The sequence below is a fragment of the Danio rerio genome, chromosome 6, assembly GCF_049306965.1.
Source record: "Danio rerio strain Tuebingen ecotype United States chromosome 6, GRCz12tu, whole genome shotgun sequence".
NCBI lineage: Eukaryota > Metazoa > Chordata > Actinopteri > Cypriniformes > Danionidae > Danio > Danio rerio.
The window spans coordinates 28769889-28914067 of NC_133181.1; the positions used below are offsets into that span (position 1 = coordinate 28769889).

Below are 144179 nucleotides of genomic sequence, written 5' to 3' on the forward strand. Positions count from 1 at the left end.
TGCAGTCTGGGCTCTTGAGGATCCCTTTGCTCTCCTACTCCATTGTCTCTTGCTGCAGTGTGTTGCTCCGGGGGCACAGCCACTCTCCCTGAGCTTGTTTGAGCTCTTGAGGGCCCCCTTAACCTCAACCTTCTGGCTCTAGCCCCAGTGAGATGCCATGGGGGCAAGCGACTCTTCCTGGGCTTTCGGTTTGGGCTACTTAAGGTCTCTTTGCCCTCAACCTCCAGTGTTTCATTCCCCAGTGTGCTGATCTGGGGGACAGCCACTCTCCTTGAGCTTGCAGTTTGGTCTCCCGAGGGCCCCCTTTTTTCCACCTCTACGCTCTGGAACAAGTGAGCTGCCCTAGGGGCCAGCTACTCTCCCCGGGCCAGCGTTCCAGGCTACTGAGTGCCCCCTTGCCTTCCACCTTCAGGGTCTCTGGCCCAACCGAGCTGCCCCAGGGGTCAACCAGCCTCCTTGGTCTTGCAGTCTGGTCTCCAGAGGGCCCCCTCGCCTTCTTAGTTCATTTTCTCTTGCCACAGAATGTTGCTCTGGGGCATAGTCACTGTCCCTGGGCTTCCATTCTGGGCCCCTGAGGGCCCCTTTGCCCCCTTTGACCTGCCACTCTCCCAGGTCTTGCAGTCTGTTCTTCTCAGGGCCCCCATTGCCCTCCACCTCCTCGCTCTGGCTCAAGCAAGCTGCCCTAAAAGCTAGCCACTCTCTCTTGGCTTGCATTCTGGGCCCCTAAAGGCCCCTTTGCCCTCCTTGACCTGCCACTCTCCCGGGACTTGCAATCTGGGCTCCTGTGGGCCCCCTTGCCCTCCTCCCCCAGGCTCTCTTGAGCAAGCGAGCTGCACAGAAAGCCAGTCACTCTCACTGGGCTAGCAGTCTGGGACTCTGAGAGTCCCTTTCCCCTCCTTGGCCAGCCACTATCCCTGGCTCTGCAGACTGGGCTCCTGAAGGCCCCTTTGCCTCCATCTCCAGGGTTCTATTCCCCAGCGTAATTCCTTGGGCACAGCCACTCTCCCCAAGCTTGCAGTCTGGGCTCCTAAGAGCTCATTTGCCCTCCATCTCCAGGCTCTATATCAAGCGAGCTGCCAAAGGGGCCATCCACTCTCCATTGGCTAACAGTCTGGGCTCCTAAGGGCCCACTTGCCCTCCACCTCTAGGCTTTGTATCAAGCGAGCTGCCCTAGAGGCCAGCCACTCTCCCCAGGCTAGCAGTCTGAGCTACTGAGTGCCCCCTTACCCTCTTCCTCCACGGTCTCTGGCCCCAGTGAGCTGCCCTGGGGGCCAGCCTTTCTCCCGGGGCTAGCAGTCTGGGCTCTTGAGGTCTCTAGCCCTCCTCCACCAGGGTCTCTGGTCCCAGCCAGCTGCCTCAGGGGCCAGCCAATCTCCCTGGTCTTGCAGTTTGGGCTCCTGAAGGCCCCCTTGCCTGCCCCCTTTAGGATCTCTAGCCTAAGGGAGCTGCCCGGGGGGCCAACCACTCTACCTGGTCCTGCAGTCTGGGCTCCTGATGTCCCCCTAGCCCTCCACATTTAGGCTCTGGCCCAAGCTATCTGGCCTATATGGCTTGTGAGTGTACCCTTGCCCGCTTCCTCCAGAGTCTCTGGCCACTGTGACCTGTTATGGGGGCCAGCCTTTCACCGAGCACTAGCAGTCTGGACTCCTGAGGGCCGCCTTGCCCTCCACCTCCAGGGTCTAGCCCAAGAAAGATGCCCTGGAGGCCAGCCACTCTCCCTGGGCTAGCACTCTAGGTCCCGAAGGGCCCCTTTAGCCTCCTTGGCCAGCCACTCTCTCTGGTCTTGCAGTCTGGGCTCTATAGAGACCTTTTGCCCTCCACCTCTAAGCTCTACCCCCAGCGTCCTGCCCTGGTGGCCAGCCACTTTGCTTGGGATAGCAGTCTGTGTGTCTGAAGGCCCTCTTGCTCTCCTCCTTCAGGGTCTTTGGTCCCAGCGAACTGCCCCGAGGGTTAGCCCTTCTCCCTGTTCTTGCAGTCTGGGCTCCTGAGGGACCCTTGGCCTCCACCTCCAGGCTCTGGCCGAAGCGAGCTGCCCTAAAAGCCAGCCACTCTCCCTGAGCTAGCAGTCTGGGCTACTGAGCGCTCCCTTGCCTTCCTCCTTCAGGGTGTCTGGCCTAAGCGAGCTGCCCCGGGGCCAGGCTTTCACCCGAGCAAGCAGTCTGGGCTCCTGAGGGCCCCCTTGTTCTCCACCTACAGGCTCTGTACCAAGAGAGCTGTCTTGGATGCCAGCCCCCTCTCCCCGGACAAGCAGCTGGAGCCATGTAGTGGCCCATTCCTCTCTTCATCCAAGGTCTCTGGTGCCAATGAGCTCCCCTGGGGGCCAGCCTTTTACCTGGGGCTAGCAGTCTTGGCTACTGAGTGCCCCCTTGCACTCTTCCTCCAGGGTTCTATGGTGCCAATGAGCTCCCCTGGGGGCCAGCCAATCTCCCTGGTCTTGCTGTCTGGGCTCCCGAGAGTCCTCTTGCCCTCTATCTCCATGCTTTCTGGCCCAAGCGAGCTGCCTGGGAGCCAGTCACTCTCCCTGGGCTAGCAGTCTGGGCCTCTGAGTGACCCCTTGCCCTCCACCTTAAATAATCTGGCCCCAGCAAGCTGCCCCGGGGGCCAACCACTTTACCCTGGTCTTGCAGTCTGGGATTCTATAGGCCCTCTTGCCCTCCTTCTCCATTGTCTCTGGCCCCAGCATGTTGCCCCGGAGGACAGCCAGTTTCACGGGGCTTGCAGTCTGGGCTCCTCTCCTTGCCCTTTTCCATCAGGCGCTCTGACACAAGAAAGCTGCCCTGGGAGTCTCCCTGGTCTAGCAGTCTTGGCCCCTGAGGGCCCTTTTGCCCACCTTGTACAGCCACTTTCCATGGTCGTGTACTCTGGGCTCCTGATGGCCCTCTTGCCTCCACCTTCAGGGTTTCAGGCCCCAGGGTGCTGCCCTTGGAGACAGGCACTCACCATAATCTTGCACCCTGAGCTTGCAGCCTCCTTGCCCTTGACCTCCTGGCTCCAGTCCAAGCAAGATGGCCTGGGCGACAGCCACTCTCCCTGGGCTTGCAGTCTGGGCTCCTGATGGCCTCCTTTCCCTCCACCTTCAGGCTCTGTACCAAGCATGCTGCCCTAGGGGCCAGCCACTCTTCCCAGGCTAGCAGTCTGTGCTATTGAATGGCCCCTTGCTCTATTCCTCTAGGGCCTCTGGCCCTTGTGAGCAGCCCTGGGGGCCAGCCTTTCTCCCGGGCCCAGCGGTCTGGGCTCCTGAGGGCCCCCTTGTCCTCCACCTACCAGGGTTTTAGGCCCCAGCACGCTACCCTGGGAAACAGGCAATCTTCCTAGGCTTGTAGTCTGGGCTCATTAGGGCTCTCTTACCCTCCACCTCCAGGCTGGGTACTAAGCGAGCTGCCTAGGGGCCAGCCACTCTCCCCAGGCTAGCAGTCTGGGCTACTGAGTGCTCCTTTGCACTCCACCTTCGGGGTTTCTGGCCCCAGCGATCTGCCCCAGGGGCCAACCACTGAACTTGGTCCTGCAGTCTTGGCTCCTGAAGGCCTTCTTGCCCTCCTCTTCCATTACCTCTGGCCCCATCCTGTTGTCACATGGAATAGCCACTCTCCCGGGCCTTTCAGTTTGAGCTCCAGTGGGCCCCCTTGCCCTGCTCCACCAGGCTCTCTGGCCCAAGGGAGCTGCCCTGGGAGCCAGCCACTCTCCTTGGGCTAGCAGTCTGAGGGCCTCCTTTGCCCTCCTTGGCCAGCCACTCTCACTGGTCTTGTAGTCTGGGCGCCAGAGAGCCCCTTTGCACTTCACCTCCTGAGTTTCAGGCACCAGTGTGCTGACCTTGGGGACAGCCACTCTCCCTGGGCTTGAAGTCAGGGCTCTTGAGGGCCCCCTTGCCTTCCACCTCCAGGCTCTGACCCAAGTAAGCTGTCCTAAAGGCCAGCCACTCTCCATGGGCTTGAACTCAGGGCTCTTAAGGGTCCCCTTAAGGAGGCGTGTTGCCTCTGGGGACAGCTACTTTCCCTTGGCTTGCAGTCTGGGCTCCTGAGGACCCCCTTGCCCTCCACCTCATGGCACTTTTGAAAGAGAGATGCCCTGGTTGCCAGCCAATCTCCCAAGGCTAACATTCTGGGTTCCTGAGGACCTCTTTGCCTTCCTCCATTGTCTCTAGCCTCAGTGTGTTGCCCCAGGGGACAGCCACTCTCCTTGGGCTTGCAGTCTGGGCTCCTGAGGGCTTACTTGCCCTCCACCTCCAAGCTTTGGACCAATTGAGCTGCCCTATGGACCAGCCACTCTCCCCGGGCCAGCAGTCTGGGCTACTGAGTGCCCTCTTGCCCTCTTCCTACAGAGTCTATAGCCCCAGTGAGCTGACCTGGGGACAAGCCTTACACCTGGGACTAGCAGTCTGGGCTGCTGAGGGCCCCCTTGCCCTCCTCCTCCAAGGTTTCTGGCACCATCAAGCTGCCCCAGGGACCAGTTACAACCCCTGAGCTTGCAGTATGGGCTCCTGAAGGGCCCCTTGCCCTTCACTTCCAGGCTCCAGACAGAGCGAGCTGCACTTGGGAACAATGGCTCTCCCTGGCCTTGCAGTCTGGGCTGCTAAGGGCCCTTTTGCACTCTACCTCCTGGCTCTAGCCCAAGCGAGATGCCCTGGAGGACAGCCACTCTCCCTGGGCTAGCAGTCTGGGCTCCTGGGCACCCCCTTGCCCTCCTCTTCCAAGGTCTCTGGCCGTAGCAAGCTGCCCTTGGGTACAACCACTTTCCCTGGGCTTGCAGTCTCAGTTCTTGAGGGCCCTTTTGCCCTCCACCTCCAGGCTCTGGACCAAACGAGATGCCCTGGAGGCCAGCGACTCTCCCAAGGCTAACAGTCTGGGCTGCTGAGGACCTGCATTTTGCCCCAGGGGCCAGCCTTTCTCCCGGGATTAGCAGTCTGATCTTCTGAAGGCTCGCTTGCCCTCCTCCTCCAAGGTCTCTGGCCCCAGAGAGCTGCTCCAGGTGCCAGCCACTCTATCTGGCCTATAAGTATGAGCTCCTGAGTGTCCCTGACCCTCCACCTCCAGGCTCTGGACCAAGCAACCGACTCTTTGGCACAGCTACTCTACCTGGGCTTGCAATCTAGGCACTTAAGGGCCCTCTTGCACTCCTCCATTGTTTCTTGCACCAATTTGTTGCCCTGGGGGACAGCCACTATCCCTGGGCTTGCAATCTGGGCTCTTGAGGGCCTCCTTGTCTTCCATCTCCAGTGTCTGGCCCAAGCGAGCTGCCCTAGGGGCCAACCACTCTCCCGGGTAAGTCGTCTGGGCTACTGAGTGCCCCCTTGCCATTCTCCGTAAGGGTCTCTGGCCTCAGGGAGCCAGCCATTCTCCCAGGGCTTGCAGTCTGGGCCCCTGAGGGCTCCTTTACTGTCCTTGGCCAGCCACTCTGCCTGGGCTTGTAGTCTGGGCTGCTGAGGGCCTCCTTGCCCTCCACCCTCAGGGTTTCAGGCCCCAGCATGCTGCCCTTTGGCACATCCACTCTCCTTTGGCTTTCAGTCTGAGCTCCTGAAGGCCCCCTTGCACTCTATCTCTTGGTTCTAGACCCAGCCCGTTGCTCCTGCGGCCAGCCACTTTTCCTGGGCTAGCAGTCTTGGCTCCTATAGGGACCCTTTGCCCTCCTCCTCCATTGTTTCTTTGCCCTCCTCCTCCATTGTTTCTTGCATGAGCATGTTGCCCTGGGGGACAGCCACGCTCATTGGGTTTGCAGTCTGGGCTCTTGAGGGCCCCTTTGTCCTCCTCCTCCATGGTCTGGCCCAAGCGAGCTGCCCTAGGGGCCAGCCACTCTCTCGGGCAAGCAGTCTGGGCTACTGAGTTCCACCTTGCTCTATTCCTTCAGGGTCTCAAGCCCCAGCGAGCTGCCTCGGGGGCCAACCACTCTCCCTGGTCTTGCAGTCTGTGCTCCTGTAGGGCCCCTCGCCCTCCTCCTCCATTGTCTTTGACCCTAGCGTGTTGCCCTGGGGGACAGCCACACTACCTGGGCTTGCAGTCTGGGCACTTGAGGGCTTCCTTGTCCTCCCCCCCCCAGGCTTCGGCCGAAGCAAGCTGCCCTAGGGGCCAGCCATTCTCTTGGGCAAGCAGTCTGGGCTACTGAGTGCCCCCTCCTTGAGGGTCTCGGGCCCCAGTGAGCTGCCCTTGGAGCCAATTACTTTCCCTGAGCTTGTAATCTGGGCTCCTGAGTGCCCCCTTGCTCTCCACATTCAGGCTCTAGCTCAAGCAAGATGCTCTTGGGCCAGCCAAACTCCCTAAGCTAGCAGTCTGGGCCCCAGAGGGCCCCTTTGCCCTCCTTAGCCAGCCTTTCTCTCTGGTCTTGCAGTCTGGGCTCCAGATCGCCCCTTTGCCCACCACCTCTTGGCACTAGCCCTAGCGAGATGCCCTGGGGGCAGTCACTCTCCCAGGGCTAACAGTCTGAGCTCCTGAATGCCCCTTTGCACTTCTCCTCCATTGTCACTGGCCTCAGCGTGTTGCCCTGGGAGACAGCCACTCTCCCTGGGCTTGCAGTTTGGGCTCCTGAGGGACCTATTTGCCCTCCACCTCTAGGGACTCTGGCTACTTACCCTTGATGACCACTGGGTTGGTATTGGAGCTCAAGGGACCGGAAGGCAGCATTCGATGCATGGCATGTACCATACCAGTGAATGGACTCTGAGAGCTTCCAGCTATCACAATGCTAGCTTTCATAGCCATGTATTGACCTTCTGGGCCAGTATCCTGTCACACTGGCAGCCAAGGAACAGAGTTTTATTCTAAACAATGTCACTGAATCAAATGGGGAAGCAGGGGAGAGGTGCTATTTATGTTAGCGATCTCACAAACAGTTCACAAGGTAAACATCTGAAGGTGAGTCATCTCACACACGGTTGTAATAATAAAATTTAAATAAATCTTTCTTAGTATATTTCAAACACAGGATTTGTGTATTTATTCATATATATATATATATATATATATATATATATATATATATATATATATATATATATATATATATGTGTGTATGTAACTTTTATTTTGGATTTAATGACATTGTAATAACATTAGAATTATATATGAGACGTTATATGTATCTTTGACTTCTATCTTGAGTGCAATTACTCTATCCTTACATTGTAATTACATCCAAGAAAAATATTTATAAACCTAAATGTTTCTTTGTATATTTGAAAAGTTTGGTTGCAAAACGCGATAAACAGCATTTTTTGAAATTTAGATTTTCATTCATTCATTTTCTTGTCTGCTTAGTCCCTTTATTAATCCGGGGTAGACATCGGAATGAACCGCCAACTTATCCAACACATTTTTTACACAGTGGATGCCCTTCCAGCCACAACCCATCTCTGGGAAACATCAACACACACTCATTCACACACTCATACACTACGGACAATATAGTCTACACAATTCACCTGTACCGCATGTCTTTGGACTGTGGTGGAAACCGGAGCACCCGGAGGAAACCCATGCGAACGCAGGGAGAGTTTTTTCATCATTGCATTGGCTCCCTAATCAATATTGTATAATTTTTTAAAATTTTATTTACTACCTACAAAGTCCAGAACTGCTTAGCTCCCCAGTATTTAAGGAAGCTCCTGGTGTATTATAGCCCCTCACATCCACTACACTCAATTAATTCTAGACAATTGATTATCCCCATAATATCAAAATTAATTGTAGGCGGTAGATCTTTCTCATATCTAGCACCTAAACTCTGGAACAGCCTTCCTAGCACAGTTCAGGAAGCAGGCACATTCTGTCAGTTTAAAACTAGATTAAAGACACATCTCTTTGCATTAGCAAAAACATAAAACACAAATGCTGTTGAAATCCAAATCCTCTAAAAGATTGCTAGTCTGCATTAATTAGGGCAACCGAAGCCGGGAACACTTCCCCAAAGACATTATAATTTGAATGCCAACTGCGCTTATATTAATCTTTTTTTATTATTCCCGAGGTTTTCATAATCCTGGACCAGGCCGGTAATACCAGGCTATGTAATAAATTGTTTATACATCTATGATCATATTGTAAATGTGTTTTTATATATGTCATTTACAGTATTTGTGTTTTATAGTTATATACATATACACAGTACACATGTAATTTGTAATTAAAACCTTTATTTTGGATGTAACTATGTTGTTACAATGTAAGTACTTTGTTATTACTTTGTATTTACATTCAAGATTTACAAATCTATATTGCATGTACAGTTTGTATTTACAGATATATACCTAAATATGCACAGTACAAATGTATGTAATAAAATTTGTTTCTTGTATGTAATTATGTTGTAGTTACATCCAAGAAAACATTAGTAAATTTAAATGTTTTTTTTTGTATATTTTAAGTACAGTATTTGTTTTTTATATTTGTATACATGCAAATATGCACAGAACACATGTAATTATAAACTTTAATCTTAGATGTAGATACTTTGTCATTACATTGTTACTACTATGTCATTACAATGCAATAACCTTGTAATTACATCAAAGATAATATTTATAAATATAAAATGTTTCTTTGCATATTTCATGTACAGTATTTGTTTTTTATACATACATTTACGCTGTACATATGTAATTACAAACTTTTATCTTGTGTGCAATTACTGTGTCATTGCATTGTAATTACTATGTTAGTACATTGTCTTTACATGAAAATAATATTCATAAATGTAATTTTTTTGTATATTACATGTACAGTATTTTGTTTTTATAGTTGTATATGTAACACCTGCTTACACCTATAATAATTAAGAGCTATTTGTTGTGCTAATTTGATGTGTTATTTCCTAAGTGCAAAGATGTTATTTGGACCAGTTAGGTTCGACTATGGAGCCTGTAAATAGTATGAATAAATGTTTGAGAAAAGAAAATATTCCACGTGGTTTTCTTTAAATCAGCTGGTAGTTTACTATATGAATTGGCCAATGAAAAAGAGAAAAAAATAAACTAAAGTTTAACAATAAAAATAAAGCAGTATACTTGTATCAGAAAAATACAATTGACAATAATGTACAGCACATACAATCCTATAGGTGCACCTTCTAAACACACTTATGTCTCTTTAAGCATGTAATTTTCCCATTCATGAAATTTTGTCTCACAGAAAAGAGTTACACTGTGAATTAGTTGGCTTTCTTAAAACCAATAAAGCCCAAAGAATCAATAAACATTACAGTTCAACAGACTTTGTTTATTTCTGTTTTTTGTACAAAAAATCCAAGTTGTCAAAAAAATCCAAACAAAATGTCTTTCTTAAGTCTCTTTAACTTCAGTCAGTCTATTTCCTTATGTTTATAAAAAGAAAAGAACAGTCCGACTCAAATCCGTGTAACGTGGATGGCAGAAGGAAAAAAAATGAAAAATATAGGTCTGTGAGACAGTCCAGGAATTTTTCAGTATTTCCAACCGAGAATGATGAAGAAATTATCAAAATAAGTAAGCTGAGATTCCACCTCATAAAGCAGAAAAACCGTAGTATAGTATGGGAGATCAATTCAGTCAATCAAGTGTCCAGATCCGTAGGAGGCTCGCCATTAACTGATTTCCAGAACATTCAGTTCCACCAATCAAAAACCTGACCTGTATTTTAGGCCAAAGATAACAGGAAATGTCCATATTTAGTTTGTATATTGTAAATAAAAATACAATTAGGACACTGCGTCTTGCTGAAAGTACCTTTTAATTAAAGCAATTAACTTAATCAGGCTTAAACATAACCTTCTCATAAAACAATTAACAGACTAACAAGCTAAACTCCAATATAATGTTTACACAGAATAAAGACCAGGACAAAAAATCACTATAAAGTATAAACACATTAATTTAAACTCAGGGTGTTACTTAACGCATATATGTTAAAGGGATTTTATCACACAAATGAGTAGGCACTATTTTACTGATCGTTATCAAATTAGCGTTCGACAAACTTCGGCATAAACAAGGCAAAAACATGCTAAAAGTTTTTAACACTCACCAAATCCCTTTTATAAGATGATTATTGGTGTATTTCTGCAGAAAAAGCGATGTTTAGATGCACTAATCTGTGTCAGATCTGCTCCGTCACCCTTCACAAAATGGAGGATTCAACTCTGCCTCGTCAGAGAAGCACTTTCTCCGAGAAACTGATTTAAAGGTCCAGAACCCCTTTTTAATACATAATACAAATGAACCAAAAATGACTCAGATAAATGAAAAATCATAAAAAAACATTCTATCCACTAAAAAGAAAATATCCTTATTTATATAAGATTTGAAGAAAAATAACATTTAATTAAATTACTATACTATGTAATGTGTGTTTTGCTCATCTTTATTTATTTTAAATACTCGTTCTGTGTGATTTAATTCATCTGTGCTACATATACATAAATGTACACAGAACACATGTAATTATAAACGTAATTACTGGCATTACATTGTTATTACATTGTTGTTACATTGCTATTACATTGTTATTAAATTATAATTACAATGCTATTATATTATAATTACATTACACATGTAAATATAAATCTAATTACTGACAATACATTGCTATTACATTGCCATTACATTGTTTTTACATTAAAATTATATTGTACTTAGATTAGATTCAACTTTATTGTCATTACACATGCACAAGCACAATGCAGTTTAGGTATAGCCAGAATTGCAATAGCAGCAAGTGCAGGATACAGGTATAAGTTCTAAAGTGCAGTTATATAAAAAGGTTGGTGATATTTACAGATGGATGTACTATGAACATTATATGCAGTTTGTATTAGCTATAAACAGAGATTACAATAAATTTATATATATATATATATATATATATATATATATATATATATATATATATATATATATATATATACATACATACAGGTTGCTATTAATAACCAGAATTGTGCAGATAGATAAACATAATTTCAAATGTATATGTTCAGTGGGTGTGTACATAATTACAATTATCCACGTGCAGTGGGTATGTACAGTTCAAATAAGTAAATCAGTGCAATGAATATGTGCCATAAATGTGCAAATGTTAAACAGTGCAGTGATTGTGAGGAGTGCTGTTGGCCTGTGCATCTCCTGATCTGAAGGCAGTGTTGCGCGTCTTCAGCAAGGGGGAGCACCTCCTTGTTCATCCATGGCTTTTGATTCGGGTATGTAGTGATCTGTTTCTGGGTTGTAACACTGTCTATGGTGGTGTTGATGTATTCCAGAACCGAGGAACTGTAACTGGCAATGACTTACAGAAGGCCTGGGAAGCAAACATACTCCTCTCTGTGTGTTGAAATCTGTCCTGGAGTGTGGAGTCTACCCCCGCTGGCCACACATTTCACATTTTAGGTGCTTTATTGGTATGACAAATAACTGAACATTCATATTGCCAAAGCAGTGCAGCGTCGCTGCGTACAAACAAGACAGTGCAAAAAGGGCAGTAGTGCAAACAAATATGAATATAAAATATAATACAGAAATAAAGAACATAAAATGAAAAAAAATAGATTAATAAAAATAAAAATAGGTTTATAAAAATAAAGATTAAGAAAAAATAAAAATAGATTACCACACTTTGATGGTCCTCACTGATGGCTTCACACGGTTGATGAGGTGTGAGTACTTGGGGTAAGGAACAAAGAAAGGTGATCTGACTGAGCAATTACATTGCTATTACAATGTAGTTAAAATGCTGTTACATTATAATTACATCCAAGATAATATTTATGAACCTAAATGTTACTTTGTACATTTTATGTACAGTATTTGTGTATTACAGTTATGTACATATACACAGTACACATGTAATATGTAATTACACACTTTTATCTTGGGTGTGTTTTGCTATATTATTACTATGTAAATACATTGTAATTACATACACGATTTATAACGTTTGTATAAATCATGTACAGTTTGTATTCATAGTTATATACTTAAATATGCACAATACACATGTACGCAATATGTTATTAGAAGCTTTAATCTTGATTTATAAACAAGTTTGTACGTGTATGCAATTATTTTGATGGTACATCGTAATCACATATGTCAAGACAGTGTAATTACATTGTAAATATATTACGTGTATGATAATATTAAAATATCATATGTTAAATCTATTAATATTTACAATTGTAAATATTTCTTTGTGTATTTAATGTAATGTATTTGTGTATTTAGTTATTTATGTAATTACACACAATACACATCTAATGTAATCACAAACTATTATCTTGAATGTAATTGCATTACTATTGCATCGTAATTACATCCCAAGTAATATTTATTATTGTGTTTCTTTGTATATTTTGTGTACAGTGTATATGTATAGTTTATACTTAAATGTACACAGTACACGTGTATGTATTATGTAAGTACAAGCTTGTATCTTAGATGTGATTACAGTGTCACTACAGTGTAATTACTATGTCATTACATTGCAATTACATTGTATCTATGGGAATGCATAAACTTTGAAGCTCAATATCTCAAAATCATTTAGAATGTAGATAGAATCTTATAATTCTTAGGCAACGCTGCATTTACAAACTTTTATTTTTTTAATGTAATGACATTGTAATTAAATTGTTATAACATTGTATTTACATCTGAGATGTTATATGTAATTACAAACATTTATATTGTGTGCAATTACTATGTCATTAAATTGCTATCAAATTGTAATTACATCCAAGATAATATGTATAAGCATGTTTCTTTGTATATTTCAAACACAGTATTTGTGTATTTTTATGTAAATATACACAGTACATTTGTGATTACAAAATTTATTTTTGATTGTAATGACAATGTAATACATAGTTATAATATTGTAATTACATCTGAGTTGTAATATGTAACTACAAACTTTTATATTTTACAATTATTGTGTTGTTACATTGTAAATACATTGTAGTTACATCCAAAGTAATATTTATGAATGCATTTTTTGTATATTGGATGCACAGCATTTATATTATTTAGTTGTATACATACACAAAGTACACATTCAATTACAAACTTAATTACTAAATTATTACATTTTAATTACATTGCTGTTACATTGTACTTACATAAAATATAATATTTATAAACCTACTTCTTTCTTTATATATTTTATGAACTTTATTTGTGTAATTATAAATAAATATATGTGGTACATTTGTATTTACAAACTTAATTAACTAGAAAATATTTATCGATGTGTTTCTTTGTATATTTAATGTAAAGTGTGTATGTAGTTTATCCTTAAATGTACACAGTACACATGTATGTAACATGTAGTTACAAACTTTTACTTTGTAGTTACATTGTAACTATGTTGTAGTTACATCCAAGATAATATATAAATGTAAATGTGTCTGTATATTTCTTGTACAGTATTTGTTTATTTATAGTATTATATGTAAATATACACAGTACACATGTAATTACAAGCTTTTAATTTGGATGTAATTACTGTGTCGTTACATTGTAATTACATCCAAGATATTTTTTATAAATGTAGACTGTATATTTCATGTACAGTATTTATGTATTTATAGGTAAATTTAGTCATAAGTTATTACAAATGTTTTATTTAGGATGTAATTGCATTGTTATAACATTGTAATTAAATCTATGATAGTAGTGTAAATTTGTTTTTAAATTTCTTTTATATATATATATTTAATGTGCAGAACAGTATCGTCACCTTAGAATTATAAGGCTCCATTTTTCTCAAAATTGAGTTATTCACATATTCACAAGTTTTATCTACGAAGTTAGACTCTAAGCTTGTCTCTACGTTTTTTTCTGTGAGCCAATGGCATTTCAAATGCACGAAAGGGCCAATCAATCAAGATTAGCTTTCTTTGTCATTTCAGCAGATTGCTCCGTTGACATTGGGAAAGACAAGTAAGAAACATAGCATTATTTATAAACTAAAAACACAACACACCTAAAACTAAAAAAGTGTGTAAATTTGATGATTTAGAAGTCTTTTTTTTCACATTGAGATGAAATGTTTAATTTTACAATGTTGAAAAAGAAACAATTCTTAAAAAATTTAACATATTAAATGTAAAATGTTTTTATTTAGGTAGATATAGTCAGTGAAACATTTTTCATTGTTAATTAAACTTGAGTTGCGAAATTAGCTCAGTTTATGAATATTAATAATCCATAATAATGAGTTATTATTAATATTCCTGCTTAATCTTCTGTAAATTTGGTTAAGCAAATATATAAATATATATGATTCTGCTCGCTCGACCGAGCAGACTCTCAGATTATGAATATTAATAATCAACAATAGCTAACTATTATTAATCATTAATATTCTGGCTTAACTCATTGTTAATTTGACCAAATAACTATAACCAGAACTTGCCCGCTCGTCCGAGCGGACTCTGTAATGATCTATTTATTTAGAAAGGGAATTATTACTACTTCTTGTGAAGTAGATTAATCATTCATAAGTTTTGATCAACTTAATAGCAGCTAGGCAATGGAATTTATCGTTTCAGTGACTTTTTCTGTAAGGCAAACAATACAATCCATTTGATTATAATGGGATTTATTGTCTAGTCATACTAGTCAACATAACATACTAGTCGACATAACATAAAACATAGAACAAAGGTATACTGCATCTAGGTATATATGAGTCTATAGAACATATAACAAACAGAAAGGACGAAAAAAGCGAGGAAATACAGAGTTCAGATAAAGAGTGGCAAATCTACCTCAGTTCCACACACTATCAAGGATCACCAAGATTATAAAAACACCTTTTTGATAAAAGGGGCACATCTTATTCGCATAAATACCTGTAGTTTAGGATCTCTCTGTCTCTCTCTCTCTTTGTGAGTTTCTTCCGATGTGCTCTTTCTTGATGCGTGGAATTTGCAATACAGTTCGAAGGATATGCGATCGCATAGTTTTACTTTGCCGTAAAAATAAGAAACGTGGGCTCGGATGAGCCACACGGTCACAGACCTCTTGGAGAGTTTTTTTCCGGACGTTCTTAGGGACGTAGCTGGGTTTTAAACTTTGGTCTGGCCACACCTCTTTTCTTACAAAGTGACCAATCGTTTCGTGGAGTTTCAAGTTTGAGTGGGGGATCTTCTTTGTCTCTGGCCTGCTAGTATGCAAATTAAGGGTCTGCCCAAAAGCATGCGGAGGGACATTAACTCAGAGCATTAAATAATGTAAGCCGAATTGATCATGATCATGCCTCCTAGGTCATGGGCTGTAGAACTGTGTAAGCTGCAGAACGGTACCACACATGATGCCCTCAGAATTATGTAAGATGTCATGTTTTGATCCTCGATTGTTCTCACGCAGTCAAGTGATGCGATTTTGCAGGTCAGGTCACCAGGCTTGAACTTTGCACCAAAGTAACCTGTCTATGGTCCCCTAGACTTCCATTCATACGTACGCGAATGCATCAGACCGGAAACGGAGGGTCATTTGTTAAGTTGTGCAGGTTGCTGCGGTGCAAAGTTCAAGCTTAGTGAACTGATAGAAAATAATCATAACAATCCTAGATTTTTATTTAACACCATTGCTAAATTAGCAAATAATCGGTCATCCTTGAAACATAATGTTCCACATCAAATTAGTAGTGATGACTTCATGAATTTTTTCAGTGATAAAATAGAAGGCTTTAGACAGAAAATAGTAGATGCTAAACTTTCTGCACCGCCTTATACTCCAAATCCTATAAATATTTTACTGAGTCATAATAATAATAATAACTTACAGTGCTTCAAAATCATAGAACAGGAAGAGCTAGATAAAATTATAAATAGCTCTAAACCAGCTACGTGTATGCTGAACTCGATTCCAACAAAATTACTGAAAGAATTGCTGCCTGCTATAGGAGAACCTCTTCTTAACATTATCAACTCTTCTTTATCTATAGGCCATGTTCTAAACTCTTACAAGCTAGCTGTTATTAAGCCTATTATTAAGAAACCACAACTGGACCCCAACAAATTATTTAATTAGTTAATTATAGGCCTATTTCAAATCTTCCATTTATGTCTAATGTAGTGGAGCGGCGTAACTAAGCTACTAAGGTGCTGAGACTAAGTGATGGTTAAGGTTGCTAAAGGGTTGCTAAAGGGTTAGCTCCCTTTGAATCCCCAAACCAAACGCCTTCTCAATTTAAAATTTATACCGATTACGCCACCTGGGATTCAAACCCAGGAAAAATATTAAAAGGTCACACAGATTCGTCTCTTTTTAGTTTAAGGAGCAGACAGGAGACATGAGTAAATACAAAAATACAAAAAAGTTTATTCACAATTCTTTAAAAAGGCTAACACTAAAATAGGTCCTGATGACCAGTCCACTCTGGAGGGCTTACTCACAAAAGGCACTGAAAGTGATTATTTTTCAACCCGCACACAGAAAACACTCCATATTATACTCTCCAAATCAATGTTCCCAAATAGAGCCATTCAATCACAGGACTGGGGCTACCCACAGGAGTGATCACCCGTGAAATACACCATACACTTTTCACCACAGCACACTCCAGCCACACACCCTAGTGCATCAGAAGTGTCCCACAGCACACACTGGCACAGCAGCACCACCACCAAAAGGTTCCTTCACCCGTGGCCCCCAGCTCCTGCAAGAAACAGAAAGAAAATACCAAGAGCCACTAATGGAAAAATGGCTTCTCTCAAACAGGTTAATTTTACACAAAGCACAGACACAAATCAGTCACTCGGATCTCAATACAGAGTAATAATGAAGGCTTCTTGAAATGAATTAATGAACTAGATAGTCACAGGAAAGGAAGATCCACAGAATACACTTTGGTGCAATTGAACATTTACACAATTTCATCACATTGATGACAGTTTGTTCAATGTTGACGGCCCCAGGTCAGCCAACACAACTGATCCTTCTATTTTCTTTAAAATACAATAAAAGAGGTCTTGACAGAGCTCGGTCAGTACTCAGACAGTAACATCAAGAAGATAGCATTAAATGCTTCTGGATTGTAGCATGAAGGTTCTTTAACAGCAGCGACAAATGTGGGCACATTTACGATCCGAACGAGAAGGAGAATCCAACCATGAATAAGGTGCTCTTATACCAAATTGATTAATTGCTGAAGTTGCACACTAGATCAATTGATTGATTGATATAAAAAGTCTTAACCACACAAACTGACAGTGGGGCAGTCAGTCGTCCAATCAGTCCAAACACTGATGGAAACACACATAAACCAGGCAGGCTGGAAGCCATTGCCAGCACACACGCACACCCACACAGGAAGTGGAATTCAGAACATGCCTCATAACAGGCTACAGCCCTCAGCAATAAATAGGGGCGTACTTTGCACTGATTGGTCATTGAAGACGTCAATCACCATCACTTACCTCCTGCACCCTATCACACTAAAATACTAGAAAAAGTAGTTTCTACTCAATTATGCTCCTTTCTGCAGACCAACAATATTTTTGAAGTGTTTCAGTCAGGTTTCAGAGCTCATCAGAGTACAGAAACCACATTAGTGAAAATAACCAATGATTTACTCTTAGCTGCTGATCAAAGGTGCATCTCGCTATTAGTTCTACTCGATCTTAGTGCGGCATTTGACACCATTGACCACAATATCCTCAAAAAAATCGCTTTAAGTCTTCAGGTGTCCAGGGACAAGCTCTACAATGGTTTAAGTCATACTTAACTGACCGTTACCAGTTTGTGAATATTAATGGACAGCCTTCAGAAGTTAGCCCAGTAAATTATGGGGTGCCTCAAGGATCAGTTTTAGGCCCTTTGCTGTTTACAATTTACATGCTACCACTGGGAGACATTATCAGAAGACATGCGATCAGCCTTCATTGCTATGCAGATGATACTCAATTATATATTTCAACTAAACCTGATGAGATGTCTGAACTGTCTAAGCTAACTGAGTGTATTAGAGATGTTAAAGACTGGATGACCAACAATTTTCTTCTCTTAAACTCAGACTAAACAGAATTATTACTTATTGGGCCTACTGTAAATCCAGTACACAGCAGATCTCGCAACTCAATTTACAATAAGAGGGATACAAAGTTAGCGTTACATCTACTATAAAAGATTTGGGTGTCATATTAGACAGCAATCTAACTTTTAAAAACCATATATCCCATGTCACAAAAACTGCCTTCTTTCACCTGAGAAATATTTCTAAATTACAAAGTATGCTATCCATTTCAGATGCAGAAAAGCTAGTACATGCTTTTATGACTTCTAGGCTGGATTACTGTAATGCTCTATTTGCTGGCTGCCCAGCATCCTCTATTAACAAACTTAAATTAGTACAAAATGCAGCAGCCAGAGTTCTTACCAGATCTAGAAAATATGATTATATCACCCCAATTTTATCCTTCTTACACTGGCAGCCTGTTAAGTTTTGTATTGAATTTAAAATATTACTTCTCACCTATAAAGCTCTAAATAATCTAGATCCTGTTTATCTAACCAACCTTCTGTCTCGTTACAATCCAGTTTGCTCTTTAAGATCTCAAAACTCAGGGCTTCTGGTAGTACCTAGAATAGCAAAGTTGAATAAGGGAGGTAGAGCCTTCTTCTTTATGGCTCCTAAACTCTGGAATAGCCTTCCTGATTATGTCCGAGGCTCAGACACACTCTCTCAGTTCAAAACTAGATTAAAGACCTATCTGTTTAGTAAAGCATACACTCAATGCATCACTTAGCGGATTTCCACACAAGTTTCTGCATCTTGTTTATATACACTATGAACAGCAGCTACGCTAATTATTCTCTTTATTCTCCATGTCCACTTGGGGATACTCATACCGAGGTCCTCAGATTATGCGGAGACACTGATTGGACCCAAGACCAGCGATGAGATGATCCCAAGGTGTCCATATCCGGGACCAGGCCGTATCCTGAGCTACTGCTGCGCTGTTGGTCATGGGGGTGTGGAGAGTATGAGACTGATTCCAGTGACGCTCCAGGGACAGACGAGTCTTCACTGAGGCCAGCTTCCAGCCTCCACTGCTGAGACTGCAGCTCTGCACAAGACTTTTGGCCAGCAGAGAAATTAAAATGGTCATGCCGAACCGAGTCTGGTTATAATCAATGTTTTTTTTCTTTACTCTCCTATTGGTGAAGTTTTTTTTCCCTCTTTGCTGGCTTGCATGGTTTTGGATCTGAAAAGTTACTCCTCGATGAATTTGCTCTTCAGTATTTGGACTCTCAATAATGACTTCAAACCACACAGAACAGAGCTAAACTGAACTGAACCTAAACACTAAAACTGAACTACCCTGATCCAGTTACTATGACCATTTATGTGAAGCTGCTTTGACATCTACATTGACAATCTACATTGTAAAAGCGCTATACAAATAAAGCAGAATTGAATTGAATTAAATTGAACTCTGACCTGCGAAATCGCATCACTTGACTGCATGAGACCAATTAAGGATCAAAACATGACATCTCTGGACAGAACTTTAAAACCTGGAGCGATTGCTAGCTTTTAAAAACATTTAATAAGATTGTTTTAATCCCACCCCTTTTTGCAGTGCCGCACAACAGAATGTTGCATGCTCAAAATCTAATGTGACCGCAGCTTAAGTCATACTAACGGTAAAGTAAAACATGCCAAGTAAAACAAGCAATCGCTCGCTTTTAAAAATGTCTAATAAGCCTGTTTAATCCGGCCCCTTTTTGCAGCACCGCACGACAGAAAATCGCATGCTCAAACTCTAGTGTGACCGTAGCTTTACTCAAAACTAGTACTTGATAATAATTAGCGGTGTCAAAATTTACACGTTAACGCATGCGATTAATTTGAAATAATTATCGTGTAAAAAAAAATGAATGCAGTTTTTTTTTTTTTCTTCCTGTTGTGGCCACGGGGAGACCGGACAGTTTCTCGCTGGGTCGACGTACTTTATGGGCCGGGCTGATCATCTTCTTATGATCTGATTGGCCCATAAAACACTCGGCAGACTGTCATGTTTTTCTGCCTCAGTGATTGACGGTGCTGTGAGCTGTCCCGCTCTGAAAGTAAGATGTTTCTTTTCCGGACAGAGCGGCCGTGTGACATAATCTGCAGCCCATTGGTTCTTTTCTTTATTGACATTGCGCTGACCCAATCACAAACTTCCATGTTGGGCTCTGTGTAATGTAGGTGTGTATTTGTCAAAAAAGCAGAGAGTCGTGCCTTTTTCTTACGCGCGGGTCCGCGCCGCGGGAGAGCAGGCTTTTGCGTCTGCACTCTGCAGTGGGGCACAGATCAATATATTCCTGTCTGTTCTATCTAGTTACCTATCTGTCCATATAAATGTACTTTTTTAACTTTTAATCTGCACCACGGCCCGCAGCAACTTCCTCCTGCTGTTTCCTTAACCTGCAAGTCTTTATTTTACAAATGATAAAGAATGTCTGCTTCTCAAGCTCTTTGAGGGGTATCAGTCATGCATTTTAAGATGCACTCGGTCAGAAGACAATGGCAGGAGATATCATGACACTGTGTTTTTGATCGTCAACATGATGTAGGCTTAAAGTGACAATAATATTTATACAAAATGGTTATTATAATGATATTTATTCATGACCAAACTAGTGTGCAACTTCAGCAACTTTTTTTTACATTTAGTTTTGTAGTTCGGGTCCAAACAAATATTTGTTACATTTTTCAATTGTTTAAGTTCATTTGATTGACAATGTAAAATCTTTTAGCTACGTTTGATGTTTCATTGTTGAGTTATACATTTATTTAAGGGTCTCTGACACATTGCTTTTATTATTTATCTTTATTTTATTAATCAACCTTAACTGTGTGTCAGCAGGCAGTTTTTGTTATGTTCATTATTTATTAGGCTCCCTCATAACACACAGGCACCCACATTTCCAGTGTGAATTATAATTTTATTATAATAACAAATAATAATAAAAAAGTTTTTAATTTGTCAACTCATGTTATTTCCTATAAATGGCTTTTGTGCTATTATTGAATGGGAGTTGGTAAACATATTCAAGGGTGTGGGGTGATGGGGAGCATTTTGATTGATGTAGTGAGCTGCTCTGGCCCAAAATGCCAGGGCCGATTTTTTTTTTGTCACAGTCCAGCCCTGCAATGAGTGCATTTGTTTGTATTCAATACTTTATTATTATTTTTTTTTTCCATATCTGTAATGCCTGTATTTTGGCATTTTTTTGCAATCCACTTAGAATTCAACATAGAAATCAATGTTTTCTGTATTGGCATTGTTTGTTTTGAAATTTAAATGGCATTAACATGGCTGTGTTTTTATTTCTGTAATAAATATGGCTGTCAAGCCAGGATCTTGATGGTTTATTGTGGCTATGTTGTTTACATGAAGAAATCTGTGTTACAAGTTAAACAAAAATTCTAACAATGAGTTAAATTTTGAATTTAAATAGTATTTGTCTTGTGTTTACATTAATTTTACATTCGATAGCCAAAATGACAAGTTTCAGTCTTATAAATGTGATTAATTGCGATTAATTGCGATAAATTTTTTTTAACAAGTGCGATTAATTAGTTTTTTTTTTTTTTTTATCGATTGACAGCACTAATAATAATGCTTTGGCATGATGTATTGATAGCAAAAAAAAAAAAAAAAAAAAAAAAAAAAAAAAAAAACATTCTTCTGGCAGAATAGTGGCCAGGTTAATGCATGGACTAACTTTAACTACAACATGAGTCATAAGAGTTCATGTGTGAATAATGGAATCTTAATTACTTGTTAGTACATGTTAATAATTAATGTATTAATTAACATTTGAGTTTAAGATAAATGTAACCAACATTAACTCATGAGCTGTTAATGTATAATTATGTCATGACTTTACTTGGAGGGACACATCACCTTTAACTTATCATTATACTTACACTCCTGCTCATGCTGGTGTTGACAGAAACCTTTCTATTATTATGCAGAGTAAATGCACTAGTCGGATGTGTTTGGAGGCGTTCATGAGTAGATAAGTATGGGTTAATGATGAAGTGCCCCACCAAGTAATGTCATGGTAAAATTATACATTAACATATGATGAGTTCATGATGGTTAAATTAAGCATGAACTAATGTGGCAATTAATACATCAATTAACAAACAATCATGTTCTAACAATTAATTAAGATAGTTGTTATTCACACATAAACACATGTGACTCATGTTGTAGTTAAAGTTCGTTTATGATTATCACATGCATTAACTTATCATTAGTTCCTAATAAAGTAATGTTTAGTTTTTCATATTAACACATCGTTGTTTATGTAGTGTTATTGTAAAGTGTCACCCAATATTTTAAGACAAAACTGTGCTATTACTCTGCTAAGTAAACCATCAAACTCTGCTCATATGAGTGTGTGTTTTCATTTACATTTTTAATTAATTTTTTTTAAGATTTGCAAAGAGACAAAACAATTTTCAAAAAGATCCCAATTAAAACTATACTGTCTTTTTCATGCCAGTTGGCGATGTTTGTAAAGAAGCACTACATAGCTGCACACACTAGTTCCCCTTCGGTTGGGGAACTTCAGTGATATTAAGTGGATTTGATCTTTGCCAAAATCCACGAAATGGGAGGATTTGGTTCAGAAGCCGCTTGTCTGAAAGAGTATTGAACGGGCCAATGAATGCAATGAATTGGCAGCGTAAGCTTGCACAGGTGTGCTTCATTGCCAATTATCCCAGCATATAAGCACACCTGGAGCGAGCAAACGCCATCCTTTTCACTTCAGAGACTTTCTGATCGAGTCGATGAGGGTTCCTCCTGCTGTGATCCAGCGATTCTGAGCGAACGAGAGCATTCTCCCGGTCCAGAGTGTTTACACGCAGCGGCAGACGGTCGAGCTGGGTTTCTCCCTTGCCTGGCGTTCTTTGGGTCCAGTCCTCCAGAGCGGTGCGTATAAAGTTGCAAACCTTCACAGAAAGAGCAACACAGTCGTGCAGCACGTCCTTTTCAGGACGGCGCTCCGACTGTGGGTTTCTGGATGTGGTGGTTTCCTGTCCTCGGATGATGGGCACAGGCACTGCGTTGCATGCCTGGGGGGTCCAGCATGTTCCCCATGCGCTGCTCGTGGGCAGTTCATGTCGTCATTGCGATGCCATGACTGTTGCGCAGTAAAGATCGCGGCTAGCCTTTGCAAAAGGGCGAACCAACCCAGTTGTCCCCTGCTCTGCAGCGGGCACTCGGGCAGATCTGAGGGTTTCAGCGAGAGATAATCCGTCGCCCACGGGCACGCGGACCTCCCGCTCCTCTAGGCGCTCCATCCAAGCTTCGGGCGGGGGAAGCGATCCGTCTAACAGATGGTAGCCCTTACGCCCGATGACACCGGAGACCAGACGTCCACCGCGGCATCGGAGGGTGGGCTTTCATTGTCCAATGATGATCCAGACCCGCTCGCCCCCTCCGGGCAGGTGAGCGCTGTCACTACGGATCCTGAAACGGACATGTTAGCCGTGCTTTCCCGGGCTGCTTCGGCCGTGGGTTGGAGATAGTTTATCCCCCAGCTCCGCGGCCGGACCGACTAGAGGGGCGTTGCCTTCTTCCCAGAGGTGCACAGTAGGCTCACGCGGTCTTGAAGAGCACTTTTCTCTGCTCGTGCTGCGTGTCCCTCCACCCTCACCACTCTTGACGGTGGAACAGCCAGGGGGTATGTGGCGATTCCTCAGGTTGAGTGCGCGATGGCGGTCAATCCGCGCGGCACCTCTTTTTGGCGGGGTCCGCTCCATCCCCCATCCAAAGCCTGTAAATTATCTGCCTCCCTCGGAGCTAGAGCTTACATAGCTGTGGGCCAGGCTGCTTCCGCCTTGCATGCGATAGCCACCTACCAGCGCTACCAAGCGCAGGCGCTGGCCGAGCTGCACGAGGGTGGGTCCAACCCAGGCTTACAAGCTCCGCACCGCCGCCGACTTAGCTCTTCGGACTACTGAGTCCGCTGCGTGTGCGTTGGGGAGGACAATGTCCACAATAGTGATCCAGGAGTGCCACCCCTGGCTGATATGCGCAAAGTCGACAAAGTCCGCTTTCTTGACTTCCCAATATCCCAAGCCATGTTCGGCGACACCGTCTGTGAATTCACCCAAGAATTCAAGGCGGTGAGAGAGCAGTTGATGGGTGAGGTCTTATCGGCGGTCCGTAGCCGCTCCGCCCGCCGTGCCATTCATACCTGCTCCTCGCCGAAGGCGCCCGCCTACGAGAGCTGCTCCGCCCCCGCACACGCCTCTGGCGAAGCGAGCGCGTCGGGCATTTTGGAAGCAGGCAGCACCCCCTGCCCAGAACGCCGCTAAGTCCGGCAACGGACCGCGAAGCGTCCCTGGGACAGGCCATCTGGAGAAGAGGGAACTTGCACTTTCCCCGCTGGAGGGCGAGGCCCCATTTCCAACGGCACTTTTTACGGTCTCCTTTCCGTCAGCCCTCCAGCCCCCTTTCCGGAGTCAGGGTGCGGAGCCAGAGCGAATCGCTCTCCTCCAGCTCTTCCGCGGGACCCTCGCGTTTCCCGGATCAGCACACCTACTCCGCGTTGCCCCACCGCTGGTACGTCAGCGATTGTAGCGGTGACTCCATTAGCGAGGGCTCTGCCTGCCTGGTTAGCGCGGGCCAGCCCCTCGCGGTGGCTCATACGCACAATCAGACTCAGTTACGCGATTCAGTTTGAGTAGCGGCCCCTTAAATTCACACGCGTGTATCTCACCGGGGTCAACCCCCAGTCCGCCCCTGTCTTGCTTTAGGAAATTGCTGCCCTCCTGGCGAAGGGTGCAATCAAGCCAGTTCCTCCAGCCGAGATGGAGAGTGGGTTTTTCAGCCTATACTTCATCGTACCAAGAAAGAGCGGTGGGTCACGACCAATCCTTCTGCGCGTTTTGAACCGCTGTCTGCACAGGCTGTCGTTCAGAATGCTCACGCAGAGGCGCATTCTCCAATGCGTTCGTCCTCGGGATTGGTTTGCAGCCATAGACCTGAAGGACGCACATTTCCATATCTCCATTCTTCCACGCCACCGCCAGTTTTTGCGGTTTGCGTTCGAAGGTCGAGCTTGGCAATGCAAGGTCCTCCCCTTCGGGCTCTCCCTGTCTCCGCGGGTCTTCACCAAACTCACGGAGGGTGCCTTAGCGCCCCTTCGGCTCGCGGGCATCCGCATACTCAATTATCTTAACGACTGGCTGATTTTAGCCCACTCGCGGGAGCAATTGATTATGCACAGGGACAAGGTGCTTCAGCATCTCCGCCTACTGGGGCTTCAGGTCAACCGAGAAAAGAGCAAACTCGCCCCCGTGCGGAGGATCTCTTTCCTCGGGATGGAGCTGGACTCGGTCACCATGGCAGCGCGCCTCTCCGGAGAGCTCGCTGAGCTGATGCTGTACTGTCTGAGAGAGCTCGACAATAAAATAGTGGTCCCACTGAAACTATTTCAGAGGCTCCTGGGGCATATGGCATCCGCAGCTGCTTCACGCCACTCGGATTACTCTATATGAGACCACTGCAGCACTGGCTTCACGATCAAGTCCCCAGACGCGCATGGCACGCGCACGCACACCGAGTCTCCGTTACTGTGCTGTGTCGCCGCGCCCTCAGCCCTTGGAGCGACCCCTCAATCCTACAGGCCTGAGTGCCTCTAAGACAGGCATCCAGTCTTGTTGTCGATCAACAGACGCTTCCAACATGGGCTGGGGGGCTGTGCGTTGCGGGCATGCGGCTGCGGACCTGTGGAAAGGTACCCAGTTGCATTGGCATCTCGCCTGGAGCTGTTGGCAGTGTTCCTCGCTCTCCACCGTTTTTTTTTTTTTCCGGTGCTGGAGCGGCAACACGTGCTCCACGTGCAACACGTCTGCTCCTCTGGAGTCATCCGCGGCTGAAATCGCTGCACGCCATTCATATTCAGGCAAGCTCAACCGTGCAGCCGATGCGCTCTCACGTCAGCATTACGTCCCGGAGAATGGAGACTCCACCCCGAGTCTATTCAGCTGATATGGGCGCGATTCGGGGAAGCCCAGATCAATCTGTTGCTTCCCCGCGAGATTGCTCATTGCCAGTTGTTCTTTCCCTGACCGAGTGCTCTCGACACGGATGCACTGGCTTACAGCTGGCCTCAGGGCATGCGCAAATACGAGTTTCCCCCAGAGAGCCTGCTCGCGCAGTTACTGTGCAAGGTCAGGGAGGACGAGGAACAGGTTGCTGGTTGCGCCCCTCTGGCTCAACCAGACCTGGATATCAGAGCTCTCCCTCGCGATAGCCCTCCCCTGGCAGTTCCCTTCGAGAGATCACCTACTCTCTCAGGGACAGGGCCATCTGGCACCCTCACCGATCTTTGGAGGTCCTTAGACGCGAGGAAGACTTAGGTAACCTCCGATTGCGGTGGCTATTACCATCACTCAGGCTAGAGCCCCCTCCCCGAGCGCACCTATGCCCTGAAGTGGAGTCTATTCAGTGAATGGTGCGTCTCTCGCAGAGAAGACCACCGTAGTTTGCCAGATCAGCATTGTGCTTTCTTTACGCCGAGAGAAGCTGGAAAGCAGGCTGTCGCCCTCCACACTCAAGGTTACGTGGCTGCCATCTTCGCTCTCATGACACGGTGGCTGGCAGCACCGTGGGAACGCATAACCTCATCATCCGGTTCCTCAGGGGCGCTAAGCGAATAAATCCACCCCGCCCCCTCTCATGCCCTCTTAGGATCTCGCCCTCGCTACACAAGCCGCGTCAGATCCCTTCGATCCTCGACTCAGTATCTTTCTGTCCCTGAAGACAGCTCTGCTGGTCGCGTTGATATCGATTAGAGGGTCGGGGACCCGGAGGCATTTTTTGGTCAGTGACTAGTGCCTGTAATTGGGCTGGCTTTTTCTCACGTTCCGAGACCCCGCCCGCGATATGTGCCCAAGGTTGCTACCACTCCGTTTAATACTAGGTAGTGAGCCTGCAAGCTTATTGTCCTGTTCGCGTCTTGCGTATTATCCGGACCGCACTCTGAGTTTAGATCATCTGAGCAGCTCTTCGTCTGTTATGGTGGTCGGCAGCAGGGAAGTGCCGTACCGAAATAAGTTTTCCCACTGGATTGTGGATGCCATTCTCTCGCTTATCAGAGCCGAGGTGAGCCGCGTCCCCCGAGAGTGCGTGCGCACTCCACTCGGAGCTTCGCATCCTCTCGGGCGCGGGCACGCGGCGCCTCTCTAACAGACATTGTAGAGCTGCGGGCTGGGCGACACCCAACACATTTGCAAGGTTTTACAATCTGCGTGTGGAGCCGGATTCCTCAAGGTGATTAGGTAACCCCTTGGTGATTGAGGAAACAACTCGGTAGGGTGTTGAAACACTGCCCCATTCTCCCTAACATGGAGGTACGTGCGCCTTTTTATCTGTCAGTAAAGTTCCCCGTCAGGTGAGCCCTGCAGATTCCTCCGTGGCCCCCAGCACTGACTCAGCAGAGGAGTCACCTGCTGGCCCACTAAGTTGTTGGTCTCCCCGCTGGTCAGCCTGCGTTTTGGGTATAGGTGCCTGCTATGCGTGATCCCCACTAGGCGAACCCATATGCTTATTCCGCCACGGTTAAGTCCCCCCCCCTGGGCGGACCCGTGTCTTCCCTCTTCGCTAACCACTCTTTTGCTATGCGTACTCCCCCTTTTTAGGGCTAGTCCATATGTAAATTCTGCCATCCATCCCCCCTTGGGTAACGGATGGCCTCCTCCCTATCGGGATTGCACACTTCCCAACGTACTGTCGTATTTTCCTAGAATTATCTAGATGCTCACGACTTCCCAAAAAATATATCTAAATCCGTAAGACTTCTGTTGAAGTAGGATAAATTAGGGCCAGGGACACGTTGGAGGACAGCGCCTCCCATGATGTGGGTGTGTCACGCTTGCTTGACTATCCCCTCATCGGGGGCGTTGGTAAGGTGCAGTCATTATGGCGCTTTCCATAGTTCTCCCATTTCGTGGATTTTCACAAAGATCAAATCCACTTAATAGCACTGAAGTTCCCCAACCAAAGGGGAACGTTCGAGGTTACAGAAGTAACCCTTCGTTCCCTGAGGAGCCTTAGCTGTTTGAAAGTCTCTTCAGCTTAAAAGGATGGCGTTTGCTCGCTCCAGGTGTGCTTATATGCTGGGATAATTGGCAATGAAGCACACCTATGCAAGCTTACGCTGCCAATTCATTGCATTCATTGGCCCGTTCAATACTCTTTCAGACAAGCGGCTTCTGAACCGAATCCTCCCATTTCGTGGATTTTCACAAAGATCAAATCCACTTAACAGCACTACCGTTCCCCTCCTCGGGGAACGAAGGGTTACTTCTGTAACCTAGAATGTTCCCTGGTATTATTGTTTTGGTATTCAGGCCTATACTTAAACATATAATATGCATACACATAACATTACAGTTTTCCCAAATTTGCATTTTTGCAAAAACATGAACTTTGAACCCACTTAAACATTTTTCAGGCCTCTAAAGCAGGCCAAAAGCAGGACAAGTTTTTTAATTGTTAGTTGAATATGGTGCCATGTAAACACTCACAAAGTTGTGTTTATTGCTTGTTTTAGCCAATTAACTGTGCTTATCATGGTTACTGATTGACTGGTTACTGATTATTCCCACTTGTTCCTAGTTTCATCCTTCTGTATTTATATCACATTATTTATTTGGGTTTTTATAACTGCCAACTGATTAATAGGTATAGTCCATCATAAACAGTCCTGACTTACAGTACTCTGAATTCTCCCTATAGTGCATGCACTGTATATGTTTCCCATAAGTGAATATTTAGTAGTATTAGAACATATTAAAAAATCCAATCTGATGGACTGTTGTGAAAAGGAGGTTCTCGCTCTGACGTGCAGCTGTTAAAAGAGTGTGTGAAGAGAGCTAGGAAAGAAAGTCACTTGAGGCAAGTCAAGCACCTCATTAAACAGACAGTGAAGGATGTATTTGCTCCTCACACATAGCCAAAGCAATCAAGAGGAGAGCTAAAATGAAAAATCTGTAAAAACACACAGAAATCCATTATTGACTGTCAGAGTTAGAAGACAAAATTACTTAATAAAGAGCTACATTTTGATTTGCCCATTCAACAACATTATCCCACTGTTTTGCATTTTTATTATTTGCAACTGTTTTACTTTCTGTATAACCTATGGTTTTAAAAAAACAGATTGAATGTACCTCTAAAACACAAAATTATTATATTTTTGTCTATCTACAGGAATTAACTCATTTAGATAAATGGTTGTGATTCTTTGACACTACATGTTTTATTATTGATGGATCTTTGTTTGGGTTAGTTGGCACAATTTAGACTTTTCAATAAATATTATAACATTTACCAAATTTAGAGAACACAAGTTGAAAAATTTGCTATGAACTTGCATCTAAAACTTTAACATACATTTATATATTAATGTGAAATTTATACATAATTGTTTTCAATCTATCCTTTTATTCTTATGATCCCTTTAACACATTTTGTTGAATTTAAGTTATGTTGCACCTACATGCCAACTAATTCTTATTAGATTATAGGTAGACTGTTAGGTTGTAGTTAGGGCTTTTGTAAATTGACTTACAAAGTTTCTTATAGTCAGTTAAATGTATTGAAGGAGCAGTATCAGCATATTAATCAGACAGTATACTAATACTCAAATGAGAAGTAATTTGCATGTAAATGCAATCCAACTTTTAGTAAACAAAATGTGCAATAGGGACCAACAGAATAAAGTCCTACCAAAATCCAGGCCTGCAGAGAGAGGGGTTCGGATGGTTCGAAAGACCCACCCTTCACTGACAAAGATCCACAATTTATCCCTTATACAAACTCATTTGTCCTATTTTGACTGTTTTGTCATAATAAATTGTTAAAATATCCTTCGAAGTAGGCTTTAAGAATCCTCTTTTGGCTGTTGCTTTAGCATCAATGAAGGAATTTAAATGTGCTGGCCAGTTTGTGTTTGACTAATAAATGACAATAGGCTAGTTTTTTATTTAAAACTTGAACAGCATAATTTTATCTAATGATATAGGCCTAGGCCAATGATGTAATAAATTTAAAATTTAAAAATAACAATATTCTCGTATTTTTTTTCTTCTAAATCTTTAGGAAATGTTTTAGGTACATCAAAACGTGTGGTTGATGACCATCCAACAAGCTAATCCAGCAAAAAAAAAGGAAGTGCTTAAAGATCTTAAGGAAATGTTTTAGGTACATCAAAAAGTGTGGTTGATGACCATCCAACAAGCTAATCCAGCAAAAAAAAAAAAAAAAAGTGCTTGAAAAGTACTTAAACCTCATAATTTAAAAAAATGAGATAAATAACTGCAAAAGGTCCATATTTTAAGAAAAAACAACCACACCCTTTCACCAGGCTGGCTACGGGCCTGAAATCTATACTGAAACTATACTTATCTATACTAAAAAAATGTCATTGTGTTGTGTTGTCAACTCTCAGAACGTTTGCAAAAAGATAGCGCCATCTTGTGTTCATATGTATCATTGCACGGAAGCTTCTGCGCTGTCGCTTTCCAGAGGATAAAATAAAAACTTTCAAGATGCCATTTAAAATATTAAATTAGCGCAGCAATATACGCTATTGTTATTTTTTTTAAATGTTATTAATAAACATGTAGGCTAACCTTTTATTTCAAGTAGAACATTTTTTATTTATTTAAAGTTAATTTAAAAGCTAACATACATAGGGCCTACATGCATACATACATACATACATACATACATACATACCCAGCCGGCACACGACCGACCTTCAACGTTGAAATATGGTTGAAATAAGGTCAGATGTGTTTTAAACGTTGAAATAATGTTGATAGAACGTTTAATGTTGAACGGTTGAAAAACAGCCTGCATATGACAAGGCTTCAACGTTGGAATGTGGTTGAAAATACGTAAGTAGTTGCTTTAATGTTGAAACAATGTTGAATGATAAATGGTTGAAAAAAGTTACAGAAATCCTTGTACAAATCAACGTTGACATTTTTTTTATCATGATCTGTATGTTGAATTAACGTCATGGCTTCACCCAATATTCAACATGTTTGGTTACCATGGTATCGGAAGACTCGGCGCACGCGGCCGCGCGCAGCGCTTCACTTCACTTAATTACGAACACCTGACCTGCAGTGCAGCAGAATTCAGAGGTAAGCGTGTTTTTAGATGCTTTAATGTTTTATTTACCCCCCGATTTTGTTTTACACATAGTGTATCTTAAATGTGACTTGGTGTAGTGTTTCGAATTTTGAAACATTTAAAACTTTCCAGTTTGGTTTTTAGTCTTGTTTGCGCTCCGGTGACGCGCAGCTAACCTCGAGGTAATGTCACATGTTTAACGTTAGTCTAAATGAGCGTTTTTATGGCAAATTCAAAGCGATAAACTCCAAACGCAGTTTAAAGTTACTGAGCAACGTTATAAAAAAAAAATCCTTTTTATACGCTGTATCATTAGTGTTATTATTACAAAGTGAACTGCTGTCGTTTCACTGTTGTTGTTGTTTTTGCTTTTAGACATGTAACTTACTCCAGAGACGCACTAACTTGCACAGCATTGAATGGAAAAGGCTTTGTCCATGTAAGTTTACTTTAGCTTTAACTAAGCTATCTGTTAAATCTTCTTGGTGCTTTGGTTGGTGATATTCTCTTTCTAATCTGTTTGTTTATTGATTGTTAGGCTATGTTGTGATATTATATTGATATTATTATTGTGAAATCATGTTGTGATGTTATACTATGTGACCGTATTGGGGAACAAATATGTATTTAGTTAGCAATTAATGCTTAAATTACACTTTGTATAGTAGCAGATAAGAGGTGTAATGGGTTTTAATTTTCTGAGTTTTCTGGAAGATCCAGTTGAGGGGCATCAAGAACACGCAGATGGCCTAAACCTGTGTCAGCCTGGACAGACTGCAGTTCTGCTACTCCACGCCAAGGCTTTTGTATGGATGTCTGACTACTACTGTGTTCTCTAAAGGTATTACTGGAGCAAAACAACAGCACCTGTTACAGTGAAATTTGATTCATTAAAAAATAGTGATACATGTGTAGCAGGTCCAGTACATGTGATGTCATTGAGAAGTTGTTTTTATTAAATGTCATTAAAACAAATAAATAAACATGCTATTTAAATAAATCTAAATATTAAATACTTGAGGATTAAGATGAGAAATGAAATGCATCATCTGTCTTGCGAAAGGGGTCTACTTAAGAATTCTGGTGTTTTCCAACTGAAAGGGATAGTTCACCCAAGAATGAAAATTTACTCACATTTTACTCCCCAAATGGTTTAAAACCATTATGAGTTTATTTTGTTGAACAAAAAAAGAGGCTATTCTGAAAAAAAAACTAAAAACCTGTAAACATTGACCTCCATAGTAGAAAAAAATACTATAGAAGTCAATGGTTATAGATTTGCAGCTTTCTTCAAAATATCTTCTTTTGTGTTCAACGTGGTCAGTAAATGACGACAGAATAAACATTTTGAACTATCCCTTTAATTCTCTGTCCTACATGAAGACTTTTGTAGAAGTGCTACTCCTTCTCAACCATATGTCTAAAAAGCTTCAAACAGCTTTTACAGTACATGTAATGGTTTACAACAACTTGTAATTATTAGATGTGTTGAATGTTTCATGATTCTTTACTGCAGCCTTTGTTAAAAAAAAAAAAAAAAGTAATTTTTTTGAGAATCTGAAATTTGAATTCTGGAAATGCTGGCACCGGTGGTGGCGAAGGGCTTCCTGACGACATCACACCTAATTCTTCACTCCTCTTAGTTAGGAATATTCAGATGGATGAGTCAAAATTATTGAGTGTGACGATATTATAGGACAAATTTGGATTCAATAAAAAATAAATATTTGAATTTCACTTTGTATAATAGCAGACACCAACTTAGTTGTAACCTCGTATTTCATTTATTGCAGGTTTTCTGGAAGCTCCATTTGAGGTCATCAAGGACATACTGATGGCCTAAACCAGTGTCAGCCTAGACAGACAGACAGACATCTATTGCAGTTCTGCTACACAAGACCAAACTCTCTGCTTTTGTATGGATGTCTGACTAGTACGGTGTTCTCTAAAGGTATAACTGGAGCAAAACAACAGCATCTGTTACAGTGAAATTTGTGTTCATAAAAGATATGTGTAACAGGTCCAGTACATTTGTCATAAAGTTTAAATCACAGTAAGTACTGTAAAAATAACTTGTTTGCCTTTGCCACAACAGGTCATATATACGCTAACACATTTGTATTTACTGTTTTGTTTTGCCTCACTAAAGTGTTGTTGCAGCTTGGTATGTTCACAGTTGAAATCACTGAAGTCACATGGAACGTTTTGACAATGTGTTTTGTGCCTTATCTTGACAATGACCATCTTGGGACTATTGCTGTCTGTAGAGGATGAGGAGCATTTAATCTAAAATATTTTAGTTTGTGTTCTGAAGATTAACAGGTCTCTGGGATGACACAAGTACTTAATAACAGAACCTATATGAACAGTTAATGTGACATGTAATAGTGAAATAGTGGTCCTACATTCACAAATGTGAGCCATTATTATAAGACCCATGTGAACATGCAATTTTTATGATACTAATAATAATAGAATAACAAATTGCTTTTACTGTTGTGTTTGTGAGAGAGAATCAAACTATATATTCTACACATTTTCTTGATGATTTACTGAAATATTTGTCTACATGTTCCACTGTCACAGGTGCTCAGTTTTGCTGCAGTAATGCTAAACACAATAGATGTACTTTATGCAAAAAAAAAAAAAAAAACTACTAAATATTTAGCATGCAGACCTGCAAAGTGAAGGAGTAATGTCAGGTTTAGATTATAGCATGAGTTTTCACTATTGTGAAAGTGAAGCCATTCATTCACAATGAATTGGAATAGCAAACCTCGTTATTGATTTTGTAGGAAACTCACCTGGTGTTTGAGAAATAAATATTTATTTAACTGCTAGACTGATATAGATGTTTAAGTGTTTTACACTTGATTCTTTGTCCCAGTGCCATCTTTTACCTCAAGTTTTTCTCCCAACCTATAAAACCTCAAACAGATGTAATGTATTTCACTTGTGATTCTTAGTTGTGAGTGATGTTTTTTATTTTATTTTTTTTACTGCAGCCACTTTAAAAATGGGTATTTTGTAAACTTTGTAAACGGAATTGTATTTTGGAGACTGTGATGGTTGAAGCGTAGTTTAGTTACTTAGTATCTTTCTTTCTGAAGACAGTAACACTTTACAATAAGGTTGTATTAATAAGTGTTAATGTATTTGCTAACATGAACAAAGAACAATAAAGCATCTTTCATATAAAGAAAGTACAGTTCATGTCAGCTCAGTGCATTAATGTTAACAAGCATGCATTTTGATTTTAATAGCATCGGGACATATTTCAATTAATTAAATGATTAATAAATGCTGTACAAGTATTTGTTCTTTGTTCATGTTAGTAAACATTAACTAACTTTAATTCATGAAACTTAATTAAAAAGTGACTATTTAATTGTATGCCTTTTTCTGTATTTGAGCATGTATAGTAACCTGCATGGTTTTAATGAACTATGTATGCTGTAAATGTTGCTGTATATTTAGAATAATTGAAATAATGAGGTGTGTATTAAATAAATTGATACACAAACTAAGTTGTGTATTTGTGTCGTGTATTTTTAATTAGTAAAAATTTGTTTGCTATATTTATGGACTTTGCGTTGTATGTAATTCCTATTTAACTTACGTTGAAATGTATGACGGTGAAACAACGTCACGGTATCAACGTTGATCCAATTTGCAAAATCGAAAGGTAATTCAACCTTCATTCAACGTCTACAAAACGACCATAATTCACCCATGAAAAAGGTAAGAGTGAAACAACGTTGTGATTTCAACGGTGAATCACCGGTGGTGGTCCGACGGTGAAACAACGTCACTATATAAACGTTGATCCAATTTGCAAAATCGAAAGGTAATTCAACGTTGATCCAACCATAGACCTGACGTTGATTCAACGTTGAATCACCGTTGAAATGCCGGCTGGGTACATACATACATACATACAAAAAGAAATATGTCATTTAAATATTATTTAGATTAATATTTGTAACGTTACCCTTACTGGACTGGACACAGTTCGTATGATCATTCTGTTGTTGAAATGTCTTTGTCCTCTACTTTTCTCCTTAGTCTGTTTAAGTAGAAAAAAGCCAAACATTCTTCATAGCTGTTTTATAAACTCTGTACTCTCCTCAAATGACTTTTACATGAAAACAGAGCATAAAAACTGCCTTATGTATCCTCCTGAGTTCCGGAGTAAGTGGTCTCCATGGTGACAGGAAGCTTTTTCTCTCGTAGTCCCGCCCATCAGCGTTAGTTACCATCTGTTAACTTCTCTTTTCAGCTGTCATCATGAGCTGCTTGTTTTCAACTTTCAAAGCATGATTTTTTGTTTTGACGTTTTGTATCAGAGAAGAAGGTAAGTGTCTGAAATCTCTACTTTAATCATAAAGATTATCAGACGTTACCTTTGTGTACAGTGTTGTCTGCGTTGCCAACCGGTGATCGCACAAAAACACTAGCCTAACGTTACCATGGTTTCTACATCGTTCTACCTTTTAGTAGTTTACTTGCTGTATTTTGGTATAATTTGCAAAGCGTTTTACTGTGAATATGCAATGATGAATAAGGACAGGTTAATGCATGACAATAATCTATTATATATGGTTTAAATCACGTGTCAGATGTTATTGGAATACTCATGTCCATGTTAAATAGAAACGTTCGCAGGTCTCACTTTATATTACACTAAATTGCCTTAATTATACCCAGGTAGCGAAGAATTCTGGCCAGATTTGACATAAAGCTGGCTCAGAAGGCATTCATCCTGCACTGGCATATGTGGGCCAAACATGGCCCGGGATTCACAGAGGTGGCACCATCTTTATGACAGCACATAGGACTTGGGCCAGATGTAAAACATTTAAATGTGGATGACATAAATTTGGCCCATCTTGAACCACTTAAAAAAAAAAATTATATTATTTTTGAGTTTTATTTAAAAATGTGGATTTATTTAAAAGTGTGGCCATAAAGTGAAATAAAATTTATTGCAGTCGTGACACACCAACAATTCTGGCTCAGTTCAGACAAAGTTATGGGTTATAAACTTGGCTGAGACTTGGCCCAGATATGGTTCATGTTTGGCCCTTGTATGAAAGCCAGACTTGGTCCAATCATGTACTGTAATTCACTGCGGCATGTGGGTCAAGCAAAAGCTGATTGTGTGGCCCAGATCTGGAAATATATGTAATTAAAATAGGAGAAAATTAAATAGAAACAAATAGTACCTTTTGTTATAGCCCTTTGCAGGGTCTAATGTGTTTTTTCTCTGGTCCTTACAACCATTAAATATACAACATGTCCATCCATCCATCTATCTATCTCTCTCTTTCTCTTGGTCTCTCTCTCTCTCTCTCTCAATTCAATTCAATTCAATTCAATTCAATTCAACAAATGCTTTATTGGCATGACAAATGTTACAAATGTATTGCCAAAGCAGTTATAAAGTAACATACATATATAATAAAACAGTACACACAGTAAATAGTAGTAGTAAAAAAATGAATAATAAAAAATAAAGATGATATTTATATAGAAAAATTAAATAATATATCAACAATGCACCATATTGTTCAATATATCATATTAATATTTAATTTATTATATTTTTATTCAACCTATCATATTATTCATACAAATCAATATAAAAATAGATCTTAATACACTGTTCTTTTAACAATCAACATTTTTAAGATAAAACAGTAATAAAAAACAATAACAATCAGTATATTTACAATGATTAATTTATAATCATCTCTCTCTCTCTCTCTCGGTGTGTGTGTATGTGTGTGTGTGTGTGTGTGTGTGTGTGTGTGTGTGTGTGTGTGTGTGTGTGTGTTTACAGGCGCATCACTGATGGTTTTATTGGTCTGCTCTCTCTTTTTGTGACAGGCATTAATGTATTGGGTCGCTAGAAGGACACGCTAATTTTTTTCCCCTAGTAAATATTAAAGCTGTGTTTTATTGTCTAACTCAGTAAATTGTGGGTAATAATCTGTAGTTTGGTGTAGAATGTTTTTCGGATGTGCTGATAGTTTGTGCAGCAGATCAGGAAGTGTTCCTCCATCTCCACCTCACACACACAGTGTGGACAGATGCGTCTCTCTCGAGGTTGCCAGTTCTGTCTGTATCGACCCGTTTCTACAGTCATATTGTGAGCACTCAGCCTGTATTTGGTCATTGTTGTTCTTAGTTTACTGTCCTTTACTGCACTCAGATATGTTGCTGTGGTATAATCTCTTAGGTCTAAATAACATTAAAGTTTACTTTGTTTTCGGGGTGCTTCATTCCAGTAAATCAGATACTCTTCTTTTCGTGCATTCATTATTTGATTGGGCTAAATTTTGTGGATGAGCATGTCCGTGTCCTGATGCTGCCTGCTGTTAGTCATATTCATTGTGTTGGTTTGTGTTTGCAGCTTCAGGACCATCTGAATCAGGGGGCTTTTTTCAATGTCAATTTCTTGGGTTTTGAGGGCTTTAAAATGATAAGAGTTGGGGTCACTCATTTTAATGTGTTTCCAAAATTTAACGGATTGTTTCTTAATGTGCATAAGTCGAGGATACTGGCCTAATTCTGCCCTGCATGGTGTGTTCCTCTGTACCCTGAGGATGCTCCTACGGAACTCTGCATGTAGGCTTTCAACTGGATTTTTGTCCCACTTATCAAACTCATGACTGAAAAGAGGACCCCACACTTCACTCCCATATAGAACTATAGGTTCAATCACCGACTGAAAATTTTGAGCCAGATTCGGATTGGAATTTCATTTTATTTGTGTTGATTTTTTAATGGCGTAAAAGGCCCTTCTTGCTTTCTCTTTTAGTACATTCACAGCCACATTTAGTTTTCCATTAGCACTTATTTTCAACCCAAGGTATGTGTAGCTTATAGCAGGTTTAATTTTTGTCATACACAGGGTGAAGCTGTGTTTCTTTCTCTCTCTCTCTCTCTCTAAGCTATATAACACACACACACACACACACACACACACACATACACACACACATAAATATATATATATATATATATATATATATATATATATATATATATATATATATATATATATATATATATATATATATATATATATATATATATATAAAGAGAGAAAGAGAGAGAGAGAGAGAGAGACAGAGAGGCAAATACTATAGAATAAAGGGACTTTGATATGTTTTGTTAAATAGGTGTAGTTTTAATGACATCACGATAATTCGTGGAAATAATCAAGAAAGCCTATTATTATAAAGCCAGGCCTAGCTTGGAAACAATGATGCAAATGAGGTGCTGCTCAAAAATGGCTATATTTTGCTCAGCATCAGGAGCATAGCAAGGAGTTTGGCAGTGATGTTAATTTAATGACAAATAATTATACTGCTAATTAATGTTTTTATATAATTTATGCACACACAATGAATGTATCAGGCATAGGCCTATGTTTTAGTATGTGGTTCAAATGATAGAATAAGTAAATAGTTTATTATGTATATTAAACAGTTATTTTTAAACAAAAAAAAAACAAAGATCATCTTTCTCTTTGGCTGTTGGATCCGACACTTGCATCATTCTCGGCACTCCTGCAGCTGCTGCTTGGAAGAGAAGTGCGGCGCCTGCACCTCCCTCTGTAGTAAATTTAAAACTTAATGTAAATGTCCAACTGAACTAAATTTATTTTATTTATACAAAAGGCCATGTAACACCGACTATAGGGCCAAGCCTGAGTATTGTACACTTATAACTTCCTGGCAAGGCTACACTGTAAAAATATCTGTTCACAGTTTCCGTATTTTATGTTTGCTATTTATTTGTGGTTGTGGATTGCATTATGGGACCCCCCGGACCCATCTCCTACATGTGTATAATGAATTTTAAAGTTGTTTATCCGTTTTCCTACCCTAAATAAAAAAAAAAACGAAAATTGAGCCAAATTTTTTTCTTGAGCAAAAGAAAAATGAAAAAACGTCAGTTTTCTCCATTTCCTTTATTCCGTTTAAACTCGGAAAATAAATTAACAAAATGTATACGGACCCTTAATAATGTTATAAAGGTATTTTCTTGTGATAATGGGATTTTGTGAAGACATATTTTCATCATTAAGATGACATATTTCTCATATTAGGGCCAGTTATAGGCTATATCTTTATTTTTTGTTAGCATGTTTTAAATGAACATTAAAAAAGGTTAATCTTTATTTTGATGTTACATGAAAACATTACGTTGCTTTACTGAACACTTTTCTGAAAAGAAAGTTTTAATTTTAACTGTAACACTTCCACTCCTCGAAGTTTTACCACAAATCTTTCCAAGTAAGGGAGGCATTAAAACAATTATAGAATTTAAAAATAATAATAATTATTTTATCTGAAAGGAAGCATGCTGCACAAACACCCTGATGATCATCCCATGTCTTTTACAATCGGACTATCTATGTGTGTTTGTGTGTGTGTGTGATTATAAGTTATAATATGCAATAGAATAGGCTGTATTTGGATTTAACAAAGACACAATCATATGTTTTTTTCCTGCTATGTATGTCAATGGCTAATAGTTACCACCCACTCACTCACTCACTTTCCTTTGGCTTAGTCTGTTAAACGCATTGTAAGAAAGCACAGCTTTGGATGTAAAATATTGATAAATGTTGGATTAATACCGTAAAAACTGGTATAATACTGAAAAAACTGAGAAATATAGTACCTTATTGTAAAGTGTGACCATGACCAATAGGGATATATAATATTGGCTAGCTGTTGTTTAGATGCAGTCAGTTAGGCTAAATGTGTGATTTTCAGGTGTGTCTGGTTGTCTAGAAACAGGAGAGGTTAAACTCTATTAGTGGGGGGGTTTAGTTTGAGTTGCAGAGAGACAGTGTTTTGTTTATATGTAAACTCAGACTAAAGTACATCAGACACTATAACGCTTATTCATATCAGAGCGAGATGAACCCTTACCCAGCACATTTACAGGTAAACATAAAATTGCTCTTATGCAAATATGAGATCTTTTTCATGTACTCATTCGGTAGATCTAGTTTGGTTGTGTTGATGTTTTATTTCAGTACTAATGTTCAGTTTATTTATCTACTGCAGAAAACATAGGTTTGGTGTTTTTTTCACACACATTTCATTGTTTACAATTTGCTAAACTTTGTCTGAAAGTAAACTCATAAAAAAGTAGTGCATTCTGTTGCCTGACAATGGCTTTAGCAGCTGTTGTCATAGAAATCATGGAGTCTTTGACTTTCATAGTACATGTGTGTTGTTGTCTGCAACTAATGTACTAACTAACCAACTGTTTAACTAACTAACTTCACTGATTAACTAACTGTTTTCGTCTATAAAAAAAACAAGAATCATCTTAAAGGCATTGTTAATTTGTGCTCAAAGGTTTTAGGGGTTCTCCTGCAAAGTTTTGCATCCTATTACAAACAGCAGGTGTTGAGGATGGCATATAAAATACTAGGACACAGCACACACCCTTTAAACATATTTTAAGTAGATGGGCGACGTCTAAGGACAATAAGATGTTCCACAAATTGTTATAAATTCACTTTTGTACCTGAAGCAACTCGGTTACGTAATAAATGTAGTTAATCGATGGATTTTTATTTGTTATTATTAGTTATTATTATGTATTATTGTTATTGTTTTTTTGGGGGGGATTTTTGTTTGTGTACTTGATGTTAAGTGTTGGTGTTTACCAACCATGTCAGAATGAATTGCCCCAAAGGGGATTAATAAAGTTTTAAACTAAACTAACTGACAAAATAAATAAATAAATTAGCATGAGTAAAAAGTTTATATATATATATATATATATATATATATATATATATATATATATATATATATATATATATATATATATATATTTTTTTTTTTTTTTTTTTTTTTTAATGTTATCAAATTAAACTTTATCTTAAACTGTGAATAACAAAATATTACTGAATATGTCTCAAATAAATATGAACCAAAATAAATATTCTGTTTTACAGAAACAGTACAAAAATTATGTGTGTTGAACAGCCTAAAATGTAAGTAGTTTCTAACTGAAAATCCCATTCTCTAAACCAGCGGTGCGCAAACTCGGTTCTGGAGTGCCGGTGTCCAACAGATTTTTGCTCCAACATGCCTCAATACATAGATGTTTATTGACCTTATTCTAAAATGTGGAAGTGCGCCTGTTTTCGCGATTGTCATAGAACTCCCGTTTCAGTCGCCTATGGGAGAAATGACTAGGAATAATAAACGGCAAAAAACTGTCAAACTACTTGCTCTACAAACAAATGTTTGCATGACTATACAGACCAAGTAGAATAATATAACAAGGAAATATCAGTTTGCAACATCAAACAGCGAAACGAGCAGTTTTTAATGTCTAAAAATTAATGGAAGTGAATGAGACCGGAAGTCTCGTGGCAAAAAGATTCAAATGGCTGCGCCCGCTCGTCCGCGGAGAATAAGGTGAATAGAAAGCCTACTAAGAGCTTGATTAACTAGCACAGGTGTGTCTGATTGGGGTTTGAACTAAACTTTGCAGGACACTAGCTCTCCAGGACCGAGTTTGGGCACCCCTGCTCTGAACTGTTCCAATGTTTGGGCCTTGCATTTATTTTAATTATTTAGAAAGAAGTCTTATAATCTCCCTAAGAGGACATTTTAGTTTTTAGAAAAACCACAAAATAGTAACAATACTTACTTAGTAAAAATAGCTCTAGTACAGTTAAAAATCAAATATATATTCAAAAGTATATTCCAGCGGTGTCATATCATACAGTAATTCTTTGAGAAATAAGCATAGTCTTATTTGTTAAACCAGAAACACTCTTTGTTTACTCTCTAACTTCTTTTCCTCATCCAGCCTCTGTTCAGGAATCACCATCTCTGTTCATCTCTCTGTCACAAACCATTGGTCATGTTGGGCCAGTTTTCACCCGGAGAGCCCTACACCACATCTCTGTCAAGCACGCAGCCCTGGAGCCCAGCAAACCAGTTACAGCTCTTCCGCTTCCGCTCACGCACCGAGCCTATAGACTGGAGGCGTCTCTCCACCCTTGATGTGGACCGTGTTGCTCGAGACATGGACGTCAGCGTGCTTCAGGACTTCATTATGACCGTAACATTCTGTGCATTGGAGGGTGAGCGGTGTCCAAACTGCCGTGGGCCTGTTGACCCTTCTTTGGTCAAACTGCTCCGTATGTCACAGTTGAGCACAGAGTACCTGCTGCAATGCCAGGATTTCCTGAGCACTCAGCTGGCAGAACTAGAGGAGCGTCTGCAGGCTGCAACTTCTCTGGTCCAGCAAGGAGAAGGACAAAGGGCTGAACTTGAAAAAAGTCTGCAAGAAACCAAGCAGGAGAATCGACGGAGAAAGCAACTGATTGCCACACAACAGCTTCTCCTACAGGCTAGTGCTAATAATTATCACAAGGTCAGCTTCCTCCTTTTTAAAGATCATTCAGTTATACACTAATTTGGGATGTTTTATACCAATAAGCATTTTAAAATCTTATCATTTTAACGTACTATATTTTTATAAACAATGTTAAAAAGGGACGGGGCGGTAGTGCAGCAAAAAGGTCGCTGGTTCGAGCCTCGGTTGGGTCAGTTGACATTTCTATGTGGAGTTTGCATGTTCTCCCTGTTTTTGCATGGGTTTTCTCCGGGTGCTCTAGTTTCCCCCACAGTCCAAAGACATGCACTACAGGTGAATTGAATAAGCTAAATTGGCTATAGTGTATGTGTGTAAATGCAAGAGTGTATGGATGATTCCCAGTACTGGGTTGCAGCTGGAACGGCATCCACTGTGTAAAACGTATGCTGGATAAGTTGGTGGGTCATTCCGCTGTGGTGACCCCTGATTAATAAAGGGACTAAGCTGAAAAGAAATTGGATGAATGAATGAATGTTCACAAAAACAGTTTATTTTAAATAGATTTGTTTTAAAATGTTATACTGTCATTAATTTAATATACAAATAAAATAAATAAATAAATAAATATTGTATTGTTATTATGAATAATATATAAAAATTGAATTTTAATTTGATTATAGCTTCTTTTTGTATCCAGTCTTTGGTATAAAATTAGTCTAATATGATGATTTAATGAATAAAACATAAAATAAAAAAAATAATAATAACAGACTATTTAAATAGGAATAATTGTAAAACTAATAATACATAAATAAATAAATACAATCAAATAAATAAAAAGTAAGGAATGAATACAAATCTTATCAGTGTTGAAAAAGTATTTCTTTATTTAAATGCTTGTTTTTATTGTTTAATGAGACATGAAGGTATTTGCATAGCAATTACAACCGTATAATGCAATAATATGATATAATGTTGATTTAGAGCAGCATTATGTATAGAGTAGTTGTTTTTATTGGATCTTACTTTATAAATGTAGTCTCTAATCAGAGTTTTAATGTTCTAATTTTTAGGTAGTTCACTGACCACCAAGTTTATTAATCTTTTGTATTTTTTAATAATTTTTTATTTCAAAAAAATTTTTTTTTTAATTTTCTGTACAATCTACTGAATTTTCTTATTTTCCGTAAAAAAAATTGTATTTAGTTTTACTTAGTTTCATTAATGTTTTTGTTAGTTTTAGTTTAGTTTTTAATTTCTGAACATTTTTTGTTTAGTTTTAAAAGGGTGGTCCACAGTGTATTTTTAAGGCTTGGTTTTGTTTATAAAATGCAAAGCAATGTGTGCTCATGCTTCATTTGTAGAGAATCACGTTATTTTATCATACATCTTACTTTGATCATATACAGCAAACATTAAAACAACTGTTATATTTCCTAATTCCTCTGAAAGGCGCGCTGTCAAGAGGCTCTGAATGGTCAGCTTACTTAATATGCTGTGATTCGCAGATTGGCTCTACGTTACCACGTCACGCCCCTACAAGCACGAGCCTTTGCGCTGTTTAAACAAAGAAGCTGTTGGCATCGTTAGCCGCCTGAATCAGACAGAAAAATTAAAAGCACACCAGGCACACCACCTGCTCTCTAAAATAAAATCTGACAAGTGTCTTTCACATATATTCGGAATAAGCTTGTGTAAGTTATATAAAAGATTCTCATATCTTTTTGTGAGTTTGTTATTTGAAATGTAGAATGCTTGGAAAGCAGCCACATAGAGAGACAGTGTGTAGCATGACTGCCTCACAGCAGAAGGTCACTGGTTCAAGCCATGGCTGGGTCGGTTGGCATTTCTGTGTGGAGTTTGCATGTTCTCCCCATGTTCGAGTGGGTTGCCTCTGGACAGTCCAAAGACATGCAGTACAGGTGAACTGAATAAGCTCAATTGGCCGTAGTGTATGCTTGAATGAGTGTGTATGGGTGTTTTCCAGTTTTCAGTTGCAGCTGGAAGAGCATCCGCTGTGGAAAAAAAAGAAAAAAAATTATATGCTGCACAAGTTGCAGGTTCATACTGCTGTGACCTCGCATTGACCCCTGATTAATAAAGGGTCAAGCTAAAAAAGAAAATGAATGAATGAATGAATAAATAAATGAATGAATTAATGAATATTTGGTTTACGTTTTAGTGTTTCTAGTTTATCAGAGTTAATAGACTATACACCGATTAAAAAACGATTAAAAAACGGCTACTATAATAAAGCAAATCTTTTCTAAATGTAGAACTAAATACATTGATTTGCATTGAAATACTTAATGAATTCTCTTGTCTTGACAAATGAAAGTGTAAAGCCTGCAGCTCACAACAAATGTGGAAAGTTCTTGAGTGTCATATTTAACAAACCATTTACTGCTAATTTGATGTAATTTTGCTCACATGGATAATTGAATATTAATCAGATGATGTCATTACGCTGCTATGCAGTCAGCCAATCGTTGCATTGCTGATCATGATTTCGAGGATCGATAGATCTGTCCTTCATAACACACGCAGCGATCTCAGATCAGTTCATCCAGACATTCTAATCTGATTCGCGAACTTGTTTGAAGAACCAAATTAGGGAGAGATCAGTTATCAAGATTAAAAGATCCAGGATCTGCCAAATAATCTTAGATCATTTAAGCGTGGTACGAAGAACGGACCCCTGATATTAAAGACAATGTAAACAATCAAACATGCCTAGTTTATTTTTTGTCAACTGAAGAAATTAGAGCACATGTTTTATGTTTAGAAAGAAAATATGTTTTTCGTGATTAATTATGCACTTGACTGTTGTTTGACTGTAAAAGTGCATCAAAAGGTGTTTACCTAGAGAAAAAATTCTGAAAACAAATATTATTTTTACTAATTGTTATTTTATTTCAGTTAGTTTTGTTTTGTTTCAGTTCTTCATTTATTTAGAATTCATTCATTTTATTTCAGTTAATACGAAAATATTTGTTGACCAAGAGCTTTAGCTTTCGTTTACTAAAATAGCCTTACTGACCTTTTACAACCAGTTCTAAAGTTACGTTTACTTGTTCTTGTACATACTTTATTTAAGTTAACAAACACATTTTTGACCACTAGTTTTAGTCTTAGTTTTCGTTTACTAAAATAGTCTTGCTGGCCACAACCATTTCTAAAGTTTGTTTTCCTTGTTCCCGTGACAGTGCCAGTTCTGTGAAAAGTCATTTGTCAATTACTCATACTTACAAGCACATGTTCAGCGCCGGCATCCTGAGGTCACAGATGCAGGTTGGTTTTCAAATTAAAGTGGTAGAATTGGACTTTATTTCACCTAATAAAATTGTTTACATGACATCAATGTTACTGTTTTTGCATGTTTATACTGGACGTCTCAGAGAAACAGAAGAAGAGGAAGGTGGAAGAGATGGAGGATGGGATAGAAGAGCTGAAGGAGAAACTGAGGCTGACACAGATGCAGCTACAGGAAGAGCAACACGCAGACAATTTAAGGCGACAGCAGGTGAGTTTGTTTTTGAAACTAAATTTAAAATCCAATATATAGATCTTTCAACCTTATAAAGAATTTTTTTCCTTCTACAGTACCGTGAACAGTTCATGATTTTTTTTTTTATTATAGCTTAATAATATAGTATATTTCAGTCTTTAGTTTATATACCTGTAGGTCTGGCTGCAGGAGACTTTAGTTTGAAATAATTAATTCCTTTCCATGACATATTGACATTACAGTACAGTATAAAATACTGCCAGGAGAAGACGTAACATATTGTTCATTTCCCTGGCAATTCCCAAAGTCCTTACATTAATCTAAAATTCAGAATGACAAAAAAAAAAAAAAACATTATTCAGAAAGGAAAAAGGAATAGCATTTTTTTAAAATAAATAATACAAATTACAGGGTTTTACGAAATACAGGGTTTTCACGAATGATGGGTTTTCTGTAATATCATGGAATTTAAAAAATCCATTCCATGTATTAAAACTCAGGAAATTTTGATATTTTTTGTCGTGTCCAAGTCATGGAATTTTAGTTTGTTGCTTAAAATTTTAAAATTGTTATTTTCTATACAGTATTTTTTTTTTAGCTCAGTTTTATTTCTTCCACCCTCGTCACTTATATTAAATGCAGTCATCAGGCTATTAACTAAGGCTAACATTTAATGATAACATACATTTTAAAAGCTTTCGCTTCAAAATAACCCTTCAATACATTGGTGTTAAAAAGTTTATCACTTTAAAGCTATATATAAAGTAAAACTACTATTGAGCTGTCAAATATATGAGAGGCAGCATGCAAACGGTAAGTACATTGTTGTTGTTGTTGTAAATTACACATTGTTTGTTTTCATAGTGGCTATTAAAGCATCCAAAATTATATTCAAGCTAAAACAATTTAATAATGTTATTAATTTAACTAATTGTTTTTATGTTATAATATTAACATATAAGCACAACTGTCGTGAAAAGTCATGAAATTTGATATTTGGCTTCAAGTAGGAACCCTATAAATATTTTTTATACAAAAGCATTCATTTATAAAGACATGAGCAATTTCATGCAATTGTAAACCTTACTATGAAAAAAAAATATATATTTTTTTCCCCAGAATAATGAAACCCTTTGTAAGTTGTGTGTATGCTTGTCTTTTACAGTACATTTGATTTACCAAAGTCACATAAGTGTTAATTTGACATCTGTTACATCCATAATAAAGCTTTTTCTTCAGAAATACTAAAATGCACAATTTAATTAAATAAGTATATATTTAAAAAGATTTATTTATATATTTTATATTTAATAATATAATTAAAAAGTAAAGCTTTTATTCTAATATTATCAGACATACTGTGAAAATGTCCTTGCTCTGTTCAACATCATTTGGGAAATATTTAAAAAGAAAATTCAAAGGGAGGGCTAAGCTAATAATTCTGACTTTAACTGTGTATATATATATATACATATTACACATTATAAAAAATATATATATAATAAAAAAAAAAAAAAAAAGATATATACATATATATATATTTTTTTTATTTTTTTTCCCCAGATATATATATATATATATATATATATATATATATATTGTTTTAAAACAACTTGTCGGCTAAGTCCCTTCATTAATCCGGGGCCGCCACAGCGGAATGCACCAGCAACTTATCCAGCACATTTTTACGCAGCGGATGCCCTTCCAGCCACAACCCATCTCTGGGAAAAAAAAAAAATAAAAAAAAAAAAAAATATATATATATATATATATATATATATATATTTTATATATATATATATATATATATATATATATATATATATATATATATATATATATATATATATATATATATATAGTTTTAAAACAACTCCTATCCTCTTTGTTAATATCATTTCTTTTCTTGCAGTTTAATTGACATAATTTTTACAAAATAATGCATATAACATATACTTGCAAACTTTTTTGATTATCTCCCCCAAATAAAATGTACGTTTTTCTTAAACAAACACGTTTACGAATTTACATTTTTCAGATCCCTTAACTCTGATTAGTTATTTTGAAAGATATAATCAGATGTTTTAAAATACTGTTAACATATGTATTCGCTGTGAGTTCATCACGTTTTTATTGCAAATGTCACATAACACTAGAATTACTACATTTAAGGGATAGAATACATTCAAAAATCACATTTGCCATTTAATAACCAAAATTTTCAAGCTGCTCTTTTATGTACAGTGAAAGTGGAAAATATTGCACTTCAATGATTTTGTGTTCTCCCGTAAACTTAGCATTTAACCCAACTTGCAAAAATCATCAAAACAATTCAGGAACAAGAGCAGCAGCGAAGGAGAGAACAGTCAGAGAAGGAAGCACTGGAAAGATGGAAAGAAGATGAGAGAAGGAAGTTTAATCAGGAAATTGCTGATCTGAGACAACTGTTTCTCCAGGAGTCTAAAGAAATGGCAAGCAAGAGCTCATCTATTGAGGCTGTGAGTCCACATTGGTTTAAAATGAACATGTTTAAAGTGTGACCAGCAGATGGAGACAGATCATGCGTTTTGTATTTTGCCAGATATTCAATTGAGGAGCTACTGGATGAATATAATAGTGTTTCATATGGGATGGAAAGGTAGTTTGATGTTATTGTAACAATATTCTATGTGACTTTGTCCTTATTCTCTCTATAGAAACTGCTGGTGTTACAGAACAAAGAAATGGCTGGATTCAACAATGCAAGTTTACAACAAGACAGTGACCCTGAGAAAGAAATGAGAGAAAACAGAGAGAGAGAGTTGAGAGAGAGAATAGCCAGAAAGGTGAGTTTTTTTATTTTATTTGTTCAGCCAGGTGTGAATGATTAACACAGTGCACTTATAAAATGATTGATTCGTATTGTGATCTTTAATGGTTAAATTATTTTACAATGTCCTCTGTTTGCAATAAAGATTTTTTTTAATCTACAAAAATGAATAAATAAATAAAGTAAAATAGAGTTTCTGTAAAGGCTCGATAAATGATTCCATGCAGGTATAAAGTCCAAATAAATACTTTTAGAGGGTGTACTGAGTAATTCATAGACTAATTAAGGTTTGAAAAAGACCATAATATTTAACTAAGCTACAAAATAGATGATCAAAATCAGATCAAAAAGTTCATTCCGCTGTGGCGACCCCGGATTAATAAAGGGACTAAGATGACAAGAAAATGAATGAATGAATGAACAAATAAATTTATAGATTTATCAAGTAACACACTGATTAAAATAATTGTCCACAATAATATATTTTTGTTGTATCTACAATAGTTTTAGTGACTGTCATAAAAAAAATAGTTTAAATGGTGGTAAATCAACAAATTAAAAGGAAACCTGAAGAAAGAAAACTATTATTTTTAAAAAGTCAACATGAAGGTAGTTCTTTTGCTTCGCATCAAGCTGCTAATAATCCTGGGCTTTATTCTGTGCCTGTATGTACTTTATCCTGCTTTTTTAATGTAAAAATTAAACAAAACACTGTTCTAAGCTTTAATAGTTCATTAAATTGTTTTATTAAACACCAAGCTGACAGAAAAAATAGCTGAATGGAGAATACAATTACTTTTTAGTATTTTTTTAGTCAAAAGATGAATGAATAATCAGTCAAAAACAATCAAAAACAGTACTGCTACAGACAAGCGTATAAATTTGATGTGAACATATTGCCTTGTTGATTGAAAATACTTGGGTGAACTTGTGCTATTAGTTTTTGTGGTTGTAACGGGAATAATATAGCTTGGAATGTTGTGAGTGATCAATTAGAATCAAGTTTTAATAGAGCACAGAATCTAGTTTTTTCAGTTTTTATAAAGCAATGAAATGAAGTTTCAGTAAATGTGTAAAATGTGAAATACAGGCTTTCCACGGGGCATTAAAAAGCAATAAAAGTCATTAAATACATTTTAGCAAAATAAAGACCTTTTATTTTTATAAACTATTTTCATTTTATATACTATTAATTTTGGTTAATTATTTAGTTAATTAAAAAGTATTGCTTTTTAAAGAAAAGCAGTTTTACCAAAGTATTTTGAATATAGCTTCAGTAATAACTTACTTTAAATTACTATTGCAAATTGTGATTAAAAACACAGAACCAGTTTGGTCATTTGGTCCAACCAGTGCAAAACTGGTGTGACACAGGATATTTAGATAAGCCATCATGAAACAGACAAGCATTCATTGTACTTGGTTCATTTAGAGATGTGATTGAACCACATGATAAAAGATTTCTGGTGACTGTGGAGATCATTTAAGTACAGTGAACTCATTGTCATGTTCAAGAATCCAGTCTTAAATAATTCACGATTTATGACATGATGCATTATCCTGCTGGAAGTAGCCATCAGAAGATATGTACACTGTGGTCATAAAGGGATAGACATGGTCAACAAAAATACTCAGGTAGTCTGTGGCGTTGACATGATGCTCAATTGATACTAATGGGCCCAAAGTGTGCCAAGAAAATACAAGACCACATTACACCACCACCAGCCTGAATTGTTGATACAAGGCAGAAGATGGATCCATGTTTTCATGTTGTTGACGCCAAATTCTGAAATCGAGACTCATCAGACCAGGCAACATTTTTTCAATCTTCTATTGTCCAATTTGGTGAGGCTGTGCAAATTGTTACTTCAGTTTCCTGACAGGAGTGGGTCACAGTCTGCTGCTGTAGCCCATCTGCCTCAAGGTTGGACGTGTTCTGCATTCAAAGATGCTCTTCTGCATACTTTGGTTGTAGAGAGTGGTTATTTGAGTTACTGTTGCCTTTCCATTAGCTGGAACCAGTCTGGCCATCTCACGTGATATTTTCTCTTTTTCTGACTATTCTCTGTAAACCCTAGAAATGGTTGTGCTTGGAAATCCCAGTAGATCAGCAGATTCTGAAATACGCAGACCAGCCCATCTGGCACCAACAAACATGCCATGTTCAAAGTCACTTAAATCATCTTTCCTCCCCATTCTGATGCTTGGTTTAAACTGCAGCAGATCGTCTTGACCATGTTTACATGACTAAATGCAATGAGTTGCTGCCATGTGATTGGCTGATTAGAAATTTGCGTTAACGAGCAGTTGGACAGATGTACCTAATAAAGTGGCTAGTGATTGTAGATATCTTCAATTAAATGTTGACTGTTTAAGCTGTCCCCTAGGCCATTTCTAATTCTAAATTCTGTTCAGAGTAATATTTCTTTTGTTGTGTTATCGTGAAACCACGATTTAATAGAATCAAAATATTTACTTATAAGTAAAAAAACATGCACATATACTGTACATGTGTATATGGAGTCCATGGTTTGTTGTGGGTTGTGTATGACATTACAATTTAAAATAAGGCATAAACAAGCATTAAATGAGATTTTAAGATACCTGCAGAAACCCTGAAATATATGTTTTATTGATTTAGAAAAGTGAATGGAGAAGAAAATTTCAGGAAGCACAGAAAAGACATCAGCAGGAAAACAAAGAGGCAAGTCTTTCTGGTAATGCAATCAAATGCATCATGTTAAACTCATCTCATAACATCTATAATTTCTATGTGTGTCACAGCTAAAAAGTGAAAACTCCAGGCTTCTAAAGGCCTTGTCTGTAGAAAAAAACTCCACTTCCAGTGTGCAGAAGCTTCAGCAGCAGGTCGTCTCTCTGTCCTCTCAGCTGAGTCAGAAGGACAGACTCATCAAATCCCAGGAGGAGAAGGTTGGTTATTTACTCCACAATCAGAAACAGAGGATGAAAGTCAGCTGTAATGCCATGCTCTTTTCAGGAAATGTTGCCTTAATAGCAAAGTGCCACTAGAGACACCAAACAGAATTACAAAAATAATGTTTTTAGATTCCAGTGCTTATCTTCAAAAGTCTTTTGTTAGTCTTTATAAGTAACATCTTATTGGCTTTGTGCACAGAAGTCAGTTAACAGGTTGTTGCAGGCTGTCATTAAAAAAGATAAAATAAAATAATAATATTGTATACCAGTGTTATTTTCATAAATGTAAACTGAAAGTTAGACTTAATCTGTTGGTCAAATTATTATTATTATTATTAATAATAATAATAACAATACTACTACTAATAATAATAATAGTAACTAAATAAATAAAGCTAACAACAGTTATGGAAAAACGAACTAAAATAAAATAATAATTAGCAAAAATAAATTATTATTTTCAGAGTTAATAAGCACTCATCCTGTGGCTGAAAATATCACCTGCGGCTGTTTAGAAGAATACCTGAAGAGCTTTTTAAACACTGAGTGTGTTTAGAGCTAGGGTTAACCTAACTCTAACTCTATAACCAAACACATGAGTCAAACACATTTATATAGAAAAACAAGGCTGTAGATGATTTGATCTGTTTTTTCATGTGCCAAACAATGTTCACTGGGCATGTTTAATGTTATATTATATTTAATTTGAATAAGTTTGTCTGCATTTTTCAGGATTTTATTATTGTACTTTAGTTATAGGAAAATGCAAAAATTATTTGTATCTAAATATTAACCTCTTCAGGCCCGAATTATGGTCCAAGTTTCTAAAAATGTAAAAGTATGTTTTCACGGTTCCAGAGGCTCCTTTAAATGAGACCAAATTACAAAATTGCAAATTCTACAACCTTTAAGTATATATATATATATATATATATATATATATATATATATATATATATATATATATATATATATATATATATATATGACGACGCGGTGGTTCGAACCTCGACTGGGTCAGCTGGCATTTCTGTGTGGAGTTCTCCCCGCATCCGCATGGGTTTCCTGTGGGTGCTCCAGTTTCCGCCACAGTCCAAAGACATGTGGTTCAGGTGAATTAGGTAGGCTAAATTGTCCGTAGTGTATGTGTGTGAATGAATGTGAATGGATGTTTCCCAGTGATGGGTTGCAGCTGGAAGGGAATCCGCTGCGTAAAAATGTGCTGGATAAGTTGGCGATTTATTCCACTGTGGCGACCCGGATCAATAAAGGGACTAAGCCAAAAAGAATATGAATGAATGAAAGTATACACTTTTTTGTCTATTTCAATGGACATCAGGTCAGAACAGTTCAGAACATTATACCAACATAAAATACGAAAAAAAAAAAAAAAAAAAAAGATTGTTGGTATAATCTTGAAATTTATTTTCAAAATCACTAAGCTTAAGACTGTACCATTTTAATTTTTAGATTTTTTTTGTACACTACTTGACAAAAGTCTTTTCGTCAATCTCAGTTGTAAGAGCAACAATTTCATGGAGCCAAGATTCTCACAAAAATCAGGCAAGATTGGTGAAGGAAAAAAACATGGTTTGGGGTTACATTTAGAATAGGGGCATGTGAGCGATCTGCAGAATGGATGGCAACATCAACAGCCATAACATTGAGTTATCAAGACATTTGTGCTGCCCATTACATTACAAACCACAGAAGAGGGCAAATTCTTCAGCAGGATAGCGCTCCCTCTCATATTTCTGCCTCCACATCAAAGTTCCTCTAAGCAAAGAAGGTCAAGGTGCTCCAGGATTGGCCAGCCCAGTCATTAGGCATGAACATTATAGACCAATTACCATGTTTATAAACATTCAGGATGCACGTGCACGGAGGTGGCAGAAAAAAAACAGGAGCGCTAGCATTTATAGCGAGGAAATGACATCCGAAGCGGTACAAAGTTTGTTGTTGTCTTAATAATAAGATATATTGATTACATATTAGATTTAATATTAACATAATGCTTTCAGCGTATTATAACAACTCATCACCCAGTGATAAGCACAGTGATTCTGCAAAATTAACGTCAAAGTGAGTGACGTTCTTCTGACAGGTCCATCTGCAATAGCACCCTCCCAATGGATATTGGATAAGACGAAATGGCCAAGCATCCAGCCCCAAATATACTATCTCAATGAAGCTCCAAAGCTGCATCCGAAACCGCATACTTCCATACTATATAGTACGCTAAAATCAGTATGTGAGCCGAGTAGTATGTCCGAATTCATAGAATTCAAAAATCAGTTTCCGAGAACTACCTGGATAACTTAATACTTCCGGCGAGATTCTAGAGTGCGCATCCCATGCATGCTGCGCTATCCCATGATGTCCCGCAAGCGAATTCATGAATGGGAGTAAAGCAACGCAATTGACGCAGGTAGGTCACATGACCATGACAAAATGGCGGATGTAGTATGTCCGAATTCCATTCATACTTTTCACATTTATACTGTATAGAACGTACCTTTCTAACGGCCGAGTAGTACGTTTAAATTCAAATGCAGTACCTACCAAGTAGTAGGCGGTTTTGGACGCAGCCCAAGTGTTTTAACAAGAAAGAAGTTAAAGGCCTACAAATCTTTGGATGCCAACAATTTTGTTCTGTGTGGTCATGTGCAAGAAATAATGTTCCATGATTACCAGATTCACCACTTTGTAGTGCTAAAAACGAGGTTCTGCCTAGCCAAAGACAAGGAAAGAAGACGAAGCTATACAAGGCCTGGGCAGTCATCAACAAGCAGAACAAATGCATTTTGACAGCGAACTGCACCTGTACGGCAGGCTATGTGAACGTACAAATAAAGGTAAAGTGGGCTTTATATTCGCACTTTCAGACTTTCTCCTTAATAGGATAATTTCATAAAAGTAATATTTGCAAACTATAAATAGTGAATTCCTATTAGCAGCTAATGACTATCAAAGTACAACATTGTTCACATTTAAATAAACAATGTTAATGTTGTTTTCAAGTCACACTTGCAGGTTATTTCAGACCGAGCATTCAAAGTGCTGTGGTAAACAATATAGGGAGTGTGTCACAAGTTGTCTCTGAATGAATTTGTAAATATAAAACCAACTTAATAGCCTAATAACTTACACTTTCACGTTTCATACTTAGCATTCAGTGTCTGCAGTTTAATTAACCATGTTAATAAATGTTTTTGCTGAAATTATTGCTGCAGTCAAAAACCAGTACAATGTGTATAATTTAGCATAGTGTGAACTTACCTGATATAACATGAAAGTCCAGCATTTCTAATTAGGTTGTCACTTCATTCAGCTCCCTATTAGCCAAAGACGTCTGCAGTTGGCAGAAAAAGCAGTGTGGTGTACGGTAAAAGTTAAGTTTTCAAATTTTCGAATTTGGCGTCCTTCCGCACAACACAACATGTTTGCTATTGCAGTCAGCCTTTTTATGCAACTGAGGACCCGTGTGATGTAGGTTGTTAATTTGTCTATTGAGCATGTCTGGAGTAAGATGAAGAAGGAGGCTTTGAAGATGAATCCAAAGAATCTTGATAAACTTTGGGAGTCCAGCAAGAACGCTTTCTTTGCCATTCCAGATGACTTTATTAATAAGTTATTTGAGTCATTGAAGAGGTGTTTGGTTGCAGTCCTCCAAGCTCTTGGGAATAAATAATTAAATATTAAAGGCATGATCATATTTTATTTTGGTAAAATAAGCATAATCTAGAGGCCTTTGGCTTTCAAATAAGCCACTTCTGATGCCAAACGATCTACATCAACTAGAAGTCAAGGTATTATTTGCCGTTCCTAAAACTTGGATAGGGGACAAGACTTTTGTCAGGTAGTGTATAGTTTGCATTTTGTTTATAAAAAATGTATCATCACTGGACATAATGCCCACATCTAAGATATTTCCATCTGCTATATGCTCAAGAACTTCAAGATCTGTATATTATGCTTTTGAAATTGTTTTAGCAATTAATTGGTACATTATATAGTTTTATATATATATATATATATATATATATATATATATATATATATATATATATATATATATATATATATATATAAATATATATATATATATATATATATATATATAAATATATATATATATATATATATATATATATATATATATATATATATATATATATATATATATATATATATAAATTCAATCAGCATTACTGGAGATTTAAATTCCTTAACAGATTTTGAACTCATTGTATATCCTAATGGACAGACATATTCCTTATCTAAAGCTTAAAATGTTACAAAAGAGTGTAGTAACACTTTTTTTACATTAAATCTATGAAAAATTGGCAAATATATCAATAAATCTGAATAAAAACATTGTAAATGTGGCTTATGTCTGTGTCTGGAGTGAAGCGATGCCGTGCTGCTTTTCAGTGTTGTGGATTTTTTTCAAGTTACAATATGCCGAACCTTACAGCCATTTGATTGGATTAGATCATAAAAAGCTCAGGAAGCACAAAAAAAAAACCAAATAAATAAAAAATGTTATGTCCTTTATAATGGACAGTATTTAAGCAATGACCCCATTTAATTAGTATGGTTTTGTGTTCATGCTTGTCTAAATATGCATTTTATTGACCTTATTCTAAAATGCGGAAGTGTGCCTGTTTTCGCGATTGTCTTAGAACTTCCGATTCAGTCGCCTATAGGAGAAATGACTGGGAAAATTAAACGCCAGAAAACGATCAAACTACTTGCTCTACAAACAGATGTTTGCCTGGCTAAGCAGACCAAGTAAAATAATAAAATAAGTAAATATCAAATTTCAACATCAAGCGGCGTAATGAGCAGTTTTTAACGTCAAAAAATGAATGGAAGTGAATGAGACCGGAAGTCTCAAGCCAAAAAGATTCAAATGGCAGCACCCGCTCGTCGGCGGAGAATAAGGTGAATATATGTATTACTAAGTGAATTAATATATCAAAATGTGCAAAAACCAAACTTTGTTTTTGTCTGTTAACTCTGCTAAACTATAATTACTAAAACTAAAAGTGAAACTAATATATGAAAACTAAATATAATTTTGTTGACAAAATATAAACCTACATAAATAAATAAATATAGATTGTAACTACAATTAAACAACAATATATAGCACATTAAAAATAGTATTGAAATAATGTCTAGTTTAAAACTGCAAAACCATATTAAACCTGCTACAAACGTATAGCTTTTATATAGCTGTAGCTTTACTGAGGTAATTTCATACTGAAAATTGGCACTCTTCACCTTTACCTTCTTAAAGTAATAATTTAAAACTAGATTAATAAACTGAATTTAGTTATTGTAAAATGATATGCAAATGTCATGATTCTTAAACGCCAATTATCCTTCTAATTTATGCTTTATCACACAGATTAAAAAACTATCAGCCACCCCAGTCCCAGGTAATGAATTATATCTGCCATATGTGAACTTTGCTATTGCAAATTAAATAAAAATGACATGAATTGAATGAGGTTTTGTTCATTTTTTTTATTATATTTGGTAGTTTCAGTTGTTTCACTGAATGACCAGGATTCTTCAGAGGAGCCAGTGGAACAAGACAGAGATAGTAAGTGCTATTGTTGTTTTAAACTACTGCAGAGTGGATACTTTGATTATGCCATGGTGTGCTTAAAACAAAATGTGTGTGTACAGGTCAGGAAGATTCAGATGAACCCCAGTGGAAGGCTCCAAAGATACGTAAAGGAAAGCCTGCGCTGATGAGAGAATCTAAACCCATTCTAGAAGAATCACTGGAGCAAAAACTGGAGAATATGGGACTGCGAAAGGTAGAACACACTGACAAAACCAGAAATATAGATTTTAAAATTACTTTTTTATGAAAATTCACCATTTTTTCTAGAAAAGGAATGAATGAATGAAGTAAATAAACAGAATAATATATATATATATATATATATATATATATATATATATATATATATATATATATATATATATATATATATATATATATATATTGGGGTTGGGCATCTAAGCTATAATGCCGATCCGATACGCATCTCGATACAAAGAATACGATCCGATATATTAGCGATACATTTGTGACATATTGCGATGCAACACGATACGATTTACACCCATATCATGATACAATGCGATAATTCAGCACTAACTTATTAGATCAAGTTTATGAGATTATGTGAAAGAGGATGCTGTGCCATTGAATGAGTTTGATTGATTATTTATTAACTTAAATTTATTTAATTATTTAATTATTAAAATTTATTAAATTTATTTAATTATACTTAAATTTTAATTATTAAATTTATTGACTTTTTTTTTTTTACAAACTGGCTTTTCTCTCAGAGCCAGAGTGTCAGTTTACAGTAGAGGGCCATTTTAGAACATATAGCACATATTATTTAAGTATTTTCAAGATAAACAGAATGTATAAGTGCAATATATATTAAAATATATATATTTGCACTCTTTCAACATAAAGGTTTAGCATTGCACAACAAGAATTGTGATTTAACTTTTCAACTATGAAAACAAGTTTTACAAAGATATATTTTGCCACTGAATATTCAAAACTTAAGGTCGTGAACTAGCAGTGTTATGCTGCTTTGAAACATCACTGTCACTGTAAACAACAGGCTAATAAAAATATAACAAACCAGCAATCTTCTTGCTGTGAGGTGGTCAAACTACCCACTGTGCCACCGTGACACCCATTATTTTTATCATTATTATTATTAATATTATTACTATTATTATAATTAAATAAAAATTAACAGAAGGAGGTGTTCAAAACCTTCGTTCTCCGTGACACTAGGCTGAATATCTTTGCAGATGAACAGGGCCGGCACGTCCATAGAGGCGACCTAGGCGGCCGCCTAGGGCGGCAGTATAGAGAGGGCGGCGTCCGCAACACCCGCATCCTCAGTTATGTCCGCGACACCTCCATCAGCGCCCGCTTGTCCTCAGTTATATCCGCGCATAGGGTGGCAGAATAGAGGTCCGCGACACCCGCGTCCTCAGTTATATCCGCGCATAGGGTGGAAGAATAGAGGTCCGCTACACCCGCGCGTCCTCAATTATATCCGCGCATAGGGCAGCAGAATAGAGGTCCGCGACACCGGCGCGTCCTCAGTTATATCCGCGCATAGGGCGGCAGAATAGAGGTCCACTGGAAGATGGAGCTTTCACAACAACACCGTGGCGCCGCTTCAAGTGAGATTTCAGATTAGTCGTACTGCCCGCGTATTTTACAGATGCGCGGCACACTTTTGCAAATTGCATCTGTCCTGTCATGTCGTCCATCCTTAAATCCATAATGTTGCCATACTTTAGATTTAAAACTCAGTGGGGAAAAAAATGTTTGTTTTGCTTCTCGCGCTTTCTGAGGGCGCACCACTAGCTTCATCCGCACACCTGATACACTGAGTTGTAGTGTAAGTGTACACATCCGCAAATCCGTTAGGCTTACTTTATGTAGGTCAATTAAATTATGCACCAAAAACAGGTTGACAACACTTGTTAATAAATAAAAAATACATTCTATATTAAAAATATAAGCTGTATCTTGGAAAAACCGATGCATCTCGCAAAAACTAATGCATCTCGATTTGCTTCCAAAATTTCATTCATCCTCTGCTGCTCAACCGATGCACTCGCATCATGCACGCGCATGACCGCGTATCGATACATATCGAATAATCTTCCCATCCCTAATATATATATATATATATATATATATATATATATATATATATATATATATATATATATATATATATATATATATATATATATATACAGTTAAATATGACTGTAAAAGTTATACTGTAACATTTTTTCATATTAAAGCCTTATTCCAAAATTGACTTTTTCTGTAACCATCCCCAGCCTTGTGCCTCAAGACAACCCTTTCTTGAAAGTCTACAGACAATTCCTTTGTTATCCCTGGGACCATATATTGTCACAGAGACAAACTCTGTGATTCCCTCCTCTGACCAGCAGTCATCGTTTCCTCTTCACTACATTTCCCATCTTCCCCGTACCGGGAATAATTACAGGTCCAGCTGAAATCACTTCACCATCTATTTAAGCAGACTGGTTTGTCTCACTCTTTGCAAAGTCTTGTTTGCATCTTGTTGACATTTCTGAGCATTTATATTCTGTCTTCATTTTTCTGTTGTGACCCTGCCTTCCTACCGTTTATGATTGTTTGCTGCCTGCCCTGACCATTTGCCTGTTGATGACCACAATTCTGTTTACTTTGCCATTTCTGACTATGATTATAATAAAGCTAGCACAATGGATCCCAATCCTTGTGACGAATCATTACAGAAGACTTCGCCATGCTACGATCCAGCAGCTATCACTCACTTATCCTCAGCAGTATCTACACAGGCAAGTCAACTCGCCGCACATCATCATCAGCTGAAACTGAAATCAAAACATAATTCCGCTTCTGTCGGGTCCCTGCTTTCAGCAACTGTTGCCTTGCAAAACTATGAGGAGTTTCTAAAAAGGCCTGGAGCCTACTTGCATATATAGGGCCCGGAGGCACAGCAGGTGCATCCGAAGGCCTTCCATAAGCCATTTCCCCAGGCATTCCGATTTCTCTGCCCAACATTAAAAGGGTGGGTGTGCATAAGTTGAGTCTTGCACAGCCGATCGGCATGCCATTAAAATAAATGGCAGGTGCTTGTCCCAATCTCGCTGATTAGTTTCAGTCACAATGGCTAGTTGTTCTGCCAGTGTTCTATTAAATCTTTCGACAAGACCGTCACTTTGTGGGTGAAAAGGGGTAGTCCTGGTCTTGTGGATCCCCAGTTTTACACACATAGCTGCAAATACCAGTGACTCAAAGTTTCGGCCTTGGTCACTGTGGATGGACTCAGGGACCCCAGAACGGCAAAACATCCCATCTACTAATGCATCTGCCACTGTCTCAGCTTCCTGGTCTGGTAGTGCGTACGCCTCTGGCCATTTCATAAAATAATCCATAGACGTCAACACAAACCTGTTGCCCCTCTCTGAGCGTTGGAATGGCCCCATTACATCTACCCCCACCCTCTCCATTGGCCCTCCTACAGCTGAAGGGGAGCAATGGACCGACCTGGGGGACCCTTATGGGCAGAGCAAGCATCACAGCGACAACAAAAATCCTCTCCATCTCTCCTCACCCGACCCCAGTACATTTACATTTACATTTAGTCATTTAGCAGATGCTTTTATCCAAAGCGACTTACAAATGAGGACAAGGAAGCAATTTACACAACTATAAGAGCAATAATGAATAAGTGCTATAGGCAAGTTTCAGGTCTGTAAAGTCTAAGAAGGAAAGTATTAGTACTTTTTTTTTTGTTGAGTACAATTAGTAATATATCCAGAAAGGAAATTGCAGATTATGAAGTGAAGTGGAGACTAAATAGTTTTTAGTCGTTTCTTGAAAACAACGAGTGACTCTGCCGTTTTGATGCCATTAGGGAGTTCATTCCAGCAACTGGGCAGATTGAACGCGAGCGTTCGGGAACATCAGAGCTTTGATTTGATGCTAGCAGCAACTGGCAGCCAGTGCAAACGGATGAGTAGCGGAGTGACATGTGCTCTTTTAGGTTCATTAAAGACCACTCGTGCTGCAGCGTTTTGGAGCAGCTGAAGAGGATTGATAGAGTTAGCTGGAAGCCCCGCTAGCAGAGAGTTGCAGTAGTCCAGTTTGGAGAGAACAAGAGCTTGAACAAGGAGTTGAGCTGCATGTTCTGATAAGAAGGGTCGGATCTTTCTGATGTTATAGAGTGCGAATCTGCACGATCGAGCAGTTCTAGAAATGTGTCAGAGAAGTTTAGTTGGTCATCAATCGTTACTCCAAGGCTTTTCACCATTTTGGATGCAGTAATGGTTGCCCCATCCATCTGGATTGAAAAGTCATAGTGTAGAGTCGGGTTGGCAGAAACTACAAGCATTTCCGTTTTCGCGAGGTTAAGCTGAAGATGATGATCTTTCATCCAGTGTGAAATGTCCAACAGGCAGGCTGAGATACGAGCTGAAACCGAGGGATCATCAGGATGAAAAGAGAGGTATCCCCAGTAAAAGCATAGCCTCATGTGGTTAAGTGTTTTTGTAGACACCAAAGTGTCCAGACCCCACTGTACCATGGGAAGCCCCAATAACCCCTTTACGCAACACTTTTGGTACCACCACCTGCCACCTTTCATCCCCAGTGGTGGGGTCTTTCCCCCCTCTCTCCAACCACCCATCCCTGCAAACGCAAGTTGGCCCATTAAGTTTTTGTGGACAGTGACAGAACGGCCACTTCCTCCCACGGTGGTCGTTGTTGGGCTTGGGCCCACTGGATTACGTGCTGCAGGTCTACATCTTCTTCTTGCAGCCGCTTCCAGTCCTCTATGCCCACAACCTCCATTGCCGCACACACCAGTGTACCCCCACACTTACAATCCGCAGAATTCTCCCCCACATCAATGTTCCCCAGCTCTCTGTCCCTGGCTTTCTTCTTGTCGCAGTAGTGACACCCAGCTATCGCACATGGCTCAACACTGCACGGTGAACTACCTTTATGTTGTACGCCTGAAGTTCTTCAATCCAGCATGCCAATTGGCCCTCTGGCTCTTTAAATGCCATAAGCCACTGGAGAGCAAAATCGTCAGTGTGTACAGTGAAATGTAACCCGCACAGGTAATACTTAAAATGGACAGAAAAAACCCTTCACAAACCTCCTGTAATATGAAGCCAAGCCAAGAAAAAATTTAAGCTGCTGTGCTGTGGTGGGAGCAGGCCAATTGCTCACAACCTGCACCTTCTCTTCCACTGTGCCAATTCCCTGTCCCCCCAATTTGTGTCCTAGAAATGTCAACTCCCTCCTAAACAATTTACATTTTTCTGGGTACAGCTTCAAGCCAGCCTCACTCACACGAACCAGTACATGAGTGAGGGATTTCAGTGAGGTTTGAAAAGAGCTACCATGGACCAGTTTGTCATCTAAATACACCAGACACTAAGACCTTGGAATACCTGACACCACCTTGTCCATTAACCTTGCAAACGTGGCAGGCACATTGCAGAGACCGAAACAGAGCACCCGAAACTGCCACAATCTTCGACTTGTACAAAAATCTGTTTTAGGCCTTGCATCAGGTGCAAGCGGTACCTGCCAATAGCCAGAACGGAGGTCCAAAGAAGTGTACCACAAGGACCCCACCACAAGGTCAAGTGACTCGTCAACCCGTGGAATGGGGTAGGAGTCCTTTCTGTTCACCTCATTAAGGCATCTGTAGTCAACACAAAATCTCCACTGCCGCCCCTTCTTAAGCACTAAGACTATCGGTGCACCCCATGCACTCTTTGCGGGCTCAATTATTCTTGCTTGAGCCATTTCTGTCAAGGCCTTATCAGCAACGTATTGTCGTACTAAGGGGAGTCTCTGTGGTCGCAGCCTAATGGCTGTGGCATCTCCAGTCTCTATTTCATGTTGCACTAGGTGTGTTTGCCCCACATCTCCCTCCCTAAATGCAAAACAGTGGTTGAAATTAAATAACAAATCCCAAAACTGCTTCTGTTGACACTCATCCAAGCCCTCACAATTTTTACGCCATAACTCTTTTAGATCCCCCAACCCTGTCTCCCCCCCAAGATAGGAAACCAGAGTGCTGGTTTCCGGCCCTTGTATGTCAAGGGATTGTGGGGCCACCCTGGGATAGACCACAGGCAGGACATGGGTTAAGGGAGTAGGAGAATTGTTTACCCCTTGATGACTGTTTGCAGCTTTGTTGTGGTTTAGCAAGTGTGATAGATTCTCCCCCACATTAGGGTTCCCAGGAGATGTTTTGGCCTCTAGGAGACCTGTAAAAGACATGCCCATGTTATTTCCAGTGGACATGATAACCTCAGGACCTTCAGAGCGGAGCATGCCATTCTTTAAGTCTAACTGACAACCTGAACTTCTTTGGAAGTCTAGCCCTAGAATACAAGGGTTCTGGACAGAAGCACCCACACAGTGACTTCCCTCCAGTGAGCTCAACCTCCCCTTTACCCTTTATTGGTGCGAGTTCCCCTGTCACTGTGGATAACCGCACAGTGGTGGGCTCCAGTCTGGCATTGGTTGGTACCAAATGTGGTTTTATGACCGTCACAGTAGAGCCTGTATCCACCAATGCCACTCATGGAACTCCTTCTACTAAAATTGGTACATGGCAAAAATCACTAACACATGTTCGACCTATCACAACTACAGATGCTTTTGGCCCATATTTCCCCTCCCCCAACAGAACATGTTTTATCTCTGATTGACAAACTTCTTTGCCCCCTGAAGGAAAAGTCACATGGCTGGGAGGAGAGTTGGGGGTCTGCACGTCCCTGCTTATGCGGACCCCTGGCTGTTTCCCTGGTTCACCGCTAGATTAGGACACTGACTAAATGTCCAGTTTGCCCACAACCCCAACAAACCCTTGGTCTAGTGCGAAGACATTGCTCTGGTTACAGTGTCACAGATCTAATTAACTCAGTTATCTCTGACACCCAGGCTGGTCTTTCACTTAACCCCTCCCCCACACCAGCAGACCTTACTGGAACAATTTTGTGATGACTCTCTTCTAATGTAAGGGTTCCACAAACAATCCCTCTCTTTAAAGACATCTCTAAAGCATCCTGTAGGGTTTGTGGGTGGGCAAGTTGTGTTTGTCTGCGGAGCTCCACAGGGGTAAGAACCTGAACGAACTGGTCTCTTGCAAGCTTCCCTTGCACAGAGGGAGGCATGTGGGCATATGCACGTCGAGTCAGATTCTCAATGTCATTTGCCAAAACTCTCAGCTGCTCTCTTGGAAGCCTGTGTCTATTATGCAGTTTAGAACGCAGGAGGCCTGCCTGCCTAATTGGCCAAACCGTCATTTCAGAGCGCAGACAAGTGCATTATAGTCATGTCTGTGTTCAGGGCTAAGAAGTAACAAGCAGGACAGGGCATCATCAGGAAGGCACATAGCCAATTCAGGACCTTTGAGCCCCCAGCTTGAGCCAGCAATTCAAATTGCACATGAAAAGCATCCCAATCAGCTTTACCTGAAAATTTGGGTGTTTTAACAGTTACTATAGCTGTAGTGCTGCGGCCGCCACTGCATTTGCTTCCGTCGGCCGGCAACGCAGATCCGCAAGGGCTGCCATGTTTATTTACTTCGTCAGGCAGCGCAACTCCATTGGCACAGTCATATTTAATTTTATCCACAACCAGCAGGGTTTCAAAGGTGCCGCCTAAACCTTTTCAAACATGCCACAATATTCACAAGATTTAAACATGTAGATTATTTAAGGTAGGCAAATGCGGTGATTACTAATGGTGTAGGTATATTTTGCAGCCAGTTAAGACCAGTGATTTTGTCCTCTCATAGTATACAGTAAAGTTTTCCGGAGTTGTTTAAATTCAAGAATAAATTATTGAATGTTTCTCTCACGACAGTGCAAGCAGTCAGCTGCAAAGCCAAGCAAAAGTAGGCTTAAATAAAAAAAAAAAATAAAAATAATGCAAAAACGCATACAAGCAAAAGTCAAATCCTGGACATTTTAGGACATTTAGAATCCTGGCCAGACAAATTTTTAAGTCACAAAAAGGTATGTCTTTGTGGGTCTGCAGTGCGGGGATGCTGACAGTTCACAGGCGCACAGAACGAAATGTGTAAGGAGAGAGGATTTTCCACTACATCAATCACTACATCGGATGTTTGGTTAAATTAGGCGGATACAAAATTGTGTAGAAGATTGATTATAACTGTAAAAAATGTGTCACTAAATATACTTAAACGGCCCGCCCAAGTAAAGTATAGTCAGCTTTTACTTGGCCCACATGCCGCAGTGAATTACGGTACATGACTGGACCAAGTCTGGCTTCCGGGCAAGGGCCAAACACAGACCATATCTGGGCCAGGTCTTAGCCAAGTTAGTAACCCATAACAGGCCCTGAACTGGGCCAGTTATGGCACATGAATGGTCATTGTCTGGAAGCCAGACTTGGTCCAGTCATGTACCGTAATTCACTGCGGCATGTGGGCCAGGCAAAAGGCTGATTGTGTGGGCCAGAGCTGGGCCAGAGAAATTTTGCTATGTGGGCCATAACTGGCCCTCAACCGGACCAGATCAAGATAATATTTGGAACCAAAACTGAGCCATAATTAAACCATGTTAAGACCAGTCTTTAACCAGAGAGCCCAAAAGTGAGCCACACCTAAGCCTAATCCACATGAACTAAACCTGCAGCCAAACTAAACCCTTCCCAGATCAAATCACAACAATGACTGTTCTGAACAATATTTATTATTTCACATTTAAGAAAACATGACAAAACAAGGGAAATCATCATACTGTAAATCTTTAACATCAGAACACACAGCATTTTGCACTCTTTTAAGTTGCAAATCCCATATAAGCAAGTTCTTCAACCAGTTTTCTCCTGATTCTCCTTTCGCTTCTGTCTCTCTTTCCTGCCACCATCCCTATCTGGGGCCAGATATAGCCATTTTTTGATGGTTGAGTCCATGTCTTTTTCTGAGGCTTCAGATGTCAGGCGGTTTCGTCTCACAGCCGCTGAAACAGTGGCTTTCAATGTTTTTCATTAGCATTTTTATCAACAGTTAAAAAAAAAAAACATTATTGGAAACATTAACTCTTGTATTTGTTGCTATTAGTTTTTCCTACTATGAAAGTCAAATACATGTTTTCTGCTTTTTTCAAAACATTTTATTTGGTGTTTAATAGAAAAAAAAAAATCATAAAGATTTGGAACCATTTGAGGAGAGTAATTGTACACTAATTTTTGTGTGAACTATCCCTTTAAATCTATTTCTCTAACCTGTTTACTCTTTTAACTTAACATTAATAGTTTAGGCATGAAACAAACTTATCTAAAATTGCCTATTTATTCACATGCACATAAAAATAGAGAGCTTTCTTATCCACGTAAGCACATAATGTATACAGCATACTCAAATTTGATATATCTTAGCTTTAATTAAGCATATTTCCTCATAATTTAGGCTTCGTTTTTGTTCATAATACAAATATAATACATGAAAGATCTCCCTTTCCAATGCATGCATGCATGCGTGCGTGCGTGCTAGAGAGGGGTGTGATTTTATAATACATTTTGAATCATTCCAAGTGATCGTTCTGTTTTTGATTGAAATGCCCTTCATCTCTCGCTTTATTACGTAAACAGCAACTTTGCAAGGGCTATGGGTTAACATCACAGCACGAAAATGGTCCAACTTTTAATGAGATAATCTCAGTAACGTTCGATAAGGATAAACAAAACTAATAAATATCCTTAAATTGTGTTATACCGTGTCTTCTGTTAATTTACATATTATTTTGGAGTTTATTTATCATTATGTGCCACTTAACATGAGATAAATTAACTTTAGCTAACGTTAAAGAATATTTATCGAGCTTATGGGTATACACTGACAACCACGCCGATGACATTTACATTTCCGACGATGAAACTGATAACTGATCTGAAACAATATATTAGAAATCCAATTATTACTTACCAAAATGCCTTTGCTCCAGTTATGCCTTGTTCAGACTGCGTGATTTTAACCCCGATTTTGGCTCGCCGACAGGTTTTGAGAAATCGCAGACAAATGCCTGAAATCACAGGCAAATCGCTGCTCGTGCACGTGAGTGACAATCACACAGTATGAACTATCAAAGACGCGATCTGAGAGAATCGCAGATGAGTCGCCGATGCCTGTGAGATATTTGGCGTGCTAAATATCTGGAGCTGTCGGCGATTCAAATCATGCCGTGTGAATTGAGTTTTGACTGAAAATAACATCAGCCATCGCCTACAGCCAATGAGAGAGCAGCTTTCACTTGTGTGTGTGTGTGTGTGTACCTGCTGCAGGAAAGCGGGAGGCTGGGGGAGAAGTTAAAAGCGCTCTTTTTCGGTTTATTTGGACCCACGAAATGGAGGAAAAACTAGTGGAGGTTTGACAGGACTCAGGAGCAACCGTGTCTGTTTGACGTTTCATACAGAAAGAAATTAGTTTTTTATCAACTTAAGTTGAGAAGAAATGGCTAATTCCCTTTAAACCCAGGTGAGCAAACATGTACATGTTCTACCCCATTAAAGGCTTCTTTCTCATTATGTCGTTAATAACAAAATATATACTACATGTTTTTGGCTGTGAGACGTAGTTTGGACGAAGTTGTCGGCGATTCTCCCTATAAAGTCATGCAATGTGAATGTCCATGTCGCCGATCCATCTTGCAGTGTAAACAAAGCAGCGACGAAACGCCAGCCCAGATAGTCATGCAGTGTGAAAACATCAGTGACACGACTACTTTGAAAATCATGCAGTCTGACCTCGGCATTAAGTCCACGACCGTTGGTGAAGTGCGTACAAGTGGCCGCCCGCCGTCACCGTCCTCTTCAATAGATCCAAGAGTATTTTTCAAATTAGAAGTTTTGTTTCGTTGTTTTTTAATCGTGGTTAAAATTAACCAAGCTAGCTAAATCAGCAGACTGACGTTACACATCGTTCACTGGAAGAAAATATATTTGAAAACTGAACAGAAAACCGAGAGTCACGACCAATGGTTACGACTGCAATATCATATTGCTAAACCCATAAAGCATTGCGCATTAGGCGCGCTACGGGCGCGCTTTTTCTCTAAACAACCTGATTGTTAGATTTGGATTTTAAAATTTTTTCTGGTGTTTGTGCATGAGACAAGCAGCACAAAAACAATTGACAACATTTTAACACTCCCGTCTGTATATTATGGTATATCATCATTGGTTAATAATAATATATTTAGCAAAATAATAATTTGAATAATAAAAAAAAATGTAATGTAGGGTAAATTTAGTTGCAACATACAAGAAAGAATAGATTAATTCAAATAATTCAATCTTGATTGTTTCCTAGATTAAAATAAATGCATTAGAAGATGCAAGTGGAAGATGGAATGACTGTGTATTTAAATATTTTTTTACTCGAAAAAATATTTTTATGTATTTTAAATGTGGTTCCAGAAAGGCCAAACTTATGTGGGCCACAGATCAGTTTTGAACATCTGGGCCAAATACTACATTTGACATCTGGCCCATGTCTTGTCTGCCGCCTTCAAGACGGTGCCACCTCTGCCAAACCTGGGCCATGTTTGGCCCACATGCTGTATGCCAGTGCCGGATGAATGCCTGATGTGCCAGATTTGTGCCAAATCTAGGCCAGAATTCTTTGCTACCTGGGGAGATGATCAGGGCTGTGTTGATGTGGTATTGATGGCTGTGTAGGGAGATGGTCAGGGCTGTGTTGATGTGGTATTGATGGCTGTGTTGGGAGATGGTCTGGGCTGTGTTGATTTGGTATTGATGGCAGTGTAGGGAGATGGTCCGGGCTGTGTTTATGTGGTTTTGACGACTGTGTAGGGAGATGGTCCGGGGAGGTGTGAGGTGTCTGGTCAAAGGTGTCAAATCTACAGTAGAACATATTCAGCTTGTTTGCAAGATGTTTATTGTTGTCGATGCTGGGGGACGGTATCTTGTAATTAGTAAAACCTTTTAAGCCTCTCCACACTGATGCAGGGTCATTAGCTGAAAACTGGTTTTGCAGCTTTTTGGCATAGTTTTCTTAGCCACACCAATCTCCTTTCAATGTGTTCCTGGCTTGATTGCACCAGATCCTGTCACCACTCCTGTAGGCATCCTCTCTGGCCTGACGAAGCTGTCTGAGTTTAGGTATGAACCATGGTTTATCATTGTTAAATGATAAGTAGGTGCTGGTAGGGATGCATACCTCCTTACAGAAACTAAAACCTCCTTACAGATGTATGATGTTACAGTCTCTGTGAGCTCGTCCAAGTCTGTGGCTGCAGCTTCAAAAACACTTCATTCAGTGCATTCAAAATAGGCTTGTAGGACCTGCTCTGTGTCATTGGTCTATCTCTTAACTGTCCTTATTACTGGCTAAGTAGTTTTAAGTTTTTGCCTGTATTTTGGTATAAGATAACCCAGGCAGTGGTCGGAGAGTCCTAGAGCTACTTTGGCGACAGAGCAACATGTATCCTTTATTGTGGTGTAGCAATGGTCCAAAACGTTAATCTCTCTGATGCGGCATGTAATCAGCTGTTTGAATTTAGGCAGCTCATGTGTGAGTTTTGCCTGATTAAAGTCCCCAAGTATGATAAAAACAGAGTCTGGGTGTTGTTGTTCTGTCTCTGTGATCAGATCAGCCAGCTGTTGCAGCGCAGTACTCATGTGTGCTTGCGGTGGAATGTAAACATAGACGAGAAAATTCTCTTGGTGAATGAAAAGGCTAACAGTTAATAAAAAGCACTTCCACATCAGGACAGCACATCTTCCTCAACACAGTTACATCTGTACACCACCTTCTGTTGATGTAAAAGCATGTCCCACCGCCGCGCGTTTTGCCTGTTGACTCTGTATCGCGGTCTGCTCTGTACAGCTGAAGGTCCGGTAGGTGTTATGCACTGTCCGGAATGGCTTCTTTAGCCAGGTTTCCATAAAACACAGCGCAGCAGAGTTGTTAAAGTTCTTGTTTTAGCGTGTGAGCAGAAGTAGTTTGTCCATTTTGTTAGGAAGAGAGCAGAGATTCGCCAGATGGATGCTGGGCAGCACCATTCTTAAGCCGTGCTGTCTCAGCCTGAAACAAGCGCGCCGGCACGCTTGCACGTCTTGTAGCGTTTTCACAGTGCGGCTGCTCCTCCGACTATAATGTTCCGCAAAATGCCAGGGAAATCAAAATTCAGTTCTTGATCAGTTGGTGTGCACTGCCAAATGTTCAGCAGCTCTGGTGTAACTGATCGTGTTTGATAAACATAAGACAGGATAGACTTAACAAAAACAGTGCAAACACTTGGGAGCTCCACACCACATCCACATCTGCGGCATCATCTATCTATCTATCTATCTATCTATCTATCTATCTATCTATCTATCTATCTATCTATCTATCTATCTATCTATCTATCTATCTATCTATCTATCTATCTATATCTATCTATCTATCTATCTATCTATCTATCTATCTATCTATCTATCTATCTATCTATCTATCTATCTATCTATATTTTACACTTATTTTACTCATTTTTACGCTTATTTATTTTACAACACAATAGACATAATAAAAATACCAATAAGAATAAAAACAATAATATTAATAATAATAATATATATATATAAATTTTATATTTTTGAGAATTTTTATTAATTTTTAGACAGTCAAAAGTTTACATACATTTCCTTGGTATTATTTAGCTGTGCTTTTAAACTGTATAACTTTGGTCAAATGTTTTGGGTATCATTCCTCAAGCTTCTCACAATAGTTTGAAAGAAGCAAGCATTTTCAAATCTGCCCACATATTTTCTATAGGATTGAGTTCAAGGCTTTGTGATTAAAACATTTACATTAAAACATTAAAAACATTTAGTCTGTTGTCCTAAAAAGCACATTTTAACTAATTTGTCAGATCATGCTTAGGGTCATGCTTTGTTTGAAAAACTTATTTGTTGCCAAGTTTTCATTTCCTGGCGGATGTCTTGAGATATTGCTTCAGTATTTCTACATCATGTGCCACATTGTAATCTAGCTTTTTTGTTGATTCTGGCTTGTTGATTTTTCCCATGTTGTCACACAAGGAAGCAGTGTATTTAAGGTTTTCCTTAAATACTATTATACAGTTTTGCCTCCAATTAACTCAATATATATTACTCAATATTATTCAATTTGTACAGTATTTCCTACAATGTTTTTTTTCTGCGGAATGTCTTTTTTGTTAGCTGAAATAAAAGCAATTCTGAAGTCAATATTACTAAATTATATATATATATATATATATATATATATATATATATATATATATATATATATATTATAATTGTTTTTTATTATTATTATTGTCTTTATAACAAACCACTGCTGTCCAAAGACTTGCCTAATTGTCCTAAACATAAAAACCTACTTAATTTGATAAATTGCATTTTAAGCTGAATACTAGTATATTGCAAAATAATTAGAAAACACCTCATGTATTATTATAAATTACTTATATTACCTATATATATTATCACCATGGCAAAGGCAAAAGACATTAGTCATTAGAAATTAGTTCGTTTTTAAAATATAATATAGCTACTATATATATATATATATATATATATATATATATATATATATAGTAATTAAAGAATTTAAATTTTACAGCAGTGCATTAAATTCCATGTTTTGCACAAAGCTCCCCTCAAAAAAAGAAAAACCTACATGTATTTTTACGAAGGCTGTTATTTTACTTTTACACTTTTTTAATGGTACTGCTAAATACTTTGAACAACAATACTTAAAGTTTTGACATATTATCCCATTAAGTTAATATTTAAATTTCACAGAATATTTTACAACATTGATTACAACATTATTGGATTAAATATTCTTAAAACTTTTTTTTTTTAAATCATATTTTTTAAAAACTTTTTACAGGTGGTGTGTACATCCCGTTTTTATTCCACAAATCAAACGTATGAATGTAATGTTGCTTTGACACAATCGCTATAGAAATAAAGGTCATTTGACTTGTTTTGGCAGGGTACCAAGGGCATCTCAAAACAAACTTTTAAGAGTTTGAGTTCTCTGTTGGCTGGTCAGCGGCTGCAGAAATTCAGACAGCAGACAAACCTTCAGAGTCTTCGAGACAGCCTGACACTAGAGGTCACCAGACGAGTCAAAAGCCTACAGAAGAGCTCGGGGAAACCAACACCCAACACTTTGAAACAGAGTAGGCAGATGTGTTATTTATCATGCCACCACACCACCACAAACTCATTCATCTTACTTATCCCCTTTCATGCCATTTCTGTTTGGTTACCGCTCTTCTGAACCAAGATCAGTCAAACTTGTACATTGTTTTAAAGGGGGGAAGAAAACTTCAACCCCATTGAATGAAAAAAGCCTTAGATCCAGGCAGGACTCAAAGGCGTCCGATCGGAGGGAGAAAAGCCAGCAGCCACAAACACTTCTTCCAACACCAACCCCACGGTCCAAAGCACCACCTCCAAATCAAACTCCAAAAATTCTTGCAAAAAAGAACAGGTAAATGTTCAGAAACATTTTAAAAAGAAAACATGAAATGGAATTGTGCCAAAGTTGAGGGGCAAAGCTGCTTTTAGCTATAATAAATATTTCCTCAGGCTTATCAGTGTGGGTTTAATGAGTATGTTTCTCTCTTCAGCACACCACCTTTCAGTTCTGATGAAGAGTCAGTTGAGGACACTGCTTATATTACCAGCTCAAGGGGAAATTTGTCCTCTTCTGTGCGTGTTGTTCAATCAGGATCACTGCTGAACCCTACAACCGAGCCTGATTGGACAGACAGTGAGCTGTCAGAAGATTTAGACTTACCAAAAATCTACAAAACGCGCAATCCTCAAGGTAAGCAAATGGCATAATTCTATATTTTAAATTAATTTGCTTTTGGATTGTTGCAGAAAATAAGCTTTGGGGCCCACAAATATCTATACATATTTACACATTTTCTTGATAATATTATAAATCAACAACTTTTTATATGCTTAGTGTTATTGTGAGAATTGAAAGGTTATGAAGAAGCTTACACTGTGGGTTGCTTGGTAGGAAGATCAACAACATTAAGCTTGTGACAACTCTCTTAGTCTTAAAAAATAAAATTTAAAGTCACCTAAAATCGTAAGTGGGATTACCTTTGACGTGAGAATATTAATCTGTATTCCACTTAAGCAACGTTTAGCCATTTTTACAGAAACAAATCACAATTTTTCAAATCACAATGGCCGTTAATTTTAGTTTACAACACAATGGACATATTAAAAATAATAATAATAATAATAATAACAATAATATTAAGAATAATTTATTCCTTCATTTTCTTGTTGGCTTAGTCCCTTTATTGATCCGGGGTCGCCACAGCGGAATGAACCGCCAACTTATCCAGCAAGTTTTTACATAGCTGATGCCCTTCCAGCCGCAACCCATCTCTGGGAAAAAAATAATAATAATACTTTATATATATATATATATATATATATATATATATATATATATATATATATATATATATATACAGTTGAAGTCAGAATTATTGGCCCCCCTGAATTATTAGCGTCCCTGTTTATTTTTTTTCTCCCCAATTTCTGTTTAATGGAGGGAAGATTGTTTCAGCACATTTCTAAGCATAATAGTTTTAAAAACCTATTTCTAATAACTGATTTATTTTATCTTTGCCATGATGAAAGTAAATAATATTTTACTTGATATTTTTCAAGACACTTCTATACAGCTTAAAGTGACATTTAAAGGCTTAACTAGGTTAATAAGGGGAACTAGGTAGGTTAGAGTAATTCAGTAAGTTATTGTATAATGATGGTTTGTTCTGTAGACTATCGAAAAAAATTAGCTTAAAAGGGCTAATAATATTGTCCCAAAAATAGTTTTTGAAAAATTACAAACAGTTTTTTTTCTAACCGAAATAAAACAAATAAGACTTTCTCCAGAAGAAAAAAATATTATTGGTTTCATATATATTTTACTGGTTATAAACATATGTAAAAAGCATTATATGCAAAGAAGCGGTCTACTAAGTTGTAAATAACTTTTGGGACATTCAATCATCATTCACCGTGACAGTTCTATGAAAAAAAAATTGCATTTCTTGTGACCACTAATTATTTTAATATTTTAAGGGGTGGTCCACTGCAATATTATATTGTAAACTTTTGTTGATGTGTAATGTAGCTGTGCAAATATAAACAACATCTTTGAATGTAACATGTTCATGTGAGTTAACTTAGCAAAGCTTACAGCGAACAAATTTTGGGGACTACAAAAAATTACATCCAGGTTAGTGAGATCATGAACACTTCTGGTTACGCGCATTCACCATGCACAAACACCCTGTGCAGTGCAGGGCCGTGGCCATGTTGCTGTAGTGTTATAGCAGAGAAAACTGCTATTACCACAGAGCTTTTTCTGCTTCTGTATAAGTGCTTGCAATTACATTTATTTATGTTCCAGAAAATTACAAAAAAATATATAGCTAGCATTTGACAAAGGACAGCATCCAGAATCTCTCCTAATTCAGTGCTGGATTGGTCAAAACTTATTGAAGGAGCACCTCCAACTATAAAAGAAGCTGTGGATTGTGAGCCACAACCTGTAAATGTTATTATTTGTTAAAATTGGTCTATTACATGCATAGTGTCTAGCATTAACGGTATTTTATAGCAAGGACATAAACAAGAAACGGTAAATACTGTTTGACACTGTTAGCAATTTAGCTACAAATTTAGATTCCGTCCAACCGCTATACACACCCACAATCTTCACCAGCGATGCACTGTCTCTCTATGCAACTGCTTTCCCTGCATTCTACATGTGAAATAACAAACTCGCAAAGAAAATGTGAACCTTTCATATTACTTACACATATTTATTCCGAATATATATGTGAAAGACACTTGTCAGCTGTTACTTAAGAGAAAAGGCAAGAGGTTCAGCTGTGTCATTTTTATTTTCTATCTGATTTAAGCTGCCTTCACACCAGAGTTTGAGTTTGCGAAATTCTGTCGTACGGCTCTGCAAAAAGGGACAGGAATAAACAAGATGATTTGACATTTAAAAAGCAAGCGATTGCTCCATATTTTTAATTTCTGTTTAGAGAGGTCATGTTTTGATCCTCGATTGGGCTCACACAGTCAAGTGATGCGATTTCGCAGGTCAGAGTTCACCAAGCTTGAACTTTGTTTCCGGTCTGACGCATTCGCGTATGTATGAATGGAAGTCTATGGGAGGAAAAGCCCAGTGTGACCACAGCTTTAGACTCAAACTGATATGGCTTACAGCTACTCTGACTGATAGTATTTAGAGCAGAGGCAAAGCGCAACACTTTTCCTGGTGAATTGGAGCTGATCCACTACTCACAGCACATTATGTAAGATGACCAATCAGAGTCACTTGAGGGCGTGCCTTTCGGAGGAACTGAAAATATGACAGTCGTTTTCATGTTAGCTGAGTTACAGTACATAATCAAAGTTAGATATATGAAAAAATGACATGATTTTTTTTTTTTTTGCAAATGAAGCATGAGCACACATTCATCTTATTGTCAAGAGTCAGGTTTGATTAAATCTTCTCTGTTGTTCACTTCAGCTGTTCCTCCTTTTAATCAGCGCTAGCGCACATGCATTACTCACCTGTTTCTATATGATCCTATTTGCCTCTCTATATATCTTCCCTGTCTTGTTACACTTTGTCAGATTATTGTTTTCATTAAAGCCTACGGACATTCTCTTCATTCCAGTCAGTCCAGTCCTGTTACCTGGTTAATTATTTACTTTAATTTGCTTACCTGTGTTCTGCATTGTCTCTTTCGCTGTGGAAACCCAGCTCCTCATCTGCGCTCACCAGCTCCTGCCCTTGTTCAGCTCCGAAGGAGTAAAGCTGCGGCCACACTGGGCTTTTCCTCCCATAGACTTCCATTAATACGCACACGAATGCGTCTGACCAGAAACGCAGGGTCATGCGTTAAGTTTCACAGTTTGCTGCGGTACAAAGTTCAAGCTCGGTGAACTCTGACCTGCGAAATCGCATCACTTGACTGCGAATTTCACTTGACACCAACCAAGGATCAAAACATGACCTCTCTGGACAGAAATTTAAAACATGGAGCAATCGCTCGCTTTTTTAATGCCTAATAATCTTGTTTATCCCAACCCTTTACGCAACTTCGTACGACAGAATTTCACACACACAAACTCTAGTGTGACCGCAGCTTAGGCGGATTTTCTATTGCCCATTTACCAGTCTGCATTCTCCCAAGGGTTGTTGAGAAACGGCAGCTGCCTTCGTTCGTCAATATTATTAAATAAACTCTCTATATTTAAACTGCAACCACTCTGTTTTTTTTCTCTTTTTTTTGGTTTAAATACTTATGATTTGAAAGATAGTGGCAAAAGATAAATGTTTACAATTATTATTAATTCATATTTTGAGGCTTGACTTTTCTTGTTCTATGCATGACAATATTTGGTGTAAACTGGACAGGTAAAATGTATAGAAAAAATAAATAAATCTGTACAAGACATTTATCTTTATTATCGATCTTAAAACCTCATTTTAACCTTTGTCCCTTATGTATTTCATCATATTTCAGAATTTTTTTTGTGTCAAAAAATTCAAATAAATCTTGAATTCCTATTCTTGTCGAATGAAACTTTCTGTAGCATGTAGAAAACTCACTGACTTTTATTGCAGTATTAGTCAGCTAACTTGAATGGTTTATAATTACAGGTTCTGTTGTACAAACACTGACAAGAAGTTTGGAAAGACAGCTAAGCACACCACTCAAAACTCCTGTGGGTGGGACTAGAGTTTTGCCACCATCCAGCACAACTCCTCGCCCTGCTATTGTGAAACAGCAAGCGGTAAAATAAATAAATAAAAAACTAAAATTTAAGTAATTTCCATACCTGTTGAATTCCAAAGTTAAAAAGCAACAATAAAATTAGTTTTTAAAGAAGAAGTTCACTTCATTGATGAAAATGTCCCGATAAATTACTCACTTGTTTAGTTTTTAAGGAAAACAATACAGATTTTTTTCTTCATATATAAACTCTTATGGTGTTTAGTGGTTTGAACATCCAAATTGATGTTTCAATGCAGCTTCAAAAAGCTCAGAATTATCCAAGCTATGAAATAACGACTTTATCTAACCAGTCTGTCTTTTACTTAATAAAAAATATTTATATAAATAAATATTAAATATTTATATAATAAATATATAAAGCTTGCATCCTAAAGCTAGTACAAGATGAGTTTTTGTGGTTAAAAAAAAAGATAAATGTTTTTTTTTTATGTTAAATTTAAATGTTTTAATTGTTTATTTAGTCATTCTGAAAGAGAAAAAAATCCTTTATTTGCTGTCTTTAGAATTGGAATGAAAGTTGTGTGTTTTACCCTTGTTCTAGCTTTCTGATGAAGAGAGTAATTCAGAGCTGTCATCTATAGAAGAGCTCACAGGCCGCCGGGCAGGAGGACACAAAAGTTTAGAAGTCGATAGGACATCAGGGACCAGTGCATGGAGTTCTATGACAAGCAGACAAGGATTATGGTGAAGTGTGTGGTGTAGCTTTTGAAATAAATTCAAGTTTTCACTCTGAACCCAAATCTTCTAGCAGACTTAAGAATTTACAAATGCAATTACGAAAGATCAATAATTGTTAAGGGCTTTTGCAGGCTATTGAATACATGTGTACCTGCAAATTGTAGTCAAACATCAGTTATTACTTGTTTTTGTGCTATTGTGAAAGCTTTAGGTGTTAGTGTTTATGTTAGTGCCAAACATAGTCCAGGATACAGTTATTGTTTTGCGAATATTTGTGAAGAAGTTAGTACAAATTTAGAATGAATCACTGGGTTTGTGGGTTAATGATATTTAAAAGGTAATTCAAATTTGATATAAATCTGATTCTAATACTACATAGCTTTTATCAACCATGAATTATGAGAAAAAACGTGTGGCTATAAATATAAAGCTGCTGTGTATCAGTTGTGACTTTACATTTAAAACACTGAAGTAAAATGTGGACAAAAAGTACTTAAATATAAAAGGATTTTTGCTTTACTTTTGAATGTGCTACACACAAAAGACCTGTGATTTTACACAATCAGTTTTGGTAACAGATTTGTGCACTTTCTTATTTTTTGTTCTTGATCATCTACTTGCTACTAAAATATTTAAAGTCTCATTCATGATAATTGTAAAGGTAACCATAACAATAACTATATTATCTCAGTATAAGCATGCTACATTATTATATTGCATGTCTGCTGCTTTAAATACTCAAGCTCTTAAAAAAAACATTATTTATTAAATGCCCCCTCCTTTTTTGTTTTGGAATATTATCTTTTATTGTGTAATGTCAGTGTTTATGAAGGTAAAATGTCTGCAAAGCCTTAAAGATAAACTTGGATTAAAAATAATGGAAATAATTTAATTGACTGTTGAAATGAGTCATCAGCATTTCTTTTAGTTTAACTTCTGTAACTGATCTAATTGTATATGTAACACATTTGCATAAAGCCCTAAATCTATTACTTAAGTGCCCTTTATTTGTTTACAATGAGAACAATTGCAAAAGCTCAAAAAATATGTCATTGGTTATTATTCTCAAACTGTGATTTGAATTAAACAAATAATATAAGAGAAGATGAAGGTGTTTTTAAAACATGGATACATGGATTGAAATCTGATTGGCTATCAGTGTTTTCATACAGCATATCTTTCATTTTTTAGGCAAGACATGATCATACCTGTAAGTAAAACAATGCTTATAGCTCCAGTAAAGGTAAACTCAATACCAGTACAAAGTAGAACAAAATGCTTGCCGTGTTTGATGAAGATGAAACATAATAGTTGCAACAAATGAGTTGGCTTCAAGTTCTGACCAAAAAGGGACCATGCAGACCAAAATCCCCATGATTGCATGGCTGCATGTTCTTATTTCTCGGTCAACAGAGTAAGGTTCCTTGCCATTCTTATCAGTACACATTCATCTCAAAATGAGATTAAATGTTGAAATACACCCCATTCCGTTCCTCACTCGGCATCGCACAACCTGCCTTCCTACCGCTCATTCAGCAGGGGCCTGACGATTGTTTGTCCTATTTTACACGGTGACCTAGAATGGCTTGCATCCTCATAAAGAGACATAAAGGTTCCTGGCCTTTAAATTCTGTCTGTGCCTCTAAGCTCTGATAGCCTGAGCAGCTGCAATCATTGTGGGGCCTCCATTAGCGAAGTCTGAGAAAAGAACCTGAGCTGGGCAGTGTTGGCCAAGATGAAAGACTCTCCAGGGAAAATGGTGACAAATAGGGTGCCATTTACAGCCTTTTACCCATGGTTACCTGGCTTACTTCCTCTGTAACTCTTACACACTAACCACTAGATTGATGGCTAATTGCTATTACAGCTCTGCTGGCACTAGAGGGCGCACTGTGTACAGAACAAGCGCCTTGTATCACAGCAGGAAACAAATTTGCAGAGCACTTGATAAGAGTGTTTCTTTTCATTCTCTTTTCATTCTCCGAAGCCCCAAGCGGGAATAGTTTGTTTGTACTTCTCAACAGGCCTTGAGGATTTTGCACTGAAAGGGGGCCAGTCAAGAAGAGGACAATTAGGATTTTTACCCACATTTCACACTCGAAATAAGTGTTGAAACACCCAATCCATAGTTCCTCGCAATCTTTCTGTGTCCTTGTTCTTTATCTTCTGTCCATCCCGAAGCTCTATAATGCCAGGGCTGCCGCTTTCAGCTGACAGACAGAGGATTTCAAATCCACCAAGAAGAACGCCCAGGGGCCTGTCTTCAATGAGCTGCATCCACTAATACGCAACACCAAGCAGATGATACAACATCTAGCATGGAAAGACTGGGAAATGAAGAATTTTAGTGACATTGAAATGTTTTTGTTTTTTTTTTGCTTTCAAACCCAGAAAAATCACATATGCTGGAAACTGACGTACTCCCAATTGGTGCTGGATATGGAGGCAGAGGCAGTGCACGGGATTCTGGGCCCTACTGTATGCATAGGTTTCTAAGGTAATCCACCTTAGTCCACCTAGTTTCATGGGGGTCCCAATTGGTAGAAATAGCATTCTGTGCCCCTCCCTGACCAGACTTTTCTTTTCTTTATTTTTCCTCGTATTTGCGACAGACATGTCTAAGGCTCTCTAATGTTTTAGGATGCTGGAAGAAAATAAAGACCTTTTCTCTATTACCGATAGGCAGAGTTAATGTTTTGACCCTCAGGTCAGAGCCTCGCTGATAGTAAGGTCTTAGGGTGAATTTACTTAAGTTGTGTGGCTTTTCATCTTTACCATGAAACATAAACTCACTTCTGAAATCAACAAAAACACACTGCTACATATTATTGTCCAAAAATGTTTAATGCATCCTGGAGCTGCTTTCCATCATGCAGAGATGACGAGTCACTTGACAGCATATATAGTGGAGAGTGAAGATTCCTCCAGGAAGGCCGAGGTCCCCTGCAGTTGAAGGATGGACACAAACTTTGCTGACTCCAGAGCAATTAACCAATCAGGTCTGGCAATATGGTGTGACAGAGTATGCACATCACGGGCCGCTGCGACTCACATCTGTTATGCATTGAGACTGGCCAGATCTAAATTAGAGAGCCAATTAACTCTGCTAATAGCCCTCTCCAATTTAATCTGGGAGACAATGGGGGATTGAAGACGATGCTTTATTAAAGACGGGAGCTCACACAATATCCTCTTTCTGCTACGATTCGGAGGGCCTCCACTCACTGCCTTGTTTTTGCTTCAATTAGCCCACCGCCTCCCATGATTAAGTGCCTATAATTATTTTTCAATTAAGGCTTTGATCTGCAGTGTACTGTATACAGCTTCTTGGCACGACAGGAAGAATGAGGATGAGACAGTGAATTTGTTCCCTTTCTGTTTGGCGTTGATGGGGGTGCGGGAGAGATTATGTTTGCAGTGAGGACCCTCTGGGACGGACACTTCCTCTGCGCAAGAAGCTGATGAAAGAGCCACTCAGATTTAGTTCAGGCTTTAAAGTTGGCGTTTTTCCTGAAATTTCTAGGTTTGAGTTTGTTCAAGAATATGAATCATGCTAATAAGAGGATGTGGCTCGGCGGTATATGGTGCCCATTCCTCGCAAATTGCAGGTTTGGGTTCAATCCATGGCATCTCCATGACAATACTCAAGACTTCCAGTAAATTGGACTCTCCCGATTAGCAACTAATCCTGAATACACAGCACTCGCGAACTGCGGCATTGAAGGTGATGTAACTCTCTGGAAAGTTTTATGCTTTGAACTGTAAATCGATTCGGATAAAATGTGTTGAATGTTAAGTGACAAGTAAGGGAGGATTTTGGGCCAGTGAAAAATAGCCTCTGGTCTGTGAAAAGATAAAGATACAAAAGCCTCAAGAAAAATATTTAACCAAATACGATTTATATGTTAATCACACAAATGCATTAGGTTACATATCATGCATATAATCATGAAACAACCAGTCTCAAGAAATCATACAGAGACACTTAGCTGGCTTATTTTTAGTGGCTACATACTATATGTTGATCAATACTATACCATGTCTATTGAAAATTTTCAAAAGTGAGTCTGTATCAGAATATTAGGTTTAATTTAGATTTAATTTAATATTGAAAGATGTCCTTAATTAGTCTTTGCCTTCGCAAGCTCATTTTTATTTGCACTGTGGTGTGAAAAAAAAGTAAAAGTACAAATTTTTAATGTAGTCTTATGTAAAGCTGATTTTCATGTTTTTCAAACGTTTATTTGTGTGCTTTTTGCATTTTATTAAACTACAACAAAATATAGAAGAAAAAAAACACCAATCAATACAAAACAACAATAATTGATATAAAATACAATACATAAAAACCCTAACCTATGACAGAACAACCTAACAACAGAACACAGAGGCAACACAAATGCACATGAAAGCAAAATATAATTTTGCTGGTCAGGTAATGCATAACTAAAAGTAATTATAAATTACCATTGTTCTTATATTAACAGAAAAATGCATTATCCTGACTAGTTTTATTGTCAAATAATAGCTTGGTCACATTATTAAAACATTAGATATTATAAATGGTGAATGTCAATTACACTTAATCTTTAATTACTCTATGTTATTGACAGGAGTCACTGGTTATGCGTGCATTTCTTCCAATGCACTCAATGGGCTCTATTTTGACGGTCTATGTGCAGAGCGCAAAACGCAGGGCGCAAACGCTTTCAGGGCGTGTCAGAACGCATTTTTGTCAATTTAAGCATGGGAAAGTCCGCTTTGTGCCATGGCGCATAGTCTAAAAGGGTTGAGTTTATTTTCTTAATGAGTTATACGTGTGTTTTGAGAATAAACCAATAAGAGTCTCATCTCCCATTACCTTTAAGAGCCAGCTGCGTCGCGCCACGTAAAAGTTCACTTTCGCTTTTGCTCTCGTGGATAGGGAAACCTTTACGCACAGACATCAATTAGCCTATAAATAATTAATTTGGTTTGTTAAGCGCAAAGATTTGTTTCAAAACTATTTCTAAATTCAGTTCTAATTTCTAGCAAACGAATAAATGAACAATAATAACCAAGTGTGGTCAAAATACTGAGTTATTTCCAAATCATATGCCCCATATGATCTAAAACCTGACAGGTGGACAAATCTAAGCTTGTTTTTAATAAAACAAATATAAATATGGATATAATAAATTCTTAATAATAATATAATAAATACTGCTAATAATAATAACATTATACAAAAGCAAATTGAATGAACTGAAAAAGCCTCCCAAAATGAAGAAAGTAAGGCAGTGGTTTTTGAATCTTCATGAAGGCTAGAAATTAATATGTTTTGTAATATTTCATTTATATTTATATCCTGTATATATCCTTATTTTATATATATATATATATATATATATATATATATATATATATATATATATATATATATATATATATATATATATATAAGATATTATATATTTTTCATATGTAAAGATATTTGCGTATTGCTCTGCATCTTGTTTGTAGTGTATAAGCCAGGCGCACTTTGCGCCAGACAATAGACTGACTTTGTTCTGGTCTAAAGAGCAGACTATTTACAGTTTCTCAAAATAGCAACGCGCCAAAACACGCCTGCTTTTTTAGACCAGAACGCGTATGGGCGCACATTTGAGCACAAATGCATTTGCTATTTAAACAGTGTGGCGCAACACCTCAAAATGACCCTTGCGCCGAGCTAAAAGTAGCAAAAGAATATTGCGCCGAGCCTTGTGCCACATTGCGCCGGGTGTATGATAGGGCCCAGTGTGTTTTAATATCTGTCCCCATGTTTTATCAAATACCTCCAATTAATCATTACTGATATATCTTAATCTCTCCAAAGCAAAAATGTTTATGAGATCTCTACTTAGGTATTTGCATTTTTAAGTGAAGTTTGATCTTAAACTAATTTTGAGAGGAGCATGCCCTCATGATTGACCCAGCTGACTCACATTAGCTAATCACGATTCTCCAATCCCAAGTCACTGTATATATATATATATATATATATATATATATATATATATATATATATATATATATATATATATATATAAATAAAAAAAAAATAAATAAAATAATATATATATATATATATATATATATATATATATATATATATATATATATATATATATATATATATATATATTTACAAACTGTAACCCTAACATATACAAATATTTAAAGTTTATGTTTGTTCAGGAATATGAACCATACTATGCATGAACTTTAATTTTATGCATAAAAGTCATAAACTATAACTCATTTATAAAAACACAAAAGCACAAATAATTTGATACAATATGTGACGTTTAAAATTATTTTAGAATAAATTACATTTTTTATTAGTTAATGCAAGAACAATTTCTGTTAGGTATTACCCATAAGGTTTTCATTATTTAAATATAATAACATCTTATATTTTAAAAAATCTATTATATATATTTAATAAGGGTTATTTTGAATATTATTTCATCTTCAAATGAATTAATCTGCATTGACGTAAATCAGTAACGTTATTTAAAAAAAATATTTTTTTTATCTTTTTACATTTTAATATTTAAAATGTTTTATTTATTAATTTATGTATTTACAAATTACTGGGGCAGTTTGCTGCCGAGTGTGATGTGGCTGGGATAAGAATCAGCACCTCCAAGTCCAAGGCCACGGTGCTCCACTGGAAAAAGGTGTTTTGCCATCTCCCGGTTGGAGGAAAGTCCTTACCCCAGGTGAAGGAATTCAAGTGTCTTGGGGTTTTGTTCAAGAGTGAGAAAAGGATGGAACGTGAGTGTGGCGAGGGGGCGTGGCCGAGAGAAGGAGGGACGCGTTGTCCAGATGCCCTCGCCACTGAGAGAGGGGACACTTGGCAGATCCGCCATTGTGCACCACTGTCTGGGCGCAGGTGTATCCACTTACGCGGTGGCCTCACTCCGTTCCCACGGCTCTCGGCCACGCCCCCTCGCCACAGTGAGATTGATAGTGTTAGGTCCCATGTGGGACCTGTTTGTATGTGTGTTTTTGTGATTTGCAGAGCCTGCATGATGATTGCAGATTGGTGGGTGGGTCATCCCACCTGAGACTCATCGTGTGTGGTTTTTAAGGAGTCCGGCATTCTGTCTGGGAGAGCTCGATTAGCCGGACGTCTCTGCTCGGCGCTTTTGATTTATTTTAGTTTGTGTTTGGATCATGAGCTTAGTACACTATCATACACATGCTTCTTACTACTGACTTTCACTTATACTGACTTTGATTGCTTTGAATACTTTTGTTAATTATACGTTTTGTTAATAAATCATTTTTCTTTTCAATTTACCTGGTCCGTATTGTCTCTCTAATGTTGCAACGTTGAGCCGGTTGTAACATATGGGGGCTCGTCTTATTGAGAGGCATGCGGACCGGTAATTGTTAAGGAGAATCAGGTGCATGTTTTGGCAGAGCAGAGCGTTCGTTTGGCTTCGGACAGGTAAGTTCGGCTCATAATATGTTTTGGAAATCCCCGGATAGGTTATTGTTTTTTTGTTTTTTTTGGTGTTTTCCTGGGTTAAGTGCACGGCCGTGGTTGCATTTCTGAGCCGACAGTTCAGCTGTGCACCAGCGGTATTAGGTGATGTTTTGTAAACAAATTTCGGGAGGAGCATGCGCAGAAGTTTCAGTATCGAATACATCATTGACAATCATCCCATTATCAAATCAGTGCTTGAACAAACCCCCATATATACCAAAGCTGTCTTACCTGCAGCATCTCACGACTTTAGCATCCAACCTTCGACGCTGAATCATCTCTTCGCAGAGGATGACGCCTTCCTTGCCCAGGACCCTTTGAGATCTCCCGCCAGCATCTTAAACATCCCAGCCCCGCAGAATACATCAGCCCAGCCTGTGGCTCCACCCGGAGACCGACGTTAGGCCCGAACCACGGCCGCTCGATCACGTAGGGGCTCACCTTCTCCATCTCCCAGAAGGCAGTCTTCTCCAGCCTCATCCTTCGCCTCAGCCAGATCCTCCGGCCTGCCACAGGGATAAACACGGCCTCCGACCTCCGCCTAGCATTGGCCAGCGCAGGCGTCACCGTTCCGCGCCGAACCACCAAAGCGGATTTCCTGGCGATGTATAACTCCCTGCAATCCAGAGCACCACTTCCATCCACCACTCCACCTTCCAAAGCCATAAAGAAATCCAGCCAGGTTTGACACAATCCATACCAGCGACCAGATCCAAGCCCATCCTCCAGACCCAGACGCAGCAGCAGGCCTTCAGCGAGTCTGGGGTGTGCCCCGGGTCCCGATGACGCAGGAACCCAATCCCCAGAAGTCGGGATCAATGCCGGCTCTAGACACGCTCCCTCGAGCCGCCAGTATAGCGTGAGCTTGCCTCCGCTAGCGGAACCAGAAGTCCATCCTTGGCCCGCTGCTCCCCCATCCAATAGATTGCGGCCAATTCTCAACATTCAGTCTCGTATCCGTACATTCCCAGAATTCACCGAAGCCTTTTCACGCTACACGGAAGTAATTTGTTCCGTTTACCCCCACAGGAGGTGCGAACTCAATGACAATCTCGAGATAGTCGCTGAGCTCGCGCTTTCATATGGAGGCTTCCATTTCTATACTTACCACCGCCTTTTTTCCGCAAAATGCGCCATACGCATCTCCCAATGGAACCAGTCCCCATTCTGGGGAGCTTTAGACACAGAACTTCACAACAAAGTATTTTCAGGTTGCCGCAATATATCTTGCGCAGTCTGCCGATCCACCAACCACCCCACTGAGTCCTGCCCATTCATAAATCCCATCCCTTCTCCCCTCCCCGAACCAGCCAAGCCCAGATCCAACAGTTACGTCTCTTCAAACCCAAATATCCCGTCCCTCCTTTCTGGTCACCGCCCTTCTGTCACAGCTTCTGCCAGCCCCTGCACTCAGAGTTCAACAGCTGCAGATGCTGGAGACAGAAATGTAGTTTCTTGCATGTTTGCAATTTCTGTGGCGGCGCTCATGCCCGCACGGTATGTCAAGTCAAAAGATCTGTGAATAAAAATGCAAAAAAAATTATCTATCGACTCCTGTGAATGTTTCTCGACTAAGATTGGAATTGTTACAACATCCCGATCCTAAATTCACTGAATATCTATTAACAGGTCTGTCTTCAGGTTTTCATCCAGGCGTAATTAGCCTCCCCTCTCGTAGTCTTATTTGTCCAAATCTTCAGTCCGCTCTCGCCGAACCCGATGTCGTCGATCTTTTAATTAAAAAAAGAAGTAGACAAAAATTTCATGATTGGCCCTTTCTCCGCACCTCCGTTTAACGTTTACCGCGTCAGTCCTATCGGGGTAGCCACAAGGAAATTCTTTCCTCCCCACATAACTCTCCATTTCCTGGTATCAACAGTCTCATCCATACCGATGAGTTCACTATGAATTATCATGACATCGACCAAGCAATTTCACTAATCAAAATAATTATTATTTTTCCGTCCGCCTAACCTTCGGTTGCAGAAGTAGCCCAAAAATTTTCGACACGCTGTCGGAAGCAATATGCTGGATCCTTTCCAATAACTACGAGATCCCGCACTTAATCCATCTATTAGATGACTTTCTAATCATCTCACCACCCGACGCTATCCCAGCCGCGCACCTCTTGACAGTTCAAAAGGTTTTCGCCGAACTCGGGATTCCCATAGCAGAAGGAAAAACCGCCGGTCCAAGCACTTTAATCGAATTCTTGGGCATTAAATTAGACTCCAACAAATTCCAAGCGTCCCTACCAAAAGAAAAAATCGATCGAACGACCCTGGTAGCTTCCTCCCTATTAGGCAGCCCCACCTGTTCTAAGCGCGAGCTATTATCAATCCTCGGACACTTGAATTTTGCAATGCGCATAATTCCCCAAGGCCGATCGTTCATTTCTCACCTCTTAGCTCTCGCGTCTTCAGCTCACAGTCTAGAGGATCAAATATCCATCGATGAAAGTAGCCTAAATGAACTCCGTTTATGGATATTAATCCTCAAGCAATGGAATGGTCTCTCCTTCTTTTACAGCGACCTAATATCCTCCCCAGCAGACATCAAATTATTCACCGATGCTGCCCCGTCAATCGGATTTGGAGGTTATTACCAAGGATGCTGGTTCGCGTCCACCAGGCCGCCCCAGCTGTTAGACCTGCCGCAATCACTTAAATCATCGGCGCTATTCGAACTCTATCCACTAGTCGTCGCTGCATCTCTATGGGGGAAAGAATGGTCCTCTTCCAGTATTATAATCAACTGTGACAATGAAGCAACCGTTCACTTTATAAATAAAGGCCGTTCAAATTCTATAGCATTAATTCCTCTACTTAGACGCCTCACTTGGATATCAGCATGTGAACAATTTATTTTAACTGCAAAGCACATTCCTGGATCCAAAAATCAAATTGCTGACTCTTTCTCTCTAGCTTTGTTTTCCAGAAATTCAGACTTTTGGCACCAGAGGCGGATCAATTTCCTGTCCAAGTCCCTTCTTATTCGGAGCTGATTTTCCCATAGATCATCCTTTAAAAAACCTGCTTGGAGCCTCCCGGAATATATCCTTCAGGCGGTGGTGCCTAGTACCCTGCAGTCATATTTAAAAGCATGGAAAAGTTTTAAAACATTCCACGCATGTTATAACTGTTATAATCTGACCATTACCAAAAAAAAAAAAAAACTCCAGATCAATTCCATCAAAGGCTATTTGAGTGGAATAAAATTTTTCCACAAACTAATTTTTGGTTCCCCTGCACCTCACTTAGCTAATTCTCAAACTGCTTTTTTATTAAAAGGCATACAAAGAACCCACCCCACACGTCAAGACACACGACAACCCATAACACTGAAAACACTCATTAAATGCATATCCACTCTTCACAAAGGATACGAATCAATCCACACAGCACGTACACTCGATGCCATGTTTATTTTAGCGTTCTTCGGATTTTTGAGGTGTTCAGAACTCACTATTACATCTGGGTTCAACCCAAACATTCATCCCACCGTATCCGATTTAGTAACATTAGACAACGAAACCATTTCTTTTTTTATTAAGCAAAGCAAAACCGATCAAGCTAAAAAAGGCCATTACATCTACATTTTCAACCTTCAATCACCTATTTGTCTATACCAAACACTGCTAGCATTTTCACAAATCCGGAAATCTCAAGCCTCTTCCTTAGCAGACCCTCTATTCACAGACGATAGCAATCGCCCAGTCACACGTTTTTGGTTTCAAAAGCATCTTAAATGTGTCCTTATTAAGTCCGGCTTCCCAGCCGACAACTTCTCCAGCCACTCTTTCAGAATAGGCGCAGCTACCACCGCAGCACAAAATAGTCTATCAGAGCAGCAGATCCAAACACGTGGATGCTGGTCCTCTCAGGCCTTTAAGTGCTACATTCGATCTGACCGCTTTCACATTAGAAAAGCCCAACAAACCCTCATCAAAAAAACCCTCTAAGATAAATTCGACACCCACTAGAGCCCATCACAAAACATCCGCTACACTTTTGTCATCGACAATTCACAAGGCAATTTCTCCAAATACCCTTCGCATACTATCTCGATAATGCTCGCAGCGTCGCTCCAACTGGAGTCGCACAACTTATTACGCATTATTAATATCAAATTTCACAGATAGCGCAACGACCGCCCCTAAGGGAGATGCACACTTTATTACAGAACGCTGCAAGCGCAACCAACAATTATACAGGAGACACACACATTATTATGATGCACCACCACTAATGCAGTGACCGCTCCTACAGGAGACGTACACCTCACTATTGCACACCACCGCAAGCGCAGCGACAGCTCCTACGGGAGACGTACACCTTATGATTATGCACCACTGCAAGCGCAGTGACTGCTCCTACAGGAGACGTACACCTTGCAATTTTGCACCACTGCAAGCGCAGTGACCACTCCTAAGGGAGACGTACACCTTATCATTATGCACCACTGCAAGCACAGTGACTGCTCCCACGGGAGACGTACACCTTACAATTATGCACCACTGCAAGTGCAGTGACTGCTCCCACTGGAGACGTACACCTTACAACTATGCACCACTGCAAGCGCAGTGACTGCTCCTACGGGAGACGTACACCTTGTAATTCTACAACCACTTCCTCCCAAAATTCATACCTTACAACTTCGCTATTTACAGGACGTTAAGTAAGTCTAAGTGGAAAAACTGAGCAATTCACTAGCAAACAGTTAACAGATTTTTAACAGAAAATTGTTAAACAGAGCATCTACTGCGTGAGAATGAGAGATAATGGATCTACTTTCACTTTCGCTCTTGGATAGGGAAACCTTTACGCACAGACATGAATTAGTCTATAAATAATTAATTGCGTTTGTTAAGCACAAAAATTCGTTTCAAAACTATTTCTAAATTCAGTTCTAATTTCCAGCAAATGAATGAATGAGCAATAATAACGAAGTGTGCTTAAAAACCTAAGTTATATCCTAAAACACATGCTGTGCCCCATATGGTATAAAACCTGACAGGTGGGCAAATCTAAGCTTGTTTTTAATAAAACAAATATAAATATGGATATAATAAATAACACTGCTAATAATAATAACATTCTACAAAAGCAAATTGTTATGAATGAACTGAAAAAGCCTCCGGAGATAAAGAAGACATCAAAGCAGTGCTTTTTCATATTTATGTAGGCTAGAAAATAATATGTTTTGTAATATTTTAATCCTTTATATTTATATCCTATATCTATTCTTATTATATATAATATATATATCCTTAATATTGAATTTTTTTCATATGTAAAGATATTTGCCTATTGCTTTCTTGTGCATATTAAGCAGTGTGTAAGCGAGGCACAACTCTGCGCTGGAGTTTAGACCGGGTTTGTTTTGGTCTAATGAAAAATCTATTTTAGTTTCTCAAAATATCAACGCACCAGCAGTGCGCCTCAGAACACCTTCCTTTTTAGACCAGAACGCCTATGGGCGCACATATGAGTGCTAATGCATTTGCTATTTAAACAGCGTAGCGCAATGCCTCAAAACAACTCTTGCGCCAAGCTGAAACTAGCAAAAGACTAACTATTGCGCCGCGCCTTGCGCCACATTGCGCCGGGTGTATGATAGGGCCCTATGTCTTTCGGCTGGTCTGGGAACACCTCGGGATCCCCCCGGAGGAGCTGGAGGAAGTGTTTGGGGAGAGGGAATTCTGGAGTTCTCTCCTAAGACTGCTGTCCCTGCGACCCGGCCTCGGATAAGCAGATGAATATGAGATGAGATGAGATATTTACACATGCACAACAATACAACTTCTTGTCTAGAATTTTCTGTATGCAGCAGTAAACATCTCACACACTGAGGAAAAAAAAACAGATATTACAGCACAGCATGACTCTCTATACAGCATGAAATAAAAATTCACCCAGCTAAATTATAGATCCAGTGAACACTTCTCAGCACACTTGTGGTGACATAGATTTAAGGGGTGGCACTGAAGGTGTACTTAAGCTTTAATTATTGGGTGACACAAGACAATGAAAAGGGAAACTGAGTAAAAAGTGCTGTTCCTCCAAACCACCACACTAAAGCAGTCTTCCCATGCTGCATTACCTGAGCTGAAAGTGATCAAAGAGAGGAGGCTGTGCCAGGCTGGATGACAGGCTGGGCTAATTATCAGTATAGCTGCAGGGATTAGAAGCGATCAGAGAGGAGGGACGGCATTCAGGGGGCGGTATGGAAGTGACAGCTTCCTTTGTGTGGAAGTTTTAACTACTAGGCCTCACCACACCCTCCAGGCCCATTCTGACATCATGGAGCAGAGTCACGAAGAAGAGCTGAGGGTAAATAGGCACTGACGGGATGGTTTTATCATTGCCAACAGATCTGTAAGTGAGCGGACAAGAGAAGGACAAGTAGAGATTTAAAGGGTGAGGTTTAGATATTGTAGTTATGTGGATAAAGATATGGGAGTTAAGACCTCAGGTAATAGTGAAAGGAAAGAAAAGGAGAGATTAAAAAAGAAACCGTTAAAACCTCTGGTTTAAACAAAGCCAGAAAACAGGGTGCGTCAGCATTCCAATGGCTCTTTCATTCAGAAAATAATTACTGCCGTCTACAGTGGTGAACAGGTTTTTGGTTCACGCTGAGGTTGATGGTGGTTGATGTTTGTAAGGACATAAACACCTTTAATCTTCTTGCCAGTGTCTTATTGAGAACTTTTGCAACTTTAAAGAAATAAGTCTTTCCTCAAGTCATGGCAATGAAACACTGAGCAGCCATTTCAGAGATTTAGTCAAATTCAAATGATTAAACCAAGTTCTCCATCTACTGTAGGACTTTTGTTATATTTAATTTCATTCATATTCTTTTCAGCTTAGTCCCTTTATAATTCCGGGGTCGCCACAGCGGAATGAACCGCCAACTTTTCCAGCACAATTTATGCAGCGGATGCCCTCTCAGCTGCTACCCATCTCTGGGAAACATCCATACACACTCATTCACAATTATACACTACGGACAATTTAGCCTACTCAATTCATCTAATGTGTGCCAAAGCAGCACACATTGCCAATGAAAAATTGTGTTTTTGATACAGTATTTTGGATTTCATCTAGAAATTTACACAATAACTTCATGGAACATGATCTTTATCTAAAGAGAAACTGAAAGTTCTGTCATCACTTACTCTCCCTTCACTTGTTATGAACCTGTTTGAATTCCTTTTTTTTCTGTTGAACACAAAAGAAGATATTGTGAAAAAGCTGGAAACCTGTAACCACTGACCTCTTTAGTATTTAGCCATACACTCTCAGAAAAAAAGGTACATCGATCACTGGGGTGAAGGGTACAATTTTGTACCTCTATTTAATTTTGTACAAAATTGTACCCTCTACATTTGTACCATTTAAGGGACAGTTTTGTAACACCAAGAAACAAAATTGTAGACACTGAAGGTACGAAAATGTACCTTATTATAATATATAGCATTTTCAAGGTATACTGACCCAGGCATTTGTGATCCTTTAGTGACTGCATGCACAAATAAATAAAATATTTTGGTTTACAGATGCCCATTTTTATTTAGAAATGTAGAAATATTTCATTAAAACTCACAACAGAATTTGTCAAGAAATAAAATTACACAGCAAGTATAAAGCAGTCATTTAAAACAGTAAAAAAAAAACAATTATAGATAGCAATTAAAAAAAATGTTCACTCACTGTACAGTAAATGATCTACACTAATACAAAGACCACAAGAATACTGTTTAAGATTTATAAACACATTACACAGGCTACATCAAGTACTGCACTTTATAAAGTCCAAAGTGTTTGTCTTGAGCCAGAATACTCAGTCATAATAAATAATTTGTCATCAACATTTTCTCTGTATTTCAGGACAAAGGCAGTGTTTCTCTATAAATTGATTCAACAGTGCAGAAAACCAAAAACATCAGTAGCCTCTTCCTCAACATCAGTAGATTCCTCCTCAACTTCCTCAAGTGGAGGTATAATTTGTTGTAACACAATATGTTTATGCTTTTGGTAAACATGACATGTAAAGCACTTATAGCTGGAAAATGTTCTTTGATAGGCATTAGGAAAATATTTCATATTTTTTTTATTTGTTTCATGCATGAATGAGAGCAGTATGCTGAATTAACTTGATAATTGTGATTATTATCCAAGAAGGTGTAGAGAAACAAAAAAAAAAAAACAAGGTTGATCACTCTGGCAACTAGAGAAGGTCGAGGCTTGTCACCATCAACAGTTCATTCAAAACTTTCCACTGCAGAAACATGAAGGTGTTCTTCAAATGAGATGGAGATGTCAAAACTGTATATTTGTCCACACCACGCCCGGCCAATCGCAATCCCATCAACTCTGAAGACTGCTGCGACTCGTCTTGTTAACAGTTGTCCAGTCGGAGGTGTCCTCCTGTACTTGAACTGTTGGATGTGGTGAAGATGGTTCACTGTAAATGACAAAGCAATAATTACATTCATATCAGTCACTCCATCACTAATGAAGAGAAAATCAACATGCCTAGAAAGTAAAAAAAATTATATTCACTGATTTAAAAAAATTAAAAAGTATAACAGATAAAAGGACTAATATAAATTTCATTCATTTATCATACGTCAACCCTCCCGTTTTTCCCTGGATTCTCCCGTATTTTACTGTTCTATCCGCTATCATCCCGTAAAAGTATTTTCCCGTATTTTCAGTCTTTCTCGGAACAGCCGAGCCTCCCTATACGCAACCCATACCGCCGAACCACCAGGGGTCGCCCTTGCTCTTAAACGTTAGTCTGTTTTGTGCTTTCGCTTTATTTAGGAATGAAAACACTTTTAAAGGGTCACGAAACACCAAAACACATTTTTTGAGCTGTTGACAGTCGTATATGTGTCCCACACTGCTTAAAACACTATTAGGACACCTATATTTCACTAAAAGTGTAAATTGGTTATTTTTGCGTTATTTCAAGCAAATTCGTACTTCCGGTTTGAAACGAATTTTTGAAGCTGCGTCACGGTCATGACATAATAGCGTTGTATTCCAGCGTGCAGACTGGGCGTCTGTGCCAGAGTGTGTCTTATTACGTCTTACAGTGTGATGCATTAATGCATGAGTAAGGCTTGGTTCAAATCAATCAGCGCGCTCTATTGTGCAACTTCATTAATATTCATTACTGTCACAGTGTTTAGATAACAAAGACGCCACGTTGCATTGGCAAAACAAGCGTGAAGTATTGCTTTTATAGTTTGCTGCAGTTAAGTTTCGTTTTCATTTTCTCTCTGTGAGAGCTCATCTGGTGTCATGTGTGGATTAACAGTGTACGCGACGCTCGACAACAATAACTTACGTGTCTAAGGAGGATCATTGTTTACCTGAGAGCTGTTCTCATCTGCAAACGCTGAGATCCGGATTCGCTTGTAGTATTTTCTCCATAAAGACGCGGCTCTAGTTGCTGGTGACTGTCCTGTCTCTACAGATTTGGTAAGTGAGCGACCAGTGCTTTTTGTTTATTCAGTTTGTTCTTATCAAACTAAGTTAACCATTGCACTGAGTGTAAACATGTTAGCACCACAACCAAACTTTAACCTCGTGTAGGGGTTTTACCGCATTTAGTGACCGGAATAACACACGCGGCTTTCTGACGCTACCTGCTGTGTGCATCTAAGTTTCCGGGAAATGCGGAGGTTTTTTTTCTCTCATTCGCCGTGCGGTATCAAACATTGCATGAAAAATACACGCTTAGAGCAGTTCCTCGAATCAAATATCTCGTTTGTCGCGAGGGGCATAAATGAATTCCCTGAATGAAAGAGCCAAACTGCAGTTAATGTCCACCATTTAATAATTTGGCAAATAATTCGAGTACAGATGTCCATGTAGGTTAAACACCATCACTTTCTACTGTGTGTGTGTATTTTGACTCTGAAAGTCGCGCGTGCCCAAATAGACACTCCCACACCATCCCACTTTTCTTCCTCCGACACTCCCCCCTAAACAGAGCTGGACACGCCCACTTTTCTGACTTTTTCCAAAGTAGAGGTGTGAAAACACCCTGCTGAAACGAGGTGGATGTGTAATGGTGCATGACTGTCAGCTGACGTGCTCCATAGTGATAAACAGATGCTGTTTCCCAAACTGATTCTGTACACGCCATTTGAAGCAGAGAGAAAGTCTGGCTTTTGGGTGCGTGTTTAAACAGACATAACGTTACCTACACACAAAATTAATTAACAATAATAACATATAAAGATGTCGATCTTGGTGTTTTTTTTTTTCAAACACAAGTAATTTAGTCCTAAATGAGCATGAAAGTTAGGAAAGTAGTTGAATGCTTTCCTCATAATATTAGATGTGTGCATTTTTAAAGTGACACCTCTTATTTAATGTAATAAAAAAAATCTTAATAAACTAGAGATTCATTGGATGCTTTTTAATCAGAATGTTTAAGTTATACAGTGGAGAAACGGCTAATGAGATTTGCTAGCTTGATTCTATTTCATTATAATAGCTATTAATTTTAATAAGCTGAACTGTTTGCTAATGTATTTGCTGCTAATGTATATTACATTATTATTATATTTAATTATATTTAATATTTTTGATATTAATTTTTCTTTTGTTAATAATAATATTTAAATATTTTATTGACCATTTAACTGTTTATTTACAATATAACAGCTCCAAATGAACATATTTAGTAATTTGAGGATTTTTTTAAGGGGGGATCCCTTACTATGGTGGGCATATCCCTTATTTTCACATCCCAATGTTGACAGGTATGTCATTTAATCATTTTGTTTTCGACTTCCTTTTCGTCCTTTTATTAATCAGGGGTCGCCACAGTGGAATGAACAGTTAACTATTCCACCATATGTTTACGCAGCAGATGCCCTTTCAGCTGCAACCCAGTACTACGAAACATCTGAACACACTCATTCACACACACACTTATACACTATGGACAAATTAGCTCACCCGACAGGGATTGTGTCACAAGTTGTCACTGAATGAATGTGTGAATATAAAGCCAACTTTACCTTAAAAATGTTACATTCTTAGCATTCAGTGTCCTCAGTTTAATTAACCATATGCTAGTATTTTTGCTGAAATCATTGCTGCAGTCAAAAACGAGTAATGTGTATGATTCAGCATAGCTCAACATAAATGATATAACATGAGAACTGCAGAGTCCAGCATTTTTAATTAGTTCATCACTTCATTCAGCTCCCTTTAGCCAAAGACGACTGCAGTTGGCATTAAAAAAGTGCAGTAGTACTATAATCTTGGCTGAACTAGTGTGCAATAAAGATTTTAAATACAAAATCCATTACAGCATTTACATTAAAACCATAGTAATATTTACAGGTACTTCAAAACATGTACACTCATGGTGGCTTCAGTTTTACTATAGTAAAAACACAAATAACTTGTGTAAGCACTTTTCTCAATGCTTATAATTTCTTAAATAGTATTAAAGAAAATCCATGTTTTACAAGATAATAATTTTAAAATATTAACCTTTTAAGGCCCAAGGTGTTTTTACATGCATTTTTTATTTCTCTTTGCTATTTGGACTCATTGGAACCTAATTAAAATAAAAATCTAAGTATCATCTTTTGACATTTTGTACTTTCAGAGAAAAATGATGTCCGTACAGTATATGTGGTCCTAATTTACATAAAACAGTTTTCCCCAAAAATTTTTATGCATATTTAACAGAATTTTTTTCCCATTTCGGACAGTTAAAAATAGGGTTTGGGACATCTCATATGCTGCAAAACAGTTGCAGGATGACAATTTATGTCTGTAACAAAGCATAACACATTCAATGTATTTTACATAGCCACTTAAGAGCTAAAAATGTACTGTCCACGTATGTGGACACTAGGGCCCTGGGAGGACAATATACTGTCAGTCATGTGTTCTGTATCTAAAAGACTATCTTTAAGGAGTTACAATAATAAAGGAATTCAAAATAAACAACAATTCAAAACAAATTTTGAACAAAACAAATTCAAAATAAATACCAAGCGAACAAGATTTACAGTAGTAAATAAAATCATTTCAATTGAAATTATTTGTTTCTGATAAAATCTTATTAAAGTCGGTAGTCATGTGTTCTGTTGAAAAATATTTGTATAAATGGCATTTACCAATTTGCAATCTCCTCTGAACTAATAACACATCAATATAATAAAAATAACAATACTTTCTCAGAGATAACCAGTTCATATTTTAAGACAACTCTGATGCACAACACAAAACAGATTTTGTCATTATATATACACACAATTGTACAGCTTGTTGACCTCACATTGTCCATGTCACTTCTCGCATGTGTTTGGTTGTGAGATGTAGTTTGCAAACCAAGACAAAGTTGCATGCAATTCTTTAATGGTCATGCAGCGTGAAACCCACTATCGCTGATTCATCTTGCAGTGTTAACAAAGCAGCAACAAAATGCTGCCCCAGATAGTCATGCACCATGAAAACATCTGTGACATGACTACTTTGGAAATTGTGCCGTCTGAACTCGGCATAAGACACAAGATTTTGTGATATGGTTATTAGTAGGGCCAGACAGAATCTGCTGACATATTTTGCCATTTCTGCACAGAATATTGTAAATAATCTGTGGATTTTTGCTGAATTATTTTGAGTGTATCTGAAAATGTAATATGTTAAATAAAAAAATTATGCATTTTTTACATGTTTTAATCTTTTTACATATTTACTGTTTACAATGCAAATCATCTTAGATCCATTTATTTGGTAAACGAAGCAAGTATCTTTTATAATATATCTACCATATGTCTACTAAAAGACAGAAATTATTACTTTACAAACTGTATTGTAAGTAAATTATATGAACGTTTTTATAGTCAGTAAAATTACTGAAATTAATTTAAAAACTGAATAAAAATACATTTACACATATTTACAAAGAACTAAATAAATAGACTCAATGATGGGCTAAATATCTGTGGATATATTGTAATTACTGTTTCAATATATGGGCCATATATTAAAACAGATCATTTATTTAGGTAATGTTTTTATGCATTTGAAGACTTTGAAGATTGCTGTTGAAAATTAGACATGTGGCAGCTGAATTACTTATTTAAAAATGTGAATATACCAATGATGCTTTTATAATTTTAAAATGAAATATTGCTGTTGTTATTAGCATCAAGTGCACTTGTCAGCAGAGGTTATTAATATAGCTAAACATTAAATGACACATTAAATGACGCTACTTTTTGCACATTCAATCGACTAAAGATGTAACTGAAAGAACAAGGATTGTGATGAATTTAATTGCAACAGAAATGACTGAACCTAATTAAGATATCCTTTAGAAACTGATAATAACTGTAGAAATACAGCATAAAGCCTTCTTTATGCTCTTTAGTATAACATCTGGAAACTGAAAAAAGACTAAATGAATCACCAACAGTCTGTTTCTCTGAAACTGATGAAAGAAGCCATTTAACTGCATTTTCCAAACATAATGCGATGCTACAGTTGCTGTACTTGAACAATATGACAGCATCTTTTAAAAAAATGCCTGTATAAACATAACACTTTGGGACCTAGTGTGCAGTGTGGCGCAAGGCGCAGCGCAATAGTCTTTTGCTAGTTTCAGCTTGGCGCAAGAGTCGTTTTGAGGCGTTGCGCAACGCTCATTTGTGCGCCCATAGGCGTTCTGGTCTAAAAAGAAAAGCGTTCTGAGGCGGACCGCTGGCGCGTTGCTATTTTGAGAAACTATAATAGATTTTTCATTAGACCAAAACAAACCTGGTCTAAACTACGCCGCAGAGTTGCGCCTCGCTTACACAATAGGCAAATAGCTTTACATATGAAAAAAATTAAATATTAAGGATATATATAGGATATAATGAGAATAGATATATGATATAAATATAAAGGATTAAAATATTACAAAACATATTATTTTCTAGCCTACATAAATATGAAAAATCACTGCTTTTATGTCTTCTTCATCTCGGGAGGCTTTTTCAGTTCATTAATAACAATTTGCTTTTATATAATGTTATTATTACTAGCAGTATTATTTATTATATCCATATTTATATTTGTTTTATTAAAAACAAGCTTAGATTTGCCCACCTGTCAGGTTTTAGACCATATGGGGCACAGCATGTGTTTTAGGATATAACTTAAGTTTTTGAGGACATTTTGTTATTATTGTTCATTTATTCGTTTCCTGGAAATTAGAACTGAATTTAGAAATAGTTTTGAAACGAATATTTGCGCTTAAACATTATTTTTTTATAGACTAATTGATGTCTGTGCGTAAAGGTTTCCCTATCCAAGAGCGAATGTGAAAGTAGATCCATTGTCTCTCATTCTCACGCAGTAGATGCTCTGTTTAACAGTTTTTCAGTTAACAGTGTTTGCAAGTGAAATGCCAATTTTTTCCACTTAGACTTACTTTGCGTCATGTAAATAGCGAATGCGCTCTTGGGGTGACACAGCTGGCTCTTAAAGGGAATGGGAGATGAAACTCTAATGGGTTTATTCTCAAAACACACCTATAACTCATTAAGAAAATCAACTCAACCCTTTTAGACTATGCGCCACAGCGCAAAGCAGATTTTTCAGTCCTTAAATTAGCAAAAACGCGTTCTGACATGCCCTGAAATCGTTTGCACCCTGCGTTTTGCGCTCTGCGCATGGACCGTCAAAATAGAGCCCTTTATATCAAAAACATTTGGTCATAATGTTGACATCAAGGCCTTGAAGCGACAATAAAGTAAAAAGAAGACAAATATGAGCTGAAAGCAAGCATAAGGAAGTAAAGGTAGATCAAACAGAAGTAAAGTAAGATGAAGTAGGCGAGAGAAGGGTGAGAGATTGGAGAGCAATAATGTAATATCAGGCGAAGAAGAGAGGCTCTTTAAGGCAGAAGTAGGGATATTGGCGGAGGTGAGGGGAGGGGAACTGGGTTTGGATTGTGTCTGAAACATTTTGTATGACCTCCTCTCTCGGCCATCCATCAGAATGGCTGGCTCATTATTCTAACTAGCTGGCTCTTTTATTCTGTTGCAGGACGCCATCAGTAGCAATCTGCATGCCAATTATCGGCCAGACCCCCTGATACCTTCATATGAAAATGATCTGTCAAAGAAAAAAAAAGAACGGGAAAAAGGAAAGCGAAAAGGCTTTTGCACCATAGCCCCAATCTCTCCCCTCCCCTCATATTTTACTCTTTCTTTCTCTCTCACTCCCTCTCTCTCTCTTCCTCACTCTCACCCTGTATAGGCAGTGACAGGGCTTCCTGGAAAATTAATCTATGGAGAGTGAGGAGAGAGAGAGTGAGGGAGTAAAAAATTATAAATGTAGCTATTCTTCGTCTTCAGCCGGCTCAGCTCTCGGGCTCCGCGGGGCAGGGGGAAATGGAGAGGGTGATAATTGCAAGAGAGAGAAGGATGATAACAAAGAGATACTCTTCTCCCCTTGAATGTTAGACTAAGGGCAAGGGCAAGTGGGCCAGCTACAGCCATCTTTAAACGCTTTGTGCCCTTCCAGGTATACTCCTTTCAATCGGCTATCAAATTACAGATGGGAATCCAACATTATGTCAATGTTCTGGTTGGGCTTGGGTAAAACTTCCTCTAGAAATGCATGGGCTGAAATAGAGGGCCGAAATGCATAATAAAGATGTCAAATAATGATGATCTCTCTCTACTAAATCTGAAATAAAGTTTACAAGGGTAAATTTATGGACAGTGAAAGGATCAGTTTAGGTTCTTTACCAGTAAATTTTGAAAAAATATCATTTTATGTTCATGGCAATGACATAATGAAAGGAGTAGGGATGCACCGATACCACTTTTATACAAACCCATACGAGTACGAGTATTTTAATTTGTGTACATGCCGATACCGAGTACCGAAACCATTACTTTGTAGATTTGGTTTCAATTAAGTTTATTTGTTCGTTTTTTTTTTTTTTTTGCCTGTAGCAAGGATGAACACAAAAATCTTTAACAGAAGGCTTTTCCAAGCCAAAAATATACACACATTGTTGATAACCCTGCAAATCCATAGACCCTATCTGTTAACGATTAAGCATGGATATATAAAGGGTGAGTTATCCTTGTGCACATGCGTCCAGAACTTCACACATTACACAAAGTGTGTGCAGTGTACAATACCTTATGGAGTCACCCTCATTGCATATTGGGGATGAATAAAACCGTTAAGCGCGATTCTTTAATATTCATGAGTCCTGCCTTTAATCTGCAGGTCAGGTAATTAAAAAGTCGGCTACTTGATGTTTAACTATGGGTGGGTCGCGGGTAGATATGATCAATAGCCATAAATAGCCTACACATTACATACTCTCATTTTGTGTCCATCATCTCACAATGTTTATTAATAGATAATCTAATTTTTTTATTAAAACAGAAGTGATTTAGCAATGCCATTGACAAGCCAACTGCAGTGAAGCAACCATTGTGGCAACCACAGTGATCACTTTTTCCGAAGTTAAGCTGTTCTTTTTTGCACTTCATTATTATGCGTTTAATGTTAAAAAATCAATAATGAATAGCCCTACAAGAGTGTATCCCGTGTGTGTATGCATCCTTTATCACTGAAGCCATTATCTTCCAAAACCAAAAGTTGCTTCCTCTGTCTAGCAATATTTCAGCTTTTAATCGAATGAAAAGTTAATTTAGATTAGCCAATATTAAAAATTGCAGTAATGTAATAGTGACGTGCGGCCACACATTGAATCTGAGATCTGGTCTCATCTCTCTCAAGTCGCAAAACGGTAGAGGGGTCTTGATGCAGACCTGGTGCAGTGCAATATGAGCTGCATCCAATGCTTTTTTAATGCGCTCACTTAACCCCACTCCTAACCCTACCCATAACAGTGACGTCACTCACTCCATTGTGTGCATTGTGTCTAATATTGCATTGCTGAGTGATGCAGTCTCAGCTTGCATCATAAAGGCTGCATCCAGATACTATTGCAAAACGGAGGCTGGTACCAGCTGACAGAATGGCTGAAGCCTTTGCGAAATCTGTCAAAATGCAGCACTGAAATTAACAGGCATTAATGTCTTTGTGCCAAAAAGTCTATCTGTAGGCTATCTGTAAAAACGCAATCAGCCAATGTTGCATTGCCTAATAATTATACTGATCCTAATCAAATGAAAACCAAAATAAACAATTCATTACATTTTTCGTTTGATATAAAAATATACAGAAACGAAAAAAAAAAAAAAATCAATGGGTGGCTAGTTCGTATTAATGTGTTTTAATATTAACAAAAATATGCTTGGCCTATTTAAGCTTACCGGTTATATACGTCGCTGTCACCGACTCGGTCCCAGTCATTCCCCTTGCTGGCCAGCAGAGGTCTCTATCACCGGACTATTGAACACTACATCCCCCACAAACCCATTCGGCCAGCTGATTATGCTGCACCTGACTCTTGTTACTCCTGCGCGCACACACACACACACACACACACACACACACACACACACACACACACACACACACATAAAAGCAGCTCTCACTCTCACGTCATTGCAAAGTCTTATTTTGCCCTGCTGACATTAATGAGCGTTATTTACCCTTGCCTGATCTTCTGTTGCCAACCCGGATTGTTCTCAACCTTGTCTTGCCTGCCGATTGTCTTGATTATCTGTCTGTCTTACCGATCTTGCATCTCGCTGCCTGCCCCTGACCCATGCCTGCTACTTTGATAAACGAATGCCTGCCGCCTGCCTATCGACCTTATAAGCCTGTGATTCATGTGAGTTCATGCACCAGTTCATACTGTGTGTTTATTATTAAACTGTGTTTAATAAACGTTCTGCAAATGGATCCCTCTGTGTCAGCCTCCTCTTTACAGAAGACTTCGCCAAACATGGATCCAGCAGCCATGCAATTGTTGTCTACCGAACACACTACCCATACTCAAGTACTCGCTACTCATCAACAACAACTATCTCACCTCACTCGACTAACGGAGGACTTGGTCAAAGTCCTCCAAGGAATGAATATGCCAACCCCAGCACCAATAACCTTCTGAACAACCCACCTGCAGCCACCGCATGCAATATTTCCAGCCCGCGCCTGGCATTTCCTAAAAAGTTTAATGGCAACCCAACTAAGTGTAAGGGTTTTTTATTAAAAAGGGTTTCTACCTTTCCCAGACAGGATGTTACACCAACATCCCAAATCGCAAACGAACCCATGCAGATCGGTCATACTCAGCTATCTTATGAAGAACGTGAAAGACGTTTTAAAAATAACTTATGCCTGTATTGTGGTCTTACTGGTCATGTTAAGGTCCAATGCAAAAACAAACCCCCACTCAAAACGTTATCGGTGAGTTCAACTACCTTTACTTCAGGTCTCAATAAAACACTAACTGTACCCATCACCCTGTGTATTGACAAAACTTTAATTCATACCGTAGCGATGATTGATTTTGGTGCCACAGGCAACTTTATGGATTATACATTTGCCCTTGAAAACTCCATACCATGAATCTCTTGTGATTCTCACCTAACAATCACGGCGATAGACGGACACCCCCTAGGGGAAGGAACTGTGAATTATCGCTCTCCCAAACTCTCCATCAAAACAGGCTCTCTCCATAAAGATTTGATTTCTATATCATACACTCACCTAATATTTATGCTTCGTTTATTCTCCACCAATAAACACTGTAGCAAATTAATAATAATGTAGATTAACTTTGCACGCATATCTACATTAATAATCTGTAACAAATTATAATGTAGATTAAAGTGCTTGCATATCTACACCATTATTACTGTAATAAATTACCTCAAGGTTATTCTTCCCGCGCCTTTTCCACTGTTATAATGTTGTGAGTTATGATTTAGATTACAGTGCTTTCTGCACCATTATATATACAGCAGATTAGCTTAACAGGAGGAAGATTCATTTGAACGGGGCTTCAAATGAATCGACTCTTTAGATCCGAACAAACGAATCGTCCAGTGATGCTATTAAAATAAAAACCCATTAAGTTTGAGCAGGGTAACAAGATCGAAGTTTAAGACATTAGATTCATAAATATATATAGGCACCTTTCTTTATACAAAATTAAACTTTATTGACTAATCTAACAGAAACTAACACCTAACACAAACACACATTCAAGTGTACAAGTGTAGAGAAGAGTAAAGAAGGTAAAGTAAGAGGTTGGGAGAATGTAATGATGGGAAAACCTCGGAGTTTGTAAGAGCAGACCAAGCAAACCAAACATAATCAAATTCAATATAACCCTTTTAGGGTCTTTTAGAGTTGCATTTAGTCTACATCATTTGAGATGGAAGTGTACTTGCGTGTGTCCATGTGATGTTAGGAGCTCCCTTGGTTGAGCACGTGGTTCTGCTGGTTGTCCCTTTGTTTTTGCGAGGGTTGTAGTGGGGTGAGTCTGTGTTTGAAGTTGAATCGGCAAAAGGGGCCAGTTTCGCTGGCCACTGGTTTGTGACGCACTAACTTAACTAGACTCTAGATGGAAAATAAAGGAAAGAAGGATGTGAAATGTCCGAGCTGTGCGATTAACCCTTTCCGTCTGAGTCTCCACCTGCTTTCTTGAAGGTTTCTCTCCTTAGGTCTCGTTCTTAGGTCATTGCAGTTGAAGAGGTTTCAGAGAAGAGAGTTGAGAGAAGAGTTCTTTCTGAAGAAGTTGCAGAGAGTTTGAAGAGGTTGAAGAGCTTGAAAACATTGCAGGGAGTTTGAAGAGAGTTTCAGAGGGGGTTTCAGAGTAGTGATGGGTCATTCATGAATGATTCGTTCTTTTTGAACAATCTTCAATATGACTCGGGAACTACGAGTCCTCTCAGGGAGTGATTCGTTCATCCGCGCGTGCGCACATTTGTGCAGGTAGTATCGTTAATTTCAAGTCTTCATCACATTGGCAGAAGCCAATCATATGCGTTTAGAGCCGGAAAAAGAATTGATCCGCTCACCTCTCGAGTCCTCTATCAGGTCAAGTCACTCGTTCATCACGGGCCAATCATATGCATTTAGAGCGGGAAAAAGTTTTGATCCGTTCGTCTCTCGAGTCCTCTATTGGGTCTGAGTCACTCGTTCCTCACGGGCCAATCATATGCGTTTAGAGCCGGAAAAAGAATTAAACCGTTCATCTCTCGAGTCCTCGGGTTTGAGTCATTCTGTCACGTGATGAACGAACGATCATGGCTCCTATCGGCTCAGACTGTGCATTGATTAAGATTATATGTGATTGTCAGTGTAACGTGAATGAACCCCTGACATTTGAAGACATGAAGAGGTGAGCTGAGCAAAGAGATAACAATACCTTCATAGACCAAAGAGCAGGTAAACATTGAATTATTATTTTCTCCTTCTTATATTCTATTTATGACTTATTTGTCGTGTGATCAACGTTTTGGGCTAGCTGTAGATGTGTTTGGAAGCAATTCATAACATTTTAATAATATTTTGGCAAATTGAACCAAATGAACTAAATGATTCGAAAAAAGATTCGTTCATCTTGATGAACGAGACTCAAAGATCCGAGTCAGTAAAATGATCCGAACTTCCCATTACTATTTTAGAGCAGAGTGAGGGCGTTGCTTTGGTCCCAAGCTTATATGGAGCGGGTTCAGATCCACCCTCCATGGAAAGTTGACCAATTAGAAACTAACTTCCTTGAAACATGGGTTTATGGCCCTTTGTCCGAGGCAGATGAATTTGCTAAGGCAAATTTTATGCAGATTGAGGCATAAATGTTTAAGTCTCTTAAAATGTTTATATGTTGCACTCGTATTAACATAAAATGTCAATGATTAATTAGTACAGCAAGTAAGCTTTACGACAAGTCTAAACTTGAACCGTTTATGAGTTTGTTTGACTTTTGTTGAGTTAAACTTTGTATACAGAATTATTAAAACCAATAATAATAATACAGAAGCAAGGGAAACATTGCAAAACACATGATTACATATAAAGAGAGAGAGTAAAGTTTACATTAAAACATCAGTCTAAAGCAAGGAGCTTAAAGAAGTCCTGTTCAATTCAGTTGTGCTGTGCGGTGAGCACATTTCTTTGGGTCATAAATTCCTTAAGATCAGGTTTCAAGTCTTCCCTGGGCAAAAGTTGGCTCAGTTGTTAAATAAAAAAAATAAAAAATTATGTGTCTGGTCGGCCATACTGTAATATTAGGACGGCCCTGGTTACAAACTCATAACCCCCACATCTCTTGGAAAGAGGGTGAGATAATAGGATGGAGTAATTTTTGTCTTGTCAACTGTTTGCATTCTATTGTTCCCATTCAGCTCAACGCCATATCTACACGTATTGAATCCTCAGTAAACCAAGATATCCCCATGATTTATACCGACCTACCTGAAGCATTTAACAAGCAGAAGGCCACCGAACTACCTCCTCACTGTGAGTATGACTGCTCCATTGAACTAATCCCTGGTACGCTGCCCCCTCGTGGGAGAATTTTTCCTCTGTCCCAAGCAGTGGCGTTGCGAGGGGGGGGCTTTGGGGGCTTAACCCCCTGATGTATTGTCAAAAACCCCTGATCTCTTGGAATATGTTGCACTTAAATAAAAATATGTTGTATAACATTTATTTTGTTATCTAAGTACTGAAAATTACCACATACATTAAGAACATTCCACTTAACGCAGCGCTTGTGTCAGGTAATTAAATCGTCAGCTGTTCAGCAGTACCTGCTTCTACCGGCTGGTGGGAGTGGCTCTGTTGTCACATGGTGTTAAAAAAATCACTGCACTTCATTCATTAATTATTTTGAGGAGCTGAAGCTAATGAGGTAATAATACATCTCTTTCGCGAAACTGAATAGTTTTAACTACTGATGAAGCTTATTTATTTCCACAGTATAAAATGTGTGTAGTTTTGCTGAAATAAAATAACTATAATCAGTAAAATGTGCATCATTTCAATGTAAATACATGCGAGTTAGTCAAAAAAAAAAAGTCCTTCTGTCTTCCAGGCCTTTATAAATGCAGTATTTCATGACATGTTGAACCAGTGGGTAATCGTTTATGTGAAGAAGAGGTGGTGAAAGAAGAGGAACAATCCATTCTCAACGACTCTCTCATCTTGGCCCCTATAACTTGGGATGTAGACACAGAGATATCTCAAGCTCTAGATCAACACCCTGTACCACGTGATTGTCCAGCAGGCAAAACCTTTGTTCCCCCGTCAGTTCGAGAGAGACTCATACAGGAAATCCACTCGAACCCCAGCTCGGGACATCCAGGCATAACAGGTACCCTCGATCTGATTCAGATTCGTTACTGGTGGTCTACTTTAAAGAAGGACACCACGATATTCATCAATAAATGTACCCTTTGAAATATGCACAAACACTCACGTCATCTCCCCGCGGGGCTGTTACAACCACTTGCTATCCCACGTCGGCCCTGGTCTCACATAGCCATCGACTTCATCATGGATCTTCTTCCATCTCAAGGTCAGACTTCCATTCTCACTGTCATTGACAGATTTTCCAAAGCCTGTAGATTGATCCCTATTACCAAACTACCCACGGCTCTGGAGACAGCGGAACTTTTGTGCAATAATGTGTTTCGTTTCTATGGCATGCCCGCAGATATTGTGTCTGACAGGGGTCCGCAGTTCACATCAAGAATATGGTCTGCTTTTTTCAAAAATCTTAATAAAAACATCAGTTTAACCTCAGGTTATCACCCCCGATCCAACGGCCAAACTGAACGCCTAAACCAAGAAATAAATAGCTTTCTTCATACGTACTGCCACCTAAATCAAGAGGATTGTAAGTGGGTCCTTTTAAAATTTAAAGACAAATATCTCCTGTGTCCTATTGTTTGGCTCTACCTAACCACTATCGCATCTCTCCTACATTTCATGTATCTCTGCTCAAGCCTGCTGCTGGTCCAGCCGAGGTAGATAGGGAGGTGGCAACCGGTGAACAGGGTCCTCCACCCATCATCGTAGACGGAGAAGAGGCGTATCAGATCCACGAGATCCTGAGCTCCAGACGCCGGGGTGGACATCTTCAATACTGTGACAGTACCCCCTCTTTAAAGAGCGGCTACCAGACGCTCCCAGAAAAGTCCTGGGGGGGGGGGAGGGGTAAGCGGAGCAGGAACAAGGGAAGGGATGGGAGGGTGAGACCAGGGTAGGTCAAAGGGTCGGGCGCCCCAGCAGGAAGCCAGGGTGCATCCGGGGAATCAGTCCTGAACAGTGGGCAGGTGCCAGCAGGGCAAGACGTCTGGATGGCGTTGGTAATGCCAGGAGCTGGGCTGGGACCGGCAGGGCGAGGAGCCTGGGTGGCGCCTGCAGGGCGAGGAGCCTGGGTGGCGCCGGCAGGACGAGGAGCCTGGGTGGCGCCGGCAGGGCGAGGAGCCTGGGTGGCGCTGGCAGGGCGAGGAGCTTGAGTGGCGCCGGTAAAGCCAGGAGCCGGACTGAAACTGGCATTGAACTGCGCTCTGGGGCTGGAGCCGGCATTGAACTGCGCTCTGGGGCTGGAGCCGACACTGGTGGGTGCTCTGGGGCTGGAGCCGACACTGGCGGGCGCTCTGGGGCTGGAGCCGACACTGGCGGGCGCTCTGGGGCTGGAGCCGACACTGGCGGGCGCTCTGGGGCTGGAGCCAACACTGGCGGGCGCTCTGGGGCTGGAGCCGACACTGGCAGGCGCTCTGGGGCTGGAGCCCCAGATTATTCCTCAGGCCTTCTTCCTGAGGGTTCTGCTCCACCAGGAAGATAGAGAGAGGAGAGCCAGATATCTGCAGTGCGTGCTCCATAAAAAAGTACAGGCTCCTCTTCATAGGATGGCATTCGGGAACGGACAGGTTCTAAAAGTCCTCTCCGGAAAAACATCATTAACAGTAAGTCACTGTAAGTGCTCCTTGGGGCTAGCTCCAAAAATTCTTTAACATAACGCTCAATTGAGCGGTTACATTGTTTAACGCGCACGATAAGATCATCTGCTGGATCCATTGTTGACAGCGTCGTTCTGTCACGTTAGCGTGATCAAAACAGGAACAAAAACAAATAGGTACGGATCCAAGTGCAGATATTTATTTACAGTGCAACAAACAAGGTGATCAAAATACAAAGTAACAAACAAATGACAAAACTAGAAACTAAACCAGAGACAAGGCTCAGAAACAATAACTTTACAAACTAGACTTTAGAAAAAAATACAAGAACAAGATCAAGAAACTCGGTAGCAAGACTTACTAGAATTGGGGACACGAACGACAAGGAAGACAAACGACGCTGTGACAAACAGAGGTGAAATGGTTGTATAAATAGTCCAGGAAATAACAGGAAACAGCAACAGCTGTGAGCCAATCAGTGTACGTGGACCGGGTGTAATGTGCGTGGTATGTATGAACTAGTAGTCTTTTGGGCGCTGTAGTCAATTCTCAGAGTCTGTGAACTACAGCGCCCTCCGGTGGTCACTGACCGTCATGACAAATACTTGATCGACTGGGAGGGGTACGACCCGGAGGAACATGGATTAATCGCACTGATATTCTTGACCCCTCTCTACTTAGAGAATTTCATCTACGACATCTGGAAATGCCGGCCCCTTGTCCCTGTGGAAGACCCCAGCGTTGTTTACCCTCTCACGTCACGAGCCGTTTGCAGGAGGGGGGCTCTGTCACCGACTCGGTCCCAGTCATTTCCCTTGCTAGCCAGCAGATGTCTCTATCACCGGACTATTGAACACTACATCACCCACAAACCCATTCGGCTTGCTGATTATGCTGCACCTGACTCTTGTTACTCCTGCACACACACACACACACACACACACACACACACACACACGCACACAGACACACACATAAAAGCAGCTCTCGCTCTCACTTCATTGCGAAGTCTTGTTCTGCCCTGCTGACATTACTAAGCGTTATTTACCCTTGCCTGATCTTCTGTTGCCAACTCGGATTGTTCTCGACCTTGTCTTGCCTGCCGCCTGCCTTGATTATCTGTTTGTCTTACCGATCTTGCATCTCGCTGCCTGCCCCTGACCCATGCCTGCTACTTTGATGCACGAATGCCTGCCGCCTGCCTATCGACCTTATAAGCCTGTGATTCATGTGAGTTCATGCACCAGTTCATACTGTGTGTTTATTATTAAACTGTGTTTAATAAACGTTCTGCAAATGGTTCCCCCTGTGTCAGCCTCCTCGTTACAGCCTTGTTACATAATAAAAAATATTATTTTACTGTGTACTGGGTTATAATGTATATTTCACAATAAAAACTAAATGTAGCATGTCTCGCTGTCATTTAAAACATGCAATTCATAACACACCAGAGCTGTAGGCCTATAGTCTATGCAGTGTGTAAACTTACAGGGAGGTACAGGTCAATAGTCATACTGCGCACTACGTTATTGAACTCCAAGATCTCTGAGGGAGATTATGTTACCCGATAGCTAATATTAACTTAAGAGATTTTAATAATAAAAGGCATTTTAAAAAAGGAACAACATGCAAATCGGCAACAAGTAGCTAAAACTGGTCCCGTGGACTTCAGCACTTGTCATCTTGTTGTGTATAGTGTGTATCAGCGCATGTCAACTGCCGCTGCATTTACATAATGTCTATTGAGATTGTGTGATCTGTATAGGCTGTTGGACTGTCTGATCTTTACAGAAGCTGTAAACTGATACGTGCGCTGTGCAGGCAGTGATGTTCAGCTCTGACAAGGCGCTTTTATTTAGCCTGTAGTCTTTAGATTTTTTACATAATGTTCCAATACTTAGTTCTTTCATTTTTTATTGATAATTTATATATAAAATGAGTGCTATCTTGTTAAGCTGTGATCATTATGCAAGGATCATATTTCATATTCGGTTTAGCCTATTCTTAAGTAGCCTAAAGATTTGTTAATAATGTATTTTATAAACAGATTGTTTACGAGGAGTAAGCTATTAATGTATAATACATTAGGTTAATTAATACATTAAGACATTGAAGACAGGTAGGACAACACATCACATCCATGTAGTGAATTACTGTTGAGGTGTATTGGTGGGTGCGTGGTACTGGCCTTTCATGTCCGATACGAGTACGAGTATTTTCACCTAGTATCGACCCTCAGTGCATCCCTAGACAGGAGTATTCACATTAAGATCTGAAAGGTTACCCTTAAAAATTAATCAGAACTTACACTGAAATGGTACACTAAAAAAAAATACTTTTTGGTGTAGTAAAATGTAAAAAATTTACTGTCAGAATTTTTCAATTGTAATATAGATGTCAAGGATAGGATGGCATGGTGGCCTCACAGCAAGAAGGTCATTGGTTCGAGTCCCAGCTGGGTCAGTTGGCATTTCTGTGTGGAGTTTTCATGTTCTGCCCGTTTTCACATGGGTTTCCCCAGGGTGCTCCAGTTTCCCCCACAAGTCCAACGACATGCGATATAGGTGAATTGGGAAAACTAAATTGTCTGTAGTGTACGCACGTATGTCCTAGTCGTCCAGGTTAAGGCTTGAGTGTAGGGCTAATTACCAAACCCGTAAAAATTTAATTACGCCAACATGGTGCGGCTAAATATCAACTTCGATATAAACAGCCCTGGGAGTAAGTAAAGTAAGTAAGTAAACTGTCTGTAGTGTATGAGTGTGTGTGTATGAGTGACTGTATGGGTGCTTCACAGAACTAGGTTGTGGCTGGAAGGGTATTCGCTGTGTAAAACATATGTCAGAACGGTTAATTTAGTTGTGGCGACCCCTGTTAAATCATGGGCTAAACCAAAGAAAAATGAATTAATGAATGAATGTCAAGGATAATAGATTTTAGCCATGTAAAATATAAAATATTTACACATTTACTTGATGAAATGAAATGAGTGGAATGAGTTAAATAATAATAATCATTTACTTGGAACTAGGAAGAATTTTGTGTATTTTTTTTTGTTTTGAGGTTATCACTTTTCCAGAATGTCACACCCTCTGTTTGTTCCTTTAATCTCATCACCACTCTCAAGCTGCGGTCACACGGCACTTTTCTCCCCATAGACTTCTGTTCATACGCACGCAAATGCATCAGACCGGAAATGCAAGGTTGTGCGTCAAGTTTCGCAGATCACTGCGGTGGAAAGTTCAAGCTTGGTGAACTCTGACCTGCGAAATGGCATAACTTGACTGTGTAAGACCAAAAGAGGATCAAAACATGACCACTCTGGTCAGAATTTTAAAATATGGAGCAATCGCTCACTTTTTTAATGTCTAATCATTTTGTTTAATCCTGCCACTTATTGCAGCGCCTATATTTTAAGTATTTTCTCTGCATTTTTGAGTTTCGGCATGTTATTAAGTAATCTACTGAATTTGCTGTTATAAAACATTATTGAAACCGAATCTTATATAGCCTAATAGAGCTGTAAATGTTAGATATTATTTATTTACATCATTTACTGTTGGCGTTTTATTTGAAAACTCCAACTAAACATTTAAATGAATGTAAATTCCTCTTTGCCAGATATTATGAAGGCATCGAATAAACCAAATGAAAACGGAGGCAAAAAAAATTAATAAATAAACAATTCAAGCGAAAATCAATAAACAATATACTAGCGATGTTGCAGCAGATAGACAATGTATCAATTAGTGCAAAGTTTTTTTTTGCACAAATTGACAAATTGCAGGGTTTGGATGTGTAAATATCCTGTTGATATTTATAAATCTTTTGTATTTATCATCTAAACGCACGATTGTTCCCGCCTGGTAAATCGTTATGGTGTGTAGGCTATATTTTGGGTTCTGTTGATGGCTAATTAAAAATAAAAAACCTTTCCTTAAATGTACGTGTTATTTATATGTTATTGTTCATATTTTACAAGTGTTATTTCTACCCCCATGAAGATAAGAAATACCAACAACCCTGTTATAAGAGAATATATTATTTGAGCTCATGTTTAGGCTAGAGTGTATAAAAGATCGTTTATTTCTGCAGTCCATGTATTGCTTTTATTAAAGTTTAACAGCTTACATCACAGCGTTTTTAAACTGTATATTATTCTGTAGTTTTAAATGTAATTGCTTCTATTTACATCAGCAAGCCTTTGTTATAGTGCAGTTACCGGCAGTCAAGTAAGAAGTTCGGGGGGCGTGGTTGATTTTACATAAAGCGTTTGGTTGGAAGCTCGTTTCCGCTCATTTTCATGGCTCCTCCTCTGGCTCCATCAGAAAGTCGTTTTCCGCATGTCCAGGCTCTAATTTCAGCAGTCTTTTGCGACATTTTGTGCCCGTCAAGCAGGCGTTTTGCCCTCAAGGCGTTCAATGGGAAAAGGGGCTGTCGCGTCGTCTATATATATTTTTTTTTGATCTCGAGAAAGCAGGGTAAGTCAAGCCTGTTTCTGAAAGAGAGGTAACTTTAACTCAGAGTCAGTTACTGTGGTAACTTACTCTGTGAACCTAACCTGGTCAGGAGCAGGTTCTATTCTCTAAACTCAGAGTTTCTTTCGGTCTTTTCCCCTTTTTTAAGGACGAAGCGGTATTTCTCGCCTCAGTCTTAAGTTTCCACCCACCTATTTTAATGCTCATTTTGGATATGTGCAACTAAGATCCACAACTATCTGGATGGACACATCATTGTTTTGCTCTATCAATCTCTAATGCTTTATCATTTAAAAATTACATCATGAACACAGAGATTAAACCGCACTGTGAAATTTTAATTAGTGCTACCTCAGCAGCCCTTTGTGCTTTGGTACCAAAACTTAACACAAGGACTGATCATTCCACCAGATCTGCAACAAATGTGTTTGTCATTATGGACTGTTATGGACAGATATCTTTCTTTTATGTATTCACAAAAGCCTGGAATGAGATCCCACAACATCTAAAAACAGCACCAACACTGAGACTTTTTAAGAAATCCAATGCTTTTAAGAAATCCAATGCTCATCTTATGGTCAACTATCGCTGTAGCCACTGAGAAAGCAGCCTGTCTCTCTTCATTTTGTATGTTTGGTGATTGTACTGTTCTCTTTTGTTGATGAATGAGATGTTAAGGGTGTCTGCGAGTTTTTATATAATGCAGAGCGGGAACATGCTATAAAACAGCATTTAAGCTGAGTCACGTCTGATTATCTTTTAATCTTTCCTGTTTAAAAATTATATTAATAAAAAACAAATAAAATATTTCAGCAGACCAGCTAGAGCTAGATTTATTTCACTACACTCCATTCGGAGTGAACATAGTGAGAGCTTTTCTGTGGATAAGAGAGTTTTAAATTGAAAGAGGCCATTGAAATCCTATGTGTCGCCTCCTTTTCAGCATAGGGGACAGCCGGTGAAGCTAAGCTGGAAAACAGAGGCTATGGAGCTCCAGCTGAGAATCACGTTTTCTCTGTTTCCCTTTGTGCTGCATGTGTGTGTACTTTGATTAAAGAAAGAAGAGGCTCTAAGCATGTTAAGGCCATTTTGTCCAATTGTTTTGACACCCCCATCCGTATCCTCCCTCAAAGAAAGCTTGATATAGACGCCACAGTTGAGCAAAGACAATGACTCTCTAACCAGGCTGATCAAACCAATCTCATAGAACAGAGCCAGCACAAGTTAACCAGAAAAAAAATGGAAAGGCTCTTTTAAAATGTGTGCTTCACCACAGTGATGTTGTGTTTTGTATGAAACAAACAAATTGTGATAGTTTTGCACACAAGGTAGTGAATCTCCCCACTACATATACCTATTGGGGACTAGAGATTAATTCAACTTGTGCCACCACTTACTCCAATTCCCCCACTTTCCTGTCTGTCTTTTCTATCCTGTAAATAAAAGAAAGATCAGTGGTGTAAAGTAACTCATTACAAATACTCAAACTACTGTAATTGAGTAGGTTTTTCTCAGGAATTGCAATTTATTAAGCAGTTTAATAATTGTGTACTTTTTTCTTTGCCTTGAGTAAACTTTTAGTGCTGTGTTAGTACTTTCCTTCAACCTGCAGTCACTACTTTATTTTGTATTGTCTATGGGGATTAGAAAAATCAGTCCTGTGATTTCTGTCCAATCAGATCGCACATAAAAGGAGACATGGGCGATTTATAATTGCAGCAAACTGTTTGCAAGCATTAATAGTGTCCAAGAAGATGTCCAAAATCTTTTACACTCATTGACCCAGAGACTGTTTAGATGCATGCTACTGATGAGAAGATGACGAATATTTACTGTATGATGACCGAAATTAACTTAAACACCCAGCAGGCACAGGACGTCAACATGATGTCAGATTGACGTTGTACCCCAAGGTTGTGGAAACATTGCACTTTGTTTTTAAATTAAGATCGGGTTTATGTCAGAACTCACCATCAGTCTGACGTCAATGTCCAATGGCCAACCTAAAATCAACCAAATATCAACGTCTACTGATGTTACAGCTTGACGTTGTGTGGACGTTATCACTATGACGTCTATCAAATGTTGGATTTTTTTATTCTTCATACCTAAAGAATAAATGTCAGTATTTGATATTAATATGAAGTTGCTTTAAGATGTCAGTTTGACGTTGGATTTTGGATTTTGACGTTTTGGAGTTACTTTCTTACACAACCTGAAATCAACCTAATATCAGTAACATTTGACGCCATTATTGGACGTCAAAATAACCTTGTCCTTAGACTTTGGCCAGACATTGAATTTTGGTCACCTGATGTCGCATCCAAAATTTTACATAATAATAATTTTTTTTGATGCTGTGTGTATGCTGGGCAATAACTAAATGCACTACAGAATGTTATGTTTACACACATTCACAAATTAAATGTAAATGCGCTTTTAGGATCTGTCACAGCATGGGATAAATATAGCATTTTATATGTTTTCATACAATATTGTGTGGTCACATTCATCTTTTTATAGCAGATATAAAGCTTTTTGTAACTTATTCTGTAGGAGAAAATCATTTTTACATGAACAACAAGTGATGGAGTTTAGAGAACTTGCAAAACATTTAAAAACTAATTTAAACTTGTTGAACAATACAAAGTTGATTTGGAAGTAACCTCTCCAGAAAATTGTAGATTCCTTCATTCTCACACCCCTCACACATACCACTTTTCCACTAAAGCAGTTTGATTGCTGCTTTGAGTCCAGAGTTCCAAATCGATTCTTTGTCTTTTCCAAAGCACCTGGTTTGAACCAGGAAGTGTCATTCATAAGGTGATGAAATGTCATTACTAAGGTGCCTGGCAATGTTCCTGAATGATTGGCGCCGCTACTTTCCCATTGAAAATGGAAAAAAAAAATGTATCAATTACATTAGTCGACTGCAATTTTTTGAGATCCTCCAATCAGAATTCTAGCAGCAAATCATGTGACTTCCTTGGCACTGGCAGAAAAAAATCAAACAAGATGGCAGTTGCTCAGCAGCAGTACAGCAAGGACAGAACGCGTGAACTTTTATTATTCAGATGTCATGATGTCTAGTTGTCATGGGTTAACAAAAAACAGAGTTTTTTTACTGTATGTAATTTAAATTTAAACACGCAAAACACTTAAAATGACAGCAGTTGTCATATTTTGGCATCCTTGTGTAATTTTGTGTAGTTCTAAAATTTCTGTGGGTTTGTTTTGTGCTTTCTTGTCATGTGTTCATTATATTACCTTTTAATTTTACGTAATTATTCACTGTTGCTTTGAAAAATAGACATCCATTTTTACATGCATTTGAGGCTAAGAGCAAGCTGTTGTGTGGGAGTAGAAAGTAACAATGATTTTTTTGTTGGGCTAAATTGTTGCCTTGTGTCTAATCTTTTTGCCCATTGATGACAACAATGACAATAGTGGATGGTCAACATTGCTCTTAAAGTTCCAAGTATCATCTCGTGAAATGCTTTGACGTGCATTTTTGGAAAACAGGGTTGGAAATGGAGTAGATCCACCCCCTTAAAAACAATAGCGTTTAGTTTTAATCACAGCTTTGCCAGTAAGAGTGGTTGAGCTCAAGAGCATCAAATGAAAAGTAAATGAGAAATATCTTGAAGGAGTCATGACATGTCAGATACTTTAACCCTAATTAAAACACCTGATCCAATTACCCAAGGTGTTCAAGACTGCTAACAATTATTAAGCAGGCGTGAGCTTGGATCTGGTTGGAGCTAAACTCTTTAGAGCTGTGGCCCTCCAGCAATTGCAATTGCTTAGCCTCCATATGCAAATTATGGTTTTATTTTCCTTTCATTTCTTGGTCTATACAAATTGTGGCACGCTGCGATAACACATTATTATCGCTCATAATTTCAGTCTATCCAAACTGATAGACTTTGCCTGGTACATGAACTTGTTGGATTTGCTGTGTTTGAATGTCTAATATGGTTATTGGCACGTGTATTTGCCATTTACATGTTTGTGTTGCTGAAAAGATGAAACTTATGCATAGACATTAGACCTGTTTTTATGGTGGCCCTCTAGGCTGAGTAAAACCAAAGCAAAGAAACCAAAGAAAAGGGGTAAATACTCAGCCCTATCCCAGCATCCTGAGCCTCAGATAAGGGAAACAAGGATAGCCAGGCCACCATAAGACACAAACATCACCGATTCACCTATGCTGCATGCTTTTGGTTTGTGGGGGGAAACAGCATCCCAGGAAAGGACGGAGACTTTATTGCTATGCGGCAACAGTACTTTCCACTATGGTCTAAACTGAGGCCAGCAGGGGGCACTCAACCTGCAGTATGTGTGGGTCTTAACGCCCCAGTATAGTGGAGGGGACTCTATACTGCTCAGTAAATGCCATCTTTCAGATGAGACCTTAAAACGAGGTCCTAACTTTCTGTGGTTGTTAAAAATCCCGGGATATCTATAAAAAAGAGTAGGGGTTTAACCCCCCTAAGATTTACCCACTGCCATTATGGCCTCGTTAACCATCCCAATATCATAATTGGCTTCATCACTGTGTTTTCCCTCGACCAATCAGCTGGTGTGTGGTGTGCGGTCTGGCGCAATATGACTGCTGTCGTGTAATCCAGGTAGATGCTGCACACTGTTGGTGTAAATTTTATGAATCCTTTTCATTTGTGATTACTGCAAGAAGAATTGTCTGAAGTTTTATCTTGTTTAAATGAATTTAAAGTCATGCAACATATATTAGTATTTATAGTAATCAATTTCCCCTCTCTCCATGTTCTGCACCTATGTTTTAGAACAGAGGGGCCTCGAATGAATCTCTTTCTTTCCAAGCCACTTGTATTTTTGTGTTCCTATTGGTCCTTGGTTTGACAGTAATTATACTACAGCAAAGTATTTTTGACACAGCCAGAATTTCATCAAATTTGATCACAATGACCATGAATCAGCTGTCGATGAACATGTCAAGCCTGCACAAAACTTGAAATCTTTTCAGTATTAGCATCTTGAGAAAACCAATTCTATACAGTATATTTAACATTAAATGTCAAGAACAGCTGTAAAGCTTGATAGTTTAGTAAGTTGTCAGTCAAAGATTATGATATTAAATGAGCAGTTAATCATATTATATAATTAAAATTGCATTAGCATGGTTCATTATTCTATCAGCTAGCCTCTGCTCAGACTGGATTGGACTTTATCATAATGTTACAAATACTTGGCGATTCCGAACCAAAAGACTAGTCATTCTTCAACTGGACAATGTTGCATTGTACTTTCCGTCCATATTTCCCAAGCTACTCTTTCTCTGTCACAGTGAGAGGCTTGACACCAGACAGCACAGAGCGGAATGCATTTGAATATGGTAAGTGCAGTAGTCACGGCTGTTTAAGTGCTCTGAGTGGAAGAGCTGAACTCTCCCCTGGTCGCTTTTCCCTGAGGTAATAATTAACAATCCTGTCGCCAAGTCGTCAGCAGTCAATTACACCTCCTGCTCCCGCGATACATACGCAATGACTGCGAGCAAACACCAAGGAGTGAGAGAGAGGGGAGACAAACGCTGAAAATTGAGATTATTACAAACGGGGAGATTTTTGTATGAAGCTGAAGAGCCCAATGTCAGGAGGTGAACGGTGAACATGGGCAACCCTCTGTCCCCCAAAACATGGAGCTATTATAGTGGATTACACAGAACTGGGGACTTTTGGCGGGAGCGTTAATTGGAGCTCTGGATGGCGTCAGTTTCCAATTACTTTTAAGCTAGCCTACGGTTAATATAGTGACAATGGGCAATGGGTATGACATTCAGTGGAATTGAGCGATGGGGAGAGGGAGGAAAGAACGTAAGGCTGTTCTCATTGATTTGGGGTTGAGCGGGAGATGACAATGGTGTATGATGCTGTGGTGACAGGCCTTATTTTGTACTCTCGTTCAGCTCAACGTCAGAGAAAAAAGTAAACAAGAGGAGTAATAGCTGAAATGCATGAGATGTGACTGGCTGCAGGCAAGCTCGTGTTATTTTTCTGTACACAGTGTTCCATGGAACTACAATGACGATGATTTTCATGTTTTCTCGTAACAGACAGAACTGCTGTAAAAAGCTGACACAGAAATGAAGTGTAATTAGATGACACAATCTAATTTTCCTGACAAACAACTGAGAGAATCAGACCAAAATGGGAACACGAAGGCTGTTTTGATGGATTGCATGTATATTTGAACATAACTATATTATTGCTCAAATTCATTATGTCATTAATCTACCGATTTTACAGAGTAATGTAACTTATAATTTAAATAGTTCTTTAAAGGTGCTGTTTAACATCAAGTGCAATTTATTCTGCATGCATCTGGCTATCTGAGCTGATTTATGGAATTTTGTAAATATACAAAATCTTTATTAAAGAGCCCCTATTATGCATTAAAAATGATCATATTTTGTTTTTCGGGGTCTCCAACAACAGTCTGATATGGATGCAAGTTAAAAAAACAATTTCATTGTCTTATAATATGCATTTATTTTTACATACTTATCCTAATGACTCCTATATGATTTGTTCAGTGATTCATTTGTTCCCAAACCCCTTCTTAGTGTGATGCTAATCAGCACGGCTTATCAACAACTTTGAGGTAGTCAAAGTGCAGAGAGTATGTGTGAACCCAGTGCAGGACCGCCGCAATTGTGTGGCAACAGCTAAAGGTGGCCATAGCAATAACTAACGGCAGTGGATCGTGAGCTCACAAACACATTTAAATTCGTAAACAAAGCAACACAAGTCGCATTTTTAACTTGGTTTTAGATGTGATATGAGAATATAAAGAGTTAACCAGATATAATAAAAGCGGTTCACCGATTCAATTGTTCCCAAACCAATTTTGAAGTAGTCAGAGTGCAGAGAGTATGTGTGAGCCCTGGGCAGGAGTGCATCAAAGCAATGCAAAATAACACCAGCATATTGCTCTATTATTAACAACAAGTATAAATAATGAGACACATTCAGTATGAATCCACACAGTGGCAAAAGCTAAACTATTACTATTACTATCACTGTGGCTTTAGATGTGATTATGTGAATATAAACCAGATACAGTACAAGCTGCTACAAGTAACAAAACAAAAGTAAATTAGGTAACGCTTTCTTTTACAACCCGCAAAGTACCACGTAAGTACAGTGAAAAAACAGTGTACTTTTCTGTACGTATAGTGTAAGTATAATGAACGTATGTGTAGGTATAAGGAAACAAACTGTAATGGTTGGGTAATAAGGGTGTAACAATCAGATATTTAACACAAAAATTACCGCGTAAGTAGATTGAAATAACAGTGTACTTTTCTGTACGTATAGTGTAAGTATAAATAATGTTTGCGCAGGTATAAGGGAAAAAATTGTTATGCTTGGGTAATAAGGGGGTAACATCCAGAAATTAAACATGAAAAGTACAGTGTAAGTACAGTGAAATAAGAGTTTACTTTTCTTTAAATGGCAAAGGAATAAACCATAATGTTTGCATAATGGGGGGTAACAATAAGATATTCAACACGCAAAGAACTTGGTAAGTATATTACGTTTACGATGTACTTTTCTTCAAATATTGTATACATTTAAAGAATTATGCAAGGGTGGTGACAACCTAATGCAACCTGCAAATGTACATGCACCTGCGTAAGTGCATTAGTACTCTATTTCAGTGCTTGGGTTTTATATGGGGTGTTTAATGGATAAAAGGTTTACAACCTGTAAAATTTATTAAACCTTATTGTATACTGTATGTATTTTAAATCTGCATTCATTCATTAAATTTCTTGTTTGCTTAGTCCCTTTATTATTCCGGGGTCGCCACAGCAGAATGAACCGCAAACTTATCCAGCAAGTTTTTACGCAGCGGATGCCCTTCCAGCCATAACCCATCTCTGGGAAATTTTAAATCTGCAAATCAATATAAAATTTATTTCCATACACTACTTACCTAATGAATGGTTACTCGTCGATCTCACCACAGCCATCAATGTCTCAACATCACTATCAACGAAAACCTTTGCATGATATAGGCCTACCGTCAGGGTTCAATGCAGATTAAAACAGGCTAGCATCTTTACTGAAGTTTGCAGAGGGGGGTGGGGGACTAACTGTTACATTTCAGTGAACGTATAGCTGATGCTTTATAGAAAAATGTAATAATTTGGTCTTCAATAAACACTGCTGCTGTAGTTTTCTCTGTTCTTAGTGTTCAAGTATACACTAGTGTGTTAAAGTTCAGATTCTTCCCTCCTTGTTCCCTGTAGTTAATGGGTAAATACCACATTTGAGGGTTGTAAAATAAAGTGAAGCATTGTTCCTCCCTTGTTCCCTGTACTTAAAGGGTAAATACTAAATTTGCGGTTTGTTTAATAAAGTGAAGCATTGTTCCTCCCTTGTTCTCTGTAGTTAAAGGGTAAATGCCACATTTGCCCCCCCCCCCCCCCCCCCCCCCTTTTCCCTTTAGTTTACAAGGTAAAATCTTGAAAATAAATATACAAACACACTAGAGCTGCACGATACGGGCTAAAATGAGAATCACAATTTTTTTGCTTAAAATAAAGATCACAATTTTCTCACGATTCTCATCGATATTCAGATTATATTCAACAATATATAGGCTATAGTAGTTATACTGATATTGTAAACATTTATTTTCATGCACAACTGTGGGTTCGCTATTAAAGAAAAAACATATCAACTGCTTGCCGTAATCATAACTCTAAAATGTAATTTGATCATTTAAATGAAGTGCACACTTTCGGTTTCATTCAGACTGCTAAGTGCTTGTTCATACTTCGCGCGCGGCTCCCAAACGATCACTCTGTACCACAAGCAGAATATTATTTACAACTGTATTACCTGTTACTCGCAACATAAGCAGGTTGTGTTCACTAAAGTAGAAGCGCGCGCGTCCATCATTCAGTAGAGCGCGCGCCCTCTCTGTGATAACAGCTCATGGTCAGCAGTTCAGGTCACGTGTGATTTCCCGGCCACGAAAACATCATTATATGAAGACAAAAATTACATTTTTAGTTGAATTATACCTTATAAATACATTATGTGACTCATTCAACATAATTTGGAGGTGTCAATGTCACTGAGCAACCTATGGGAAACAATGAAAAGACTCATGCAAATGCCTTTTCTTTTCTCCTGAACTTGAAAATATGATTGACCGAATCATAGAAATGCTGGATTAAGATCATCTAGGGGGTCGAATAGAGATCATGATCTTTTAACGATTAATTGTGCAGCTCTAAAACACAATATATTTCTTCATTACTTTGTAACCTTTATTTTAATAAATAGGCATTTTAAAACACTTCATCTTAATCAATCATTGTCTTGTCTATCATTGACTATACTCATTCATTTACTTTCTTTTCTTTTTCTAATCGGCTGTCCCTTTGTTAATCTGGGGTAGCCACAGTGGAATAAACCACCAACTAATCCAGCATTTGTTTTACGCAGTGGATGCCCTTCCAGCTGCAATCCATCTCTGGGAAACATCCATACACACTCATAAACTTTGGACAATTTAGTCTACCCAGTTAACCTGTACCGCATGTCTTTGGACTGTGGGGGAAATCGGAGCACCCACGCCAACATGCAAACTCCACACAGAAACGCCAACTGACCCAGCTGAGGCTCGAACCAGTAACCTTCTTGCTGTGAGGCATCAGCACTACCTACTGTGCCATCGCCACCCAGCTGCAACCCATTACTGGGAAACAGCCATATACACTCATTCACACACATACACTATGAACAATTTTAGCTTACCCATTTTTTTGGACTTGTGGGGGAAACTGGAGCACCCGGAGGAAACCCACGCTAACATGGAGAGAACATGCAAACTCCACACAGAAATTAACTGACCCAGCCGAGCTTGAACCAGTAAACTTCTTGATGTGAGGCGATTGTGCTACCTACTGCATCGCCGTGCTGGCCTGCCTATCCTCCAACAGCAAAATAACACATTATTTCCTTCCCCCTTTTCTGGCATCTCTTGTTTGGCTTCCTCTTTTTTTTCTGCTCTTCCTTCTTCATAACCTCCACTGAGGACTACACTGATGAAATCCCATGATCTTGCTGCTCTGCATTTTTTTATAAAAAAATATGAACATACATAAAGGCTTTTTGTAAGCTATAGACATGTTTCCTTTGCTGTTTAATATGTGTGTGTTGGTTGTCCAACAATTCCACACACTAAACATTTACAGATACCATATACACACTATACATTACTATCAAACAAAACTATTATCATCAGATCATAAGGGAGATTATGATCATTTATAGTTATAATAATTAAAGTGCAGAGAAAAAAGGCTTAAATAGTAGGCTACTGTGCTAAAGTCTTAGGTTAACGTTACTAGTAATTTCGGGGGGTTATTATATTTTTCTGTAGCATGCCAGTTTGATATATCAATTTACATTTCCAGACATTACTTTTGTCATTAGCTGTAATTAACATACACAGGGAGAAAATTGTCAGCACAGTGAGTATGACAACAGCCAGTGCTCCACACACACACACACACACACAGATCTGATCTGATCATCATCCAGTCTGTCTGGAATTACATGAAGAAACTGAGACAAACCAAATCCAGAAGAACTTTGGCAACATCTCTAAGATGTGCAGAAAAATGAAGTAAACGACAGTAAACAATGGTAAATATTCGCTGCTGGCCATTTAGATTCGGGCATGAACTAACGTTAATGTTATGCTAAAACAAATTAAACAAAATAAATATAATCGGGTAGTGCACAATTTCTAATCGTGACAGTGACCTACATTTACTAACAACGACTTACATGTGTTACATGGTGACCAGACGGAGCAATTCCAAACGTCCCAAAAGTCTGAGCAAAACCTCGTGCTGCTGCAGTTTGATTCGGATCTTTAGAGCCTCCTTGATTCACAACTCGTTTGAATCAACAAATCAGTAGGCATGTACCTGAAGTGATAAAATACCGCTAGATGGATTCAAACGCACACTAAGCTCTCTGTTGTTAGTGCGATGTTTTGATGTCACAGGTCTGTTGAAAACGAATCGATTCAACTCCGTCCATTCCCAGAATTTCTTTTTCATGGCAGTACAAGGACATCAGCGCGAGGTAAATGAAACAAGTATTTTTATGTTGTTATGTTCATAGAAGTGTTTGTTTAGGTTTTTTGTTTCTTTCTGATATTTGTTCCTCTTTTTAACCATTAGACCCTTTTCACAAAACTGTTATGACGCGTTTAGCGATCATCAGCACTTAAAATCCTTGAGTTTTTAATATGATTTTTTTTTATAAAATAACATTTACAGTTTTAAATACATTTGTATTTATGTATAGATAATGTTTGCATATGATTATATATGCGAGGTGTTTCAGTGTCTATGGGTAGGACAGTAAACTACATGTTATTCTTCTTGCTGGCGTTATCAGTTTCACATTATTATTAATTTTTTTCTTTTTCTAAATGTTGAGATAACAACATCGTGAAGTTTTTATTTTATTTGAGCAAAGAAGATTGTAAAAAAAAAATGTGTTGTACTTTCTCATTCTGCTCTGAAATGTAAAAAAGGTCCATAACAGTGCATCAACCATATTATGTAAACCATTACTTTATTAAGGACTAATGATGGGTTAAGACATGTACTTAATCAAAATCTAACCTTAGGGGTAGTTCACCCAAACGTTACATTTACTTACCATTTACTGAGTAACACAGAATTTAAATATATACTAAACTGCAAATAATCTTTACTTCAAAGTCTGTAATGCCTGCACTTATATTTAAAATTTTCCCCTCTGCGCTTTAATTATTATCACTATAAATAATCCCTATCTCTCATATGATAAGATGATAATAGTTTTGTTTGATAGTAATGTATAGTGTTTATATGGTGTCTGTAAACGTTTTGTGTGTGGAATTGTTATACAAACAACACAAACACATATTTAACAGCAAAAGAAACATGTCTATAGCTTACTAAAAGTTATGTCTGTTCATATTTTTTATATAAAATGTAGAGCAGCAAGATGTGGGATTAGGAACGTGTAGTCTGGCACATTTGTTACCCACCACAAGTCAAGGTTTTATCAAGACACCTTCCCTAAACCCAACCAAAATTGTTTTAAAATACAAACAAGAAGAGAAAAGCCAATGTGGCCACATGCTACTACTGCAACTCACTCTGCTTTTTTGGGGTTTTATTTATACTGGTTTCTGGAACTGTCCTTTCTGCACTGCTCCCCACCGCCTCCCAAAACTCACTGTTACATGAATTATGACCTACCACAAACAGATGTGACAATGTAACTTATAAAATAAAATAAATATTGAAATTTTGCGTTATTATTTTTTAAAAAGGTATGAGAGTAAAACACTAATGCCATTATGAATGTATTAAAGAGCCCATATCATGGGTTTTTGAAAATGCCCTTCCATGTAGTTTGTAACACAGCTCTAAGTGAAGTGAAGTGTGCAGCTAAAGCTTAAATCTGTAAGTGTACAGCGTTTAAAACTGTTGATTCATCTATAAAAGAGTCGACTCATAGTGCTTCAAACGAGTCGCCATGATAACGAGTCATTAGGTGTTTCGCTATGACGTACGAACAAAACCAAGTTATTCACGTGCACGAGCAAACCCGGTAGATTTAAAACCTGCGGCCCCGCCCTCTAACACAGAAACCCAGACACACACACACACACACACACAAACACACGCACACAAACATGCCGGTCGATTGAAGTCACACTGCAGATGGATATTATTGAGTCTCTACCCAAAGATGAAACCTCAGCATTATAGCCAAGCAGTTGGAAACTACTGGAAACTTCTGGAAACTACATGCTACAAAGAATACTTCATCTGCGTTTGTTAAAGGAAGGATCAGTAAAGAGTAACTTACTGATAGACATGTCAGGATGGGTTTCTTCCTCCATTTCTCAAGTGTAAGTACATGCATTTAAAGCTGTTGCCTCGTTTACTCTAGCTTGCAAATGTATTTAGTTGTGATTTGTTACTTGTAAACGCGTGTACTGTATGAGGTTAGCTCGCTGTATTCTCATATGGCGTGCAAAGCCACGTTAAAAACACGAAGCGTGCTGCTTTGTTTACGGAGCTCCGTGGAGGAGGGTAGTGTGTGTGTGTGTGCGTGCGCGCAAGGACGAGGGCAATATGTGTGTGTGTCTGTGAAAAGAGCAGAGTGAGACAAGCTAGAAGATCTCCTCAACAGTTTTTGGAGTTTTTGCTCAATAAAATTATTCTGCCCTGCCAATGGTGTTCAAAACCAAAGCTGACAGATAGTTAACAGAAATAAAGCACCATCACACTTTCTTCTTGCGAATGTGAAGCACTTTTACTTGATTTGCTTGTAAAACTAAAAAGGAAAATACAAAAGGTAAAAATTACAAAGTGATTACGAAATATCACAAATAATATACATCTTTCACATTTGTAAACATAAACTGACATATTTAAACTGATATCAAACAGCTAAATAAACAATCCAGGCACTTTAATGACGTGCATCTATATGCAAGCTTGTTAGCATTTAAACAGAACATCAAGCATTAAACATTTCAACACTGACCCTCCTTAATCAATTTAACCCAAAGTAAGTATTGCAGATGTTTTCAAAATAAAATTAGTAACTTACAGTCGTTTCTATCACAAGGGCTGAAAGCAAACAACAACGCGTCTCTGCATGGCGATCACAGTCTCCTCTTCTATGACTTTTTAAATATCCGGTTGTTCTAAAGAATGGCGCAATGACATTTTCCGCCACTAGATGTCACAATTACACCACTTAAATAAATCAATGCACAGCTTACCAAACGAATCAACACCATACAGTACACTCCCCGCCTGGTGTATTGGATATACCACTATGCTTTTAATCACTAGATAAAAGTAAAGCTACGTCACATATAGGCCTTAAGTACTCCCTGACAGCCCCTTGCTTAGCAGTCTTTACCATAACCTTTCGGACTTTCCCATCAGATGAGGCTACGGTTTTTGTTACGAGGCCAATTGGCCACTCACTGCGCTTAGTTTCCCCATCCTTTAACAGAACAACGTCTCCTTCCTGAATGTTATCTCTCTCCTCAGTCCATTTTCTTCTGGATTGCAAGGTGGACAAGTACTCCAGCTTCCATCGCTTCCAGAATGAATCTGCTAACATCTGGACTTGACGCCACTGACTTTTGTGCAAGTGTCCTAACTCAAAGTTTCCTGGTGGAGTTGGTGCAACACTTGCTTTCTGAGTTAAGAGCATTGCTGGTGAGAGCACTTGAGGCATACTTGCATCTGTAGAAATTGGGGTTAAAGGTCGGGAATTCATAATGGCCATGACTTCTGCCATTAAGGTTGTTAAGACTTCATGTGTGAGTCTTGTAGCAGATTTTATTAAGAGCGCTTCCAGAATACGTCTGGCTATCCCGATCATTCTTTCCCACACACCCCCCATATGAGAGGAGTGTGGAGCATTGAATGTCCAAGTGCAGCTTTGATTCTGCAAGAACCCTTTTAGCTCAGAGTCGCCACTGTCGATTTGGAGTTCTTTCACTGCTCCAACGAAATTCGTCCCTCTGTCTGATCGAAAGTGCTTTACTGGCCCTCTCACAGCCAAAAAACGTCTCAAAGCACAAATAAAGCTTGACGCTGATAAAGATTCCATAACTTCCAAGTGAACTGCTCTACTACTCAAGCAACTGAATATGACAGCCCATCGCTTGTTCTCAATGTTGTGCCCTCTTGTTTTGCGTGTCACCACAGTGAAAGGTCCAAAAACATCAAGACCTGTGTATGTGAAAGGTGGATCTACAGAAAGCCGGTCTGGGGGCAGAGCCGACATCTTCTGACTTTCCATTTTACCTCTTAGCTTTTTGCATAGGACACATTTGTGGATGATATTTGAAATGCGTCTTTTGCCGCTGACAATCCACAATCCAGCACGACGTATAGCGCCCTCCGTAAAATGCCATCCTTGGTGAGCCACTTGATCATGATAATGCTGAATTAAAAGATCAGTCACATGATGGCTAGATGGAAGTATCAAGGGATGTTTCTCTGGATCTGAGATGTCAGCGCACTGAATGCGACCCCCGACTCTTAACAGACCTTCTTTGTCCACAAAGGGGTCGAGTCTTAGGAGTGTGCTACATTGTGAGATTTTACCATTCTTGGTCAGACTCTCAAATTCTTCTCGGAACACTTCTCGCTGTACAGTTTTAATTATGGTCGACTTAGCTTGTGAGGTCTCAACATCTGAGGTCTTTGTACACAAATGCCACTTTCGACAAGGACTGTTAGGTGAAGATTGTGAGAAGGATTTTGTGATGCGAGTAAGAGTTGTGACAGCTCTCACCAGAGACTTCCATCTCGAGAAACGTTGGAATCTGCTTGAGTCTAGAGACTGTTCAGTAATGCTCGTTGCCAGAACTTTCACTTGAGGGCGAATTTCAACATCCTCTTCTACTTGAACAAGTCCATAGGATTCATCCACATTACATCTCACAGGACCACATTTCCTAAGGAACTCTGGACCTGAATACCAGTTGGTTAGAGGTAAGTTGGCTGCTGGCACGAACCTAGTGGCATGGTCCGCTGGATTCTGTTCGGAACAGATGTAGTGCCACTGATTAGGTTCTGTGGTTTTCCTTATGCGTGCAACTCTGTTAGCCACATACATATAGAATCTGCGTGTGACATTGTGAATGTATCCGAGCACTATGCGGCTATCTGTATAAAAGTGGATGTCATGAAGCTCCAGGTCAATTTCTCCTTTTATGAATTCCATCAACTCCACAGCTAGCACTGCAGCGCATAACTCGAGGCGCGGAACAGTATGTGCTGGAAAGGGGGCTAACTTGGATCTTCCCATCACAAACCCCACATGAGGCTGTCCATTTGAGTCAATCACTCGAAGATATGCTACCGCAGCAATAGCTAAAGTAGAAGCATCCGAGAAAATGCACAGCTCACAAAGTGGAGCTCTGCACACTGAGGTTGGAACATAAGCTTGAGGTATTTGCAATTGATCAAGCTCTGCTAATGATGAAATCCAGGCCTTCCATGAACTTTCCTTTTCCAATGGAAGAATGGTGTCCCAATCCTGTTGGATTGTTGAAAGTTCCCTCACTAGAGCTCTGCCTTGCATAGTGATTGGACAGACGAACCCGAGGGGATCATATAAACTATTGACAGTGGAAAGGATCCCTCTTCTGGTGAAGGGTTTGCATTCTTGAGAAGCTTTAAACATAAAGCAATCTGTCTTGAGGTTCCAACTGATACCAAGGCTGTGTTGAAGAGGTATTGTATCTTTACTGAAATCTAGGTCTTTGAGATCTTTGGCTCTTTCACTAGAAGGAAATGCTTCCATCACCGAAGCACTGTTGGAGGCCACTTTATGCAGGTTCAAGCTTGACTTAGATAGCATTGTCTGTGTGCGTTTTAAGAGATCAATGGCTTCCCTTTCAGTTGGAACAGACGTGATACCATCGTCCACATAGAAGTTGCGCAATACAAAGTTCTTCGCATCTGTTCCGCACTCCACTTTGCCGTGTTCTGCTGCTTGTCTCAGGGCATATATTGCGACTGCAGGTGACGGACTATTGCCAAAGACGTGTACAGTCATTCTGTAATCAATTATCTCCTTTTCTGGGCAGTTGTCTTTGTCCCAAAGGAAGCGAAGATAGTTGCGATGCGGCTCTTTTACTTTGAAGCAATAGAACATTTGTTCTATGTCTGCCATCACAGCTATTTTCTCCCTGCGAAAGCGCAACAGTACACCCAAGAGAGTGTTGTTGAGGTCAGGACCGCTCAGCAAAACATCATTTAGGGAAACTCCCCTGAACTGGGCACTTGAATCGAAAACCACTCTTATTTTGTCAGGTTTGTGGGGGTGATAAACACCGAAAATCGGCAAATACCAACATTCCTCCTCCGAATGTAAGGGTGGAGCCAGTTCTGCTTGTTTATGCTCGATCTCCTTCTGCATGAAGTCAAAGAAATGCGTTTTCATTTTTGGTTTCTTTGAAAGAGTGCGCTGTAAAGAGCTTAGCCTCTGCATAGCTTGCTCTCTATTATTTGGGAGCTGAATCCTTGGGGAGCGGAATGGAAGTGGCGCCACCCAGTGTCTATCCTCATCAAGGTACACTTCTTTATCCATCATTTCTAGAAAGACTTTATCCTCCACAGATAGAGTGGCTTTATCGTCATCTGGAGATCTGAAGAACACATCCTCCTTTAAATTAATTGAATAGCTCTCGTTAGATTTGAGAGAACATGGTGGGTTGGGAATGTATGACAAGAGAGGTGACTGAGCTTTTTCTACGACGTTGATGCCCTTTGTGCATGAAGGGAAATATGAAGTTCGTCCATTGAGAAGTACGTTGGTCTTATAAGCGTTCACACTTGATTGACGATGAATGCCATCAAGACAAACTTCTCCCACTATTACCCAGCCTAGGTCTAAGCGCTGTGCATATGGTGTGTTATGGGGTCCATTCCGTTGTTCACGTACTTTGTGCACACTAAGAACATCACGTCCTAAGAGGAGAAGGATAGGAGCGTTAGGATCTAAAGGTGGGATTTTATCTGACACCACAGTGAGGTGGGGAAAATGTACAGCTACCTCAGGCGTAGGAATTTCAGATCTATCGTCTGGTAAGCTGTCGCATTCTATCAAGGGTGGAAGTGCAACTACTGTTTTTCCATCAAGTGATTCAACAGAAAATCCAGTTATTTTCCTCCCCGCCGTAGACACTATGCCTGAACACGTCTTCAATGTGTACGGGGAAGAACTACTATCGATGTTGAACAGATCAAAGAACTGTGACTTCACCAAAGATCTATTACTCTGCTCATCTAGTACAGCATAAATGCGCTTGGCCTTTTCACACTGATTAGATGGATAAACTTTCACGAGACAGATCTTTGAACATGATTTAGGCTTATCAACATCTCCGCAAATCTCTGCACTTGTTGGTGACCTCAGCTGTGTCCTCATCTGTTTTTTCTTTGATTTGTTCTGTCTTTGACTCGGGTGTCTCAATAGACCATGTAGTAACAGACCATGGTGCAGGTCCAGGATGCATGGCCGCCACATGTCGATCACTATTGCATTCCCTGCACCTGATCAATGCTATACAGTCTTTTGCAACATGCTTGGTGGAACCACAACATTTAAAACAAATGGACTTTTCCTTCAAGTGTGCTTTTCGTTCATCCAGATGTTTGCTCCTGAATGTTCGACACTTATGGAGTGGATGAGGCTTATTGTGCATGGTGCAGACCTTGTTTGGTTCTACATTATTTTCCAGCGTTCCTTCCTGGTTTGATTGTGCAGTCTTTATTTCTGTTTTTTTGACAAAAACAGAAGCTCTGCTACTTATCCTGGCAGCTCCATCGGCTTTTGAGCTGCTCAGACTGCTGGATGAAGCAAATGCAAAACTACGATCGTTTCTGGTTCTTGCTTGTCGACAAACAAACTCAACAAAGAACTCAAAAGGAGGAAAATATACTTTATGATCTTCTTTGTATCTGGAACTCTGCGTAATCCATTTGTCTTGGAGACCAAATGGGAGTTTTTCGACAATGGGGTTTACTCCACGTGCTGTGTCGAGGTAAGCTAGTCCAGGCAAACGACCACTCTCTTTTGCAGACTGCAGCTCAAGCAGCAAATCACCGAGGTCTCTCAGACGATGGATGTCTCTGTTTGTGATGCGAGGGAAAACATCAAGTCTTTTTAACATTGCCTGCTCAATGACTTCTGGACAACCATAGCATTCTTCTAGGCGACGCCATATCACTCTAACTCCTGAGGTAGGGTTACTGACATAAACTGATTTGATTCGTTTGGCATGATTAGAAGAATCAGGACCGAGCCATCTTATGAGAAGGTCAATCTCCTCCCTACTAGTTAGATTAAGTTCACTGGTTACAGCTTGAAAAGATGTTTTCCACGCCCAGTAATTTTCAGGGCATTCGTCAAACTGAAACAAACCTGAACTCACCATTTCTTTTCTCAGCAGGTATGTAGTGAAGTCACTGACATGTGGCGCTGGTGTAGAGCACCCAGCATTTTCTTGTGAGAGCGGATCGGATTCACGCTGTACTCTTACTGGATAGATTTGATGCCTCTCCTCATCATCTCCACTATATGGATCAATCTTTACTTTCGAAGGAGAGCACTGAAGGCTGTGTTGAACTGTTAGTTCCTTTTTTATAGGAATGATCTCTGATTTAGATTCCTCCTTCTTTGTGGGTGAATGGGAGCTAAGTGAGCCTTCATTATAACTCCGTGTTACATACTGAGAATTCTCACCCTCATGTTGCAAATTAGAAATCAGATTGGGAGTATTTGGTAACTGAGATTGTGTTTGCACATACTCTCTGGTGCGTTCAATCCTGCTGGAAATGCATGAAAGTTTTTCTAGGTCTTCACCTAGTTCCTCTTCACCGATAGCTGCAGCGGCATAAACATCTGCCTCTTTAGATGCTGCTACAGCTTCTTTCTGCAGTTTCAATACATACAGTTCAGCCTCAACCTCTGCTTTTCTACGTGCTGTTTCTGCTAATGTTCTTTGTTGATGCTCTTCTAGTTGAGCTTGTTCTCTCATCATGATAGCTTCCTTTTCTGCATATGAGGCTTTTACTTTGCATGCTGCTGCTTTAGCTCTTGCTGTGGTCGCAGCTGCACTGGCTGAAGATCTAGTAGACCGATGTGATCTGCCTGACCGTGATTCTATTTCTAGTGCTTGGTTAGCTTCTTCAACATTTTTGCTGGGCTGTGACTTGTCCATCTTGATATCACAGTCTAACTCAGTAAGCTTGTGCTTGCTTGACGTTTCCCGCCGTGTAGACGACTTTTTACTATTCTGCCCTGCCAATGGTGTTCAAAACCAAAGCTGACAGATAGTTAACAGAAATAAAGCACCATCACACTTTCTTCTTGCGAATGTGAAGCACTTTTACTTGATTTGCTTGTAAAACTAAAAAGGAAAAATACAAAAGGTAAAAATTACAAAGTGATTACGAAATATCACAAATAATATACATCTTTCACATTTGTAAACATAAACTGACATATTTAAACTGATATCAAACAGCTAAATAAACAATCCAGGCACTTTAATGACGTGCATCTATATGCAAGCTTGTTAGCATTTAAACAGAACATCAAGCATTAAACATTTCAACACTGACCCTCCTTAATCAATTTAACCCAAAGTAAGTATTGCAGATGTTTTCAAAATAAAATTAGTAACTTACAGTCGTTTCTATCACAAGGGCTGAAAGCAAACAACAACGCGTCTCTGCATGGCGATCACAGTCTCTTCTTCTATGACTTTTTAAATATCCGGTTGTTCTAAAGAATGGCGCAATGACATTTTCTGCCACTAGATGTCACAATTACACCACTTAAATAAATTAATGCACAGCTTACCAAACGAATCAACACCATACAGTACAAAAATAGTTAGTCGTCTGTATTTTCAAGTCCATCGTCTGTATTTACATTGACCCACTGGCAGCTAAAATCCACGCCTACACTATCAACGTGTATAAACTGTGATTACTTTTTATTGCTGATTAGCTGTTGGGCATTTCACTCTCTCACTGAAGGCAGTCGACCAATTGCAACAGACTGTCATCGGTCCAATCAGCGCAGATTAGCTTCGCGCTAAGGAGGGGTTGGGGAACAAATGAATCACTGGACGATTCATACGGGAATCGCTGGAATAATAAGGTAAAAATAAATGCAGATTATAAGACCATGAAAGTGTTTTTTGACCTTGCATGCATATTAGACTGTTGTTGGTGACCCTTACAACCAAGATATGACCGTATTTCATGTATAATATGGGCTCTTTAAAACGTATTACGAATTTTTTGTAAAAATTCGTAATAAAACACTTAAACTTGTGCAGCTCCTGACTTCCATGTGCAGCCATGCTGCAGTTGTAGCTGGTGTATTCTGGGAAATTTTTGTACCCTTGGTTTCGAGTTTGGTCCTAAAAAATCTCAGTTTCAATGGCTATCAAAACAAGGGGTAGGGGAAGGGCTAAGGGGTATAATTGAGATTAGGCCTAGACTATGTAATTTTGATTTATATTTCTAGGGCACTCCAGACTCAATGAAAATATAGACCTAAGTCTATTTTTATATATATATATATATAAAACATGAAACAAACAAATAATACAATTGCAAAATATTGCTCTAGGTAAATTTTGTAGCACTTTCAGATGCAAAATTCACTAGTAGGGGTTGTCTACATTTTTCCAAATCTGAAATAAACATTCACACGAAGGCGAGACCTGTCAGATCACCTAGAGCAGAAAAAGAATGGCCTAAATGACCTTCCCAATGCTTTAAATGTCGATAATATGTTCCTGTTAATATCATTGATGTGAAAAGGAGTAATGCAAAGTTAGATGCTGACAACAGGGGTGCGGATTCAAATGCAGGTTTATTGAGAATGGTCAGGCAAGCAATGGTCAACACAGGGGCAAACAGATGTATACAGGCAAATCCAGAGTCGTAGTCGAATACACAGGCAGATGGTCAAAAGGCAGGCAGCAGGCAACGTTAACAAACAGACAAACAAGCCTAGGTTCAAAAACACAGCAGAACAAGTAAAAAAAAAAGTTGTAATGTTAACTAGACAGATAATCAAGACTCTATTTAAAGTCCATGTAATTAAATCATAACAATCCTCTGGGTGTGTGTATGCAATCAGTCAGGATCAGTAACCAGTTGAATCTTGTAGTCTATAATGTCAGATTTGTTGTCCGTTAGCTATCTGCTATCAGCTAGATCACTGATAATCATAACAAAAGGAACCAAAATTGGCATTGTACTGCCTCTCATTTCATCTAAAAACTGCCCTCAAACATATGTTGAATTATCTTTTTGCTGTTTCTCAAAAATGTAGACTAAAGCGCGCATTTATTATGAGATTTTGTTGTACTCTGGCTGCCTATTTTGTAGTCATATGACTAATATATTTTAAATAGCCAGTAAGCTTGTTGTTTGTGATTGTATCATGAGCAAATAAAAGATTAGAAAGCAACAAAAATTTGCAATAAATTTGCTCTTGGATGTCAGATGTACTGTAAGCTGAACATTAGCTTGGACATTCACGCAACTTGAACCTGCCATTTAACATCTTAATAAAGACTAATAATAAATCTATTAACTATAAGCCTTCCATGTTTTCAGTGCATTTTCAAAAGATGCAGCACTGACTGCTCATTATCTCTTCATCTTCAGCTTTCTACTCTCAACATTCCAGTAAAATGGCATAACATGTTTGATTAACCTCCTAATTAGCCGTGTGACGTGGGTTAGAGAAGGCAACAGAAACAGTCAGTGAAACAGAAACAAGCTGAAGAACTGGAACCAAACAACCAAGAATTACACAAGCTCATCTCCTCCACTCTCTCACTCTGTTCTACTTCTCTCTCCCTCTTCACTCTGACATCAGTCATCCACTCCAGTCATCCCTCATCCCTTATTACCCCACTCTGTATGAAGGGCCTTGCTCTGGTTCGCACTTCAGTTTAAGTAGCTATTAAATTTGAATTATGAGCAGCATTGATGCACTCAAGCATATGGTCCTATCACATCAGCTCATTTGGCCTGTGTGAATTACAGCTGTATGTGCAAGATAAATGGCAGCAGGCCAATGCCAGCTAATCCACTCTCTGCTGATGGCTTGGTGTACATATGCTAACTTTATCATAGTTTGTTAGTGAGCTCAAGCATGAACCACTTTGACATGGAAGCATGTGTAGTTGATCATCTAGTATTGTAATTATAAAAAGGACATTAAACCTGATAGATGTATCTTACCCAAACCTTTAACTTTTAAAGTGGCAGGTCAATTTCCTAGAGCCTTATTGTTAGTAAAGTTTTGCACCACGAGAAAGCCCATGTTTAGAATAATTTTCAGCACTTACTTTAATATAGGCTCATTCTGAAAATGTAGTCCTATATACGTTTCTGGAGACCGAAAATGATGTAGCCAGAGGTGCGTATGGCTGCATTTCATTTTTTAATTGAATGCTACAAGGCAGTATGATGCCATTCCTTTTCATGCTTACCAGCTGACTGCTTACCTCCGTGTGGACTGCTTTCCTGCTGTAACCAGTTTGTCCAGTTAGCTTCTCATTTTCGTCGGCGGACTTGAGATGCAGGGAGGAGTTGACCATGACGATGGGGTTTGGAGTCTGGTGAAGAACGGCTCCAGAAACCAGGGGTCCGTTCTTCGTACGTGGATTACTCAATTAGCTGGATTTGGATATTGACGATTTGACACGATCCAGGATCGTTTCGTTCTTCAAAGCTGATCCAAGAGTTGTTGTCATAGCAACAGTTCTGCTGGGTCAAACCTGATCGGGAGCAGGTTCAGTTCATATAAACAGGATTAGATCGGCTCAGTTCAAGCAAAGATAATACAGAAAGTATGAATTCTGATATTTTCTTACAGTAGTAGTTCTATATACTTGGGAAAAGGGTACATATTCTTTAACTATATATATGAAGATATAGTCATTAATAAAATAAATAAAGTTATACATATTAATAAAGCATGCAATCTGCACCCTCGAAATGAAAGTACAAAGACTGCCACATGGTGGTGCAAATAGAAAACTTATTGATATTAACTTTTTAGATCGCTTTAGTACAAATTGTGTATAATAGAAATACACAATATGTGACTTTTTTTAAAAGCAATAATACATTTATGCAGTCATAACATGTTTTGATAGTATGATAAGAAAATGCTTTTGTAAACAACCAGTTATTCTTTACACCGATTAAAAAACGGCTACTGTAATAAAGAAAATCTTTTCTAAACGTAGAACTAAATACATTAATTTGCATTGAAATACATGATGAATACTCATGAAAGTTTAAAGCCTGCAGCTCACAACAAATGTGGAAGATTATTGCGTGTCATATTTAACGCACCTTTTACTGCTAATTTGATGTAATTTTGCTCACATGGATAATTGAATATTAATCAGATGATGTCATTACGCTGCTGTGTTGTCAGCCAATCGTTGCATTGCTGATCATGATTTCAAGTATCGATAGATCTGTCCTTCACAACACACGCAGCGATCTCAGATCAGTTTATCCAGACATTCTAATCTGATTCACAAACTTGTTTAAAGAACCAAATTAGCGAGAGATCAGTTATCAAGATTAACAGATCCAGGATCTGCCAAATCATCTTAGATCATTTAAGCGAGGTACGAAGAACGGACCCCAGATAAGACAAAAACAGAATCAAAAAATAAAATAAACAAATAAATGACAGGGTGAGAATGTGGAAAAATCTGAAAACATGGTAAAAATCAGATGAGGGCTTTTTTCCTGGATTTCTTTTGAAATATGGGTGGTGGGTAAGCGGATCAATCGATAAAATTGGTTGGGTTTAGGGAAGGAGGACTGTGGGTTAGTCGATTGGACAGTCAGTCAGTCAGTGAGTCAGTCTTTCATTCAGTCAGTCAGTCAACAGCGGACTCTGGTGGGTTTATGCGAGAACAGCAGGCTTAAATGGCACTCGCGAGAGAATTTTGTATTTTGCGTCCTCCACAAATGTATAAAGAAGTACGTTTTCAGAATGAGTCTGGTTTGACTCACTTCAGGTTTAGAGTTACTACCATATAATAGACCTTTAACTGCATGATGTGTTGTTTTAATTAATGTTAATCCAAACTTCAGAGGATTCAAAGTTTAGTGAGCACAACTACAAACTAAATACGAAACAGACTGTAGCTTCCTGGTTAACTTAATCAATTTAAGATGATTAAGTCTTTCATTGATGGTTCACGATTCATTTATTGGTTACACTCCATAGAATTATTACGCATCATTTCATCATGAATCACTGTAATAACTAGAGAGTAAATAAACAAACAAGAAACAAAAATGAATCCTGAAAATTAAAACACTAAGCCAACATCAACAACCAAACATTAATCTTAAACAAATAAACCAAATTACCTTATTTTTCCTTAAACCAGGAGCTAAAATGCATGAACAGGGAATTTGTGAAGCAGCCGAATATCTGTGCTTTTTTTATTGTGTTTTACCCAGCATTGCATGCTTGGCATGCTTTGTTTTTCATTACTACACACGATATAAATCTGGTAGGGTCTGCAATTTTGATATCATAATTAAAGTCCCCAAATAACTTAATTCATTCAACAAATCAAACCATATACAAATGCAACAAAATAACAAAAAAAAATAAATAAATTATAAACACACAAGTTTATTTACACTCCCACCAAATCTTAAAGTACATATAAAACATGAATGATTTCCACTTATAAACGTTCTAGAACTCATAGAAATTCACAAACTCAATCTATGCAAAGCACCAATTCTTACATCCATAAAAGAGAGTAACATTGGGATACTACTTGGACTCTAGCAACAGAACAAATTTTTAGATAGGCCTTTCGATTACTGAAGGTTTGTTGAGACGTTTGCCTTTTATGTCAAGTTTTGAATCGCCTAGATAAATTTTTAATTTTCTAACTAATCCATCAGTACCAACGGTATTCTCTTTTACTCTGCCCAATCTTCATTGATTTCCTGGCAAATCATCATCTTTCACAATAACAGTATCACCAATCTGAATATTTCTCTTAGAAACGTGCCATTTTTCTCTGACAGCTAGATTCGCAAGATATTCTTTGCGCCAGCAACTCCATAACTGTTCCAATAAATGTTGCACTTGCCTCTACCTTTTACAAGCATATGCATCTTCCTTAAAATTCCCTGGAGGGGTAAAGCAATCGTTGACTTTAATGTAAGTAGGTGATTAGGAGTGATTGGTCTCAAACTGTCAGGGTCCGTCAAACAGTCAACCGTGAGAAGTCTACTATTCACTGTCGCCATAGTTTCATAAAGAAGAGTTTGCAAAGAAGAATTGTTCAATCGCACTGAATAAAGTGAGAGTACAGAATTTAAAACTGACTTTACAGTTCTGATCTATAGTACAGTTCACTCCTATAGTCCACCAGCATGGCTAGCATGTGATGCAATTATCACAGTAACATTGTTTTTCTGACAAGAATACTCTCAGTCTCTCTGTCTCAATTTCTTCAAGTGCTCTTTAAAATTCATTTTTTTGCACCCACAAAGTTTGCTCCTTGATCAGATCGAATTTGCTCTACAGCACCCCTGATGGCAATAAACAGCGTAATGCATTAATAAAAGAGTCTGGTGATATGTCCATGAGAAATTCAATATGCACAGAAAGGGAATACAAACAAGTTAAAAGTCGGCCATACCGCTTGCACACACTTCTTCCCTGTTTAACAAACAGTGGTCCAAAACAATCCAAAGCAGTATGCTTGAATAAAGGAATGGAAGATCTTCTAAGTTTTTACATGTAACACATCCTTTGATATAAGAAGCAACAGCTCTACCAATTTCTGGAATCCAATATCCACAAGATATACTTTCATTAATAGTAAATCCTTTTTCTGGGCGTTTGATCTTTTCATGACAACTTGCGATGATTATTTTTGTAAAAGAGTGTTTTTTTTGGAATAATAACAGGATATCTTAAAGACTCTAAACAGTCTGAGTGACGAAGTCGACCTACGTTTTCATCAATGAACGAACCAGGGGGATACATTTGTGATTAAGATGAAACATCTATTCCCTTCTCCAGCTTCTTCAACTCATTCTTATAAGCATGACCTTGCAAGAATTTAATAAGCATTTACCTTTTGTCGTTCAGATGTAGTGCTCAAGTTATTTGATTTATCTTTACTAGCTCTCCTCATAATTTAGACAAAATTTAAATCAAATTCACTTTGTCAGTGCCTTCCGTTTTCAAGACTTGTGTGATCTTCACCTCTGGATCTTCCATGGAGAGCTCTACCTTTGTCTCAACTGGATTCGGTAAGTTTTTCTTCCATAAGAACTTCGAGCCAAAAAAACAGATTGACGACAGCAATCAGTGATTTTCTCCAGAAGGGACATACCTCTATTGTTGTGGGGTTGTAGTAAGCTGTATCCTCTGTACATAATTTGCCACGAAAGTATGAAACTTACAAGCTTCATTCCTTATGAATCACAACACTGCTTTTGAATCGGTCGAAAATAATTCCTCCACATCAAAATAATGTAGCTCATTTTTAAGCACATTGCTTAATTCAATTCAATTCAGTTCAGCTTTATTTGTATAGCGCTTTTACAATGTAGATTGTGTCAAAGCAGCTTCACATAAATGGTTATAGTAACTGGATCAGGGTAGTTCCCCTTCGGTTGGGGAACTTCAGTGCCATAAGTGGATGAAATCCACGATGGGAGGATTTGGATCAGAAGCCGCTTGTCTGGAGAGTATTGAACGGGCCAATGAACGAAATCAATTGGCAGCGTAAGCTTGCGCAGGTGTGCTGCATATGCAATTATCTCAGCATATAAGCACACCTGAAACCAGCAGACGCCATCCTTTTCGCTTCAGATCCTTTCTGAGTGAGTCGATGAGGGTTCCTCTTGCTGATCGGCACTTCAGAGCGAACGAGTGTGTCTCCCGGTCCAGAGTGGGTCTTCGCGGTGGCAGACGGTCGAGCTGGGTTTCTCCCTTGCCTGCGGTTCTTTGGGTCCGGTCCTCCAGAGCGGTGCGTATTGTTGCAACTTTCCTAAAAGAGCAACACAGTCGTGCAGCACGTCCTTTTCAGGATGGCGCTCCGACTGTGCGTTTCTGGATGCGGGGGTTTCCTGGCTCCGGATGATGGACACGATCACTGCATTGCATGTTTGGGGGTCCAGCATGTTAATGCGGTGCTCGCGGGCGGTTCATGTCGTCATTGCGATGCCATGATCGTTGCACAGCTAAGATCGCGGCTAACTTTCGCAAGAGAGCGAGCCACCCCAGTTGCCTCCTGTTCTAAAAAAGCAGCGGGCGCTCGGGCAGATCTGAGGGTTTCAGCGGGAGATAATCCGCCGCCCACGGGCTCGCGGACCTCTTGCTCCTCACGGCGCTCCATCCAAGCTTCAGGTAGTGGGAGGGATCCGTCTAACCAGATGGTAGCTCTCACACTCGCTGACAGCGGAGATCAGATGTCCTCCGCGGCATCGGAGGGTGGGCTTTCACTGTCCGACGAAGATCCGGACCCGCTCGCCCCCTCCGGGCAGGTGAGCGCTGTCAAATCGGATCCTGAAGCGGACATGTTAGCCGTGCTTTCCCGGGCTGCTTCGGCCGTGGGGTTGGAGATGGTTTATCCATTAACAACGGTACTTTTCAGTGCCACCAAAACATCAGTAAAAGAGCACTTTTTCCCTTCTTCCCGGATGTGACTGCACGAGTTCTGCCAGTCCGGGACGCGCTGCCTTCCGGCTCAAAGACTCTACGTGCTTCGCCAGTGGCTCACGAGCGCTAGGGGGACGGTCTCCCTTCCCTCAGCCCTCCAGCCCCCTCTCCGGAGTCAGGGTGCGGAGCCAGAGCGAATCGCTCTCCTCCAGCTCTTCCGCGGGACCCTCGTGCTTCCCGGATCAGCACACCCACTCCGCGCTGCCCCACTGCTGGTACGTCAGCGATTGTAGCGATGACTCCATTAGCGAGGGCTCTGCCTGCCTGGTTAGCGCGGGCCAGCCCCTCGCGGTGGCTCATACGCACAATCAGACTCGGTTACGCGATTCAGTTCGCGAAACGGCCCCCCAAGTTTACGGGCGTGTATTTCTCCAGGGTCAACCCCCTGTCCGCCCCTGTCTTGCGAGAGGAGATTGCTGCCCTCCTGGCGAAGGGTGCAATCGAGCCGGTTCCTCCAGCCGAGATGGAGAGTGGGTTTTACAGCCCATACTTCATCGTACCCAAAAAGAGCGGTGGGTCACGGCCAATCCTAGATCTGCGCGTTTTGAACCGCTGTCTGCACAGGCTGCCGTTCAGAATGCTCACGCAGAGGCGCATTCTCCAATGCGTTCGTCCTCAGGATTGGTTTGCAGCCATAGACCTGAAGGACGCGTATTTCCATGTCTCCATTCTTCCACGCCACCGCCAATTTCTGCGGTTTGCGTTCAAGGGTCGAGCGTGGCAGTACAAGGTCCTCCCCTTCGGGCTCTCTCTGTCTCCGCGGGTCTTCACCAAACTCGCGGAGGGTGCCCTAGCGCCCCTTCGGCTCGCGGGCATTCGCATACTCAATTATCTCGACGACTGGCTGATTTTAGCCCACTCGCGGGAGCAATTGATTATGCACAGGGACAAGGTGCTTCGGCATCTCCGCCTACTGGGGCTTCAGGTCAACCGACAAAAGAGCAAACTCGCCCCCGTGCAGAGGATTTCTTTTCTCGGGATGGAGCTGGACTCGATCACCATGGTAGCGCACCTCTCCGAGGAACGTGCTCGCCTGTTGCTGAACTGTCTGAGGGAGCTCGACAGCAAACTAGTGGTCCCACTGAAGTTCTTTCAGAGGCTCCTGGGGCATATGGCATCCGCAGCCGCCGTCACGCCGCTCGGGTTGCTCCATATGAGACCACTTCAGCACTGGCTTCACGATCGGGTCCCCAGACGCGCATGGCACGCGGGCACTGCGGTTACTTACACTCTCGGTTACTGCGCTGTGTCGCCGCGCCCTCAGCCCTTGGAACGACCCCTCGTTCCTACAGGCCGGTGTGCCTCTAGGACAGGCGTCCAGCCATGTTGTTGTTTCAACAGACGCTTCCAACACGGGTTGGGGGGCCGTGTGTCGCGGGCATGCGGCTGCGGGCCTGTGGAAGGGTACCCAGCTGCATTGGCATATCAATCGCCTAGAGCTGTTGGCAGTGTTCCTCGCTCTCCACCGATTTTTACCGGTGCTGGAGCAGCAACACGTGCTGGTCAACACGGACAGTATGGCGGCGTATATCAACCGCATGGGGGGTATGCGCTCTCGCCGCATGTCTCAGCTCGCCCGCCGTCTGCTCCTCTGGAGTCACCCGCGGCTGAAATCGCTGCGCGCCATTCACGTTCCAGGCACGCTCAATCGTGCAGCCGATGTGCTCTCACGACAGCTGTTACGCCCTGGAGAATGGAGACTCCACCCCGAGTCTGTTTAGCTGATATGGGCGCGATTCGGGGAGGCCCAGATCGATCTGTTTGCTTCCCCCGAGAACGCTCACTGCCAGTTGTTTTTTTCCCTGACCGAGGGCTCTCTCGGCACGGATGCACTGGCCCACAGCTGACCTCGGGGCATGCGCAAGTATGCGTTTCCCCCAGTGAGCCTGCTCGCGCAGTTTCTGTGCAAGGTCAGGGAGGACGAGGAACAGGTTCTGCTAGTTGCGCCCCTTTGGCCCAACCGGACCTGGATATCAG

The 144179-nt window shown here is 39.4% G+C and overlaps 3 protein-coding genes and 2 long non-coding RNA genes across 8 annotated transcripts in view; 3 read left to right on the forward strand and 2 right to left on the reverse strand.

Moving 5' to 3' along the window:
• The first annotated feature begins 31089 nt into the window (after window positions 1-31089).
• Window positions 31090-34648, forward strand: LOC141386274 (uncharacterized). Its single transcript, XR_012407962.1, has 4 exons — window positions 31090-31133; window positions 31498-31561; window positions 31837-31963; window positions 32916-34648. It is a non-coding gene; the product is annotated as an uncharacterized lncRNA (long non-coding RNA).
• A 703-nt stretch (window positions 34649-35351) lies between these two features.
• Window positions 35352-78919, forward strand: dzip1l (DAZ interacting zinc finger protein 1-like). 4 transcript variants are annotated; one of them, XM_068221721.2, is made up of 16 exons: window positions 35352-35476; window positions 41983-42552; window positions 45702-45786; window positions 45894-46018; window positions 48340-48501; window positions 48700-48828; window positions 51454-51516; window positions 51597-51743; window positions 57166-57196; window positions 57301-57363; window positions 57450-57583; window positions 72380-72569; window positions 72706-72883; window positions 73023-73222; window positions 77114-77247; window positions 77791-78919. In XM_068221721.2, the coding sequence occupies exons 2-16, from the start codon at window positions 42037-42039 to the stop codon at window positions 77935-77937; spliced, it is 2304 nt and encodes a 767-aa protein (XP_068077822.1). In that variant the 5' UTR covers window positions 35352-35476; window positions 41983-42036; the 3' UTR covers window positions 77938-78919. The 4 variants fall into 4 exon arrangements, with proteins under 4 accessions (XP_068077822.1, XP_073809091.1, XP_073809090.1 ...); XM_073952990.1 differs by having other exon boundaries at window positions 41983-42528; XM_073952989.1 differs by lacking the exon at window positions 35352-35476 and adding an exon at window positions 39909-40088 and having other exon boundaries at window positions 41983-42528.
• A 14072-nt stretch (window positions 78920-92991) lies between these two features.
• Window positions 92992-95371, reverse strand: LOC141386281 (uncharacterized). Its single transcript, XR_012407969.1, has 2 exons — window positions 94829-95371; window positions 92992-93912 (listed from the first exon to the last, which is right to left on the reverse strand). It is a non-coding gene; the product is annotated as an uncharacterized lncRNA (long non-coding RNA).
• A 32261-nt stretch (window positions 95372-127632) lies between these two features.
• LOC141386269 (uncharacterized) lies at window positions 127633-133832 on the reverse strand. Its single transcript, XM_073954095.1, has one exon. The coding sequence runs from the start codon at window positions 131955-131957 to the stop codon at window positions 127743-127745; it is 4215 nt and encodes a 1404-aa protein (XP_073810196.1). The 5' UTR covers window positions 131958-133832; the 3' UTR covers window positions 127633-127742.
• A 10052-nt stretch (window positions 133833-143884) lies between these two features.
• Window positions 143885-144179, forward strand: part of LOC141386270 (uncharacterized) — a 354962-nt gene continuing 354667 nt past the window's right edge. Inside the window, exon 1 of the mRNA XM_073954096.1 lies at window positions 143885-144179. This exon is cut by the window's right edge and continues 1990 nt beyond it. Within this exon, the coding sequence (XP_073810197.1) occupies window positions 143896-144179 (284 nt within the window). The 5' untranslated portion in view covers window positions 143885-143895.

What these genes read in the sequence shown, in the direction of transcription:
- dzip1l (XM_073952989.1), top strand. Translation starts at nt 40,062, where the DNA reads ATGAACCCTTACCCAGCACATTTACAG. An exon ending in CTTACCCAGCACATTTACAG is followed by an intron (nt 40,089 to 41,982) that starts GTAAACATAAAA and finishes TTCCTCATCCAG; the next exon opens with CCTCTGTTCAGGAATCACCA. An exon ending in CAAAACGCGCAATCCTCAAG is followed by an intron (nt 73,223 to 77,113) that starts GTAAGCAAATGG and finishes TTATAATTACAG; the next exon opens with GTTCTGTTGTACAAACACTG.
- LOC141386269 (XM_073954095.1), bottom strand. Translation starts at nt 131,957, where the DNA reads ATGTGGCGGCCATGCATCCTGGACCTGCACCATGGTCTGTTACTACAT.